General features: G+C 46.2%; 1 protein-coding gene and 1 long non-coding RNA gene across 3 annotated transcripts; both read left to right on the forward strand.

Moving 5' to 3' along the window:
* Positions 1-33701: 33701 nt before the first annotated feature.
* LIN54 (lin-54 DREAM MuvB core complex component) lies at positions 33702-109324 on the forward strand. 2 transcript variants are annotated; one of them, XM_038742503.1, is made up of 13 exons: positions 33702-33805; positions 57232-57974; positions 62498-62618; positions 68838-68980; positions 75664-75880; positions 85890-85963; positions 86127-86324; positions 87567-87658; positions 88864-88935; positions 91649-91751; positions 95522-95659; positions 104289-104491; positions 106685-109324. In XM_038742503.1, exons 2-13 carry the CDS (start codon positions 57267-57269, stop codon positions 106884-106886), a joined length of 2271 nt encoding a protein of 756 aa, XP_038598431.1. In that variant the 5' UTR covers positions 33702-33805; positions 57232-57266; the 3' UTR covers positions 106887-109324. The 2 variants fall into 2 exon arrangements, with proteins under 2 accessions (XP_038598431.1, XP_038598432.1); XM_038742504.1 differs by lacking the exon at positions 33702-33805 and adding an exon at positions 47201-47416.
* Positions 109325-112583: 3259 nt separating this feature from the next.
* LOC119922899 lies at positions 112584-119673 on the forward strand. Its single transcript, XR_005448735.1, has 4 exons — positions 112584-112792; positions 115196-115245; positions 115912-115975; positions 119383-119673. It is a non-coding gene; the product is annotated as an uncharacterized LOC119922899 (long non-coding RNA).
* Positions 119674-121896: the final 2223 nt, after the last annotated feature.

Consider the following 121896-nt stretch of genomic DNA (forward strand, 5'->3'; position numbering starts at 1 on the left):
GATTAGGGTTAGGGTTAAGCTTAAGGTTAGGGTTAGTGGTACGCTTAAGGCTGGGCCTAGGGTTAGGGTTACGGTTAGGGCAGGCCTCGGGATATGTTTAGGACACATTTTATGGACAGGGCTAGGCTGTACCCTGATCTGGGTTGGCGATTCAGGATATGGCCGGGAAGAGGAACACAAAATTCAGACCAGTCAGTTGTTTAAACAATTGCAATTTATTTTACCAACAAAAGACAGAATAAACGACACCCTCAAACAAGCATGCTAAAGCCCACTCTCCCTCTATCATAATCTATTCGCAAAACACCGTGCTCTTCAAATCACTACCCAAGTTGGAATCAACTCATATCTCCAGGATACCATAACAACCCCAGAACTGAGCTGGGACTAGCACAATGCTAGTCCCAATACTCGACCTGGTTCTGGCCCCCCGCCTTAGTCTTTTTTCCCCCAACCCCAACTAGATATGAGCCCTATGGGGGTTAAGGACTGTGTCCAAGCACGCAATAATATGACTGAATGAATGAATGAAGGTTCATGACTCATTCATTCAATCGTATTTATTGAGCACTTACTGTGTGCAGAGCACTGTACTAAGCACTTTGAAAGAACAATTCAGCAACAGATAGACAATCCCTACACAACAACGGACCCACAGTCTAGAAGGGGGAGACAGACAACAAAACAAGTAAGCAGACATCAACAGCCGATAGAAGATGAGGTTTTAGGAGGGATCTGAAGGTGGGGAGAGCAGTGGACTTTGGGATATTTATATTATTTATTATTATTTATAATAATAATAATGATTATGGTGTTTGTTAAGCACTTACCATATGCCAAGCACTGTTCCAAGAACTGGCGTAGATGCAAGATAAGCAGGTTGTCCCACATGGGGCTCACAGTCTCAGTCCCCATTTTCCAGATGAGGGAACTGAGGCCCAGAGAAGTGAAGTGGCTCGCCCAAGGTCACACAGCAGAGGAGCAGCAGATCCAGGATTAGAACCCCTGACCTTCCGACTCCCAGGCCTGGGCTTTAGCCACTAGGCCACGCCTGCCACTGGGCACGGGGGCAGGCTTAGCGGAGAGCAAGGGTTAAACGCTCCAGCTGCCCAGCCGGCTGCTTCGCGGCTCAGCTCCCTCGAGGGAGGGAATCATGACAGGAAATGAAAAGGGCTCATTAACTGGCACCCGGCCCTGATCTTGATGACAGCGTGTCCTCTGAGTTGAACTCCTGGAGTGCACTGTGTGAATAAGCTTCAGCAGGACGAGGTGGAGCTTCCAGGAAATGGGATGAAAAGCGATGATAAGCAATGTGACCTGTCTCACAGCTTCTCAATTGGTGCAGACAGAGGGGGAATCTATCCCATGTTCTGGGCAGAGGTTACACAGAACTGGCTGTGGTGTTGAGGGTGTCAATTTGGTCATCAAGGGAAGGTAGCTTGGGTTTGGAGGCTAAATGGGGCATGATGACTTGAGAAAATTGGATGGGGTTAAAATGTTGGATGTCTCTGTAGGGGTACAGGACAGATTTGTGGGGAGGAGGTGTGTGTGAGAAAAGGCAGGTGAGAAAGTTGTGGTCAAATAAAGGAATTTCAGAGTTGGTGAGGGTAGAGATTGTACAGTGACTAGAGATGATGAATACAAGTGTATGTCCAACTTTGTGAGTAGGTAAGCTGGGGTAGATCAGGAAGTCAGTGGAGTTGAGGAGTGATAGAAATCGGGCAGCGGAAGGGTCGTCAGGCACATCTATGTGGATATTGAAGTCCCCGAGGATGGAGAAAGTGAAACGGAAACTGAGAAGTGATCAAAATGGTTCAAAACTTTGGAGGAGGGACCTCGGAGGTGGGGATGGGGGAAGAGTCAGTAGATGACCATTACTAATGTCTGGCATGGGAGGTAGAGGCGGATTGGTATATGCTTCAAAGGGAGGGAAAGAGAGGGATGGGGGTGGTGGAATACTGCAAAAATGGTGTAGGGAAGCCAATTCCATCCCTTTTCCCAGTACATCTGGGGGAGTAGGTGAAGATGAGGCTCCCTCTAGAAAGAGGGAGCAGGGAAGACAGTGTCATTTGGGGAGAGCCGAATTTCAGTGATGATGAGGAGGAGCAGTGACTGTGTCAGGAACAGGTCAGTGATGATGGGACATTTTGCCATGATGAAGTGGGGGTTCCACGGGCTTAACTTGGCTGAGGCTGTGGGGTAAGGTGTGGGGGGTGGGAATGGCATGAGAGATGGGGAGGGTTTGGGTGGGAGTGAGCTGACGGGGGTAGATAATCAGGTTGGACACAGTCTTTGTCCCTCATGAGGCACCCAGTCTAAGTGGAAGAGAGAACAGGTATTGAATCCCCATTTCACAGATGAGGAAAATGAGGCACAGCGAATAATAATAATAACAATAATGATGGTATTTATTAAGTGTTTCCTATGTGTCAAGCACTGTTCTAAGCGCTGGGGTAGACACAAGGTAATCAGGTTGTCTCACGTGGGGCTCACAGTCTTAATCTTATGGGAAGCAGCGTGGCTTAGTGGAAAGAGATTGTAGAGTCAGAGGTCAAGGGTTCCAATCCCGGCTCTGCTGCTTGTCAGCTGTGTGACTTTGGGCAAGTCACTTAACTTTTCTGTGCCTCAGTTACCTCATCTGTAAAATGGGGATTAAGAATGTGAGCCCCACGTAGGACAACCTGATTACCTTATATCTACCCCAGCACTTAGAACAGTGCTTGGTACATAGTAAGTGCTTAACAAATACCATTATTATTATTATTATTATTAATCCCCATGACCTCTGATGCCCACGCCTGTGCTCTTTCCACTAAGCCACGCTGCTTCTAGAAGTTAAGTGATTTGTCAAAGCAGTCAAAACAGCAAGCAGTCCCAGCAGACAACTCGCAGAACTAGAATTAGAACCAGGTCCTCCAACTCCCAGGCCTGTGCCCCTTCTACTATGCCACACTGCTACACGTGGTTATGAGTTCGGAGAGGGGTGGTTATGAACACCTAGGTTGTGGTTGCCAAGCAATATATTAAGTGTTGGGTTAGATACAAGATTATCAGGTTAGACCTAATAATAATAATAATAGCATTATTAAGCGCTTACTATGTGCAAAGCATTGTTCTAAGCACTGGGGAGGTTACAAGGTGATCAGGTTGCCCCACGTGGGGCTCACAGTCTTCATCCCCATTTTATAGATGAGGTAACTGAGGCACAGAGAAGTTAAGTGACTTACCCAAAGTCACACAGCTGAAAAGTGGTGGAGCAGGGATTAGAACCCATGACTTCTGACGCCCAAGCCTCTTTCCACTAAGCCACGCTGCTTCTAGAAGTTAAGTGACTTGTCAAAGCAGTCAAAACAGCAAGCAGTTCCAGCAGACAACTCGCAGCACTAGAATTAGAACCAGGTCCTCCAACTCCCAGGCTTGTGCCCCTTCTACTATGCCACGCTGCTACACGTGGTTATGAGTTCGGAGAGGGGTGGTTATGAACACCTAGGTTGTGGTTGCCGAGCAGTATATTAAGTGCTGGGTTAAATACAGGATTATCACGTTAGACCTAAGAATAATAATAATAATAATAATAATAATAATAATAATGGCATTGATTAAGCACTTACTATGTGCAAAGCACTGTTCTAAGCGCTGGGGAGGTTTCAAGGTGATCAAGTTGCCCCATGTGGGGCTCACAGTCTTCATCCCCATATTACAGATGAGGAAACTGAGGCACAGAGAAGTTAAGTGACTTGCCTAAAGTCATCCAGCTAACAAGTGGCGGAGCTGGGATTTGAACCCATGACCTCTGACTCCAAAGTCCGGGCTCTTTCCACTGAGCCACGCTGCCTCTTCCCATAGCCCACATGGGATAGTCCATATCCTACATGGGACTAGCCACTTAAGCGGGAGGGAGAACAGGTATTGAATCCCCATTTTACACGAAGAAACTGAGGCATTGGGAAGTGATGCTACTTGCTGAAGGTCACACAGCTGACAAGTGGCAGTGCTGGGATTAGAACCCAGATTCTCCAACTCCCAGGCCCATGCCCTTTCTACTAGGCCATACTGCTACAGGTGGCTATGAGTGCATAGATGGGTGCTCATAAACAAATCAGTGTGTGGGCCAGAGGTGTCGGGTGGAGAGGTCTGGAGCTAGGGGTGCCGAATGGAGAGAACCAGAGCCAGGTGTGCAGGATCCAGAGGGCTGGGGGCAGTAATGCTGGGAAGAGAGGGGCAGGCCCGGCATGGGAAGGAGGTTGCTCTTGTTATTATTTTATTACTTCTATTACTACTACCACTACTACTATGGTATTTGTTAAGCGTTTACTATGTGCCGAGCACTGTTCTAAGGCCTGGGATTAAAAACAAATGAATCTGGTTGGATGCAGTTGGGCTGGGCCAAGAGGGTTGGGACCAGGCCCTCAGGTGCTGGGTGGAGAGGACTGGGTCTGGGGATGCTGGGGAAAGAGGGCCAGGGGCAGGGTGCTGTGATAAGCGGGCCAGGGTTGGGAATGCCAGAGAGAGGGCTAGAGCCAGAGATACTAGGCCAAGAGGGCCGGGGCCAGGGCCAGAGGTGCCTGGTAGAGAGGCCCGGGGCTGGGAATGTTGGGGAAGGAGGGCCAGGGTTGGGGGTGTTGGGCTGAGAGGGTTGGGGCCAGGGCCAAGGGTGCTGGGTGGAGAGGGCTGGGGCCATATTTCAGGGGTGTTGGCTGGAGAAGACATGGCCCGGGAATGCTGGGGAGAGAGGGCCAGGGCTGGGGAGGTTGGGGCTAAGACTGATGGTGCCAGGGGTAGGGGTGCAAGGAGGAGAGGGCAGGGAACAGGTATTCTGGGGAGAGATGGCCAGGGTTGGAGGTGCTTGACTGAGAGAGCTGGGACTAAGCCTGGGGCTATAAGGTGGAGAGGTCTGGGGTCAGTGATGCTGCGCAGAGAGGGCCAGGCCAGGGGGAGTTTGGGATGAGAGGGCCTGGTAGGGGGGCAGGAGTGCCAGGTGGAGGGGGCTGGGGGCTGGAATGCTGGGGAGAGAGGGCCAGGGCTGGGGGTGGCCCCAGATCTCTCCATCTGTCAACCCTGGCCCTGGTCCCGGCTTTCTCAGCCAAAGAAGCATGGGTCTAGCCCTCTCTTCCCAGCATCTCTGGCCCCAGGCCTCTGAACCAGACATCCCTGGCCCTGGCCCTGGCCCCAACCCTCTCTGCCCAGCATCCCTAGGTCTGGCCCTCTTTTCCCAACATACCAGGCCCCTGCACCCCCCTCATCCCTGGACTGAAGTGGGGAGAGACAGGTGGTTGGGTGGTCAAAAAGGAGGCTAATACAGTAATCCAGTCGGGATATGATGAGTGATTGTACTAACGTGGAGTAGTTTGGATGGAGAGGAAAGGGCGGATCTTGGTGATGTTGTGAAGGTGAGACAGGCAGATTTAGGTAATGGATTGTATATATGGGGTGAATGAGAGAGCGGAGTCAAGGATGACACCAAGGTTGAAGGCTTGTGAAGGATGGTTGTGCCGTCCACAGTGAAAGAAAAGTCAGAGAGAGGACAGGGTTTGGGAGGGAAGATAAGGAGCTCTGTCTTGGACATGTTGAGTTTTAGGTGGTGGAAGTACAACCAAGTAGGGATGTCCTGAAGCCAGGAAGAGATGCAAGTCTGGAGGGAGGGAGAGAGAACAGGGGAGGAAATATAGACTTGGTGTCATCTGCAGAGATGATGGCTAAAGCCGTGGGAGCGAATGAGTTCACCAGGGAGTGAGTGGGCATGACCCTTGCCCCAGCCCTCTCCAACTAGGACCCCTGGCCTTGGCCCCAGCCTTCTCTGCCCAACAAAGCACAGACCTGTCTCTAGCATTCCTGGCCCCTGCCTTCTCCATCCAGCACCTCTGACCATGGCCTCGGCCCTCTGGCACTGCACCCCACCCCATACCCTGGCACTCTTTCCCCAGCAGTGCCCACCCCAGCCCTCTCAGCCCAGCTCCTCCAGGTCCTGGCCACCCCCTCCCAGCACTTTCAACCCTAGTCCTCCTCACCCAGCACTCTTGGCCCTGGACTCAGTCCTGTCAACCCAGCACTCACAGGACTGTTGTTTTTTTCTCCCCAGAATTCCTGGTCTTGGGCCTCTATCCCCAGCATTACCCACCCCGGGCCTCTCCACCTGGGACAACTGACCCTGGCCCTGGCCATCTTGGTCAGCCCCTCTGAATCTGGATCTCTCCTGCGTGCTTTCCCAGCCTTGGCCTTCTCAACCCATTCTTCCCCAGTCCTGGCCCCAGCCCGCCCAGTCCAGCATCCCCAGCCCTGACCTTCTTCACCTTGCATCCCTGGCCCTGGCCCCGGCCCTCTCAGCCCAGCGCCACCAGGGCCTAGCTCACTCTTCCCACAACTTCCTGCCCTGGCCTCTCCACCCTGAAACCCCTGGCCTTGTCTCTGGCCCTCTCAACCTAGCTCCCCAAACCCTGCCTAGCCCTTCCAAGCATACCCCGCTCCGGGCCTCTCCATCTGGAACTCCTGACCTTGACCCCTGCTCTCTCAGCCCAATAACTATAGGCCTGGCCCTCTCTCCCCAGCATCCCCAGCCCCTGCCCTCTCCATCCAGCACACCTGGCCTTGGCCCTGGCCCTCTCAGCCCAGCAACCCTGATCCTGACCCTCTCTCCCCAAGATTCCCTTTCCACCCAGCAACCCTATCTGACTCTGACCCACCCAGCCCAACATCCCCAGGCCTGGCCCTCTCTTCCCAGCCCTTCTGGCCCCTGCTGTCTCCAGGAGGCACCCCTGGCCCTGGCCCCAGCTCCATCCCTCCTGGTCCAGCCAGGACCTCTCCCCAACATTCTTGGGCCTGTCCCTTTCCAGCTGGGACTCCTGACCCTGACCCTGGCTCTCTCAGCCTAACATGCACGGGCCTGGCCTTCTTTCCCCAGCATCCCTGGCCCCGGGCCTCGCCATCTGGCAGCCTCGGCCCTACTTCATTCTTCTGAGATCCCCAGATCTGGGTTTCTCAACCTGGCCCTGGCTCCAGTTCTCCCAGCCAAGCACACCAGCCTTGGCCCTCTCTCCGCAGCATTCCTGGCCCTGGGCCTTTCCACCTCAGTCTCCTGACCCTGGCTCTGGCTCTCTCATCCCAACAGTCCTGGGTCTGGCTCACTCTCTCCAACATACCCAGCCCCTATCCTCTCCACCTGGCCCCGCTCTCTTGGAGAGGTCTCATGCCTGGGCGTTGGAAGACCTGGATTCTAATCCCAGTCTGCCAGTTGTCAGCTATGTAACTTCTGGCAAGTCACTTATTTTTTTTTTGTCCTTTTATTCATCTGTAAAATGGTGATTCAATGCCTGTTCTCCTTCCCATTTAGGCAGGGAGCCCTGTGTTGGACAGGGACCATGCACAAGCTGATTATTTGGTGTCTTCCCCAGCACTTAATACAGTGTGTGGCAACCACAGAACCATGTATTCATGTCCACAGATCTGTACATAAGTAACCATCAGTAACAGCATGGTCTAGCAGAAAGGTCATGGGCCCGGGAGTTTGAGGACCTGGGTTCTATTCACAGGGTTACCATTTGCCTTCTGTGAGACCTTGGGCAAGTCACTTAACTTCTCTGTGCCTCAGTTTCCTCATCTGTAAAATTAGGGATTCAAAACCTGTTCTACCCTCCCACTTAGACTGGAAGCCCCAAGTGGGGCAGGGAAGGTGTCATTCATTCATTCAATCATATTTACTGAGCGCTTACTTTGTGCAGTGCTCTGCACTAAGCGCTTGGGAAGTACAAATTGGCAACATATAGAGATGGTCCCTACCCAACAACGGGCTCGCAGTCTAGACAAACAAAGCAAGTAGACAGGTGTCAATACTATCAGAATAAATAGAATTATAGCTATATACACATCATTAATAAAATATAGTAAATATGTACAAATAAAATAGAGTAATAAATATGTAGAAATATATACAAGTGCTGTGGGGAGGGGAAAGGGGTAGGGCAAAGGGAGGGAGGGGGGAGATGGGGAAGGGAGAAGGAGGAGGGGAGGAAAAAGGGGGGGCTCAGTCTGGGAAGGCCTCCTGGAGGAGGTGAGCTCTCAGTAGGGCTTTGAAGGGAGGAAGAAAGCTAGTTTGGCAGATGTGCGGAGGGAGGGTATTCCAGGCCAGAGGAAGGAGGTGGGCCAGGGGTCGATGGCGGGACAGGCGAGAACGAGGCACAGTGAGTGTGGAGGTTAGCGACAGAGGAGTGGAATGTGCGGGCTGGGCTGTAGAAGGAGAGAAGGGAGGTGAGGTAGGAGGGAGCGAGGTGATGGAGAGCCTTGAAGCCGGGAGTGAGGAGTTTTTGCTTGATTTGAAGGTTGACAGGCAACCACTGGAGATTTTTGAGGAGGGGAGTAACATGCCCACAGCATTTCTGTACAAAGAGAAGCACCGTGGCTCAGTGGAATGAGCATGGACTTTGGAGTCAGCAGTCATGCGTTCAAATCCCGGCTCCGCCACCTGTCAGCTGTGGGACCTTGGGCAAGCCACTTAACTTCTCTGTGCCTCAGTTACCTCATCTGTAAAATGGGAGTAAGACTGAGCCCCACATGGCACAACCCGATCACCCTGTATCCCCCCAGTGCTTAGAACAGTGCTCTGTATATAGTAAGCGCTCAACAAATACCATAATCATCAAAGATAATCTGGGCAGCAGAGTGAAGTATAGACTGAAGCGGGGAGAGACAGGACGATGGGAGATCAGAAAGGAGGCTGATGCAGTAATCTAACTGTGTCCAACCTGATTATCTCGTATCTACCCCAGCACTTGGACATTTTTTTGGCAACCACACACTCATGTGCTCATAACCAACCACCTATGCACTCAAAAGCACCTCTAGCAGCATGGCCCAGAAGAAAGGTCACAAGACTGGGAGTTGGTGGAGTTGAGAAGCAGCGTGGCTCAGTGGAAAGAGCACAGTCAGAGTTCATGGGTTCTAATCCTGACTCTGCCACTTGTCAGCTGTGTGACTTTGGGCAAGTCACTTAAGGTCTCTGTGCCTCAGTTACTTCATCTGTAACTCATCAGTTACCCCCTCCCATCCCCTTACTGAAGGGGTTCCTCATGGGTTAGGTCTTGGTCCCCTTCTGTTCTCGATCTACACTCACTCCCTTGGTGACCTCATTTGCTCCCATGGCTTCAACTATCATTTCTACGCTGATGACACTCAAATCTACATCTCTGCCCCTGCTCTCTTCCCCTCCCTCCAGGCTCGCATCTCCTCCTTCCTTCAGGACATCTCCATCTGGATGTCTGCCCGCCACCTAAAACTCAACATGTCCAAGACTGAACTCCTTGTCTTCCCTCCCAAACCCTGCCCTCTCCCTGACTTTCCCATCACTGTTGAAGGCACTACCATCCTTCCCGTCTCACAAGCCCGCAACCTTGGTGTCATCCTCGACTCCGCTCTCTCGTTCACCCCTCACATCCAATCCGTCACCAAAACCTTCCAGTCTCACCTCCGCAACATTGCCAAGGTCTGCCCTTTCCTCTCCATCCAAACCGCTACCCTGCTCGTTCAAGCTCTTATCCTATCCCGTCTGGATTACTGTATAAGCCTCCTGTCCGATCTCCCATCTTCTTGTCTCTCCCCACTTCAATCCATACTTCACGCCGCTGCCCGGATCGTCTTTGTCCAGAAACGCTCTGGGCATGTTACTCCCCTCCTCAAAAATCTCCAGTGGCTTCCAATCAACCTACACATCAGGCAAAAACTCTTCACCCTAGGCTTCAAGGCTCTCCATCACCTCGCCCCCTCCTACCTCACCTCCTTACAGCCCAGCCTGCACCCTCCACTCCTCTGCCGCTAATCTCCTCACTGTGCCTCGTTCTCGCCTGTCCTGCCGCCGAGCCCCGGCCCACGTCATCCCCCTGGCCTGGAATACCCTCCCTCCGCACATCCGCCAAGCTAGCTCTCTTCCTCCCTTCAAGGCCCTACTGAGAGCTCACCTCCTCCAAGAGGCCTTCCCAGACTGAGCCCCCTCCTTCCCCTCCCCCTCTTCCCCCTCCCCATCCCCCCAGCCTTACCTCCTTCCCCTCCCCACAGCACCCGTATATATGTATATATGTTTGTACGTATTTATTACTCTATTTATTTTATTTGTACATATTTATTCTATTTATTTTATTTTGTTAATATGTTTTGTTTTGTTCTCTGTCTCCCCCTTCTAGACTGTGAGCCCACTGTTGGGTAGGGACTGTCTCTATATGTTGCCAACTTGTACTTCCCAAGCGCTTAGTACAGTGCTGTGCACACAGTAAGCACTCAATAAATATGATTGAATGAATGAATGAATGAATGAAATGGAAATCGAGACTGTGAGACCCAAGTGGGACAACCTGATAACCTAAAATCTATCCTGGTGCTTAGAACGTAGTAAGTGCTTAACAAATACTATCCTCATCATCATCTGGGTTCTAATTCCAGTGCTGCCACGTGTGGGCTGTGTGACTTTAGGCAAATCATTTAACATCTGTTGCCTCAGTTTCCTACTCTGTATAATAGGTATTCAATACCTATTCTCCCTCCCACTTAGTCTAATCTCCCCTTGTGAGTCAGGACTGTGTCCAACCTGATTAGCTTGTAACTACCTCAGCACATAGTACAGTACAGTGATAAGCATACACTCCTGTGTTCATAACCACCCATCTATGTACTCAAAACCATCTATAACAGCATGGTCTAGCAAAAACAGTAAGGGCCTGGGCTTTGGAGGACCTGGTTTCTAATCCCAGAGCTTCCACTTGTCTACTTTTTAACCTTGGATACGCTTCTCTGTGCCTCAGTATTAAAGATACATTTTAAATATGAGGAAAATGAGGCAAAGAGAAGGACACACAGTAAACAGATGGCAGTTCCAAGACTAGAACCCAGGTCATCCGACCCCTTTTTGCTAGGCCACATTGCCAGGGGTGGTTCCGAGTGCATAGAATGAAGGTTATGAACACATGAGTGTGTGGTTGCATCAGCCTCCTCTCTGATCTCCCATTCTCCTGTATCTCACCGCTTCAGTCTATACTTCACTCTGCTGCCCGGATTATCTTTGTGCAGAAACGCTCTGGGCATGTTACTCCCCTCCTCAAAAATCTCCAGTGGCTGCCTGTCAACCTACAAATCAAGCAAAAACTCTCTCTCTCTCACTCTCAGCTTCAAGGCTGTCCATCACCTCGCCCCCTCCTACCTCACCTCCCTTCTCTCCTTGTACAGCCCAGCCCACACCCTCCGCTCCTCTGCCGCTAACCTCTTCACTGTACCTCTTCTTGCCTGTCTCGCCGTCGACCCCCGGCCCACGTCCTCCCCCTGGCCTGGAATGCCCTCCCTCCACACATCCACCAAGCTAGCTCTCTTCCTCCCTTCAAAGCCCTACTGAGAGCTCACCTCCTCCAGGAGGCCTTCCCAGACTGAGCCCCCTTTTTCCTCACCTCCTCCCCATCTCCCCGCCCTAACTCCTTCCCCTCCCCACAGCACCTGTATATATGTTTGTACAAATTTATTACTCTATTTATTTTACTTGTACATATTTACTATTCTATTTATTTTGTTAATGATGTGCATCTAGCTTTATTTCTATTTATTTTGATGACTTGACACCTGTCCACTTGTTTTGTTTTGTTGTCTGTCTCCCCCTTCTATATGTTGCCGACTTGTACTTTCCAAGTGCTTAGTACAGTGCTCTGCACATAGTTAGTGCTCAATAAATACGATTGAATTAATGAATGGTTGCCTTATACTGTACTAAGCACTACGGTAGATTCAAGATCATCAGGATGGACACAGCCTCTGTCCCACATAGGTCTCCCCGTCTAAGTGGGAGGGAGAACAGGTATTGAATCCCCATTTTACCGATGAGGAAACTGAGGCACAGAAAAGTTAAGTGACTTGCTCAAGATCACAAAGCTGACAGGTTGCAGCTTTGGAATTATAACACAGGTTCTCCAACTCCCAGGACTATGCCCTTTCTCTTAGGCCGTGCTGCTACAAGTGGTTTCGAATGCATAGATAGGTGGTTATGAAAACAAGCTTGTGTGGTTGACAAAAACCATACTATGTGCTGGGGTAGGTACCAGATTCATTCAATTGTATTTATTGAGCACTTACTGTGTACAGAGTACTGTACTTAGCGCTTGGATAATCAGATAATCAACCAGATAATCAGGTTGGACAGAGTCCCTGTCCTACAAGGGGCTACCGATCTTACGTATAGGAGAAGAGATATGGAATCCCCATTTTACAGATGGGGAAACTGAGATGCAGCGCAGTTAAAGTGACTTGCCAAGGTCACACAGCAGACAAGTGGCAGCACGGGGATTGGAACCCAGGTCCACCAATTCCCAGGTCCATGCCTTTTCTGCTAGGCCACACATAGTTCTGAGCACATAGCTGGGTGGTTTCTAACACGTGGGTGTGTAGTTGCGAAAAATGATCAGGTTGAATCGGGTTGGACTCAGTTCCTGTCCCATATTGGGGTTCCCAGCCTAAGTGGGAGGGAGAGCATGTATTTCTAGACTGTGAGCCCATTGTTGAGTAGGGACCATCTCTGTATGTTGCCGACTTGCTCTGCACACAGTAAGCGCTCAATAAATACGATTGAATGAATGACTGAATACCCATTCTTCAAAGGAGGAAATTGAGGCACAGAGAAGTGACTCACCCAAGGTCACACAGCAGGCAGTTTGCAGAGACAGGATTAGAACTCGGTCCTGTAACTACCATTCTCCTTCTGCTAGGCATGCTGCTACAGGTGGTTATGAGGGCTTAGATGTATTGTTTTGAACAAACCAGTGTGTGGTAGCCAAACACTGTACTTAGCACAGGGGTAGATTTGAGAGAATGAGATTGGACATAGTTCTTCTCCCTTGTCGGGCATCCAGTCAAAGTGGAGGTGAAAGAGATATTGATTCCCCATTTTACAGATGAAGAAATTGAAGCATAGGAAAGTTGACTCAAGTTAACTTTTTTATTTTAAAACTTTTAAACTTAACTCACTCACTCCCCTATCCCTTCGTCAATTTCATACTACTAATCTGCAGCCCTGGAACACCTCCAAAGTATGCTTCCTTCTCTTCTGTGCATGAGCCGCAGAACACTGCTGGCGGAAATCTAGATAATTGGCTGATCTCATCCACCTGAAGTTCATTCTTGTGTGCTTTAACTCTGCCCTCTCCTCTGGCCAGCAAAATTATTTTTGCATCCTTATTGACACCCATGCCTTGTCCTTGCCAGTTGTTCCAGTTGTTTAACTCCCTCCTCAAATCCCCATCCCGCTGCCTCCCCAATCTACTGCCCTTAATGACCTGGCTACCTACTCAATTGAGAAAATTAAAATTATTAGGCATGATAACTCTAAAATCTTCCCTGTTCCTCTACTGTCCCTTCCTTCTCTTGTCCTTTCTTCAGGCCTCCCACCTTTTCCAGCAGTATCTCTAGAGGATATCTCCTGCCTTCTCTCAAAATCCACCCCCTTCACCTGCACACCTGAAGCAGCGTGGCTCAGTGGAAAGAGCACGGGCTTTGGAGTCAGAGGTCATGGGTTCAAATCTCAGCTCCACCACTTGTCTGCTGTGTGACTTTGGGCAAGTCACTTAACTTCTCTGTGCCTCAGTTACCTCATCTGTAAAATGGGGATTAAGACTGTGAGCCCCACGTGGGACAATCTAATCACCTTGCATTCCCCCCCAGCTCTTAGAACAGTGCCTTGCACATAGTAAGCGCTTAGTAAATGCTATCATCATTATTATCTGACATCCCATGGCACCTTATCAAAAGAACTTGTCCCTTCCCCTCTCCCCTCCCTGACCACCATCTTCAAATGTTAACTCTCCAATGGCATCTTCTCCAGTGTTTTCAAATAGGCTCATGTCTCCCCTATACTAAAAAAGCCTTCCTTGACCCCATAGCTCCCTCCAGTTGTCTCCCCATCTCCCTCCTACCATTCCTTTCCAAACTTCTTGAGCAAGTCATTTACACCCTCAGTCTCAAGTTCCTCTCCTCCAATTCTCTTCTTGACCCCCTCCAATCTGGCTTCCATCCCCTTCACACCACAGAAACTACCCTCTCAAAGGTCACCAGTGATCTTCTTCTTGTTAAATCCAACAAACGCTATTCCATCCTAATCCTCTTTGACCCCTCAGCTGCTTTCAATACTGTTGACCACCCCCTTCTCCTCAATCAATCAATCGAATTTATGGAAAGCACCGTACTATGTGCAGAGCACCATACTAGGTGCTTGGGGGAGTACAATACAACAGAATTAGCAGTCACGTTCTCTGCCCATATTGAGTTTACAGTCTAAAGGGGCGACAACAATATCAATATATCCAACCTCGGCTGCACTGACACTCTCCTCTTCTGGTTCTCCTCCTAGCTCTCCAGCCATTCATTGTCAGTCTCTTTTATTGGCTCACTTCTCTGTCTCTCTACCCCTATCTGTGGGTTTAGTTCAGTTCTGGGTCCCCTTCTATTCTCCATCTATGCCCACTCTTTTGGAGAACTCATTGGCTCCCATGCAGATGATTGCTGAATCTACATCTCCAGCCTTGATCTCTCTCTCTCTCTCTCTCTCTCTCTCTCTCTCTCTCTCCAGTCATCCTGCATTTCCTCCTGCCCTCAAGACATCTGTACTTGGATTTCCCAAGGACATTCAACCTTTACATATGCAAAAGAGAACTCCTTATCTTCCCACTCAAACCCTGTCCTCCCCCAATTTTCCCACCATTGTAGGCAGCACCACCATCTTCCCCGTCCCACAAACCCATAACCTTGGCATTATCCTCAACTCCTCTCTCTCTTTCAACCCACATATTCAGTGTCACTAAATCCTGTCAGTTCAGCCTTCACAACATTGCTAAAATGTGCCCTTTCCTCTTTATCCAAACTGTTACAACCATTAATCCAAGCACTTATCCTGTCCCACTTGGATTACTGTATCAACCTTCTGGACTGTGAGCCCGCTGTTGGGTAGGGACTGTCTCTATATGTTGCCAACTTGTACTTCCCAAGCGCTTAGTACAGTGCTCTGAACACAGTAAGCACTCAATAAATACGATTGAATGAATGAATGAACCTTCTTGCTGATGTCCCTGCCTCCTGTCTCTCCCCACTCCAGTCCATACTTTACTCTGCTGCCTGGATCACTTTTCTACAAAAACTTTTCCCCACTCTTCAAGAACTTCCAATAGCTGCCCATCCACCTCTGCATCAAAAAGAAACTCCTCACCATTAGCTTTAAAGCATTCAATCATCTTGCCCCCTCTTAACTCACCTCACTATCTCCTACTACAACCCAGCCCAAACACTTGCTCCTCTAATGCTAACCTTCTCACGGTAATGTGATATCTAGCTGCCAACCTCTCACCCTCGTCCTGCCTTAGGCCTGGAATGCCCTGCTTCTTCATATTCAACAGACGATTACTCTACCCACTTTCAAAGCCGTATTGAAGGCACATCTCCCCCAAGAGATCTTCCCTGCCCTCATTTCCTCTTATCCCACTCCCTTCTGCATCACCCTTGCACTTGGATTTACTCACCTTATTCACTCCTCCCTCAATCCCACAGCATATCTGTAATTTATTCATTTATATTAATGTCTGTCTCCCCCTCTAGTCTGTAAACTCACTGAGGGCGGGGAATGTATCTACCAACTCTGTATCTACTGTACTCTCCCAAGCACTTAATACAGTACTCTGCACGTAATAAGTGCTCAATAAATATAATTTGTTGATTGATTGATTGATTGATTGATTAACTTGCCCAAGGTCACACAGCAGACAAGTGGCAGAGGCTGGATCCAAGGCAACACTAGCTACAGCTACAGCTACAGTGTAGTTACTGCTACAGGTGAGTATGAGTACATAGATGGGTGGTTATGATTAACTGGGTGTGTGGTTGGAGTAAGGTGCTGTGGCACGCAGAAAGAGTGGAGAAATTAACCAGGAAAGACTTTCTGGAGGGAATGTGATATAAGAAGATTTTAAAGATGGAGAGAGATGCAATCTGGCAGATATGAAGTGGCAGGAAGTTTCGGGAAGGGAAAAAGGTGTAAACAAGGGGTTGGGGTAGCAGAGATGAGAGCCAGGCACAATGAGTAGATTAGCTTGAGAGGAGCAAAGAATGCAAGCTGGTGTGGAGTGGAAGAAGAGTTGGAGAAGCAGGAAAAGTAGTAGAGAGGGAACCTTAGAGCCTTAAAGGCTTAGAGCCGATGGTCAGGACTTTTTGCTTGTTACAGAGAGGAATGGGTATAACCATTGAAGCCTTTTGAGGAGTGGGTAGATGTGTGTAGAATGACATTAGTACTGTGTTCTGCACACAGTAAGTGCTCAATAAATACAGTTGAATGAATTTGAGGAATTTGAGGAAAATAATCCAGGGGAAGACTGAAGTATGGACTGGAGAGGGAGAGACTGAAGGCTGGGAGACAAATGAGGAGGCTGAAATCATAATCAGGTAGGGGTATGCCGAGAGCCTAGACCAGCATGATGACCATTTGGATGGAGAAGCAGGAGTGGACCCTGTTAATGCTTCAGAGGGAAACCCACACTGACTCTGTGGTAGTTTATGCTTGGCAGTTCATCCCAAAGTAAGCAGGAGGTTGTATTGGAGGTACGTAGTGGTTTTTAAGAGCCATTACCCGATAAAAGTGAAACCCATGGGCAAGTCTCTTTTAAAGGCCACTAACGCAGCCTGTTTTCCCCCAAACACAAATAATAACAATAATAATAATATCTATTAAGCATTTACTATGTGCAAAGCTCTGCGAAGTACTGGGATTGATATAATATAAACAGAATGGATACAGTACAGTGGCCTACCACTGGTCTCTGTCACCTCCTGTAGTGAAGAATGACAATTTCCCAAAGGAAATATAGGCACTAGGATCACAGTTTACAACAGGTTTTCTTCTTCCCTAAGCATTCCACTGCCCCTGCTTGCCAAGGCTCACCACCACAGCACAACCCGGGAGTCAGACATTGTTTCAGCCAATTCGTTGCTTTTTTATATCCTGTAGATGAACTCTCTCTATAATTGATTCCTTCATGCAGGTCCTCACTCCATCATTTTCAACAAACCCTCATCATCTTTTGGCCAGACTCCTGGCAACGACCTCCATAATGGTCTTTTGTCTCTTCAATCAGACACAGCAGCATGCCACTCCGATCAGCATGCTCCACTCCTCCAAAATCTCCCATGGCTACTCACTCCCTCCAGCATAAAATAAAAATGTGTGTCCACTTGGAAGTTCCATGTGGGCAGGGATAGAGTCTACCAACTCTACTGTACTGTACTTCCCCAAGCACTATATAGTGCTGTGCACAGAAGGCAGGCTCCCTCTCACTGATCCACTCTCTTCTGCTCTTATACCATAGCTTGTGTTCTTCATTTTTTCTAGCAGGGGTTTTGACTTTTCATTTTTAGTGTGGGGGCAAACTTGGGAAGGAGGTAGGAGGAGGTGGAGATTTCAGGGTGGGCCCATTCCCTGGCTGGACCCAACGCCAGATGAGAGACAGACAAGCACCTCCCCCTACTCGGGAACGTAAAGAACCTGGACTGGAGTCCAGGGGTGCACAAAATGTCCCCATCTGGACATCACTGGAGGACAGAGAAGTCCCTGACCTATCTCCAGGCTCCTGTCTGGGATTTGGGACCAGGACCAGGGGAAAGGGGCCTCCAGAGCAACCCAGTAGCTTTGGTGAGCTGAGTGGAACACTCCAGCTGGCCCTGGAGCCTAGGCTTGCCAGCCCGGCCAGGCTGAGTGAAATCTGACCAGCCTCATTCCTGGGCTATCTGTCAGCTGCCAGACTGGACTTGGAGTGAGATGGAGCAAGGCTAAAGGTTACAGGAGAACAGAGAGGATGGATCAGCTGAGTCAGGACCGATGTCGCTTAGGCAGTGGCCATCAACTGAAAGCAAGTTGCTGCAAATAGACCTTTAGTGCAGGCAAGAAAGTAGAGGCCGTTTTGGAATTGAAGCTTGCTAAGGATCATGATGCACAAATGGCAAAAGCTAAAACAGTGCCAGGCACTGCTCATAACAAACATGTTAGCACAACAAGCAACAGTCTTTGTGGGTACACAGTGTGGCCAGGACTGGATCCTGCTTTGGCCTTTCCAGGTACACATTCACCCATAGATTAATTTCACCCTCAGTAGCATCATTTTCAAGCATGAAGGATAAAAATATATACAGCGAACTTATTGTTAATAATAATAATGATAGTAATAATAATAGCATTTGTTAAGCACTAAGTTAAGCTAAACGCTCAGATAAGTGTTGGGCTAGATTCGAGGTAATCAGATCAGACACAGTCCTTCTACCACATGGGGCTCACAGTCTAAAAGGAGAAAAGGTATTTAATTCCTGCTTCACAGATGAGGAACGTGAGGCACAGAGAAAGATCGCACAGCAACCAAGTTTCTGAGCCCATATTAAAATATGTGTGTGTTTGTGTGTGCATGTGCACGTGCATGCATGCATAGTTTTGTGGCTGTTTTTAGGGAAGAATGGCTGTACCAGTACTGCAAACCCAGGAGCTAAACAGTACTCTTAGCTATAGGGCCATCACCATCATCCCAGGCAAATACACTTCTGTGGTCACAATATTATGGTCATTTGGATAGAGGCAAAGGCAGAGGAAGAGTATAGAGGAAGGGGCAGGAGGATCCAGAAAATGTTGTGGAGGGAAAAGTAATGAGATGTAATAGTGACAGATGGAATGTGACAGTCAGAGATAATAATAATAATGATAATAATAATATTAGTAGCACTAATTGTGTGCCAAGCACTGTTCTAAGTACTGGGGTAGATACAAGGCTATCAGGTTGTCCCACGTGGAGCTCGCAGTCTTAATCCCCATTTCATAGGTACTACCAAGTTTGTGTGTTTCCGAGATGGGGGGGCATGGCAGTGCCATGATAGGATAGGAAAGTAAGGTGGAGGAGAGGGTTTGAGAGGGAAGATGAGTTTGTTTTCTGACATACTGATCTTAGGATAGCAGGAGAATAGCCATGTGGAGATGTCCTAGAGGCAAGAGGAAATACTAAGGTTACAAGAGGAGATGAGAGGTCAGGGTGGGTGTGATAGATTTTTGAGGTTTTCTGCAAAGGTGATAGCTGAAGCCATGAGAGCGGATGAGCACCCTAAAAGGAATGAGTGTCAAGTGAGAAAACAAAGGGATCGAGAACAGAGCTTTGAGGGACACCCAGAGTTAAGGAGGAAGAGGTAGAAGAAAACTCAACAGAAGAGATTGAAGAGATTGAAGAGTCACCAGGGAGATAAAAAAAAACTGGTAAAACTAATGTTGGGGAGCATTTCTAAGAGAAATTGCAATAGCAGCTGAGCGATCAAGGAGGCTGTCCGCATGTTTTGTTGTCTGTCTCCCCCTTCTAGACTGTGAGCCCGTTGTTGGATAGGGACCGTCTCTATATGTTGCCAACTTGTACTTCCCAAGCGCTTAGTACAGTGCTCTGCACACAGTAAGTGCTCAATAAATATGATTGAATGAATGAATGAATGATTAGGTTTGAGTAGAGTCCATTAGATTTTGCAGGAAGGAGGTCACTGGCTTTCCTGAAAAATGAGGTAGTGAAGAGGGTAGAAACCATGTTTTAGAAGGTAAAGAAGGTCAAACAGAAGAGAGGAATTGAAGGCCATGGGGGTCTATAACTTTTTTGAGGCGTTTCAACAGTAACAGAATCAAGGAGATTGGGTGATAACTATAGGATGCAGTGAGATCCAGAGAAGGCATTTTGGGACAGGGAAGAAGTGAAAGCAGAGGGGTTGGAGCCATTAGTGAGTGAATAGGTGAAGATGATGATCAGAGAGGAAAGAAGAGCAGGTACAAGTGTTTTTAAAAGGCGAAAAAAGATTTGGTCAGAAGCACAGGTAGAGGTGATAGAAACAATGCAGAAAGGAGTTCTCGAGATGGAGGATGAAAGAGTGGCTGTAGGTGAGGGAGGATGTTGGAAAGGTGAGTTGGCAATTTGGGGGAATTTATACCGATTATTTCAATTTTGTTTGGGTTTTTATGGTATTTGTTAAGCACATACTATGTACAGGGCACTGTACTAAGTGCTGGGGTAGATACAAAATAAACAGGTTGAACGTAGGATCATGTCCCATGTTGGGTCTGATTTTACAGATGCCCTTCCTCCAATTTATTCCTAAACACTCACCTCTTCAATCTCAAGGACTTGCATACAATTCAATGATTTACTTAGGAAACCACTAGATTAAGTAGCCATTGCTGTTGATAGCCTCACTTATTATCTTTAAACTTCCCTAAATTTACTATAAACCCTCAATTCCCACCCTCCAGACAGCCCATCCCTATTCCCCTTCCCAACACCCTCCATCCAACCCTTCCCCTACACCTTGCACCACCCCAACCCCTCTCCCCATCCTCATCCCTGCTATCCTCTCCCAGCACTAACCTTCACCTCCTTCTGATGCGCTGGCCTCCATCAACTCACTCCCAATCAACCCCTCATGCCAACCCCTCCCCTAGGACCTCTGTGCCAAACAGCCTCGGCCAAATGCTGCCTGTGGAAGCCCAGCTTCATCATGGGAAAGCTTCCTTTCATCCTTGACCTGTTCGTGACTCAATCACTACTCCTCCTCGCCATCACTGAAACCTGGCTCACCTCAGTGACATGATCTCCCCTGCTGCTCTCTCTAGAGGGGGCCTCATCTTCACCCACTCCCTCAGACACACTGGGAAAGGGGGAGGAGTTGGCTTCATTCATTCATTCATTCATTCAATCGTATTTATTGAGCACTTACTGTGTGCACAGCACTGTATTAAGCGCTTGGGAAGTACAAGTTGGCAGCTTCCTTTTGCTCCCCAATCAATCAATCAATCAATCAATCGTATTTATTGAGCGCTTACTGTGTGCAGAGCACTGTACTAAGCGCTTGGGAAGTACAAGTTGGCAACATATAGAGACAGTCCCTACCCAACAGTGGGCTCACAGACTAAAAGGGGGAGACAGAGAACAAAACCAAACATACTAACAAAATAAAATAAATCAGTCAATCAATCAATCGTATTTATTGAGCGCTTACTATGTGCAGAGCACTGTACTAAGCGCTTGGGAAGTACAAATTGGCATCACATAGAGACAGTCCCTACCCAACAGTGGGCTCACAGTCTAAAAGGGGGAGACAGAGAACAGAACCAAACATACCAACAAAATAAAATAAGTAGGATAGAAATGTACAAGTAAAATAAATAAATGAATAAATAGAGTAATAAATATGTACAACCATATATACATATATACAGGTGCTGTGGGGAAGGGAAGGAGGTAAGACGGGGGGATGGAGAGGGGGACGAGGGGGAGAGGAAAGAAGGGGCTCAGTCTGGGAAGGCCTCCTGGAGGAGGTGAGCTCTCAGCAGGGCCTTGAAGGGAGGAAGAGAGCTAGCTTGGCGGATGGGCATAGGGAGGGCATTCCAGGCCCAGGGGATGACGTGGGCCGGGGGTCGATGGCGGGACAGGCGAGAGCGAGGTACAGTGAGGAGATTAGTGGTGGAGGAGCGGAGGGTGCGGGCTGGGCAGTAGAAGGAGAGAAGGGAGGTGAGGTAGGAGGGGGCGAGGTGATGGAGAGCCTTGAAGCCCAGAGTGAGGAGTTTCTGCCTGATGCGCAGATTGATCGGTAGCCATTGGAGGTTTTTGAGGAGGGGAGTAATATGTCCAGAGCGTTTCTGGACAAAGATAATCCGGGCAGCAGCATGAAGTATGGATTGAAGTGGAGAGAGACACGAGGATGGGAGATCAGAGAGAAGGCTAGTGCAGTAGTCCAGACAGGATAGGATGAGAGCTTGAATTAGCAGGGTAGCGGTTTGGATGGAGAGGAAAGGGCGGATCTTGGCAATGTTGCGGAGCTGAGACCGGCAGGTTTTGGTGACGGCTTGGATGTGAGGGGTGAATGAGAGAGCGGAGTCGAGGATGACACCAAGGTTGCGGGCTTGTGAGACGGGAAGGATGGTAGTGCCGTCAACAGAGATGGGAAAGTCAAGGAGAGGACAAGGTTTGGGAGGGAAGACAAGGAGCTCAGTCTTCGACATGTTGAGCTTTAGGTGGCGGGCAGAAATCCAGATGGAGATGTCCTGAAGGCAGGAGGAGATGCGAGCCTGGAGGGAGGGGGAGAGAGCAGGGGCAGAGATGTAGATCTGGGTATCATCAGCGTAGAGATGATAGTTGAAGCCGTGGGAGCGAATGAGGTCACCAAGGGAGTGAGTGTATATTGAGAACAGAAGGGGACCAAGCACTGAACCTTGGGGAACCCCCACAGTAAGAGGATGGGAGGGGGAGGAGGAGCCTGCAAAAGAGACTGAGAAAGAACGACCGGAGAGATAAGAGGAGAACCAGGAGAGGACGGAGTCCGTGAAGCCAAGGTCAGATAACGTGTTGAGGAGAAGGGGGTGGTCCACAGTGTCAAAGGCAGCTGAGAGGTCGAGGAGGATAAGGACAGAGTATGAGCCGTTGGATTTGGCAAGCAGGAGGTCATTGGTGACCTTTGAGAGCGCAGTTTCCGTGGAATGAAGGGGACGGAAGCCAGACTGGAGGGGGTCGAGGAGTGAGTTGTTGTTGAGGAATTCTAGGCAGCGCGTGTAGACAACTCGTTCAAGGAGTTTGGAAAGGAATGGTAGGAGGGATATGGGACGATAACTAGAAGGTGAGGTGGGGTCAAGAGAGGGTTTTTTTTAGGATGGGAGAGACATGGGCATGTTTGAAGGCAGAGGGGAAGGAACCAGTGGAGAGTGAGCGGTTGAAGATGGAAGTTAAGGAGGGGAGAAGGGATGGAGCGAGAGATTTCATAAGATGCGAGGGAATGGGGTCAGAAGCACAGGTGGCCGGAGTAGCACTTGAGAGGAGGGAGGAGAGTTCCTCTGAGGATACCGCTGGGAAGGATGGGAGAGTAGCAGAGAGTGTTGAGAGCCGGGGGGTTGGAGAAAGGGGGGAAGAGACTTTGGGGAGGTCGGACCTGATGGATTTAATTTTGTTAATGAAGTAGGAGACCAGATCGTTGGGGGTGAGGGAAGGAGGAGGGGGAGGAACCGGGGGCCTGAGAAGGGAGTTGAATGTACGGAAGAGCTGGCGGGGGTGATGGGCATGGGTGTCAATAAGGGAGGAGAAATAGGAGAAATAGAAATAAATAGAATAGATATGTACAAGTAAAATAAATAAATAAATAAATAGAGTAATAAATATGTACAAACATATATACATATATACAGGTGCTGTGGGGAAGGGAAGGAGGTAAGATGGGGGGAATGGAGAGGGGGATGAGGGGGAGAGGAAGGAAGGGGCTCAGTCTGGGAAGGGCTCCTGGAGGAGGTGAGCTCTCAGTAGGGCCTTGAAGGGAGGAAGAGAGCTAGCTTGGCGGATGGGCAGAGGGAGGGCATTCCAGGCCCGGGGGATGACGTGGGCCGGGAGTCGATGGCAGGACAGGCGAGAATGAGGTACGGTGAGGAGATTAGCGGCAGAGGAGCGGAGGGTGTGGGGTGGGCTGTAGAAGGAGAGAAGGGAGGTGAAGTAGGAGGGGGCGAGGTGATGGAGAGCCTTGAAGCCCAGGGTGAGGAGTTTCTGCCTGATGCGCAGATTGATTGGTAGCCACTGGAGATTTTTGAGGAGGGGAGTAACATGCCCAGAGCATTTCTGGACAAAGACAATCTGGGCAGCAGCATGAAGTATGATTGAAGTGGGGAGAAACACGAGGATGGGAGATCAGAGAGAAGGCTGATGCAGTAGTCCAGACGGGATAGGATGAGAGCTTGAATGAGCAGGGTAGCGGTATGGATGGAGAGGAAAGGGCGGATCTTGGCAATGTTGCGGAGCTGAGACCGGCAGGTTTTGGTGACGGCTTGGATGTGAGGGGTGAATGAGAGAGCGGAGTCGAGGATGACACCAAGGTTGCGGGCTTGTGAGACGGGAAGGATGGTAGTGCTGTCAACAGAGATGGGAAAGTCAGGGAGAGGGCAGGGTTTGGGAGGGAAGACAAGGAGTTCAGTCTTGGACATGTTGAGTTTTAGGTAGCGGGCAGATATCCAGATGGAGATGTCCTGAAGGCAGGAGGAGATGCGAGCCTGGAGGGAGGGGGAGAGAGCAGGGGCAGAGATGTAGATCTGGGTGTCATCAGCATAGAGATGATAGTTGAAGCCGTGGGAATGAATGAGGTCACCAAGGGAGTGCGTGTAGATCGAGAACAGAAGGGGACCAAGCACTGAACCTTGGGGAACCCCCACAGTAAGGGGATGGGAGGGGGAGGAGGAGCCTGCAAAAGAGACTGAGAAAGAATGAACGGAGAGATAAGAAGAGAACCAGGAGAGGATGGAGTCTGAAGCCAAGGTCAGATAGCGTGTTGAGGAGAAGGGGGTGGTCCACAGTGTCGAAGGCAGCTGAGAGGTCGAGGAGGATTAGGACAGAGTATGAACCGTTGGATTTGGCAAGCAGGAGGTCATTGGTGACCTTTGAGAGGGCAGTTTCCGTGGAATGTAGGGGACGGAAGCCAGACTGGAGGGGGTCGAGGAGAGAGTTGTTGTTGAGGAATTCTAGGCAGCGCGTGTAGACAACTCGTTCAAGGAGTTTGGAAAGGAATGGTAGGAGGGATATGGGGCGATAACTAGAAGGTGAGGTGGGGTCGAGAGAGGGTTTTTTTAGGATGGGAGAGACATGGGCATGTTTGAAGGCAGAGGGGAAGGAACCGGTGGAGAGTGAGCGGTTGAAGATGGAAGTTAAGGAGGGGAGAAGGGATGGAGCGAGAGATTTCATGAGATGAGAGGGAATGGGGTCAGAAGCACAGGTGGCCGGAGTAGCACTTGAGAGGAGGGAGGAGAGCTCCTCTGAGGATACTGCTGGGAAGGATGGGAGAATAGCAGAGAGTGTTGAGAGCCGGGCCATTCCTCCTCCCCCATCCCCCTTTTTCCCATCCTTCAAAGCTCATATCATCCACCTCTACCACCCAATCCAGATTCTAGTCACAGGTATCTATCAGCCCTCCCCCAGCACCCACTTCCAACTTTTTGAGCCATTTTAATCCCTTTTTCACATTCCTTCTCTCTTTTTCCATCCCTACATTGATCCTTGGGGAATTCAATATCCACATAGATGTGCCTGATGACCCTTCTGTTGTCTGCTTTCCATCATCCCTCAACTCCACTGTCATCCTGTTCCACCCCACCTCACCCACTCACCAACTTGGACAGACACTTCATCTCACTGTCTCTAGTCACTGTACAATCTCTACCCTCACCAACTCTGAAATCCCTCTCTCTGACCACAACCTCCTCCCGACTTCTCTGCCACACCTCCTCCCCGAAAATCTGTTCTTTTCCCCCACAGAGACCTCTGATCTTTTGACATCCAATTTTCTCATGTCATCATGCCCAATTTATTCTCCATACCTAAACTACCTTCCCTTATGGCCGTCACCACCACCCTCTCTATTGAACTTAATTCTCTCTGTCTCCTAACCCTTCAGTAATCTTGTACCACTAACCCACAGCCCTTGATCACCTCCGCAGTATGCTTCCTTCAGTCCTGTGCATGAACCGCAGAGCGTTATTGGAGGAAATCTAGATAGCTGGCCAACCTCATCCACCTCAAGATCATCCTTGCATGCATTAACTCTGTCCTCTTCTCTGCTTGGCAAAATTATTTCTGGAGAAGCAGCGTGGCTCAGGGGAAAGAGTCCGGGTTTGGGAGTCAAAGGTCATGGGTTCTAATCCTGGCTCAGCCACTTGTCAGCTGTGTGACTTTGGGCAAGTCACTTAACTTCTCTGTGCCTCTCAATTCCCTCATTTGGAAAATGGGGATTAAGACTGTGAGCCCCACGTGGGACAACCTGTTACCTTGTATCCCCCCAGTGCTTAGAACAGTGCTTGGCACATAGTAAATGCTTAACAGATGCCATTATTATTATTATTTCTCCATTCTCATTGATACCCCTGCCTGTTGCCCTCACCAGGCGTTCTAGAAGCTCAAATCCCTCCTCAAACCCCCTGTCTCCCCTCCTTTCCTATCTCTTGCCCTTAATGACATGGCTACCTACTTTATTCAGAAAATTGAAACACTCAGGCATCTCTCTAAAATCTCCCCTGCTCCTCTCCAGTCCCTCCCTCCTCCTGCCCCTTCTTCAACTCTCTCATCTTTCCCAGCAGTATCTCGAGATCTCCTGCCTTCTCTCAAAATCTACCCCCTCCGTCTGTGCATCTGACTCCATCTTCTTCCACCTTAACAAAGAACTTGCCCCTTCCCTTCTTCCCCCCCTGACTGCCATCTTCAAATGTTTGCTCTCCAATGGCTTCTTCCCCACTGCTTTCAAACATGTTCATGTCTCCCCTAATCCTAAAAATACCCTCCCTTGATCCCACAGCTCCCTCCAGTTATTGCCCCATCTCCTTCCTGCCATTCCTCTCCAAAATCCTTAAGTGAGTTGTTCAAGCTGTTTCAAGTTCCTCTCCAATTCTCTTCTTGAACCCCTCCAATTGGGCTTCTGTTCACTTTACTATACAGACACTGTCCTCTCAAAAGTCACTGATGATCTTCTTCTTGTCAAACACAACAGCCACTAGTCCATCCTAATCCTCGTTGACCTTTCACTGTCGACCGCCCCCTTGTCCTTGAAACACTATTCAACCTTGGCTTCACTGACACTATCCTGTCCTGGTTTCTTTCACCTCCTAGCTCCCTAGCCACTCATTCTCGGTCTCTTTCACGGGCTCCTCCTTTGCCTCCCACCCCCCAACTGTGGGTGCCCTTCAAGGTTCAGTTTGGGGTCGCCTTCTATTTTCCATCTATACCCACTCCCTTGGAGAACTCATTCACTCCCACGGCTTCGACCACCACCATCTATGCGGATGATACCCAAATCTACATCTCCAGCCCTGATCACTCTTCCTCTCTACAGTCTCACATTTTCTCCTGCCTTCAAGACATCTCTACTTAGATGTTCTGCCATCACTTCAAACTTAACACGCTGCTTAGAGAAGCAGCGTGGCCTAGTGGATAGAGCCCAGGCTTAGGACTCAGAGGTCATGGGTTCTCATCCCGCCTCCGCCACTTGCCAGCTGTGTGACAAGTCACTTAACTTCTCTGGGCCTCAGTTCCCTCATCTGTCAAATGGGGATGAAGACTGTGAGCCCCATGTGGGACAACCTGATTACCTTGTATCTACCCTAGTGCTTAGAACAGTGCTTGGCACATAGTAAGCGCTTAACAAAAAACATTATTAACATGTCCGAAACAGAACTCTTTTGCCTCCCACCCAAACCCTATCCTCCCCCGATTTTCTCATCCCTGTAGACAGCACCACCATCCTTCTTGCCTCACAAGCTCACAATCTTGGCATTATCCTTGACTCCCCTCTCTCTCATTCAACCCACTTATTCAAACCATTACTAAATCCTGTAGGTTCCACAACATCGCTAAGTGCCACCCTTTCCTCTCCATCCAAACTGCTACCAAATTAGTCCAATCACTTGTCCTATCTCCCCGAATTAGTGCATCAGCCTCCTTCCTGACCTCCCAGCCTCCTGCCTCTCCCCACTCCAGTCCATACTTCACTCTGCTGTCCAGATCATTTTTCCATGAAAATGTTCAGTCCACGCTTCCCCACTCTTCAAGAACCTCCAATGGTTGCACAGCCACCTCCGCACCAAATGGAAACTCCTTACCAGCAGCTTTAAAGCACTCAATCACCTGCCTTCTCCTGTCTCACCTCGCTGGTCTCCTATTACAACCCAGCTAGAACACTTCACTCCTGTAATGCCCACCTTTCGCTGTACCTCGCTCTCACCTACCTTGCTGCTGACCTCTCTCCCGTCCTGCTCCGACCTGGAGCGCCCTCCCTCCTCTTATCAGACAGACATTTACTCTCCCTACCTTCAAAGACTTATTGAAAGCCCATCCCCTCCCAGAGGGCTTTCCCGATGAAGCCTGACTTCCCTGGAGAAGCAGCATGGCTCAGTGGAAAGAGCACGGGCTTGGGAGTCAGAAGTCATGGGTTCTAATGCCGGCTCTGCCACTTCTCAGTTGTGTGACTTTGGGCAAGTCACTTAACTTACCTGTGCCTCAGCTACCTCATCTGGAAAACGGGGATTAAGACTGTGAGCCCCCTGTGGGACAACCTGATTACTTTGTGTCTCCCCCAGCGCTTAGAACAGTGCATGGCACGTAGTGTTTAACAAATACCAAAATTATTATTATTTAAGCCCTCATTTCCTTTTACCCCTCTCCCTTCTGTGTTGCCCTGATTTGATTCCTTTATTCACCACCCTCTCAGCCCCACAGCACTTAGAGACCTATCTGTTAATTTATTTATTTACTTTAATGTCTATCCCCCCCTTCTAGACTGTAAACCCACTGGGAGCAGGAAATGGGGCTGTTATATTGTACTTGCCAATCATATTTACTGAGCACTTACTGGGTGTTTAGTACAGTGCTCTGCACGCAGTAAGTGCTCAAAAAGTATGCTTGATTGATTGATGAGGTAACTGAGGCACAGATAAGTTAAGTGATAGTCCCCGGGTCATACAGTAGGGTAGTGGCGGAGCTGGGATTAGAACCCAGTTCCTTCTGATTCCCAGGGTTGTGCTCTATCCAACTAGGCCACTTTCACTCAATTCAGTCGTATTTATGAGCGCTTACTTTGTGCAAAGCATTTCATTAGGCCAGGCTCTCAGTGAGTGTAAGCTCGCTGTGGGCAGGGAATGTGTTTGTTAATTGTTGTATTATACTCTCCCAAGCGTTTAATACAGTGCTTTGCACACAGTAAGTGCTCAGTATATACGATTGAATTGAATTGATCTGAAAGAAGTTGGAAGGTCATTAGGGACATATATGAGGATGGTTCAATAAATACGATTGATTGATTGATTGATTGATAGAACTGTGAGCCCACTGTTGGGTAGGGACCGTCTCTATATGTTGCCAACTTGTACTTCCCAAGCGCTTAGTACAGTGTTCTGCACACAGTAAGCGCTCAATAAATACAATTGAATGAATGAATGAATGAATGAATGCCATTTTTTAAAAGTACCCCACTTTTTCAAAATCCTAGAGTGTTTCTCCAGGGGAACCTCTGAACCACCTACTTGATCCTGAGCCATTGTGTTTCTATACTGTAGCCTGCTCTGCGGAACGTGTCAGCAGGAGCCATGGTGGTGGGAGGCTGGACATTTTAAATTTTAAAAAGGGACAGACTAGCAGAACATGAAACTATCTGCTCTAAGACCATCAAGGTGGCCACTTTAGCCAGTCAGTTGTATTGCGATGAAGAAAAGAACAGCTCTTTGGGGCGTACACTTTGTAAGGATTTTGCCGCAAGGAGAGAAAAATGAAAACGTGGCCGGGTGGGGCAGACCATCAGAGAAGCTTTATGCATTAAATGTTGCATTGGCCCGTTCAGCCAAACACACCTCCTACTCCCTCTCCCCCTGCCCCACCATGGGGGGATTTCATCCTTAGTGATAGATTCTTCAAGAGAAGCAACATGGCTCAGTGGAAAGAGCATGGGCTTGGGAGTCAGAGGTCATGGGTTCTAATCCCGGCTCCGCTGTTTGTCAGCTGTGTGACTTTGGTCAAGTCACTTCACTTCTCCGTGCTTCAGTGACCCCATCTGTAAAATGGGGATGAAGACTGTGAGCCCCACGTGGGACAACCTGATCACCTTGTACAGTGCTTCGCACATAGTAAGCGCTTAACAAATGCCATCATTATTCTTCAAGCATTAAGCACGGATACCCAGCCCCACTTGCATATGCATGCTGAGTGTAATCTTCCACTTTGTGGGTCATGTTTTCCCCTGAGTCTCTTCAGGATCGTGTGATTGTTTAGCAGTTTATTAACTTTGCCGCCTTCACCCTCCTACTCTCTTAACTCCAGAACCGTATCTCTCTGTTGGACTTGGCGCTCCTGGCCCCGTCAGCGATGCCTCTCCTTTTTCTACAAAAATGTTCAGGATGTGTTTCCCCTCTCCTCAGGAAACTCCCGTGGTTGTCCATGCACCTCCGCATCGAGCAAAAAAGCTCTTCACCATTGCCTGAAAAGCACTCAATCACCTTACCCCCTTCTACCTCACCTCGCTACTCTTCTACTGCAATCCAGCTCATATACTTGGCTCCTCTAAAGCAAACTGTATCTCTATCTCATCTATCTCCACCCTGACCCATCACCCCCGTCCTGGCTCTGGCCTGCAACGTCCTTCCTCTTCATATAGAGAAGCAGCGTGGCTCAGTGGAAAGAGCACAGACTTTAGAGTCAGAGGTCATGGGTTCAAATCCTCGCTCTGCCAATTGTCAGCTGTGTGACTTTGGGCAAGTCGCTTCACTTCTCTGGGCCTCAGTGACCTCATCTGTAAAAATGGGGATTAAGATGGCGAACCCCCTGTGGGACAACCTGATCACCTTGTAACCTCCCCAGTGCTGAGAACAGTGCTTTGCACATAGTAAGTGCTTAATAAGTGCCATCATTATTATCTGACAAGCAATTACTTTCCCCCTCCCCTTTCAAAACCTTATTGAAGGCTCCTCCAAAAGGCCTTCCCTGACTGAGTCCCCCTTTCCTCTTCTCCACCTCCTCTCTGATTCGCCCTGACTCGCTCCCTTTACCCATCCCCCTTTCAGCCCCACAGCACTTTATGCGCCGATCCCACGTGGGACTGACCATGTTCAACCCGATTGGCTTGTACCCACCTTGGAGCTTAGTACAGTGCCTGGCACATTCATTCAGTCGTATGTATTGAGCGCTTGCTGTGTGCAGAGCACTGGACTAAGCGCTTGGGAAATACAAATCAGCAACAAAGGTGGTCCCGACCCAAAGATGGGCTCACAGTTCAGAAGCGCATTGATACGAACACCCACTTCCCTCTCTAGACTGGAAACTCATCATGGGTGGCGGGGGGAATGTTAGAGAGGCAGCGTGGCTCAGTGGAAAGAGCCCGGGCTTTGGAGTCAGTGGTCAGAGGTTCAGATCCCGACTCTGCCACTTGTCAGCTGGGTGACTTTGGGCAAGTCACTTCACTTCTCTGTGCCTCAGTGACCTCATCTGTAAATTGATTAATTGGTTAAAACCTGAGAAAATGGTGAGATGTGGGAGTCCCGAGGTGGAGCTCATCACTTATAGCCCTGATTAATTCATGTGAAGAGTCTACGCGTCATCACCCGGTAGCCTGTCCTGTGAACCTGATGCCGACGGGGTTTTCCTGATGGTCAGGACTTGTTCTCTGCAGATTCGGGGCTGGTATGGCTTTAGAAGTCTGAAGTGTCCTCACCCCTGCCATCAGCAGGAGCACCCGAAGCAGCAGAATGGAATTACCCAGTGATCTGCTAAGTGCAGTTCAGTGAGAAGTTAGCTGGCATAATTCATCTTCTAGACTGTGAGCCTGCTGTTGGGTAGGGACCGCCTCTATATGTTGCCAACTTGTACTTCCCAAGCGTTTAGTACAGTGCTGTGCACACAGTAAGTGCTCAATAAATATGATTGAATGAATGAATAAAAAGGGGATTGACTGTAAGCCCCCTTGTGGGACAACCTGATCACCTTGTAACCTCCCCAGCACTGAGAACAGTGTTTTGCACATAGTAAGCACTTAATAAATGCCATCATTACTATTAATTGACTTAATTGGGGATGAAGACTTTGAGCCCCATGTGGGACAACCTGATCAATCAATCAATCAATCGTATTTATTGAGCGCTTACTGTGTGCACTGTACTAAGTGCTTGGGAATTACAAGGTGGCAACGTATAGAGACGGTCCCTACCCAACAGTGCGTTCACAGTCTAGAAGGGGGAGACAGAGAACAAAACAAAACATATTAACAAAATAAAATAAATAGAATAGATATGTACAAGTTAAATAAATAAATAGAGTAATAAATACGTACAAACATATATACATATATACAGGTGCTGTGGGGTAGGGAAGGAGGTAAGGCAGGGGGGATGGAGAGGGGGAGGAGGGGGAAAGGAAGGAGAGGGCTCAGTCTGGGAAGGCCTCCTGGAGGAGTTGAGCTCTCAGTAGGGCCTTGAAGGAAGGAAGAGAGCTAGTTTGGCGGATGTGGAGAGGGAGGGCATTCCAGACCCTGGGGATGACGATGGCCGGGGGTCCACGGCAGGACAGGTGAGAACGAGTCAAGGTGAGGAGATTAGCAGCAGAGGAGCGGAGGGTGTGGGCTGGGCTGTAGAACGAGAGAAGGGAGGTGAGGTAGGAGGGGGCGAGGTGATGGAGAGCCTTGAAGTCGAGGGTCAGGAGTTTCTGCCTGATGCGTAGGTTGATTGGTAGCCACTGGAGATTTTTGAGGAGGGGAGTAACATGCCCAGAGCGTTTCTGGACAAAGACAATCCGGGCAGCAGCATGAAGTATGGATTGAAATAGGGAGAGACAAGAGGATGGGAGATCGGAGAGGAGGCTGATACAGTGATGACCTTGTATCCCCCCTAGTGCTTAGAACGGTGCCTGGGGCATAGTAAGTGCTTAACAAAAGCCATCATGATTATTATTACTATTCATTCATTCATTCGAATTTATTGAGTGCTTACTGTGTGCAGAGCAGTGTACTAAACGCTTGGGAAGTACAAGTTGGCAACATATAGAGACGGTCCCTACCCAACAATGGGCTCACAGTCTAGAAGGGGGAGACAGACAACAAAACAAAACATGTGGACAGGTGTCAAATTGTCAGAATAAATAGAAGTAAAGCTAGATCAATCAATCATATTTATTGAGCGCTTACTGTGTGCAGAGCACTGTACTAAGAGCGATCAATCAATCAATCGTATTTATCGAGCGCTTACTGTGTGCAGAGCACTGTACTAAGCACTTGGGAAGTACAAGTTGGCAACATATAGAGACGTTCCCTACCCAACAGTGGGCTCACAATCATTAACAAAATAAATAGAATAGTAACTATGTAAAAGTAAAAGAGTTAATAAATCTGTACAAACATATATCCAGGCGCTGTGGGGAGGGGTGTTCCTCCCGTGTAATATTAATATTAATATTGCTAATTGATTACATTCCTCCCGAAAGGGAAGTTCAATCCATTGCGCCTAAACCATTACATAAATTCAATTCGCCTCGCGGAATAAATTTTATATCAACTCAGGCTTCCCGTCCCCGGCCTCTCTCTCGCCTCGCCGATCACTGAACTTCCCAAGCGCTTAGTCCAGTGCTCTGCACATAGTAAGCGCTCAATAAATACGATTGGTGATGATGATGAACGAACCCGTCCCCGGACGACGGGTGACACCACCTTACCTCCTTCCCTTCCCCACAGCACCTGTCTATATGTCTATATATCTGTACATATCTATTACTCTATTTATTTTACTGGTACATATCTATTTTATTTTGTTAACATGTTTGGTTTTGTTCTCTGTCTCCCCCTTCTGGACTGTGAGCCCCCTGGTGGGTAGGGACCGTCTCTAGATGTTGCCAACTTGGGCTTCCCGAGCGCTTAGTACAGTGCCCCGCACCCGGCAGGCGCTCAATAAAGTCGACTGACTGACTGACAGGGCGCCCGTCGCCACCACTCGACGGATTGGTGGGGCGCATGCTCGGAGGTCACGTGGGCGGCGCGCGCCCCCGCGCCGGGGGGAGGGAGCCGGGGGCGCGCGCTGTGACGCAATCGCCGGTTGCCAGGGCAGTGGAGCCGGCGGCGGCGGCGGCGGCGGCGGGGGGGTATTATGGGATGCGGCGGGGAAATGGCGCGGGGCGCGTGATTTTGAACGCGCCCGGTCTGGCTCTCGGAGGCGCCGCCGCCGCCGGAGACGGAGCCCGAGCCGACGACGAGGAGGAGGAAGCGGCGGCGGCGGGTGAGTGTCAGCCCCGGCGGGAGGAGAGCGGGGCCGGAGCCACACCGGCCAAGAAGGACACAAAGGGCCGGGCCCCGGACCCGGCTTCCCGCCAAAGCCCAGGGCAGTGCCGTGCACCTAGTAAGCGCTTAGCAACCGCCGTCATCCTTACCGGAGGACCGACCGACCGACCGACCGCCGGCGCGTCCCCGGCAGCCCCTGGATCCTGCCACCTAGGCCGGACCCCCGGGGCGCAGCGCTCGGCCGTTCTAGGCGGAACCCGGGGCCTTTCCCACGGATGTTGTTGCCAACTTGGACTAGTACAGAGCTCGATAAAAACGATCGATTGATCCCTTCGCCGGAGGCACGGGCTCACCTCCTCCAGGAGGCCTTCCCAGACTGAGCCCCCTTTTCCCTCTCCTCCTCCCTGCCTCCTCCCCCTCCCCACACCTCTTGTATATATTTGTGCAGATTTATTACTGTATTTTGGACGTTTACTATTCCATTTATTTTGTTAATCAATCAATCGTATTTATTGAGCGCTTACTGTGTGCAGAGCACTGGACTAAGCGCTTGGGAAGTACAAGTTGGCAACATATCAATCGTATTGAGCGCTTACTGTGTGCAGAGCACTGTACTAAGCGCTTGGGAAGTACAAGTTGGCAACATATCATCATCAATCGTATCTATTGAGCACTTACTATGTGCAGAGCACTGTACTAAGCGCTTGGGAAGTACAAGTTGGCAACATCATCATCATCATCATCAATCGTATTTATTGAGCGATTACTGTGTGCAGAGCACTGTACTAAGCGCTTGGGAAGTACAAGTTGGCAACATATCATCATCATCAATCGTATTTATTGAGCGCTTACCGTGTGCAGAGCACTGTACTAAGCGCTTGGGAAGTACAAATTGGCAACATATGGAGACAGTCCCTACCCAACAGTGGGCTCACAGTCGAGACGGTCCCTAATAATAACTGCATTTATTGAGCGCTTACTGTGTGCAAAGCACTGTTCTAAGCGCTGGGGAGGTTACAAGGAGATCAGGTTGTCCCACGGGGGGCTCACAGTCTTCATCCCCATTTTACAGATGAGGTAACTGAGGCCCAGAGAATAATAATAATAATGGCATTCATTAAGCGCTTACTGTGTGCAAAACACTGTTCTAACCGCAGGGGAGGTTACAAGGAGATCAGGTTGTCCTACGGGGGGCTCACAGTCTTCATCCCCATTTTACAGATGAGGTAATAGGCCCAGAGAAGTTAAGTGACTAGCCCAAAGTCACACAGCTGACAAGTGGCAGAGCCGGGATTTGAACCCATGACCCCTGACTCCAAGGCCCGGGCTCTTTCCGCCGAGACACGCTGGTTCCCCGACAGTGAGCTCACGGTCACAGTGAACGAAACCTTAGTTCTATTTGTTCTGACGATTTTGACCCCTGTCTGCGTGTTTCGTTTCCTTGTCTGTCTCCCCCCTCTAGACTGGGAGCCTGTTGGTGGGTAGGGACCGCCTCTGTAGCCGACTTGTACTTCCCAAGCGCTTAGTACAGTGCTCTGCACACAGGAAGCGCTCAGTAAATACGATTGAATGAATGAAGGGGGAGGGCCGGTGCAATGCCAGCCTGCTCACGGCTTCCCGGGCGGCGCGGGCTTTTCCCCTGGAAAAATCCCCGTTCCCCGTCCTCGTTTCGCGGGCTTCTTGCAGGAGGGGAGTGCGGTGAGCTCGATCCGGGGTCGGACATTCATTCAGTCGTACTGTGTGCAGAGCACTGGACTAAGCGCTTGGGAAGGACAGATCGGCAACAGATACCCCTAACGACGGGCCCACAGTCTAGACAGCCCCCAGTCGGACCCAGTTTATTCCCTTTTGATGAGCCGTCTCTCCAGAAATTTACATTTTCGGGGTCCTCCCGCAGAGCCACTTAGGGAAGCAGCTATACCGTGCCGGTGGTGGCACTTTCCTTGCCACCAGCCGGTGTATATTTGCCATTTTCCCTCTAATCCTCATCCTGAGACGGGTCCCGTTGAAGTCGCTGCAGTCAGGAGAAGGGCCCTCTGCTATAATTTTGCAAAACGATCGTTTCCCTTCTGGCAGATTCACCACTTGGACCGAAACAAGTTCCGAATCTACCGTTAATGTAGTTGACATTTAGGAAGTCTTACACGTATAATTACCCCGGTGCCGATACCGTACAGGAAATCCCTCGACTTGCCAAGTCTGCGATTGTGCTTCTAAATGTATTCCCCATTTCAGCTTTTACAGCACACTGATTTCGCCTTTGCAGCACTAGCCTCCTTTATGGTACGAGTTTCTGGGCCCCGGAGGGTGGACCTGGGATCAGGGGGAAAGGATTTTAAAAGCTGCAGTCTGGAAAGAAGAGGGGGGGAAAAACTAGGTGGGCACTGAGCAGGAGAAGGCACGGGTCCGTTGATTGCCAGGCCAGGGAGCGTAAGCGTGTCCATTTTACTTAGAATTGAAATAGAAGTGGGTTATCTGATCAGTGAGTCAGTAGCGTTTGAACGCTTCAAAAGACTGGTCTGTGACGCAGTGTACATATGTTGCTCTAACTCTATTACTCATTTACAATCGAGTACCTGATTCTGGCTAATTTTAGTAAAAATGGGGGTCAGGCTTCGTTCAGGAACCAGTCCCTCATTCATAAAGTTGTTCCGGTTTTCATTTCGATTTGATGCATCTGGGGGGAGCCGGATGTCTTAAATTTAAAGATTTGCTCTCCTGTGAGTGCTTAATATATTTTTTTAGCCACGAGCGTGGCTCAGTGGAAAGAGCCCGGGCTTTGGAGTCAGAGGTCATGGTTCAAATCCCGGCTCTGCCGCTTGTCAGCTGTGTGACTTTGGGCAAGTCACTTAATTTCTCTGGGCCTCAGTTACTTCGTCTGTAAAATGGGGATTAAGACTGTGAGCCCCCCGCTGACAACCTGATCCCCTTGTAACCTCCCCAGTGCTTAGAACAGTGCTTGGCACATAGTAAGTGCTTAATAAATGCCATTATTATTATATGAAATAGAGACCGGGAATGCATTTTAGTGTTTTTCTGTGCGTGGATTTAATCCACATTTTTTTTTTAATGCTGTTTGTTAAGCACTTACTCTGATCCAGGTACTATATGAAGCGTCGGGATCGACACGAGTTCAGACGTCGTCCCTCGTGGGGTTAACGATCTTAATCCCCATTTTGCAGATGAGGTAACTGAGGCACAGAGAAGATTAGGGGCTCGTCCAAGATCACACGGCCAACAAGTGGTGGAGGCAGAATTAGAACCCGGGTCCTTCTGACTCCCAGGGCCACGCTACGTCCACTAGGCCACGCTGCAACTTGAACATCCTTTTTTAATTTTTTGAAGGCCGAAACTCCTTTTCAGAATAGCTCAAGATACTAAATTCAGCAGTGCTCCTATAATTACAAGGTGGGAGATGCTTATGAGCTTAATCATTGTCCCCAAATATTTTACAACCAGACATTAAAATAGATTAATATAAATCATTTGAGAATGTTCTACTGTATGAAAATAAATGCTCCTCTCAGAGTCCAGAATTTGGTTGGGGATTCAGAGTGCTGTTCCATTTTACAAGTCCACCTTGATCTTCCACCTTGATCTCTCCAAGAATGTCCGTAAATTCTAATCGAATTTTGATTATCCAAAATTAGTCGCAGCTTGGTTTGTATAGAAACCCCAAATCCCCGTCCCCATCGAACAGGTTGGGCAGATGGGGGATCAGCCGTTGCGATAGCCTATCGCCTGAACTTTTCAAACCTTCGATAAGTGGTATTTATTTAACACTTGCTGTGTGCCGAGCACTGCCCTAAGTGCTCGGGAGAGCACAGTTAAAAAAGTTGGCCGAGACGATCCTTGCCCACGATGAGCTTGCAGTTGATCAGGGCTTTCAAAATGCAACTCCCCCAGCCCCTTCCATACCTGCAGTGCTAGTGGCTTCCATCACATCTCAGCTTCCAACCCTCATGGCTGGACCAGTGGAGCCAGCCAGGCTTTGGCAGACTGGATGCGATCCTTGAGAGTCCCCTGAGCCCCCCCTGCCAAACTGGGCCTCTGGCCGGGAGCCCTCCCGGTCACACTGGGCCTCTTCAGAGGCCCAAACAGCTGGAGCCACTGGCCAGTATCTTGAATACTTTTTGTGAGTTAAAAAAGGAGTGTCCTGACTAGAGTGAGAGACCAAATCGGTCAATCATTGGTATTTATCGAGTCCTTACTGTGTGCAGAGCGCCGTACTGAGTGCCTGGGAGACTACAGTATAATCGAGTTGGTAGACATGTTCCCTGCCAACAAGGAGCTTCCACTCTAGAGGGGCTGAAATCACTAATCATCCTGAGAAGTAAAAAGGACTTTTAGCTGCTGTGGCCACCACTCTGAATTGCAGACAAGGCCTAGAAGGACCACAAGACCGCTTTTGGTCTTGAGATATTGGGCCCTAGCTTCAGTTAGGGGTTTGGATCATGTTAAGCACTAGTCCCTGGGGATTTGGGGTACCATGTGTTCCCTGCTAGAGGCAGAAGCACAGACATTCAGGTTCACTGTAGGGCTTTAAAAATTCTTATTGTGCTATCTGGAGGTTTTGGACTTCGGTGATTTTGCATGCCTATTGATTACTTTGTAAGAAATGTTGGCAATGGGGGTGTGTTTTAAAGGAATTATTTTTCAACAAAACTGTTCAGTCCATGTTTCCCCACTACTCAAGAAACTCCGGTGGTTGCCAACCCGCCACTGCATCAAACAGAAACTCCTTACCATGGGCTTTAAAGCACTCATTCATTCATTCATTGTTGTATTTATTGAGCGCTTACTGTGTGCAGAGCACTGTACTAAGTCTTGGAAAATACAATTCAGCAACAGAGACAATCCCTACCTAACAATGGGCTCACAGTCTAGAAGGGGAGACAGACAAGAAAGCAAAGCAAAACAAGTAGACAGGCATCGATAGCATCCATATAAATAAATAGAATTATAGATATATATACATCATTAATAAAATAAATAGAATAATAAGTATGTACTTGTGCACACAAGTGCTGTGGGGCAGGGATGGGGGTAGAGCAGAGGAAAGGGGGGGGCTCAGTCTGGGAAGGCTTCCTGGAGGAGGTGAGCTTTCAGGAGGGCTTTGAAGGGGGGAAGTATGCTGGTTTGGCAGATGTGAGGAGGGAGGGCATTCCAGGCAAAAGGTCTTCAGTGGGACAGATGTTAACAAGGCATGGTGAGGAGGTTAGCAGCAGACAAATGGGGTGTTTGGGCTGGACTGTAGAAGGAGAGAAAGGAGGTGAAGCAGGACGGGGCAAGTTGATGGACAGCTGTGAAGCCAACAGTGGGGAGTTTTTGCTTGATACAAAGGTTGACGGACAGCCACTGAAGAGTTTTGAGGATCTCAGTCACCTTGCCCCTCCTACCTTACCTTGTTGCTCTGCTTCTATAACCTAGCCCGTACACTTCAGTCCCCTGTCAACCCACTCACTGTAACTCAATCTCATCTTTCTCACCACCGACCCCTCGCCCATGTGGTGCTTCTGTCTCTCTTCGTATCTGGCAGACAATCACTCTCCCCACCTTCAAAGCCTTATTGAATGAGTCGTCTGCATGCGCTGCCTCGAATTCCTCAACACCAACTCTCTCCTCGACCCCCTCCAGTCTGGCTTCCATCCCCTACATTCCACGGAAACTGCCCTCTCAAAGGTCACCAATGACCTCCTGCTTGCCAAATCCAATGGCTCATACTCTGTCCTAGTCCACCTTGACCTCTCAGCTGCTTTCGACACTGTGGACCACCCCCTTCTCCTCAACACGCTATCCAACCATGGCTTCACAGACTCCATCCTCTCCTGGTTCTCCTCTTATCTATCTGGTCTTTCTTTCTCAGTCTCTTTTGTAGGCTCCTCCTCCCCCTCCCATCCCCTTACTGTGGGGGTTCCTCAGGGTTCAGTTCTTGGTCCCCTTCAGTTCTCAATCTACACTCACTCCCTTGGTGACCTCATTTGCTCCCACTTCTTCAGCTATCATCTCTACGCTGATGACACCCAAATCTACATCTCTGCCCCTGCTCTCTCCCCCTCCCTCCAGGCTCGCATCTCCTCCTGCCTTCGGGACACCTCCATCTGGATGTCTGCCCGCCACCTAAAACGCAACATGTCCAAGACTGAACTCCTTGTCTTCCCTCCCAAACCCTGCCCTCTCCCTGACTTTCCCATCACTGTGGATGGCACTACCATCCTTCCCGTCTTACAAGCCCGCAATCTTGGTGTCATCCTCGACTCCACTCTGTCGTTCACCCTCACATCCAAGCCGTCACCAAAACCTGCCGGTCTCAGCTCCGCAACATTGCCAAGATCCGCCCTTTCCTCTCCATCCAAACCGCTACCCTGTTCGTTCAAGCTCTCATCCTATCCCGTCTGGACTACTGTATCAGCCTCCTCTCCGATCTCCCATCCTCCAGTCTCTCCCCACTTCAATCCATACTTCACGCCGCTGCCCGGATTGTCTCTGTCCAGAAACGCTCTGGGTATGTTGCTCCCCTCCTCAAAAATCTCCATTGGCTACCAATCAACCTACGCATCAGGCAGAAACTCCTCCCCCTCAGCTTCCAAGGCTCTCCATCACCTTGCCCCCTCCTACCTCACCTCCCTTCTGTCCTTCTCCAGCCCAGCCCGCACCCTCCGCTCCTCTGCCGCTAATCTCCTCACCGTGCCTCGTTCTCGCCTGTCCCGCCATCGACCCCCGGCCCACGTCATCCCCCTGGCCTGGAATGCCCTCCCTCCGCACATCCGCCAAGCTAGCTCTCTTCCTCCCTTCAAGGCCCTACTGAGAGCTCACTTCCTCCAGGGGGCCTTCCCAGACTGAGCCCCCTCCTTCCTCTCCCCCTCCTCCCCCTCTCCATCCCCCGTGCCTTACTTCCTTCCCTTCCCCACAGCACCTGTATATATGTATCTTTGTTTGTATATATTTGTTACTCTATTTATCTTGTACATATCTATTCTATTTATTTTATTTTGTTAATATGTTTGGATTTGTTCTCTGTCTCCCCTTTCTAGACTTTGAGCCCACTATTGGGTAGGGACCGTCTCTATATGTTGCCAACTTGTACTTCCCAAGCACTTAGTACAGTGCTGTGCACACAGTAAGCGCTCAATAAATACGATTGATTGATTGATTGCAGTGGATCATCTTGAGTGCAACATGATTGTGTTTAGTGCTGTGGAACTTTTCACTGGGTTTTGAGTTCTATACAATGTACTTCAGGTGCTCTGGAGTGGATGTTGGACTGTCATGGAGTTGGAAGGGACTTCAGGATCAGCTGGGTTCTGAAGCCAGGGAGACCTGCTGGTTGTAGCCTCTTCACTCTTCCCACGGACTAATAATAATAATAATAATGGCATTTATTAAGTGCATACTATGTGCAAAGCACTGTTCTAAGCGCTGGGGAGGTTACAAGGTGATCAGGTTGTCCCACGGGGGGCTCACAATCTTAATCCCCATTTTACAGATGAGGTAACTGAGGCACAGAGAAGTTAAGTGACTTGCCCAAAGTCACACAGCTGACAATTGGCGGAGCCAGGATTTGAACCCATGACATCTGACTCCAAAGCCCCTGGTCTTTCCACTGAACCATGCTGCTTCTCAACATAATAATAATGATGATATTTGTTAAGTGCTTACTATGGTTCAAGCACTGTGCTAAGTGCTGGGATAGATACAAGGTAATCAGGTTGTCCAACATGGGGCTCACAGTCTTACTTTCCATTTTACAGATGAGGGAACTGAGGCACAGAGAAGTGAAGTGGTTGGTCCAAAGTCCCACAGCAGACAAGTGGTGGAGTCGGGATTAGAAGCCAACGACCTCTGACTCCCAAGCCCGGGTTCTTGCCACCGAGCCACACTGCTTCTCTACTATTGTGGGATCTGAAGTTCTGCTCTGCTCAGTTGTGGGTAGAAGCTGAGGACCATCTGGGCTGTTGGCCTGATCCTTTCCTACTGCTGATCCTCCTCAAGAGAGAAAGCTCTGGCTCTGTAGATTCTTTGTTTGGTTTGGAGCTGTCCCTGCCGACGGGGAGACCGCATCCACGGGTGTGATTGTCTTTGAGAGAGCCTCTGTTGCACACTCTGTTCAGGAAGGTAGTCTGGTGAGTGTGTCTCACCTAGCGATGGTTAGGAAGGAGAGCTGATGGCTGTGGCCTCCTGCCAGTGGAACGTCCAGGTGATTTGCTTTTTCAGTGAGACTTGCCCCGAGCCACCCGCACTCAATCGTGTTGTCTCCCTGTGCTCAGCAGTTTGTATTGCGAGATGGCCGGTAGCGAGAGCAGGTACCCTCTGTGTTGACCGTTGATGGCATCTCAACAACAGCAGACGTCCGTTGGCAAGTGGTCATTGTTTGACCCTTAGACAGTTGCTTGTACTTCCGAGCTGATTAGAAGGGCCCAATCCCAGCAGTTGCCTGACTGCAAAACCACCTGCCCATCAGTTACCCCTCAGATCCATCAATCAATTCATTCAATCATATTTATTAAGCTCTTACTGCGTGCAGAGCACTGTACTCATCAATGATACATATTACTTATTTCTTATGGTATTTAAGTGCTTACTAGGTGTCAAAGCATTGTCATAAGTTGTTGGGGGTAGATACAAGTTTATCCCACATGGGGTTCACAGTCTTAAGTTGGAGAGAGTAGGATTTAATCCCCATTTTACAGATGAGGGAACTGAGGCATGGAAAAGTTAAATGCAACATGACCAAGGTCACGTAGCAAGCAGTTGGCAGAGCCGGGATTAGAATACAGGTCCTTTGGCTCCCAGCCCCAAGTTCTTTCCAGTAGGCCATGCTGCCGCTTATTGAACTCGTTGTGGGCTGGAATTGTCTCTCTGTTGCTGAATTATACTTTCCCAAGTGCTTAGTACAGTATTCTGCACACAGTAAGTGCTCAATAAATACGACTAAATGAATGAATGTGTACAGAGCATTTTGATGAGCACAGTACAGCAGAGTTGGTAGATATGATTCCTGACCCCATGGAGCTTACAGCCTGCAGTCTTCTAATGGGGAAAGACCTCTCGAAAATATGGTGAATCCAGATCCCATCTTCATGAACCATCCTTCTCGGGCCATCTAGCCTCACCCAGTATGGATGGTATTGATGCCACACCTGGCCAATCCCTTGTTGGTGGTGTTAATGTTATTATTATTATTATCATGGTATTTGTTAAGCTCTAACTATGTGTCAAGCACTGTTGTAAGCACTGGGGAAAAGACACGTTAATTAGGTCAGACCTAGTCCCCGTCCCACTCAGGGCTCACAGTCTAAATAAGAGGGAGACCAGATATTGAATCCCTTTTTCACAAGTGAGGTAACTGAGACACAGAAAAGTTAAGTGAATTGCCCAAGTTCACAAAGCAGGTACAGAGACAAGTAGCAGTCTAGGATTAGAACCCCAGGCCTGTGCTCTTTCCACTAGGCCACACTGACAAGGACCACCTAAGGAGTGAGAACCTACCATAGGCAGTTTTATCATCATCATCATCAATCGTATTTACTGAGCGCTTACAGTGTGCAGAGCACTGTACTAAATGCTTGGGAAGTACAAGTTGGCAACATATAGAGACGGTCCCTACCCAACAGCGGGCTCACAGTCTAGAAGGGGGAGACAGAGAACAAAACCAAACATACTAACAAAATAAAATAAATAGAATAGATATGTACAAGTAAAATAAATAAATAAATAGAGTAATAAATATGTACAAGCATATATACATATATACAGGTGCTGTGGGGAAGGGAAGGAGGTAAGATGGGGGGATGGAGAGGGGACGAGGGGGAGAGGAAGGAAGGGGCTCAGTCTGGGAAGGCCTCCTGGAGGAGGTGAGCTCTCAGTAGGGCCTTGAAGGGAGGAAGAGAGCTAGCTTGGCGGATGGGCAGAGGGAGGGCATTCCAGGCCCGGGGGATGACGTGGGCCGGGAGTCGATGGCGGGACAGGTGAGAACGAGGTACGGTGAGGAGATTAGCAGCAGAGGAGTGGAGGGTGCGGGGTGTAATAATGGCATTTATTAAGCGCTTACTATGTGCAAAGCACTGTTCTAAGCGCTGGAGAAATTACAAGGTGATCAGGTTGTCCCACGGGGGGCTCACAATCTTAATCCCCATTTTACAGATGAGGTAACTGAGGCCCAGAGAAGTGAAGTGACTTGCTCAAAGTCACACAGCTGACAATTGGCGGAGCCGGGATTTGAACCTATGACCTCTGACTCCAAAGCCCGGGCTCTTTCCACTGAGCCACGCTGCTTCTCTAAATAATAATAATGGCACTTATTAAGTGCTTACTATGTGCAAAGCACTGTTCAAAGTGCTGGGGAGGTTACAAGGTGATCAGGTTGTCCCACGGGGGGGGCTCACAGTCTTCATCCCCATTTTACAGATGAAGTAACTGAGGCTCACAGAAGTGAAATGACTTGCCCAAAGTCACACAGCTGACAAGTGGCGGAGCCAGGATTTGAACCCGTGACCTCTGATTCCAAAGCCCGGGCTCTTTCCACTGAGCCACGCTGCTGTAGAAGCTGGGTGTGCTGGGTGTGCTGTAGAAGGAGAGAAGGCAGGTGAGGTAGGAGGGGGCAAGGTGATGGAGAGCCTTGAAGCCCAGGGTGAGGAGTTTCTGCCTGATGCGCAGATTGATTGGTAGCCATTGGAGATTTTTGAGGAGGGTAGTAATATGCCCAGAGCGTTTCTGGACAAAGATAATCCGGGCAGCAGCATGAAGTATGGATTGAAATGGGGAGAGACACGAGGATGGGAGATCAGAGAGAAGGCTGATGCAGTAGTCCAGACGGGATAGGATGAGAGCTTGAACGAGCATGGTAGCGGTATGGATGGAGAGGAAAGGGCGGATCTTGGCAATGTTGCGGAGCTGAAACCAGCAGGTTTTGGTTACGGCTTGGATGTGAGGGGTGAATGAGAGAGCGGAGTCGAGGATGACACCAAGGTTGCGGGCTTGTGAGACGGGAAGGATGGTAGTGCCGTCAACAGTGATGGGAAAGTCAGGGAGAGGGCAAGGTTTGGGAGGGAAGACAAGGAGTTCAGTCTTGGACATGTTGAGTTTTAGGTGGCGGGCAGACATCCAGATGGAAATGTCCTGAAGGCAGGAGGAGATGCAAGCCTGGAGAAAGGGGGAGAGAGCAGGGGCAGAGATGTAGATCTGGGTGTCATCAGCGTAGAGATGATAGTTGAAGCCGTGGGAGCGAATGAGGTCACCAAGGGAGTGCGTGTAGATCGAGAACAGAAGGGGACCAAGCACTGAACCTTGGGGAACCCCCACAGTAAGAGGATGGGAGGGGGACGAGGAGCCTGCAAAAGAGACTGAGAATGAACCACCGGAGAGATAAGAGGAGAACCAGGAGAGGACGGAGTCTGTGAAGCCAAGGTCAGATAGCGTGTTGAGGAGAAGGGGGTGATCCACAGTGTTGAAGGCAGCTGAGAGGTCGAGGAGGATTAGGACAGAGTGTGAGCCGTTGGATTTGGCAACATATAGACACGGTCCCTACCCAACAGTGGGCTCACCGTCTAGAAGGGGGAGACAGAGAACAAAACCAAACATACTAACAAAAGAAAATAAATAGATATGTACAAGTAAAATAGATAAATAAATAGAGTAATAAATATGTACAAGCATAATGGTTATGCCCTCAGAGTGACACAAACATATAAAAATTCAACATTTTAAATTTAAAAGCGAATTGTCAATATAAAGCAAGAATCATCATCATTTATTAAGTGCTTACTGTGTGCAGAGCACTGTACTGTAGAATAAGAAATGAATGCTGTAGAATAAGAAATGAAGTGAGTCAGATAGTGTGGCCTAGTAGAAAAGAGCATGGGATTGGGAATCAGCAGATGCAGATTCTAGGCCTAGCTCCACCATTTGCTTGTTGAGTGTGACCATGAGTGACAAGATGGGCCCACGGCTAGGAGAAATGCCCAAGAAACAAAAGATGGATGTTTGGATTTAAAGCAGGTACGTTGAACTCAATCCTGTGTGGGAGTAGCATATGCCTTTATCGATTTGAACATGTACAAATTACAAAGACATTTTAAAAATACACTAGCCACAAAGCTTGATTGAACAGGCCGTACTGCCTCACCCTGAAACGCTAACTAACTCCATGTTTCCTGAGCAGTGAATTCTCATTGGTATGCTGTGCCTCGGACCAAATCCTGAGGTCCAGCTCCACTTAAGGCCTGGAAGGGTGGTTTCTTTTGTTATCTGGAGCCCTGTTGTATGTAGCTCCACCCAACAGTGAGCTCTGTTGGGCCTCACGGGGAAAAACACCGGTGTGTGACACTGTCGCACCTGAGCGTTGGCAGCTTCACTGGCTGGGCAGCATCTGTTTTTGCTGGCAACTGCTGTGTTTCTCTTTCCACTTATGGTTCAGTATAGACTTGAAATAGGGATGGCTATCACCCACATACTCAATTTTAATCAATCGTATTTATTAAGAAGCAGCATGGCCTAGAGGATAGAGCACAAGCCTGAGAGTCAGAAGGACCTGGTTCTAATCCTGGCTCTGCCGCTTGTCTGCTGCGTGACCTTGGGCAAGTCACTTAACTTCCCCATGTGGAGCAGGGATGATGTCCAACCTGATTCTCGAGTATTTACCCCAGTGCTTAGTACAGTGCCGACTTGTACTTCCCAAGCGCTTAGTACAGTGCTTTGCACACAGTAAGCGCTCAATAAATACGATTGAATGAATACAGTGCCTGGCATATAGTAAGCGCTTAACAAACACCATTAAAAAAAAGTGGGGAAGCGGTCCCTCCGATATGAAGGGGGAGGGGGTTCCAGGCCAAAGACAGGATATGGATGAGGGGTCCGCGGCAAGATAGATGAGATTGAGGTACATATTCGTCCCACAGCACTTATGTAGTTAGAGAAAGAGTACGGCCTAGAGGGTAGAGCACAGGCCTGGGTGGGCAGAAGGACCTGCGTTGTAAGCCCAGCTCCATCACGTCTGCTGTGTGACCTTGGGCAAGTCACTTCACTTCTCTGTGCCTGTTACCTCTTCTGTAAAATGGGATTAAAACGAGGGACATGGACTGTGTCCAATCTGATTAGCTAAGAGATTGTTCATCTGTAGCCTATGTTTCTTTATCTCTTAGCTAGTATTTTTTGTTGTTGTACCCTTATTAAAAAATGTATTGTTTTTCACTGTAATTACCCTACTTTTTCCCTTCATGTTTTGTTACATTAAAGCATGAGTGAGGTAATTATATGATCATATAAGAATGAAGTCTGGCGACAAGGAGAGGAGAAAAGGAGGGAAGTTAGTTGAAGAGGAAGGGACTTGAGAATGTATGAAGATATCTTCTGTTTTGTTCTCCTAGGTGCTGCACAATGAATTAACTTGTCTTCTCTGGGTTCACGCTATCTCTCAGCACCCATCTCAGTGAACAAATTCCCCCTCCCTGCTGCGCTGTAGCCTCCTCCTCATCCTCCTCCTTCAGGCCCTAAACAATCTCAGGGAAAGAACTTTCCTTCATCGTTGCCCTATCACAATTCAGTTCATCCTCAACAGGCAATAAGGACAAGACATCTGGAGCCTTTGCACCCTATTCCTGCTGCTTCAATGGTATTTATTGAGTGCTTACTCTGGGTAGAGCACTATACTAAGCCACCTGGGAAAATACAATACAGCAGAGATGGCAGACCTTCTGCCCATAGGAGTTTATGTTCTAGAGGGGTAGACAGACATAAAACTAATAGATATGCTCATACGTGCTGAAGGTGGGGTGAATATCAAATGCATAGGCAATGCAGAAGAGGGAGTAGGGGAAATGAGGGCTTAAGGAAGGCCTCTTGGAGGAGATATGATTTTAATAAGGCTTTGAATAATAATGATGGCATTTATTAAGCACTTACTATGCTGTTTGAAAGTGGGGAGAATGGTGTTTTGTTCTCTGTGAAGGGAGAGGGAGTTCCAGGAAGAGGGAAGACGTAGGCAAGGGGTTGGTAGCGACATAGATGAGATTGAGTTACACTGAGTAGGTTTGGCCTTATAGGCAGTGAAGGGTGCAGGTTGGGTTGTAATCGGAGGTCAGCAAGGTAAAATAGGAAGGGGAGAGATGATTGAGTTCCTTAAAACCAGTGGAAAGGAGTTTCTGTTTCATGCGCAAAGTGATGGACAAACCACTGAAGATTCTTTAGTAGTGGGGAGATGTGGACTGAATTGTGTGTGTGTGTTGTTTTTTTTTTTTTAAAAGGAAAAGTGACCCAGGCAACAGGGTGAAGTAGGGACTGGAGTGGGGAAGACAGGAGGCTGGGAGATTAATAAGGAGGTTGACTCAGTAGTCCAGGTGGGATGGTATAAGTGTCTGGATCAGCGTGATTGCAGTTTAGATGGAGAAGAAAGGGCAGACTTTAGCAGGGTTGTGAAGGTGGAACCAACAGGATTTGGGGACAGATTGAGTATGTGGTTGAGTGAGAGGGATGAGTCAAGGATGATGCCAAGGTAATGCGCTTGTGAGACAGGGAGAATACTGTGGGGGAAAGATGGAGAGGACAAGGTTTGAGTGGGAAGGTGAGTTCTGTTTTGGATACGCTAAATTTGAGGCGTCGGCAGAGCATCCAAGTAGAGATGTCCTGAAAGCAGGAGGAAATGCAAGTCTGCAGATCAGACACTGAACTAAGCACTTGGGAGAGTACAGTATAATAGAGTTGGTAGACTTGTTCTCTATCTGCAAGGAGCTCACAGTCTAGAGGGGGTGGCAGGCATTAAAATAAATCAGATATATAAGTAAGTGCTGTAGGGAGGAGGGTGGGATGACTATCAAGTGCAAATATCAGTTCCAAGTGCAGAGATGACACAGAAGGGAGTAGGAGAAATAAGAGCTTAGTCAGGGCAGGCCTGTTGGAGGAGATATGATTTTAATAAAGCTTTGAAGGTGAGGAGAGTGGTGGCTTGTTGTGTATGAAGGGTTAGGGAGTTCCAGACCAGAAGGAGGATGTGGGCAAGTGGTTTGCGGAGAGAACTCCGCTTCGCTCTCATCCTATCCCGTCTGGACTACTGTATCAGCCTCTTCTCCGATCTCCCATCCTCTTGTCTCCCCCACTTCAATCCATACTTCATGCCGCTGCCCGGATTGTCTTTGTCCAGAAACGCTCTGGGCATGTTACTCCCCTCCTCAAAAATCTCCAGTGGCTACCAATCAACCTACGCATCAGGCAGAAACACCTCACCCTGGGCTTCAAGGCTCTCCATCACCTCACCCCGTCCTACCTCACCTCCCTTCTGTCCTTCTCCAGCCCAGCCCGCACCCTCCGCTCCTCTGCCGCTAATCTCCTCACCGTGCCTCGTTCTCACCTGTCCTGCTGTCAGCCCCCAGCCCACGTCATCCCCCGGCCTGGAATGCCCTCCCTCTGCCCATCCGCCAAGCTAGCTCTCTTCCTCCCTTCAAGGCCCTACTGAGAGCTCACCTCCTCCAGGAGGCCTTCCCAGACGGAGCCCCCTCCTTTCTCTCCCCCTCCTCCCCCCCCCGCCTTACCTCCTTCCCTTTCCCACAGCACCTGTATATATGTATATATGTTTGTTCGTATTTATTACTCTATTTATTCTACTTGTACATATCTATTCTATTGATTTTATTTTGTTAATATGTTTTGTTTTGTTCTCTGTCTCCCCCTTCTAGACTGTGAGACCACTGTTGGGTAGGGACCATCTCTATATGTTGCCAACTTGTACTTCCCAAGCACTTAATACAGTGCTCTGCACACAGTAAGCGTTCAATAAATACGATTGATTGATTGATAGATGAGATCGAAGTACAGCGAGTAAGTTAACATTAGAGGAACAAAGTATGCCGATTGGGTTGTAGTAGGAAATCAGTGAGGTAAGGTTTGGGGACAGTGAGCTGATCAAATGCTTTGAAGTAGGTGGTTAGGAGTTGCTGCAGAGGAGAGACATCAAGTTTGGAGAGGTAGGTTGGGTAATCATCCACGTAAGAGATGATAGTTGAGGTTGAATGAGCTTTCCAAGGGAATGGGTGTAGATGGAAAATAGAAGGGGTTCCAGAAATATCCTTTTGGGACTCCCACTGTTAAGAGGATGGGGAACAGGAGGACCCTGTAAAAGAGGCTAAGAAGGAGAGGACCGAGAGATAGAAGAACCAGGAGAAGACAGTGTAATTGAAGCCAGGATTAGTAGTGTTTCAAGAAGAAGGGGGTGGTCCATATTGTTGAAGGAGCTGGGAGATCGAGGAGGATTAGGGTGGAGTAAAGGCTGCAGGATTTGGCATGAAGGAGGTCATTAGTGACCTTAAAGTTTCCATGGAGTGGAGGGGGTGGAATCTAAATTGGAGGAAATGTAGACAACTCTCCTGGGGAGTTTGCACAGGGGAATGGTTGAAAGGAGAGATGGGACCATGAGAGGTTTTTATTTTTAAGGATAGGGGATACGTGAATACGTTTGAAAGCCAAGGGGAAGAAACCATTGTAAAGTGAGTGGTTGAAGATGGTGGTCAGGGAGGGAGGGAGGGGACAAGTGTTTGATAAGATGCAGTGGGACGGGGTTGGAGAAACAGGAGAGGGGAGTATATTTGGAAAAGACAGGAAATCTCCTCTTAAGATAATTTGGGCAAGTAAATTCAGTGCTTTTAAGCGCTTAACAAATACCATCATTATTATTATTATTATCATTTGAGTGCTTACTGTATACAGAGCACCATAAAAAGCACTTGGGAGAGTACAGTACAATAGTTAGGAGCTTAGGGTCCAACTACGGTATCTTATGAAATTACAAAATTTGCAAAACTATAGCAGTCACAATAAAAACCACTAGATTAGGTACTGTTAGAGGCAGTTCTGTGGTTGAAAAAAATCATATTTACTGAGTGCTCACTGTGTGCAGGACACCATACTAGTCATTTGGGCAAATTCAGTACAGCAGAGTTGGTAGACACATTCCCTGAGATGTTTTGGGTGGTTTTTTTCTTTGTCTTTGTCTTTTTTATGGTATTTAAGTACTTACTATGTGCCAGGCCCTGTACTAAACGCTGGAGTAGATGCAAGCTGAACAGGTTGGACACAGTCCAGGTCCTTCATGGGGCTCAGTCTTAATCCCCATTTTACAAATGAGGTAACTGAGGCCCAGAGAAATCAAGGGACTTGCCCAAAGTCATACAGCAGACAAGTGGCAGAGTCAGGATTAGAACCCAGGTCCTTCTGACTCCCAGGCCTGGGACTCTTTTCACTAGGCCAGGCTATATTGTTAGAAGAATCGCTTATGCATCCATCAAGGAGTGTTGGTCAAGGTATTCTGGTGTAACACACATTTTCCTTAATGTAGGGCTTGTTGGGAATGTAACCCTCACTTTTATAGGAGAGCTGTATTGAATTCACATGTGGTGTAGAGCAAAAATTTGAGAGGAATCTCCATTGTACTTGATTTTCAGTTTTCATTTGTGTTTAAGGATGCCAAATGGTTTCCTAACAATTTTTGAGATTGTGAAAGCTGAGGTTTGGGTTTAGAATGCTGGGTTATTTGCTGAAAATTATTGGGGAAATCAAAAATCGGCTTCTCTATCAGTACATTTTCCAAAGAAGATAGCTTTGTGCACAAGTTACAGTGATGATGATGATGATGATGATGGTATTAAGTGCTTACTATGTGTCAAGCACTGTTCTAAGCACTGGGGAGGATACGAGGTAATGAGGTTATCCCATGTGGGGCTTACAGTCTTTAATCCGCAACATTGCCAAGATCTGCCCTTTCCTCTCCATCCATACCGCTACCCTGCATGTTCAAGCTCTCATCATATCCCGTCTGGACTACTGCATCAGCCTTCTCTCTGATCTCCCATCCTCGTGTCTCTCCCGACTTCAATCCATACTTCATGCTGCTGTCCGGATTGTCTTTGTCCAGAAACGCTCTGGGCATGTTACTCCCCTCCTCAAAAATCTCCAGTGGCTACCAATCAATCTGCGCATCAGGCAGAAACTCCTCACCCTGGGCTTCAAGGCTCTCCATCACCTCGCCCCCTCCTACCTCACCTCCCTTCTCTCCTTCTACAGCCCACCCCGTACCCTCCGCTCCTCTGCCGCTAATCTCCTCACCGTACCTCGTTCTCGCCTGTCCCGCCATCGACCCCCTGCCCACATCATCCCCCCGGGCCTGGAATGCCCTCCCTCTGCCCATCCACCAAGCTAGCTCTCTTCCTCCCTTCAAGGCCCTACTGAGAGCTCACCTCCTCCAGGAGGCCTTCCCAGACTGAGCCCCTTCCTTCCTCTCCCCCTTGTCCCCCTCTTCATCCCCATCATCTTACCTCCTTCCCGTCCCCACAGCACCTGTATATATGTATATATGTTTGTACATATTTATTACTCTATTTATTTATTTATTTATTTTACTGGTACATATCTATTCTGTTTATTTTATTTTGTTAGTATGTTTGGTTTTGTTCCCCGTCTGCCCCTTTTAGACTGTGAGCCCACTGTTGGGTAGGGACTGTCCCTATATGTTGCCAACTTGTGCTTCCCAAGCGCTTAGTACAGTGCTCTGCACACAGTAAGTGCTCAATAAATACAATTGATTGATTTAATCCCCATTTTACAGATGAGGTAACTGAGTCATAGAGAAGTTAAGTGACTTGCCCAAAGTCACCCAGCTGACAAGTGGCGGAGCCGGGATTAGAACCCACTACCCCTGACTCCCAAGCCCGTGCTCTTTCCACTAAGCCATGCTGCTTGCTCAGTGCAGAGAAGCACTGCCTGGGTGGCCTGGGTGTCAGAAGGACCTGGATTTTAATCCCAGCTTCACCACTTGTCTGCTCTGTGACCTTGGGCAAGTGTTACCTCCCAGTAGAGTCAGGGACAGGGTCGGGGGCGGCTCATGACTCAGCTGTACAAACGGAATAAACCATGATATTCAATCAATCAATCAATCAATCGTATTTATTGAGCGCTTACTATGTGCAGAGCACTTAGCATTCAGTATCACAGTAAGGAAACATTTATTAAAGAAAACATTTATGAAGAAAACATTAATAGTAAAGGATCCTGCTTCTGTTAAGCCTCCAACTCAGGGGCGATGAGATTTCTGACACTATTTAAGCCCTCAACCCGGGGGCTAGAGTCTTCTACCGCTGGATGATCGGTACCATCCGGTGTTCAGGTCTGTAATGGGCTGGTGAGGCCCGGGTGTCCCCTGGCCAAGAGGCCCCTCTAGCCTAGACTGTCCCTGACTTCCCTTTGGAGGAGAGTAAACCGCCAAGTTCAGCTCGGGCAGTTCCGTAGGAAGGTCCACTCTGCTCCTGGCTGTCCCAGTTGTCCTTTTGGAGGCCCTACTGAGAGCTCACCTCCTCCAGGAGGCCTTCCCAGACTGAGCCCCCTCCTTCCTCTCCTCCCCATCCCCCCGCCTTACCTCCTTCCCCTCCCCACAGCAGCTGTATATATGTTTGTACATAGTTATTACTCTATTTTACTTGTACATATTTACTATTCTATTTATTTTATTTTGTTAATATGTTTTGTTTTGTTGTCTGTCTCCCCCTTCTAGATTGTGAGCCCGCTGTTGGGTAGGGACAGTCTCTATATGTTGCCAGCTTGTACTTCCCAAGCGCTTAGTACAGTGCTCCGCACGCAGTAAGCCCTCAATAAATACGATTGAATGAATGAATGAATGAATGAATGAATTTCCCCCTAACCTTTATATTGACTGTTAAGTTGACTAGTGGCCCTAGTCTACCAATTACAGTTCCATTGCATTCTGCTCTTAGAAGACATCTCCCCTGGACCCCTGCAGGTGTGTCAACATTTAGCTCTTCCCTCAGAGCCAGTCCGTCTGGTTCACCAACCATCACAGGAAGCCATATGCGAAGGGCATTAAATTTAACACTGTGTTTACGAGAAGTGCAAACTGCGTGGTTAGGCAAGTCACAACCTTTCTGTGCCTCAGTTACCTCATCTGTAAAATGGGGATTAAGACTGTGAGCCCTACGTGGGACATGAACAGTGCCCAACCTGATTAGCTTGTATCTATCTCTGTGCTTAGAACAGTGCCTGGCACATAGTAAGCTAATAAAAAATTCCGTAAAAGGAGTTGTGGACTCCAAAAATTCTGTCTAAGACGGACATGATTGAATTAGCAGTGATGCTCTCGTGGGTGGCGTGGGATTGGCAAAGGCCTATTCTTGTTATGAATGTACCAAATACCATCCCTTGAATATAAACATCATCTTCAGCCTGTCAAACAAAGGAAATAATAATAATTGTAATATGTTTAGTGCTTACAATGAGCCAAGTAGTATACTGGAGTAGATACAGATAATCACATCGGACATAATCCCTGTCACACTCAGGGTTCATAGTCTAAATAGGTGGGAGAACAGGTTTTGTTCTCTACAGGTGAGAAAACTGAGGCATAGAGATGTTAAGTGACTTGCCCAAGGTCTCACAGGAGGCAAAGGGCAGCTCTGGGACCAGAACCCAGGTCGTCTGATTCCCAGGCCCATGCTCTTTCCAGTAGACCCTGCTGCTTTTCTGTTCATCCATGAACTAAAGTCACATTTTATTGACTACATAGTAATATAGCAGAGAGACTTCAAAGATCTGGTAATCAGTTTCAAGAATGGAGGTGATGTCCTAGCCTGCATCCAGGGAAGTCATGTGTGCAACCAAAAACATATATGTGCAACATAAGTTCTGTCACAAGATTCTTGTACTTAGGCAGCCCTCTGGCCAATGATATGATGATAGGCAAGAACATAGAAAACACAGTCAAGAAGGCTTTTGGAACCAACCAGTCATATTTATTGAGTGCTTCCCAGGTGCAGAGCACTGTAAGAACGTGCGAGAGTCCATTGGAACAGAGTTGGTAGACACATTCTCTGCTCCGCTGTGAGGCACTTACAGTCTGTCTGGGGAGACTTTGGAAGGCTGTCAGAGGGAAGTGGCTGTGTGGTATCAGACTCCAGACCAAATGGCAGGAGGATACCCAAACCGCAGCTCTAGGGTGAGCTGAAATTGTGAAACTGAAGGCAAGAAGAAAAAAGGAAAGGTTTTAGGGATGTAGAAAACACAACCTCAGGCAGTGTTTTAGGCCAGGATGAAGATCAAGGAGTGGCTGTCTGAACAGAAGCTTCACCAGGAATGAGAGACAAGGAGGCAAAAGTGGAAGCATGAAAAAGGACAGACTTTTTAGGTGCACATGGTCCCTTCTAGTACAAAGGACAAGTGTATACGTATAAATACACTCAAATCTCATGAATATAGTAGTGCTGGTTTTTATTAAGCATTCACTGTGTGCCAAGAGCACTGTACTAAGTTCTGGAAGAGAAATACACATGGTCTCTATTCCTTTTGGGGCTCACAGTCTAAAAGCTACTTAGGTTAGAGGGATTTCCTGTTCTAGCACTCAGCACTTTTGCAATGGTGTTCTTCTGTTGTAAGGCCAGTGTTTCTTACAACTCTCTCACTGCCCCGGGCCATACTGCTGCGGCTTCGATCCCTGGTATACTTAGTTGGAGCAGTCGACAACTGTGATTTCCGACTTTGTGAGGTAGGCAGTCAGGAGGTAAACGGGATGAGAAGCTCTGGGTTGGAAAGCCACAGTCAAGAAGAACTGAGCTACAATCCCCTGAGGAGCCCAACCGGGTTCGTGGCAAACTTGTCAGTAGTTGGTTCTGTGCGGGATGAAAGAGAGCTCTGTCTGTATGGGGGAAAAGCGCATTCATGTAGTACTCTTTGGCTTTTCTGGCGTTCTATTTTTATGGAATCAGTTAGTAGGTACTAGCTGGGGAACTTCCCTTAATATGCTTTGGGTAGAGTACTCTCTGTTACATTCATACTCTTTTTTGTCAACAGCATTGTGTTTGAACCAAAGGACACTTTGCCAAGTGCCGTGATAGTAGTTATGGTATTTGCTAAGCGCTTACTATGTGGCAGGCACTGTACTAAGCGCTGGGGTGGATACATGCCACCCCTTGTAGAAGCAGCATGGCTCAGCGGAAAGAGCACGGGCTTTGGCATCAGAGGTCATGGGTTCAAATCCCGGCTCCGCCAATTGTCGGCTGTGTGACTTTGGGCTAGTCACTTAACTTCTCTGTGCTTCAGTTACCTCATTTGTAAAAATGGGGATTGACTGTGAGCCCCCCGTGGGACGACCTGATCACCTTGTAACCTCCCCAGTGCTTAGAACAGTGCTTTGCACATAGTAAGTGCTTAATAAATGCCATTATTATTATGCCAATCGGGATGGACACAGTCCCTGTCCCACATGGGGCTCACAGTCTCAATCCCCATTTTACAGATGAGGTAACTGGAGCATAGATAAGTGAGTTGCGCCCAAGGTCACAGAACAGACAAGTGATGGAGTCAGGATTAGAACCCATGACCTTCTGACTCCCAGGGTTGTGCTCTATCCACTCTACCATGCTGCTTGTGATGAATATGAGGCATTGGATAAGACACTTTTAAATGTTAGTGTTAGCCCTCATCCCCCACGATGACCAGCCAGTCACCCAGTCAATTGTAATTTATTGAACGTTTACTGTGTGCGGGCCCTGTACTAACCACTTGGGAGAGTACAACAGGCACATTCCCTGCCCACAATGAGCTTACAGTCTAGAGTTAACTTCTGGTGTTATGAAGTGTTGATGATTGTGGCTCCCCTGAAGGGTAAAGTACCAAAGGATAGTCACATTCTGTTAGCTACAATCTCTGCCCTGGGAAAATGGAGGAAGGGTTTGGGGTTTTGGGGGGTTTTTTGTTTGGTTTGGTTTTTTTATAGCATTTATTAAGTGCTTACTATATGCAAAGCACTGTTCTAAGTGCTGAGGAGGCTACAAGGTGATCAGGTTGTCCCACAGAGGGCTCACGGTCTTAATCCCCATTTTACAGATTGAGGTAACAGGAACAGAGAAGTTAAGTGACTTGCCCAAAGTCACACAGCTAACAATTGGCGGAGCCGGGATTTGAACCCATGACCTCTGACACCAAAGCCCATGCTCTTTCTACTGAGCCATGCTGAAGGGTGGGTGTGAATTGGTAATGCTTTTGAGGTAGTAACGTGCCACTTATAGATTTGTTCTAATTCATCGAAGAACAAGACTACTTTACAGGTCAGATTGTTACTATTGTGGATAAGATTAAATCCAGAATCATTCATTCATTCAATCATATTTATTGAGCGCTTGCTGTGTGCAGAGCACTGTACTAAGCACTGGGGAAATACAAGTTGGCAACATTTAGAGACGGTCCCTACCCAACAACGGGCTCACAGTCTGGAAGGGGGAGACAGACAACAAAACAAAACATGTAGACGGGTGTCAAAATCGTCAGAACAAATAGAATTAAAGCTGGTTTTCCACGGTAATTTTGTGCTGGGCAAATGTGAGTTTTTTGTTGAGAAACATCCCCTCTTAATTGATTCCTTTTTTTCAATTTTCTTTGCAGTTCCTGATACTCAACTTCTAATCGGTAACTATATCATGGAGGTGGTATCAGCTGAGGTGAACAGCTTACTTCCAGAGGAGATCATGGACACTGGTATCGCTCTAGTGGAAGATGATAGTATTGAGGCTGTCATTGTTTCATCCCCTATGGGAGAGTCAATTCCCATGGAAACCGAACTGGAAGAAATTGTCAACATAAGCACCACCAGTTTCTCCACAACTACAGTTGTTATACCCAGTGCTGCGGAACCTGTCACAGTGTCCAGCAACCATACTAGCCAACTTCCAGTGAACACCACAGTTTCTAAAACTGATGCTAACACCGCAGTGATATCTGCTTTTCCAGGTGGCCTTCCAAAACTCGGTTCTCAGACTCCCGTGACTGTGTCAGCCAATCAGATTATTCTAAACAAAGTGTCACAGACAACTGATCTTAAATTCGGCAATCCAGCTATTAAGCAAGATGGACAAAAATTAATTGTAACAACAACTTTGGGCAAGTCTGGCCAGCCAATTGTTTTAGCACTGCCCCATAACCAACTACCCCAGACTCCGAAAACCACGTCTCAGACTCCATTAGGAGACTCTAAATTGCCATCACAGCAAATCAAAGTAGTTACCATTGGAGGGAGGCCTGAGGTGAAACCTGTCATTGGTGTCTCAGCTTTGACCCCAGGAAATCAGCTGATTAATACTTCATCACAGTCTTCTGTATTACAGACCCCGCAATTAAAAACAGTGCAGGTAAAAGGGTCATGAATTGAGGGTGGCTTTTGATGCATACTTTAATAAGAGTGAGTGTATACCTGACATATGGTTGCTTTTGATGTGTGCATTCCTTTTTTAACTGCCCGTTATCACTATTGCTTATTTTAACATTTGAGAGCCATCTGGATTCTTTGTCATGAAGAGGGGTTTTTTTTTATTTTTAAGAACATCTTGGGATGTTGCTTGATAGTGGTCATTTTATTTATTTTTTTATGGTTGTTAAGCACTTCCTATGTGTCAGATGCTGTACTAAGTGCTGGGGTGAATACAAGCTTATCAGGTTTTGGAACTTCTTATGTCACAAAATTGTCTAACTAACCCTCCCTTTCTTACTTGTATCCCTGTTTCTCTATTCCGTTTTTCACTCTTCAGTTCACTGGCAAGATCCCGCCAGTAAGGGAAAGAGGTAGATTGAAACAGTTTTGTTTTCTCCACATGGGCACTGATATCCATCCATCCCATCCATTTTTATCCAGACCTCACACACACACTTGAAGATCAGAGCAAGTAAAAATTGCAGCAAGGCACTAATCATAGTACTTCTGCCCCTGGCAGCAGCTTTAGGCTGCTTCACCCAATTTCACCAATTTTGTGTCTGCGTGAAGCTAACCTGAATTTGTAATACAGAGCAGAAGTGGGTTAGAGATTCTGAGTGTCACCTGAAGAGCACAGAAATTGTTGGTCAAGAATGTGAGTCCAAAGAACAGTGCTTCCTCTTGGAGCACCTTTCCTTCATCCTCTGGGTATTCTCTAATCAGGTCCCAGGAGGGAAAGGTGAAAAGTGCCTAAAAATTTAATGTGAGATAGGGGACTTGGCTTAGTTGCTTTAGTTGCTGGAGTGGGACTTGTCTTAGTTGCTGGAATTTGCCCAGGCTGTAAGAATAGTTGTTTCTGGATGTACTATCCCATATACTGTTTGACGAAGGTTGGGTACCTGAGTTCTAACCTGAACACTTGAGGAGAAAGACTCTGAATTGGCATCTGATGTAAGAAGTACCATGAGCATTTTAGGATTATAATAGGAATAGAGCTCTCTCTGGTATTAGCAGAAGAGGGTAAAATATTCAGTACCAACAAAGGCACTGTGCAGTTCAGCATTTGGATATTAGTTAACCAAGCATAGGCAGCGTGACCAAGTATGATACTATAATTATAAATATTTTCTTTTTAACCTCAGGCAGTTTGATCGGTCAGTGTTTCAGAGCATTACAGTCCCAGCCCAGGAGTGTTGTTGTAAGCATTGGTAAGACAGTGCCTTCTTAGTTTGAGTAGACTGAATGAGAATAGTTACTTCCATAATGTACTCCAAGCTGAACCTTCTGTAGCCCCAAGACGTATATCCAAGTAAGGGAATGGATAACTTGGTCTTTGAAAACATAGTAAGGGCAAGAAAGGCACCATCACTGGGGCAGTCAGGTATTTTGGGGGGATTTGGGGGTCCGTTTCAGGTCCTACTAGGGGGCACCCTCGATCTCATTATTTCCCTGTAGAAGCCTAAGCATTTTGAAATATGTCTGGCATTGAGGTTTCCTCATGAGATTGTAAGAGCTTAGTACAGTTTTCTGCACACAGTAGGCTCTCAATAAATTCCATTGATTGTCATCTCCTTGCTTGGGTGGAAGGGAAGCTTAATTCCTGCCCCAGAGGGTCCTGTTCAGCTGTGGCACTAGTGGTTCCATTAGCTGCTGATTTTCCCTTCCATTTGTCCAGTCCTATTTCCTGTTCCTCCTGTCAGTATCAGCTGTGGCACTAGTGGTTCCATTAGCTGCTGATTTTCCCTTCCATTTGTCCAGTTCTATTTCCTGTTCCTCCTGTCAGTAGAACGAACTCTAATTCAGAAGATAGGGATCCATTTACTGTCCTTGGAAACCAAAAGTACTGTATTAAAGCACTGGGATTTTACTTGAGGCTCACTGTGAAATTTTGAATTAAGCGGGGCCTCAGTTGCTGAGTTGAAATTTCAGAAAGAATGCTGCCTACAGCAGTTGTCAATGAAGACTAGCTATGTCCGAGGAAATCTTATTCAATTTTTACATGGTAGGATTGGGACGTGAATGCCCATTAAAAGGCATTTTAGTTTCCACGTTGGCCAAGAGGTTTATTATTGTACATCACCCTCTAGCATTTGAGGTGGTCTGTAGCTCTGTGGCTTTTTTAATAGTGCTAGGCATAGTGGTGGGTGCAACATATTTTTGGTCTGACAGGCTGCCAGGTCTGACAGGTTTGCATGTTTTCTGACTGACAATTTTTGGAGCCAGCTCTCTTATTAAAAGTTAAGCAACTTCCTCTTAGTGCTCACATGACAGATTTCCAAGGAAACAAATGATTTTCCTTTTGGCTGGGGGGAAAGCTGGAAGCCTTTTGAATCTTGCCTTCAGTCGAGAGCTTTGTAAATGTTCATACAATTCAAAGATTGAATGATGTGCAGGAGGATAATGGTGGTGATGTTTAAATTTATACTGCATTAGGAAGCGTAGATTTATACTTATAAAAATGTAAATGAGAATTACTGAAATTATCACAAAGACGAGAACTGATGTTTTTTTTAGGTGAGAGATTAGTTGCACGTAACTGCTGTCCAAAGATAGTAGTCTTCATAGATGTGAGAACACTTCCTGCCATTTAGAGGTCATTGATTCTCAAACAGGAGGAACTCCTGTTTGTTTGAAGTTCTGTTCCTGTAATGATAGGTGACCATGCTGTGGAGCACCGAGTGACATTAACTTTGGGGTCATAAGTACAAATTTGCTGGATGTGTCGTACATAGTTCTTTATTTGGCCCTCACCATTCTTGAGGACTTGGTAATGCTTAAGTGGCAAGATCGAATAGATTAAAGTCCATGAGAAATGCCAGGGAGGTAGTTTCCCACATTGATAAGAGGTCAACCAATAATATGGTATGAAAGTTGGGCAGATCCAAAATGCTAATTTGGACTACTGTGATAGGGAAATTTTGAGCAGCATTTCTGTGCCTGGAATGCTATGATAGCAGGGAGGTAAGTATATTCGTGGTCTGGAGCCATAACGAAAGGCAGCCTGTGCAAGAAACTTATGAAAAATGAGTCTGTAGGGAAAAATATTGAGGGATTATGCTATGAATAATAACTTTGACACTTCAAAGGAAAAACCCAAGTATGTGCTGAGTAGATATTTTATGAACTAGAATATGAGAACAGTGCCTCAAAATATCTTTGATAGCAAACAAAATCACATTCATTTTGAGTTCCTTGTCAGGAGATAAAAGGTGTGTGATTCAATTTAAAATCTGAATCTAATGTGTTTTCTCATATTGTGTTTTTTTGGATGGCAACAAAGCCGTTTGATATTTAGTGAGGAACACTGCCAATGTTTCCCAAAATTAAGCATTTAGGGATTGAAAGGGGGCATTTTCAATTCCTTTTTGTTTTGATCGCATTATATGAGTTTATTGCTTCTAAGAGGACTTAATGCGAAAGTCATTCAGCTAGCCAGCTATATAGGTCTCTTCCACGGGTAAGTCTACACACTACTTTTTAAAATTATGAATTCAAGGGTGTCTCCCATCATAAACGGCAGACGAGCTTCAGTCCAGTCAGACGTTGGGATCCCATACCTGTGTGAAGGATTTAATTAGAATGTTAGTGGTTTTCACTGCACGACTCACTATCTCATCCCTCCCAGCCATTATTGATTCATACAGTCTAAATGTAATGCATGTTTAAATCACGTGTCCTTGAGATTTTGGTAGGGAGCGGGTGTATGTTAAATAAGACTACAATATTGTATTTGTCTAGGAAGAATTACAATTAATCAGTGGCATTGATTAGAAGTATCCTTATTTTTTTGTAGTTATGGCCCTGATTCTAAGGAGCCACAAAAATCACAGACAGCAGAAAAGATTAAATGCTGTCAGTTTCCCTTTCCATTTAGCTCTTTACTTTCAATGGAATGTGCACTCTTAGAGCACTGCATTAAGTGCTTGGGAGAGTACAGTTATGCCAGTGGTCTTCAAATTTTGATGTAATATCTAATCATTCTGTACCTTCTTTTCCTTTAACGCCCCACTTTTCATTCATTTAATCATGTGCTATTTAGTACTGTCTGTTAATCCTTTGAAAGTTGTTCACGAGGTATCCCAGAAATATGAAAAATTAATGAGATTAGTTCATATGTGTACCCATGCACATACCCGCACATTTTTTTATAACACTTGATTCCTTTCGGGAGGGCTGAAAGTTCTAGAGGTGTTATTTTGCGGGGCTTTTAAATTGGGATATTTTCAACGGAGGCACATTCAGACTTCTCAAATTCATGACTAACCTTTCTCCTTTAACATGCCATCAATATTCCCTGCTGCTCAGCAATTAGCACTGTGGTCATGACTGGATTTTCTCTAGTTGGTACACCATTTCTTGTGTTAAAATCAGTTGTTTGATGTAGGCAAGAATATTTTGCATATGGAGTTGTGTTATAATTTTTTTTATTTTGAGGTTTATCTCAATTTTTTATGCATATTTCAGATTGCTAAGAAGACTCGAACACCAACCTCTGGTCCAGTAATCACCAAGCTCATCTTTGCCAAGCCAATTAATAGTAAAGCAGTTACTGGACAGACAACTCAAGTATCACCTGTCATTGCAGGTTGTATTTCTTGATGATTATTTCAAGTGTTGTGTTCTCATTTTATGAGGATTTAGAATGGACTGAACTGCCACAGTAAAATGTTGCTATTGGGAATAGATGGAGTATCCTATATAATAGAAGTATCCTCATTATTTTGTAGTTATGGCCCTGATTCTAAGGAGCCACAAAAATCACAGACGACAGAAAAGATTAAATGCTGTCTATTTCCCTTCCCATTTAGTTCTTTACTTTCAGTGGAATATGCACTCTTAGAAACTGAGCCTGGGTTTAGCTTTAGCCGCAATTGTCCATTGGCTTTCTGTTTTTCTCTGCTTCTGTCTGTCTTACTGACCTGCTAGTTGCTCTGGCTTTGAAAGCTCTGACTCCTCTTTGGAGTGAAACTCCAAAGGAGAAATCCTAATCTCCCAAGATACATATCCTTGTTCCCTTCCAATACCATTTCCACAGCAGCAAGCCAAAGGGGTACTGCGATATTATTGCACCTTGAGTATCTCTTGGGAAACATCCAGCCACCTATTCAGCTGGACAGGGTAGCCCCTGGGAATTCAGAGGAATCCAAGGAAAGGAAGTTCTAAATTACTGCTGTGGAGAATCTGCCCCTCCATGGGGATTCCTTATCTTTGCAACATGTCTTTGTGCCTTCACAAGACAAGCAGAGAAGCAGCATGGCTCAGCAGAAAAGAGCCCGGGCTTGGGAGTCAGAGGTCATGGGTTCTAATCCCGGCTCTGCTTCTGGTCAGCTGTGTGACTTTGGGCGTCACTTAACTTCTCTGTGCCTGTTACCTCATCTGCAAAATGGGGATTAAGACTGAGCCCCATATGGGACAATCTGATCACCTTGTATCCCCCCAGCGCTTAGAACAGTGCTTTAAGTGCTTAACAAATACCATTATTATCATTATTATTATTATTATTCACCCACTCTGTGACTGTCCCCTCAGTTTGTTCAGGAAGGGGGTTCCCCGTTTGGCTGAGGGCTGCAGCTTGGGGTCCTTCATCTCATTGGACTAGCAATTCCTCTCCCTCTGTGGGGTGACCGTAATCTCCAAAGTAACCTAGTGTAATCCAGCAGGGAACCTCCTTTAAACTGGGCAAATCATGGATTTTATCTTCAGTGTCTTCCACCAGTCTTCCTTCACCAGGGATTTTCTGACTGCCCATTTGTAAACACCGTACTGACGTGAATCCTTATCCTCCTTTAGGCATGTATATTAGGTCCCCATGCAGTCAGCTCATTTAAATTCCTTTTTCCTCACCTTCTTTTCCAAGTCAGTCGCAGGAAGGTCAGTTACTTGAAGATTCTGGAAGTTTGAATAAGTTTGATTTAAACTCTTAGGGCAAGTGGGGCCCAGGTCGGATATGCCTAGAGTATGCCTGTCTTTATATCAACTCTGGGTCTGTGCAGTTTTGGATGTGTATTTATTAAGGGATCCCTAAATGGGCAATATGGGTGCTTGTGGTCCCATTTGTGCCCTCCAGCAGTTACTCTTCCAAGATATAGAAGCTAGATAATGTAAAGATTGTGAGCCCCATGTGGGGCAGGGATTGTAGCTCTACCTCAGCACTTAGCACAGTGCTAAAGAAAAAACACAGATAGCTAAAAAAGATCCCAGGCGAGGTCATTTTTTTTGAGAGAGAGTTGGGTGGCAGGGGTTCTATGCCTTTAGACCAGATTTTTATTCGAATAATCTGCAATACAACTTGTAGGGCAAAAACATTAGTTCATTATTTAGTTTATGGGTTCTTTTATCAATAATTTATCAGCCAAATCTAGAATATGAAGGTGCCTACCAAAATCTGGGTAAAGATTGACCATTTTGATCATAGTCTGCACACAAAACATTGTGTGTCAAAAATTAAAGGCTGGGAATTCATGTTTGTTCCACCTCCCCCCCTGAATTCCCTGTCCAGATATTCAAATTATTTACCTTTAGGTTTTCTTTGCTTGCAGCCATTGGAGTCGGGATTCTGGACTGAATGATTATCCTTTTGACCCAGAAATGACTTTGTCTCTGTTAATACCGTAAATCTTAAGCAGTTTGAGGTGTGCTTTTTTCTGCAGTGAAAACCAGTCAGTCTAGAAAATCACTTTATTTGGCACCACTGCCTAATTCATATATATCCATGTCCCTGTTTTAGCAGTTGTCAAAAAAAGGGCTGTCACTGTTTGCCATTGACAAGCTGCCATCAAATGTATGTTTTTGAGATGATAGTGGATGTAACTTATTTATTCTGTTACCTTAGCCACAGTTAAAGAACCAGACTGCCTTTGTATCTAAAATGCACATTAAATAGCCATGGAATTCAGTAAAAGACCTGAAAGAAATTAAACTGAACCTAAGAGAAATCAGGCTGAGGTATGTAAGAATTCTATATTAAGAATTAAACCTTCACCCCCACCCTCACCCCTCCAACCTAGTTCTATACTTTTGGAAACTATTGCTTGGTTTAACCTGTTAATCAGTCATTGGTATTTACTGAGCGCTTACTATTTGCAGAACACTGTACTAGGCGCTTGGGAAAAAACAGTACAACAGGATAAGTGGACGTGTTCCCTGCCTGTAATGAGCTTACAGTCTAGAGGGGGAGATGCACATTAATATAAATAAATAATTTATAATATATAATTTGAAGATAAGTATATAGGTGTTGTGAGGTTGGGGGGTGGGGTGAATATCAAATGTCCGAAGATAACAGATCCAAAGGCTGTTGAAAGTGTAGGCTTTTATAGGCTATGTTGAAAACATCCATCATCAAGACTTTAATGCAAGTATATAAAAGACTGAATAAAATGCCCTATCGTGCTAGGGTAGACAGATGAGACAACTCAACTACCATTTTTCTTTTTGTCAGTTCATTCCACATGCAGATCGGGTTTCTTTGTTTAAGCTGTTAATCATTTTATGTTAAGACTTCTAGATTTGGGAAGTATCTGGGTGTTTCTGCCATAAAGACTCATAAACAATTAGTAGGTTATTGATCATCTTTACAGTAGGTTCCTTGTTAGAAATTCTGAAAATAAAATGTCAAAATGGAAAAAATGAATTGGACAAAGATTGAAGGAGACTCAAAAGTATAATCTGAAATATCTATTTAACTGTAACCTAGACAGAAAGTATGTGTAGTTGCTTTTATTGATTCATAGTAACTTAGAGAAAGCTAAATTGAAGAATAGGAACAATTCAGTAAAACTACATTTTAATCTCTGAATTTTAAACATATTATGTACTTAAAAAACCATCCCAATTTGTATATTGAAGAAAAAATAATGAATACTGTCCAGTTTGGTATAAAACATTCAAATTGTGATCCATAAAGGTTGAGTGGACCTTTAGCAATCACTATCTCCATGCCTCTAGATGAAAGCTTTGTCATTCAACATAGTTGATGCCTTTTTTCTTTGTTTGTTTTAAGCTCCACAGAGATGGAATTGAACCAAAAGAGCACAACCAATATTTAACTCTGCTTTAAACTGAAACCATTTTCTCTCGTTCAGATGTCAGTGGTCAGCAGTTTCCCTATAAAATCCTTCAATCTTGAAAGGAGTCTTTCTAATCAGATTAACAATCCCAGAAAACCTCATTTCATTGTGGACCCAGTATGCTAAAGATCTGTACAACTCAGATGATTGCAATACTTTGTGACTTTCAAGAAAATGACTCTGCATTGCTGACTAATAATTGTGGTCAACTTTCCTCTTCTCCCCCACAGTTCTCCCTCGCAGGTCTTTTTGTGCTGTGCTCTGCCAGGCTTTCCCCTTCTTGTATTTGTGACAGTTGTTTTTCATGGCTAAATGTACTCCTTTGAACTTTATCTTAGTCCTGTTTTTGTGGGATCATTTTTCTAATTTGTTTACTTCAGGTTTTGTTTTTTGAGAGGCTGCTAACTCCACCTAATTTATTATATTATTTAAAACTAATACACATCTCCAACCTAAAGTTCAATAAAAACATTGAAAAGAACTGGGCCTAGGACCTATCTCTGCATCAAGAAGGCCTATTCTTAGGTGATTCCCGATCCATTGATAATTAGCCCTTAATTGCAGTCCTTAAAACAAAAATACTATTTTCTCCCTTCCCTCACCCACCCTGAGTAGTAGAATTAGGGGTACTCACCAACCTCCACTCATGTCTTCAGGGTGCTTTGGAACAGATAATAGTAGGGAAACATTGTTCCTGGTTGTACTTTCCCTAATCACTGAAGAAGTGTCTTGTAGAACATAATCTGAAGGCTTAGTAAAGTCTAGATAAAGGGACAATCCTCGGAGACGAAGAAGAATGTAATCAGAGAAGAAATCAGATTGGTATGACACATTTTGATTTTCACTAAGTCATAGTTTTCTTGGTGGCTCTGAATCTTCCTTCTTCCCTCAATCCCCTCAAGACTTTGTGTGCCCCTCCTCAGTTCCTTGGCTCAGTCCATTATGACCTGGGCTTTGGTTTGAACACAGGTCTGCTTAAATTTCTTCCTTTGCCACTTGTTTGAGGAGAAGCAACAGAGCCTAGTTGCCAGAGCATGGATCTGGGAGATATGGGATCTGGGTTCTGTCCCCAGCCCCATCACTTACCTCCTGTGTGACCTTCGGCAAGTCACTTAATTTCTTTGAACCTCCATTTTTGCATCTGTAAAATAGTGATCAAATACCTATTTTCGCTCCCCCTTAGACTGTGAGCTCCATGTATGACAGCAACTGGGTCTGACCTGATCTTGTACTTGCCCCAGTGCTTAGTGTAGTGCTTGGCACATAGTGAGCACGTAAATATTATTATTATTATTATTAAAAGGGTGTTTCCATCTACTGTAGAACTGGTTTTAAACATTTATGTAACAAAATATTCACTTCTATGGGTGTGACTTCAGATGGGTGTGACAAGCTGAGAAATGAAAATGGGATCCTTAATTTTGCTGTTTGAAGGTTCACTAAAATTAGCCATAGATGATTCAGAAGATCTGGTAGAGCCCAGCCAAATCCATGGCATTTCTTGGTTAATCAGTTGTATTTATTGAACCTTTACTGTGTGCAGAACAGTGTACTAAGTGCTTAGGAGAGTACAATATAACAGACACATGCCCTGCCCACAATGAGTTTGTAGTCTTGAGGGGGAAACAAATATTGATATAAGTTACGGATATGTACATAAGTACTGTGGGGCTGAGGGAGGGGTGAATAAAGGAGCAAACCCAATGCAAGGGTGATGTAGAATGGAGTAGGAGAAGAAGAAATGAGGGCTTAGTCTGGGAAGGCCTTGTGGAGAAGCTGTGCCTTGAATAAGGCTTTGAAGGTGGGGAGAGTAGTTGTTAGATATTCAGAGGGAGGGCATTCTGGGCCAGAATCAGGACATGGGTGAGAGGTCAACAACAAGATAGGATCAAGGTACAGTGAATAGATTGGCATTTGAGGGAGAAAGTGTGTGGGCTGGATTATAGTAGGGTAGTGAGTTGAGGTAGGAGGGGGCAAGGTGATTGAGTGCTTCAAAGCTGATAGTAAGGATTTTCTGTTTGGTGTGGATGGGGAGTGGGGAGACATGGACTGAATGTTGTGGTTGAAAAATGATCCAGGCAGCAGAGTGAAGTATGGACAGGAGCCGGGAGAAACAAGAGGCAGGAAGGTCAGCAAGGAGTCTAATTCCTTCCTCTCCCCCTCGTCCCCCTCTCCATCCCCCCATCTTACCTCTTTCCCTTCCCCACAGCACCTGTATATATGTATATATGCTTGTACATATTTATTACTCTATTTATATATTTATTTATTTTACTTGTACATATCTATTCTATTTATTTTATTTTGTTAGTATGTTTGGTTTTGTTCTCTGTCTCCCCCTTTTAGACTGTGAGCCCACTGTTGGGTAGGGACTGTCTCTATATGTTGCCAACCTGTACTTCCCAAGCGCTTAGTACAGTGCCCTGCACACAGTAAGCGCTCAGTAAATACGATTGATGATGATGATGATGATAATTCAGTAGTCAAGGAGGGATAGGATAACTGCTTAAAGTGGTAACAGTTTATATGGAGAGGAAAGGGCAGGTTTTAGTGATGTTGTGAAGGTTAAGCCGACTTGGTAACAGAGTGAATATGTGAGTTGAATGAGAGAGATGTCGAGGATAAATAGTTAATGATATGAAATGAAAATATAGATAGTGTTAATGTATTTTGTAATTTTTCGGTACACTATTTACAAACTGAAAGTAAAATTGACAATTGTATCTCATTTGCAGGCAGGGTTCTCTCACAATCTACTCCAGGGACTCCACCGAAAACAATAACAATCTCTGAAAGTGGTGTTATTGGATCCACTTTGAGTTCTACCACACAGACCCCAAATAAAATAGCCATCTCACCTTTGAAGTCTCCAAATAAGGTAAAAAATATTGTTTAGGCAATTAATGCATACTGGGCATTGTAATGGGTACTTTCAATATTGGTGAAAATGTAAAAATAAAACTAGTCCCAGAATGGCATTTCTCTCAGCCAAGCTTTCCCAATGCTCCTTAACTCTTGGGCTGTCAACATTCACTGTTCTTCTTAACTTTCTTCTGCCTCACTTCCCTTTAATACCCCCTACTGCTATGACTGCCTTTCTCATCTTAGGTGCTTGAAGCAGCCTCAAAACAACTGCGTTTTAAAGAAACTGCTGTTTTAAAGAAATTGGATAGTTTGCTTTACAGCTGGTAGCTGTGGACATTTGGCCCCCGGCCAAAAAGCAAATTATCTTAAAAGTAAGTGAATGAGGCATTAGGAGTATTGGCAGATTGGAGGCACCAGGGTCATTTATACAAAGCTTTATTATGCATATGACCTTATCCTAACCATTTCTATGTGAGGTTAACATTTTAATTATATAGATTTGAAGAAAAATTCAGTAATTATTTTCATTACCATGGTAACTAATGTGCAGGTAAGACTTTCTTGGGGAAACATTTGTTGCATCAGCAGCATTTTTATTGTGGTCCTGTGCCTCTGAGAAGGGTGGTTGGGTGTATCCTATATCTTAAATTCATGGCAGAAGTTCCATCATGGCCACATCTACTCTACCCTAGATCTGAGATCAGTCAATCGGTGGTACTTCTCGATCGCTTACGGTATGCAAGGCAGTGTACAAAGTGCTTGGGAGAGAGGTAGATGTGTTCCCAGCCCAAAGGGAGCAAAATCCTAAACACGCTATGGAAGTATGCTTTTCTGTTTCCCAGAGAGAAACCTCAAGCAGTGGTACAAAGCAGAGACAGAAATTGGTTGAATAATCAGAATGGTCTGGTGTTCCTCCCTCTGGCGCATGTGACAATATTGTATTTGTGCATAGATTAAACCCCAGTGACTATAGTGTAGCCAATCACTTCTGGTACCCTTAGGACTTACTGCTTGCAGAATGTTCTTCTACTTCTGTAGATAAGAGTTTATGCTTATATACTTTGTGCTGTCTTTTTTTTTCCTTTGAATATTTCTTTCATCCCCCGGGCCTGGAATGCCCTCCCTCTGCCCATCCGCCAAGCTAGCTCTCTTCCTCCCTTCAAGGCCCTGCTGAGAGCTCACCTCCTCCAGGAGGCCTTCCCAGACTGAGCCCCTTCCTTCCTCTCCCCCTGGTCCCCCTCTCCATCCCCCCCATCTTACCTCCTTCCCTTCCCCACAGCACCTGTATATATGTATATATGTTTGTACATATTTATTATTCTATTTATTTGTTTATTTTACTTGTACATATCTATTCTATTTATTTTATTTTGTTAGTATGTTTGGTTTTGTTCTCTGTCTCCCCCTTTTAGACTGTGAGCCCACTGTTGGGTAGGGACTGTCTCTATATGTTGCCAATTTGTACTTCCCAGGCGCTTAGTACAGTGCTCTGCACATAGTAAGCGCTCAATAAATACGATTGATGATGATGATGATGATAAACCCTAGTACATAGACTTATTTCCCAAAATAGGTTGTCAGCTTCTTGAAAGGCATGAACCATATTTTATTCTTCTTGGACTTTGTCCAACCTGATGAGCTAGTATGTACTCCCGAGTTTAGAACAGTGCTTGACACATAGCGCTTAACAAATACCATTCTTTACATCACCCCCCTATCCCTGATTAGTCTCATACATGTTTATGAAACCAATTAAGTGAAACAGTGCTAAATGAAGGATCGTTTCTCATGGTAATCAAGAGTTCATTACTGCTTTCCCAAGACCCCCAAAATTGACCAAAGTAATATATTTACAAACAGGGATAAAAATGCTACAGATTAGATCTCTGATCAAAACGTAGTTTAAGTATATACCAATAATACAATATTTTGAATTAGGTTTTTATGTGTAGTTATGTAAATGCTTGTTAAAGTTTTTTCTTTCTGTTTTATTCAACCAAAGGCACCCTGTAGTAGTAATAGTATTAAGCACTTACTGTGTGCGGAGTGCTGAACTAAGTGCTGGGAGAAAATACACAAGTGGGAATTAGACATGGTCACTATCCCTTGGGGCTCACAACCTATGGGTTAAATGGGGGAAAAGGGATTGGAGACAGGCATATCTGAAGTGATGAATTATTGAAGTACAACACAAGTGCGCAGAACAGACTCAGTGTATAGGTGGGGTTGGACCAGGCCCGGAGCAGGAACCCTTGGGGGCGGGCGGGCAGTTGGCATTACTATGATACTTTTCTTGGCAGCAGCGGAGGAGTCTGAGAGAGCAAATGGGAGCAGCTTTTTTACGGGAGTTCATGAAGCATACCAGAAGTGAGAACCCTCGGTGGCAGGAGGGAACGTGGCAGTTACCATGGTGCTTTTCTCCGTTGTGACAGAGGGTTCAAGGATCAGCGCAGGAAGAGGGAGAGACTGGGGTCAAAAAGGCTGAGCCATGCAAAATTTATTCTACATGGCGAATTGAACCTCTTTCGGGAAGAGTACACTTAGGCGTTGCTCGCACATAGTGAAGTGCCCTAGCTTCCAGCCCCACGAGCGTTCAGCGGGACACTCGCCTGTCCCCCGCCTGTCACCTGGAGCATCCCATGCTCTGGGCAGAGGTGTCATGCAGCCAGCTTCTGCAAGTCTCTGTCTGCTGCCCAGAACGTCGGAGGTGGTAGGTATTTGTCACCTGCCCTTCCAGGCCATTGGGGCTTCCAGTTTCGCCTTGTCCAGTCACCTTCCCCATCCTCATTCTCCCCCACCACCACTACCACCATACCTTATTTGGGTGGTACAGGATTGAGGGACATCTTGTATTTCTGGCCTGGGATGTCTGTCTGGCTGTTTCAGTTGCAGGAGCAATGTCTCGCCCATTCTTTCGAGTTCCACTTTGCTGGCTCAGGCAGTCACAAGATAGTGTTTGACCTTGAGATAGTGGGGGCCCCAGTTCACTTTGGGACCGGGTCCAAGAGGGCACAGGAACTGTTTTTATCCCCAACCCAGCACACATGGAACTTGCTTGGAGTAGGGACTCCCAGTGGTGAACGAGGAGGTGGCTTGTTCTGTCCCTTGTGTTAACGAACTAGGGATCTATTATTAGCTATGAGAACTGGGAATTAGAAAGACCTGAATTCCAACCCTGGCTATGCCAGTTGCCTATGGGTGACCTTGGGCAATTCATTTCACTTCTTGGTGTGTAGGTTACTGCATCTGTAAAATGGGGATTAAGGCTGTGAACCCTATGAGGGATGTGGACTGTGTGTGTCCAACCTGATTAGCTTGCATCTACACCAGAGCAGTGCTTGGCACAGAGTAGGCGCTTAACAAATGCCACCCAAAAAAGCTTTGCTAAAAAGGCATGCCATTAGCTGGATCTAATTGTTCCATTCAAGTTAGTCAAAATACTTCAGAGGTTGAGAAGAGAGAAAGTGAGATGTTTAAGCAAGAGTAAACTTTGTAGCATTCTCTCAGAATGAGAGAGTAGCCTTCAGAAAAGCCTGCACTGAGACAGGAGGATTGGTGGCTATTACTATTACTACTACTACTACTACTGATGGTGTTTAGTGGTGTTTACTATGGGCCAAACACTGAGGTAAGTGCTAAGGCAAAATAAATGATGATCAAATTGGGCATAGGCCCTATCCCATATGAGACTCACAGTTTAAGATGGTGGTTGAACAGCTGTTTCATCCCCACTGTACAGATGAGGAGACTGAGGCACAGAGAAGCTAAATGACTTGCCCCAGGTCAAACAGCAGGTAAGTGGCAGAGCTGGGACTAGCAGTGGGTCTTGTGACTTCCAGTCCTGTGCGCTTTCCACTGAGCCACATTTGCTCCCCTAGTAAGCAATAAGTGTAATAGTATTGAGTGGGAAAGAAAATAAATTCAAATGAATGTAAATTAATCAATCAAATATTATTGAGTATTTACTGTGTTCAGAGCACTTGGGAGAGTAAAGTACAACATATTAATAACAACAGGCAGATAAATGCGTAAAGAGTGCTGAGGTAACCCGGATTGGCATGTTTTGGAAAGTGGGGGACTAATCAGAGAATGTCCCCTGAAGGAGATAGGAGCGAAGGGCTGTGGTTTGTTAAAAGGTGATGGGTGATCTGGATCTAGATCTGGGGAAATGTGAGAGCACTGGGTCAGAGACCAGAGGGAGGTGAGTGAAGGATAGTTAGGTCCTTGGGAGGAGTGAAGAGCCTGTACTGGGTTGTAATAGGAGAAGAGAGCAAATAGGTGTAAGGGAGATCTGATGGAGTGCTTAGTACAGTGCTCTGCATACAGTAAGCGCTCAGTAAATATGATTGAATGAATGAATGAGTGCCTAGAAATTGGTCAGGAGTTTATTGCCCTATCCTCCTCCTTGCATTCCTGTCCAAACTCAAACAAATTGTATTCACTTGCTGCCTCCATTGCTTCCTCTAACTCTCCTCCTTAACCCTCTGCAATCTGGCTTTTGTCCTCTTTACTTTTTTATGGTATTTAAGTGCTTACTATGTGTATTAAGTGCTGGGGTAGATACAAGCTAGTCAGGTTGGAAAGTCCCAGTATCACATAGTGCTCACAGTCTTAATTCCCATTTTACGGATGAAGTAACTGAGTCCCAGAGAAATGATTTGCCCAAGGTCACAGTAGACAAGTGGTGGAGCTGGGATTAAAATCCAGGTCCTTATTAATAATAATAACAATAATAATAATAGAGTTTGCTAAATTTGTGCTGTATGTCAAGCACTGTTCTAAGCGCTGGGGCAGATAAAAGATAATCAGGTTGGACATTGTCTCTGTCCCATGTGAGGCTCAGAGAAGTTAAGCTGCTTTCTTAAGGTCGCACAGCAGGCAAGTGGCAGAGGTGGGATTAGAACCCAGGTCCTCTGATTCCCAGGCCTGTGCTCTTTCTACTAGGCCATGCTGCTTGTCCTAGACCCATGCTGTATTCATTAGAGCAAGCTGCTTCACTTCCCTGAGACCACTCTCTCCAAAGTCACCAGTGACATCCAAGCAAAATCATCCCTGACCTCTCAGTTGCCTTTGGTACTGTGGACAACCCTTCTCCTAGAAACACTATCAAACCTTGGTTTCACTGACTGTCCTCTCCTGGTTCTCCTACCTCTCTGGCCTCTCCTTTACGGTCTCTCTTGCTGTCTCTTCTTCTGCCTCCCACTCCCTGACTTTGCGGGTCCTTCAAAACTCAGTTCTGAGTCCCCGTCTGTTTTCCGTCTACACCCATTCCCTTGGGGAGTTAATCCACTCCCATGACTTCAACTACCATATCTATTCTAATGACTCCTAAATCTTATCTCCCTAACCTTGAGCCCACTTTTCTCTAATTCATTCATTCATTCATTTAGTCGTATTTATTGAGCGCTTACTGTGTGCAGAGCCTAGAATCTGCTGACTCCCAATCCCGTGCTCTTCTACTAGGCCATGCTTCCTGACCTCTAGTGGTTTTCATTTCTTGTTCTTGCTTCATGTTGACAATTCACTTTTAAATTTAAAGTGTTGAATTTGTATATGTTTGTGTCATTCTCTGAGGGCATAACCATTGTTTTTTGTATTCCCAAATGATGAGTAGAAATTGCCCATGGTAGCTTCTCCCTCCTTAAGTGGTCCTTGTCAGTGTGGCCTAGTGGAAAGAGCCCAGACCCGGGAGCCAGGACATGAATTTTAATCCTGACTCTGCTACATGTCTCTGTACCTCCTGTGTAACCTTGGGCAAGTCACTTAGTTTCTCTTTGACTCAGCTACCTCATCTGTAAAATGGGAATTCACTACCTAGTTTCCCTCCTACTTGATAATAATAATGGCATTTATAAAGCACTTACTATGTGCAAAGCACTGTTCTAAATGCTGGGGAGGTTACAAGGTGATCAGGTTGTCCCACGGTGGGCTCACAGTCTTAATCCCCATTTTACAGATGAGGTAACTGAGGCCCAGAGAAGTTAAGTGACTTGCCCAAAGTCACACAGCTGACAATTGGCGGAGCCGGGATTTGAACCCTAGACCTCTGACTCCAGAGCCTGGGCTCTTTCCACTGAGCCATGCTTGTAAACCCTTTGTAGGACAGAGACAGTATCTGATCTGACCTGATTATTTTGTATTTTACCCAGCACTTAGAATGGTGCTTGACACATAGTAAGTGCTTAAGAAATACAACAATAACAATAATAATAATAAAAATAATGGCATTTATTAAGCACTTACTATGTGCAAAACACTGTTCTAAGCACTGGGGAGGTTACAAGGTGATCAGGTTGTCCCACGGTGGGCTCACAGTCTTAATCCCCATTTTATAGATGAGGTAACTGAGGCACAGAGAAGTTAAGTGACTTGCCCAAAGTCACACAGCTGACAATTGGCGGAGCTGGGATTTGAACCCATGACTTCTGGCTCCAGAACCCATGCTTTTTTCCACTGAGCCACACTGCTTCTCTCAATAATGTTCTTGTTCTCCCCAGGTCAGAATAGCAGCTTTGCTAGACTGTGTCCTTATCTTAGTATTCATTTCCTTTCTTTGCCATGTACTTTGCCATGCCATTTAAACTGCTTTAAGTAGTAGAGGAAAATTGATTAGACAATGGTACAAATAAACTCAAGTCAAAGTAAAGATAAGTACCTTCTGCTTTAATTGATAAACACGTTCTGGTGTTCCAATAGGCAGGGAAATCAGCGGTACCGACCATTGCTGTTGGAGGAGTGACTGCCCCGCAGTTTAAGACGATCATTCCACTGGCAACTGCTCCAAATGTCCAGCAGATTCAAGTGCCGGGAAGCAAATTTCATTATGTCCGACTTGTTACTGCTACAACAGCCAACACCTCGAGCCAGCCAGCCACCCAGAACCCAACTACGAACACACAGCCTCTTCAGCCAGGTTTGTGACAGCTTTGCTTATGGGGATCTAGGTCCCTGTCTTACTAAAGTTTTTTGGCCAGGCAAAATAGAGGATGATCAGTAGCTGCGAACATACTCGTTTTATTTTTAAAAAGCCAAGTGGAATAAGCATATTGAAGGAGTAACTATGGAAACAAGAACCAATGAGGCACAGTTTTCATTGTCATTATATTCCCCCCGCTCTTGCTTTGACAAAATTTTTCGTCGGGTTTGTGATGTTTTTTATCATGAGGTTGGTTAAGAAAAGCCAATTTAAATAAATTGCTTTCAGTCTCATCGGAGCAGTGTTGATGGCCTTCACTGTTTTGGCCTGTCCAGAAAGAGCAACATCAAGTATTTGGAAATATTTTGTTAGTGACTTTAAAGTAGGTTAATTAAGTATCTAGACTGTAAGCTTTCTCAGCTGTAAGCTCATTGTGGGCAGGGAGTGTGTCTTCCAAATCTGTTGTCTTGTACTCTCCCAAGCACTCAGTACAGTGCTCTGTGCACAGTAAGCTTTCATTAACTACCACTGATTATCAGTCTTCATTCCAGCCTTCATTTAGTTGGGCCTAGAAAGCCTGGACTCAAGTTCAGAGGTGGCACAGTAGGGGGGAATTACAGGGGAGATGAGTAATAATAATTGTATTTTTTACAAATTTTTTACAATTTTTACATTAGAGCCACTCACTGGAGCGGATGCAAAATAATCAGGTTGGACACAGTCCCTGTCCCACTTGGGGCTAAAGTAAGTAAGTTAATAATGAGTGAGACTAGGAGGAGGCACAGTGAGTAGGTTGGTATTAGAGGAGCAAAGTGTGCAGAATGGGTTGTAGTGTGAGAAGAGCAAGGGTACATAGTGAGGAGAGAGAGCTGATTAAATCCAATGTTAGGGGTTTTTGCTTGATGAAAGGGATGGGCAACCATTGGAGGTTTTTTAGGAGTGGGAATTGGGCATTAAGAGGGGAAAGGCTTCCTGGAAGAGATGTGATTTCAGAATGGCTTTGAAAGCAAGTTGAAACCTTGTGAGAGAGCTGGGAAGGATCAGTAAGTAGGTGAAAACTTTCAGTAGCTTGCCTATTCTTTCCCACCCCAGGAAGAAACTCCTTGACCACTAGCTTCAAGGCTTGAAGAACTAGTGTGTTAGAAAAATAAAGGAAAGGGAGATCTAGGCAGGAAGAAGGGTGTGAGCAAAGGGTCAGAGGTGGCTTGAGGAAGATGTGAGGCACAGTGTGTAGGTTAGTATGAGGGGAACAAAGAGGTGAGCTAGGGTGTAGTGGGAGAAGAGTGGATAAGTAGATCTGGTGGAGTGCCGTAAAGGAAGTGAAGCCGAAACATTGAAGGCCATTGGAGGTCAGGAGTTTCTTTCTCGGGTGGGAAAGAATAGGCAGCTAATGAAAATTTTCACGTACTTTCTGATCCTTCCCAACTCTCTCACAAAGTTTCAACTTGTTTTCAGAATCTACCACTGCTATCTGTGCCCAGGCCCCAATCCCTTCAAACCTTCCAGAAACATTTGTTACCACTTCCCTAATCCCTAACTATTCATTCAGTCGTATTTATTGGGTGCTTACTATTTGCAGGGCACTGTACTAAGCGCTTGGGAAGTACAAATCGGCAACATATAGAGATGGTCCCTGCCCAACAACAGGCTCACATACTAGAAGGGGGAAAGGCAATAGAAGATGGCAGTTAGGGTGGGAAGAAGGGAAAGGGGCAAACATTATGATAAGGTGAGAAGGAATGGGGTAGGATGCACAGGTGGAGGGGATGGATTTTGAGAGGGGACAGGAGATCTCATCTAGAGATCCTGCTGGGAAAGATGGGAGCATTAAAGAAGGGACAGAAGCAGAGAGGGACTGGGGAGGGACAGAGGAGCTTTTAGGGAGATCATGCCTGATAGTGTCAACTATCTCAAAAAAAAATAGGTGGCCAGGTCGTTAGGAGACAAGGGATGGGGGAGGCGGGAGCACAGAGGGTTTGAAGAGGGAGTTAAACATCTGGAACAACTGGCAAGGGCGATAGGCATGGGTGTCAGTAAGGATGGAGAAATGATTTCACCAGGCAGAGGAGAGGGCAGAGCGAAAGCATGAGAGGGTAAACTTGAAGTGGACAAAGTCATACTGATAGCTGGATTTCCACCAGCAACGCTCTGTGTTTCCTGCACAGGAGCGAAGGAGGCAGACTGTGGAGGTGATCTAGGGCTGTCGGTTAGGAGTACGAGAATGACGAAGGGATAGGGGAGTGAGTGAGTTCAGTTCAGTAGAGAGGGTGGAGTTGAGAGTGTCAACTTAACCTCTTTTTTTTCCAGTGGCTCCTCTCCCACTCTGGCCTGACTCACAACTTAGGGACTTCTCAAGCCAGCCTACCCTCTCTGCCTTGTTTTTGTCTCTTTTTCCATGTCCTTTTCCTCATTCTTCCCTTACATGTCCCATCTTTAGGCCCTTTAGGCCCATTTTTAGGCCTTTTAATCTTCTTTCCATATTAGCAGTAGTAATAGTATTTATTAAACACTTACTTTGTGTGGAGCACTGTCCGAAATGCTGGGAAAGAGTCTACAAGTGGGAATTAGACATGGCCCCTTTTCCCTCAAGGGGCTCACAAACTATGACTATAAGTGTGGTGGAGGAGGAGACAAACACATTGGGAGCAATGAATCACTGGAACATTAATACAGCATAAAGGACAAGGACAAATACATAGTACCCAAAATCAAAACATTAGTCATCAGGCAACTGTGACTAGAAGAGCAGAATTTCTCCTTGTGATTCAGAGTCTACAGCAATGGCTGCTGCAGGGTGGTGGAAAGCAGGATGAGATGGGGGGGGGAATTGGCATAGTGGATAGAGCACAGGCCCGGGAGTCGGAAGGTTTTGGGTTCTAATCCTGGCTCTGCCACTTGTCTGCTGGGTGACCTTGGGGACGTCACTTCACTTCTCTGTGCCTTAGTTACCTCATCTGGGAAAAAAAATGGGGATAAAGATTGTGAGCCCTGTGTGAGACAGGGACTGTGTCCAACTGGATTTGTGCATATCCAACCCAGTGCTTAGTGCAGTGCCGGGCACACGGTAAGTGCTTAACAAATACCACAATTATTATTATGGGGTCTTCTCGCTGGAGCTGGTTCTGGGTGGCGAGCATCTATACCCCACCTTCCCTCACTTCAGCACTCCTGGATCTCTTAAACCCTTGGATATACACACAGCCCTGTGTACCTGTCTTTATAGTTTATTGCTTCCTTCTGTTACTTTTTGCGCAGGGGCGGGTGTGAGGATTGATGTGGCGATAGTGAGAGACCAGAGTCAGGCTGAGCCATGCAAAATTTATCCTCCCTGGTGAACTGAACTTCTCTCTCAGGAGGAATACACTTATGTGTTACCCGCACATGGTGAAGCACCTAGCTCTCACCCATGAATGCTTCCCTCTTGGGAGGAATTCACTTAGTAATAATAATAATGAGTAACGATGGTGTTTGACTGCCTACTATGTGCCAGATACTGTACTAAGCACTGGGGTGGTTACAAGCAAGTCAATCAATCAATCAATTAATCGTATTTATTGAGCGCTTACTATGTGCAGAGCACTGTACTAAGCGCTTGGGAAGTACAAATTGGCAACACATAGAGACAGTCCCTACCCAACAGTGGGCTCACAGTCTAAAAGGGGGAGACAGAGAACAGAACCAAACATACCAACAAAATAAAATAAATAAGATAGAAATGTACAAGTAAAATAAATAAATAAATAAGTAAATAGAGTAATAAATATGTACAACCATATATACATATATACAGGTGCTGTGGGGAAGGGAAGGAGGTAAGACGGGGGGATGGAGAGGGGGACGAGGGGGAGAGGAAGGAAGGGGCTCAGTCTGGGAAGGCCTCCTGGAGGAGGTGAGCTCTCAGCAGGGCCTTGAAGGGAGGAAGAGAGCTAGCTTGGCGGAGGGGCAGAGGGAGGGCATTCCAGGCCCGGGGGATGACGTGGGCCGGGGGTCGACGGCGGGACAGGCAAGAACGAGGTACAGTGAGGAGATTAGCGGTGGAGGAGCGGAGGGTGCGGGCTGGGCAGTAGAAGGAGAGAAGGGAGGTGAGGTAGGAGGGGGCGAGGTGATGGAGAGCCTTGAAGCCCAGGGTGAGGAGTTTCTGCCTGATGCGCAGATTGATTGGTAGCCATTGGAGGTTTTTGAGGAGGGGAGTAATATGTCCAGAGCGTTTCTGGACAAAGATAATCTGGGCAGCAGCATGAAGTATGGATTGAAGTGGAGAGAGACACGAGGATGGGAGATCAGAGGGAAGGCTGGTGCAGTAGTCCAGACGGGATAGGATGAGAGCTTGAATGAGCAGGGTAGCGGTTTGGATGGAGAGGAAAGGGCGGATCTTGGCAATGTTGCGGAGCTGAGACCGGCAGGTTTTGGTGACGGCTTGGATGTGAGGGGTGAATGAGAGAGCGGAGTCGAGGATGACACCAAGGTTGCGGGCTTGTGAGACGGGAAGGATGGTAGTGCCGTCAACAGAGATGGGAAAGTCAAGTTGGGCACAGTCCCTGTCTCATGTGGGGCTCAAAAGCTCAATCTCCATTTTACAGATGAGGTAACTGAGGCACAGAGAAGTGAAGTGACTTGCTCAGGGTCACACAGCAGACAAATGGCAGAGCAGGATTAGAATCCATGACCTCCTCACTCCCGGGACCATGCTCATTCCACTACACCATGCTGATTCTGTTGTCTGTCTCCCCGCTTCTAGACTGTGAGCCCGTTTTTGGGTAGGGACTGTCTCTAAATGTTGATGATTTGTACTTCCCAAGCGCTTAGTACAGTGCTCTGCACACAGTAAGCACTCAATGTATTGAATGAATGAATGAATGAATAATACATTACTTAATGCATTACATACACGTGGCGAAGAACCTAGCTTCCAGCCCCATGAGCGCTTGGCAGGATATTCACCTGTCCCATTGCTTCTTACTTGATACAGACAAAGTGGGCATCCCATGCTCTGGGCAGAGGTGACACGCAGCCGGCTGCTGCACAGAACATCAGAGGTGGCGGGTATTTACTACCTGTCCTTCTGGGCCATTCGGACTTCCTGTTTCTGCTTGTCCAATCTCAATCTTCTCCCTTACCCCTTCTTCCTCTCTCCTCCCCAGCAGTTCCTCCTTACCTTATTTGGTTGGTGCAGGGGTGGGGACACAACTTCCACTTTGCTGGCTGCGGGGTTGTCTAGCGGTTTCACTTGTGGGGCGGTGCCAAGGGGATGTCAGGCGGTGTCGGTTTTGGCACCCCACCCGCGCTTCTGAGTTCCACCTTGCTGGCTCAAGAAGCTACAGAAAGCGTTTTGACCTTAAGATGGAGGGTGCCCTGGTTTACCTCGGCATGCCCCCTCCCTATAATTCATTGTAACGTCTGTCTTCTCTGCTAGATTGTAAACTCCCCGATGGCAGGGGTCCTGTCTACTAACGTTAGTAATAACTGTATTTGTTAAACACTGTTTGTCAAGCCTTGGGCTAAGTGCTGGGGGAGATGCAGTCAGATCAGTACAATCAGGTCAAACACAGTCCCTGTCCCACATGGAGCTCATGGTTTAAAGGGGAGGGAAAACAAGTACTTAATCCCCCTTTTACAGAAGTTGTGACATTCTCAAGTACACTCAGCAGACAAGTTGTGGAGCTGGAATTAGAATGCAGGTCTCTTGACTCCCAGTTCTGGGTTCTTTCCATTAGGCCACACTGCTTCTCTAGTGGTCCTGTCCAGTAGCTTGGCATAGTGCTCTGCGCAGGTCTCAGTGATTGTGAGCCCGTTGTTGGCTAGGGACCGTCTCTATATGTTGCCAATTTGTACTTCCCAAGCGCTTAGTACAGTGCTCTGCACACAGTAAGTGCTCAATAAATGCCATTGAATGAATAAGTAGTCAATAAATGCTATTGATATAGATAAAAATTATTTAACAAAGGTAAGCCAAGAATGACTAAATTGGAATAGATACACATATGAGTTCTCAGTGGCAGGGAAACAGTATACTGAGTTTTCGTCTCTAATATTTGGTTTTCTTCCGTCCAGAGATGGTTAGATGTTCCTAAATATCATTGAACTTGGGGTTTTCTTTTCATTAGTTCAACTTTAACCTAACCATATTGCTCAGCAAACAAGTTGGTCAAGAGTTTAAGATGTCTCCCTGAGTCCTGCCCACCAAATTTGGTCCCAGGGTTGAAAAATAATTTAACAAGTGGGAATATTCATTCCTGTTCCCCGAGTCTTAAATACATGGGAGTTGCCCCTGCCATGCTAGCCCCATGCCTCCTATAGGATATGCAGCACTCTCTTATCAGGTTGGTGTCAGCCTAAAATCAACCTCACCGAGACTGCAATTCCCAGTTCTGGTTCTGCGCCTCATCCAGTCCCGTGTGCTTGTTTGACAGCAACTTGTGGGTTGTGGAGACTTGATTGCTCTGCCCGCAGCCTGTGGCAAATTGGCAGTGCCCAGGCCCCCTCACCAACCGTAAACAGCCTAAGCAGAGGACTGGTGGGTTGCCAGCAGAATATCCAAAGATTCATTCATTCAGTCATATCTATTGGGCGCTTACTGTCTGCAGAGCACTGTACTAAACGCTTGGAAAGTACAATTTGGAAACAGATGGAGACAATCCCTACCCAACAACGGGCTCACAGTCTAGAAGGTTTGATTTTGCCATGAGCTGATCCACACCTATCGATATAGCCTCTATCTGAAACAGGGCATGATAGATCCCTCAGTTCAGGAGTCCAGGCACTGCTGTTTCTGACCCTGAAGGCGGATTGTGAAGTTCAGGAGGAGCCTTAGAACCCTTGATTGGTGGGGATTTATGAGCCATGGGGATTCATTCCTATTTTTCCTTTTTTTAAGTGCTTTTAGCGGTTGCCCATCTACCTCTGCATAATAGAAGCTCCTTAAGGCACTTAGTTCAGCTCTCCCCCTCCAAATACCTCACTTATCTCCTACTACAACCCAGCCCACACACTTTGCTTCTCTAATGCCAACATGCTCTCTACCTCGATCTCGTCCATCCTGCCTGTGTCTTTCTTCTGGCTTGGAACTCCTGCCCCTTTCATATTCATTCAGTCATTCGATCATATTTATTAAACGCTTACTGTGTGCTGAGCACTGTACTAAGCTCTTGGGAAAGTACAGCAATAAACAGAGACATTCCCTGCCCACGAGTTCACAGTCTAGAATGGAAGAGACAGACATCAGTACAAATAATTAAAATTACAGAAACATTCATACGTGCCGTGGGGCTGGGGATTGGGGGAGCAAAGGGAGCGAGTCAGGGCGATGCAAAAGGAAGTGGGAGATGAGGAAAAGTGGGACTTAATCTGAAAAGGCCTCTTGGAGGAGATATGCTGTCAATAAGGCTTTGAAGGGAGGAGGGTAAGTGTCTGTCGGATTTGAGGAGGGAGAGCGTTCCAGGCCAGAGGCAGGATGTGGGCCAGGGGTTGGCAGCAAGATAGGCGAGGTCAAGGCACAATGAGAAGCTTAGCACTAGAGGAGCAAAGTATGTGGGCTGGATTCTAGAAGGAGAGAAGTGAGGTAGGAGGGGGCAAGTTAATGGAGTGCTTCATGTCTGACAATTCACCGCTCTCCCCATCTTTAAAATCTCCTCAAATCTTATCTCCTCCAAGGGGCCTTCCCTGACTAAGCCTTCATTTCCACCACCCACCTTCCCTTCTGCATTACCTATGTATTTAGCTGTGTACTCCATTAAGATCTTTGCTCACCCCAGCCCCACAGCACTTATGTGAATAATCTTGTACTCTATGTTCCTTGTCTGTAATTTATTTTAACATCTGTCCTCCCTTGTAAACTGTAAGTTCCTTATGGGGAGGGATTATATCTACCAAGTCTAGTGTACTGTACTTTCCCAAGCATTCACCTTCTAGTTATCGCCCCATATCCCTCCTACCATTCCTTTCCAAACTCCTTGAACGAGTTGTCTACATGCGCTGCCTAGAATTCCTCAACAACAACTCTCTCCTCGACCCCCTCCAGTCTGGCTTCTGTCCCCTACATTCCACGGAAACTGCCCTCTCAAAGGTCACCAATGACCTCCTGCTTGCCAAATCCAACGGCTCATACTCTGTCCTAACCCTCCTCCACCTCTCAGCTGCCTTCGACACTGTGGATCACCCCCTTCTCCTCAACACGCTATCTGACCTTGGCTTCACAGACTCCGTCCTCTCCTGGTTCTCCTCTTACCTCTCAGGTCGTTCATTTTCAGTCTCTTTTGCAGGCTCCTCCTCCCCCTTCCATCCTCTTACTGCGGGGGTTCCCCAAGGTTCAGTGCTTGGTCCCCTTCTGTTCTCGATCTACACGCACTCCCTTGGTGACCTCATTCGCTCCCACGGCTTCAACTATCATCTCTACGCTGATGGCAGCCAGATCTACATCTCTGCCCCTGCTCTCTCCCCCTCTCCAGGCTCACATCTCCTCCTGCCTTCAGGACATCTCCATCTGGGTGTCTGCCCACCACCTAAAACTCAACATGTCCAACACTGAACTCCTTGTCTTTCCTCCCAAACCTTGCCCTCTCCCTGACTTTCCCATCTCTGTTGACGGCACTACCATCCTTCCCATCTCACAAGCCCGAAACCTTGGTGTCATCCTCGACTTTGCTCTCTCATTCACCCCTCACATCCAAGCCGTCACCAAAACCTGCCGGTTTCAGTTCCGCAACATTGCCAAGATCCGCCCTTTCCTCTCCATCCATACTGCTACCCTGCTCATTCAAGCTCTCATCCTATCCCGTCTGGACTACTGCATCAGCCTTCTCTCTGATCTCCCATCCTCGTGTCTGTCTCCACTTCAATCCATACTTCATGCTGCTGCCCGGATTATCTTTGTCCAGAAACGCTCTGGGCATATTACTCCCCTCCTCAAAAATCTCCAGTGGCTACCAGTCAATCTGCACATCAGGCAGAAACTCCTCACTTCAAGGCTCTCCATCACCTCGCCCCCTCCTACCTCACCTCCCTTCTCTCCTTCTACTGCCCAGCCCGCACCCTCCGCTCCTCTGCCGCTAATCTCCTCACCGTACCTCGTTCTCGCCTGTCCCGCCATCGACCCCCGGCCCACGTCATCCCCCGGGCCTGGAATGCCCTCCCTCTGCCCATCCGCCAAGCTAGCTCTCTTCCTCCCTTCAAGGCCCTACTGAGAGCTCACCTCCTCCAGGAGGCCTTCCCAGACTGAGCCCCTTCCTTCCTCTCCCCCTCGTCCCCCTCTCCATCCCCCCATCTTACCTCCTTCCCTTCTCCACAGCACCTGTGTATATGTATATATGTTTGTACATATTTATTACTCTATTTATTTATTTATTTATTTATTTATTTTACTTGTACATATCTATTCTGTTTATTTTATTTTGTTAGTATGTTTGGTTTTGTTCTCTGTCTCCCCCTTTTAGACTGTGAGCCCACTGTTGGGTAGGGACTGTCTCTATATGTTGCCAATTTGTACTTCCCAAGCACTTAGTACAGTGCTCTGCACACAGTAAGCGCTCAATAAATACGATTGATGATTGACTTAGGACAGTGCTGTAAGCACAGTAAGCACTCAAATATTATTGATTTTTAAAAATAAATGGGATTTTGGGAGTATTGCAGTATGCATTTGTAAAAAGTCACCTTAACAAATGAGGGCAGAAGGTACCCGGTTTTCTAAAATGAATATTGGGTTGGTTATGTTTTAGTAAGTGGGTAAACAAAATCACAAGTCATTGAGTGAAGAATTATTCTTATAATCTTGTAAATTTGGTAAGAACATTCCTGTAAATGTGTGTTGCCTTTTGTGGGTTTGTTTTTTTTTTTTTAATAAAAGCATCACTTTCTCTTCTCGTGCCTAGTAATTTAGATGTCTTGGCTGTAATGAAAGGTGTTTTTTGTGACAGCCCTGGGTATTCATAGATGTTCAGCCCAGCAGCATTTTATAGAGGAATAAGTGGGGTTATCTCACCTTTGTGGATTTTTTTTTCTTTCTATTCAGCAAAGCCGATGGTGGTCAATGCTACCCCAGTGCGAATGTCTGTTCCGATCGTTGCAGCGCAGGCTGTCAAGCAGGTTAGTGTTCTGATTTTTTTCTTTTCCTTCCTTCTTTACCTGGATTTGGGAGAAAAAGAGTGATAATAGTCAAAGCAAGCTCAGTCTGATTCCTCTGAAATAGTTTGAATTTAATGTCTTTTAAAATTGACTTTTGTAACTGATGCACTATCTTCCATTGTAGGTGGTTCCCAAACCTATCAACTCAGCCTCCCAAATAGTGACCACCAGCCAGCCACAACAACGGCTTATTATGCCAGCCACGCCCCTACCCCAGATTCAGCCAAACCTCACTAATCTTCCACCAGGCACTGTCCTGGCCCCAGCACCTGGAACAGGGAATGTGGGATATGCAGTACTTCCAGCTCAGTATGTCACTCAGGTATGTGAAAAGGGTTTTATTGTGGATTGGATTGAGAAGACATTCTACTAGTTGTGAAGAAGAGCAGTCCATTTCCATGCTCAGTTCCTTAGCTCCTGTTCCTTTCCCTTATTTGGAAGGCTTAAACTCAGAGGTTGTTGGCTCACCCTTTGAACAGTTTGTGTAAACGTTTGGTTCTCTTGTGTCTGCCTGAGCTGGATAGATAAGTTAATGGGATAAATACCTGTTATTAGGTATTATAGCCTAGTTAGAAGCCAAGAGCAGTGGCAAAAAATGTAGCAAAGAAAATAATTAGAAGCAAGCAGTCAAGGATTAAATTAAGATTTCATTAAAGGGATTTTATTTGTATTTTGAGAACTGTTTGAGGACAGTTTTTTTATGGTAAAATATGAAATTTCATTCATTCAGTCGTATTTATTGATCGCTGACTGTGTGCAGAGCACTGTACTAAGCTCTTGGGAAGTACAAGTCAGCAACATATAGAGATGGTCCCTACTCAATAACGGGCTCACGGTCTAGAAGGGGGAGACAGACAAACAGACAGATTAAATGCCAAATAAGATGTAATAGACACTTGATTTTTTGATAATTTGTAATTTGATTTTTTTTGTAATTCAGGCAGACACATTTCCCTTTTATATGCCACTGTTAGTTTCTCTTCCCTTCCCCCTCCCTCTAGAATACTTTCTCAGGCAGGGGCCTTCTCATTCATTCATTCAGTTGTATGTGTGCAACTGTGTGCTGTTGCACACAGTGCTGTGTACTGTGTGCAGAGCACTGTTCCAAGTGCTTGGGAGAGTACACTGCAACAATAAACAGATACATTCCCTGCCCACAATGCGCTTACAGTCTAGAGGGGGAGACAGACATTCTCTTCTCCGTCTGGCTACTGCTTTTGGTTTCCCCTCTCCCCCTCATTCATCTCTTGTTATGTGCTCTACCCCGAGAAATCCATATCCATTAAAGCCCAGATGGTTGGAACCTGGATTAATGTGGAATTTGCTGTGCTGTATTGGCTCCTGCACCAGTTTCAAATTGTGAGTCCCATCAGCCTGGAAGTATGTCCTGAGGTGACTGGAGGCAGTCTCTCTCGTTATGATCAGGCATGGTTGCTTCGACATTTTTTTCCTTTGAATGATTTCGTTTTCCAGGGTTTAGCCAGTTTGTTAGAGAACAGGTGTCTTGGCACTGAAACCAATTTTTGAAAATTCAGTAAAAAATAAAATTCTCTTGCTTTGATAGCTACAGCAGTCTTCATATGTGTCTCTTGCAAGCAACACTGGTTTTTCTGGAACATCAAGTATCCAGACCCAAGCAAGGCTTCCATTTAATGGGTGAGTGTTTTGAAAATGCTTTTAGAGTAATGAGGTTGTCATTTGTGTCTGTTAGAATCTAGTCCTGCATGTTGGTTTAGGGGAGAGAGGCCAGTTCTGCAGTCAGGAACCTGAGTTCTGATCTTAGCTCTGTAAGGTGAATGCCTACCTGTGCTATGCCAACAGAGTTAGATTCAAAGTGCAGTTTGTTTTAGTGCTTCAAAATGCAATTTTTATTCAATATTTGAAGTATCATTAGAGTTGGTCCCTATTGTAAAATTGCTTCTGTTATTCTTGGGACATCCCAGCTAAGGGAATAAAGTTTCTTGTGATAGTTCTGTTTCTATCAGCTGGCAATCATTTTTAAATGGTTCTTTCTAGCCCTATCCCTCTACCTAAAATAGCTTTCAAATATGAGAAACAACATGATTTAGGGGAAAGAGCACAGGCCTGCGAGTCAGAGGATCTGGGTTCTAATTCCAGCTCTACCAATTGCTTGCTTCGTGACCATGGGCAAGACAATCAACTTTTGTGCCTCAGTTTTCTCAACTATAAAATGGAGATTCAATCCCTGTGTTCCCTCCTACTTGGAATGGGAGCCCCAATCAGAAGGGGTGCGAAAGGAAGTGGTACTTGTAGTCCCTGAAGAAATGGGGTAAAAAAAGTTCAAAACACTGAAACAGGATAAAAGTCCACACTTTGTACCATGCCAGTCAGGAATCCAGGACAAGGGGAGCCAGCTTCCCCAAATTCCCCCTATTTTTGACCAGGCTGGTCAGGTAACCTCCCACTGGGTCACTATAAACATCATGGACTCCTGAGGGAGCTCTGATTCTTCTTCCTGGTCCATTGCTGGAAGCACTCTTCTGCCCCTGGAAATCGTCAAGTGAGGGGAAAGTGCCAAAGAAGGGCATCTAGGCTTTGGAAGCCTAAGGCCCTATTTGTAGGTTACTTTCATGGTGGCCCCTTGTACCCCAGAGCTCTGGCACCTTACCCCCAAGTCCTCCTTCCTCCCCTGCCACCACCTCTCCAGCTCCAGAGGACAGATGCAGTTGAGCTCTTTTCCTGAAAAGTGACACTGCTCCCCAAACTGCACTTAGAAGCTTGTGAAACACTGGGACGGGGCTATGGAAGGAGGGTGATTTTGATGAGGGAGGCTTTTTCTTCTAGATAAACCATAACTTGATGTGAACGGTGATGTAAAGTAGAAAACATCTCTCTTCCAGGATAATCCCAACAGAGTCTGCAAATCGTCCCAGAAAGCCATGCAACTGTACAAAATCACTGTGCTTGAAATTGTAAGTATGTTTTTTTGCCCAAGGGCTTTTTCATTAAAAGCAACAAACATTTTCTGATGATAAAATGGAATATCTTAAAAATATTGCAGTATTTTATAGTTGTCAGTAACTTGAGCTGTGGCACCGAAGCCCAATTCACTGTATTCAAAATATTTATTTATTTATGATGGCATTTGTTAAGTGCTTACTCTGTGTGATGCTAATTTTATGGATGTGAGTCTCAGGAAGGGTGGTAAAGTTGTCTGTGGAGATGGAGAGAGTTTGGGAGGAAGGAATTGTTGGTTTCGAGGTACCAGCGGGCCATTCATATGAAGATGTCCTGGAGGGAAGAGGTGATCAGGACTGGATAGTGGGGAGAGGTCAAGTCATGAGAGGTAGATTAATGAGGCATCTGCTTAGAGATTGGCTAAGCCATTAAATCAATCAATCAGTGAAATTAATTGAGCAATTGCTGAGCACATCTGAGAAGCAGGATGGCCTAGTGGAAAAAGCATTGACTTTGGAGTCAGAGGGCCTGGGTTCTAATCCCAACTCCTTGCTTGCGTGCTGTGTGAACTTGGGTAAGTCACTTAACTTTCTGTGCCTCAATTTCCTTATCTCTAAAATGGAGATTTCTTATCTGTTCTTGCTCCTACTTAGACTGTGAGCCCTACCTAATTATCTTGGAGAAGCAGCGTGGCTCAGTGGAAAGAGCACGGGCTTTGGAGTCAGAGATCACGGGTTCAAATCCCGGCTCTGCCAACTGTCAGCTGTGTGACTTTGGGCAAATCACTTAACTTCTCTGTGCCTCAGTTATCTGTAAAATGGGATTAAGACTGTGAGCCCCCCGTGGGACAACTTGATCACCTTGTAACCTCCCCAGTGCTTAGAATAGTGCTTTGCACATAGTAAGCGCTTAATGTGCCATCATTGTTATTATTATTATTTTGTATTTACTCCAGGGCATAGGACAGTGTTTGGAACATTGTAAGAGCTTAACAAATATCAAAATAATTATTATTGTTATTGCTGTTACTTTTTAATGGTGTTTGTTAAGTGCTTACTATGTTAAGCGCGGTTCTGAGCACTGGGGTAGATTCAAGTTACTCAAGTCAGACACAGGCCCTGTCCCTCATGGGAATCACAGTCTAAGTATTGAATCTCCATTTTACAGTTGAGGAAACAGAGCTACCGAGAAGTTAAGTGACTCGCCCCAAGTCACACAGCAGGCAAATGGCAGAGCTGGAATAGGAACCCAAGTCTTTGTCTGACTCCTATGCCAATGCTTTTTCCACGTGGCTCTCCTGCTACATTCAGTAAAGTTGGTAGGCACTATCGGTGCCCTTAAGGAGCTTACAGTCTAGTGGTGGAGACAGACAATAAACTAAATTACAGATAGAGGAAGTAGCAGAATATAAGGATTTGTGCATAAGTGCAGTGGGAGTGAGATCCTCAAGTGGCACAAAGCAATGCAGATGAGAGGGCAAGCAGGGTGGGAAATAGGAGATTAGTCAGGGAAGGCTTTTTGGAGGAGATATGATTTTAATAGGGCTTTGGCAGGGAGGTCAGCAAGGGTGTTGATGCAGTAGTTTGACAAGTTGGCAGCTTTGACAAGTGCTTGGATCAGCTGTTAGCAATTTGGATGAAAAGGAAGGGGTAATTTCTGGAAATGCTTTGAAGGTAGAATCAACAGGATTAGGCGACAGTTTGAATATGTGGACTGAGATGAGTTGAGAATAGTGCCAAGGTTTTGGGCTTGGGGGACAGGGAGGGTGGTGGCGATGGAAAAGTCAGTGGGGAGGACAGATTTGGTTGGGAAAATGAGAAGTTGCATTTTGAAGAAGTTAAGTTTGAGGGGTCAGTGGGACACCCAACTAGAGATGTCCTGAAGGCAGAAGGAAATGAGATTGCAGAGGAGGAGAGAGGTTGAGGTTGGAGAGGTAGATTTAGGAGTCATCTCCAAAGAGCTGGTAGCTGAACTTCTAGATTTGCCAAAAGTGATAGACTCTCCAGTTGGTGTTTCACAAGGTCACCTCTGGAACCTTCTACCATCCTCCTTACTTCAGTTAAGGCCAAATGAAAAGAATCTTTGAGCATCTCATTTTTCCTTTTCATCCTTGAATACACCTTCCTAGCTGCCTAGTAAAGTGATCTTGCTCTCCAGTAAGTGATAACCGAAAGGGGTAGAAAATATGTTTCAGGATGAGCAAATGTGCTAGATGGCTTGTGACAGTGGAACTGAGGAACACTAGTCCCTGCTTTCCAGAATGTGGGCAGTTCCAGAGTTGTACATTAACTGTGACACTCAGGAGGAAACTAGGCTGAATGGCCTACCTCGAGAGGGCCTACACAGAGTGTTAGTCTCAGGTCCCTGTAAGTTAAAAGGAGGGAACCACAGTGCATCCTTGAGGTCCATGTGTTATATTGTTGTATTGTACTGTCCCAATGTTTAGTACAGTGCTCTGCACACAGTGAGTGCTAATAAATACAATCGATTGATAGGCACATGGGTCCTATTTAGGTATGCTGCAAAGGACAATTGCTTGTCTCTGCATAAGTCTGACTTGAGATACTGTTCTTAGATTGACTTCAGGTGTATGTGTGCGATTTTTCAAAGTAATCTGTTCATTTAAGAATGAAGTTGTGTCTAGTGAATATTTAGCAACAGATGCTCATTGTAGTCAAATTAATTTTATGGTGACAACTCTGGACAGTTCTTCCTCTTTCATTTCAGGTACTGTGATTGCTTTGCGAATGGTGAATTCTGCAACAACTGCAATTGTACAAATTGTTACAACAACTTAGAGCATGAAAATGAAAGACAAAAAGCAATAAAGGTGATTATTTTTCCATTCAAAACTATCCCTATGTTATAATACATTATCTATTCTTCTCTTCATTTTGTGGTCTCCTCTTCATCCTATGGGCAACGTATAACTTTATGATATTGTGTGTATAAGGATTTACGTATAAACCCAGTTTAAATGCTTCAGGCCGCCTGCATTCCTGTCCCCATTTTCAGTATGTTTACACTTAGGTTTTTTGCTTGAACAGAGAAGGGATGGGTTTCCTAGTGGCAGCTGCTTTGAGGTGGTGAGGCTGAAGGAGGAGGGAAGGTAGCAGTTGGATTGGGACCCCTGCGAGAGGAATGATCTTGGGGATTTCCAGGCAGCCAAAAAGCCAGAAGTTATAATAGGAAACAAGCTACAGAGGGGAGGAGCATAGAGCAGCTTTAATAGGAGAAAAAGAAAAAGAATGGAAGGCCGAGAGGATGAGGAAAAAAGAATTACAGCAGAGCCACACCAACAGTTCATTGGAGTGGTGGCAGACAGCGTTCCTTGAGGGTAGCCTGTCTGCCACATCAACCAAAGCTGGGTGCAGCAGCCAAAGACAAGCCAAGCAGGGAAGAAGACAGAAGTCTAGCTTTCTTCTTCCCTCCTTTTTTCCCTCAGTGCTGGTTCTACTACTGGTAAAAACCTGTAACTCTCCCTGAGGGGCCATTTAATTCAGGTTGAGATGACAAAAATGGAAAGGAAAAAGGTCATGTAAACTGCTCAGTTTCCTGTTGACCACCTCCCTTCAGGTAGGGCCTTGGCTCTCAGGGACTGATGGTGTGCTTGGTAGAAAACAGTTTGATTTGCTTTCTCTCTTACCTCCTTCTCCCTTTTCCCATTTCACCTTGCAGTCTCAGACCATTTATCTACCTGCTTACCTCTCTTCCTACTCCCCAGTGTTGGGAGAAAGTGGGGGAGCTAATTTTAAATTTTTGGATCTCTTGCCCCACCACACTGGCTGCTCTTATTTCATGCAGCCCATCAACCCCTGCAGGAGTTGGGGGCTAAAAGCCATTACTGGAGCCCTTAGTACAGATCTCTGCCCACAGTGAGTGCTCAATAAATACCACTGATTGATTGGTCAGAAGCCAGCCCTACAGACAAAAGCACAAAGTACTAGAGGCAATGGATGGAAATGAGATCCATTCTGACTACAGCATGCAATGGGAGCTTCCCAGCGAAGCACAATATACAGATATGCACCAGAGTCGGAAAAACGCAGACCTGTTCCTAGGAAGGGAAGAGATGCAGCATTAGGAATTAAGATCCAGGGCAGAAGAAATTGGAGGAAATTTGGGAAAGGAAATTCAAAAGAGGTCAAAAGTGAGAGGCAGAGTTGTCACCGTAAAATTAAGTTGACTACATTGAACACCCTTTGCTAAATATTCACTAGAAAGAACTTCATTCTTAAATGAACAGATTACTTTGAAAAATCACACAAACACGTAGGCCAAAATCATTCTAATTTTGGCCTAGCACCTGAATATAGTATCTCGAGCCAGACTTATGCAGAGACAAGAAGTCAGGAAATGATATTTTCTGAGGGTATGAGCTGTGCCATGGGCCCAGAAATTTAAATTTTGTAACGAGCGAAATCACATAAACATGATTGGCTGGCCTCAGTGATTTTTTTTTTCCTCCTTGTTCATGAACCTGGGTGTTTTCGAGACTCAAATATCCAAGTTTTGAGAGATCTAGTACATTGATTTAGTGAACCATTTTCTCTGCAAGCCCGAGTGAGAGGAACTGGTTAATTTTAACCTAGTTTCTGCTCAGACTGGGTCAGCAGGGGACAGAGGTGTTTACGGGGCCCGTTTCTGACACTGGACGTACATCCAGAGGCATCTTCTAAACCCCAACACCTTCAACACACTTATCGAGTTCCTAACCGTGCCCAGAGCACTTGAAAGGGCTTTGGACAAAAAGATGCGTGGCTGTTATAATGGAAGACACAAATTACCAGGTATCCATTAGGTAAGAAGATGCACACAGATCTGAATAACACAAGAAAGCAATGACCAAATAGAAAGATATGTACATGATAAACACATAATCCCTGAGTCAAATGTTTTTCCCTCTCCAGAAAGGGAAAGACAGAGGAATATCAAGTTCAGGACAAAGAAGACAATGAGGATGGTCTGGGAATGTGCCTGCCTAATTCTGTTGTGTTGTACAGTGCTCTGCACATAGTAAGCGTTCAGTAAATACCATTGATTGATTGAGGAGAGGGACAAATAAGTGGGTAGGAATCCACATACTGAGAATAGAAGAAACCACAGTCTTGTGTCGGGGGGAGGTGACGGCAGCTCTGGAGTGGCTCTGAAAAGCAGAGGTAGGTGATAACCTAATGTATGGAAAGGTTGGGGCAGGATGGGGAGGTCTGGCATTTTGCCTAAAGTCCTGTTGCTTGATACTTCAGTGGATTTAGAGTGACTAACAGATTCAAGGCCAGACTGGCTCTTGAACAGCTTACAGAAATGGTTGGTGAAGGTTGGGAATGAAAGGTGAGGAGCCTGCTAATTGCTCACCTTTCCAAGGAGACTCTGGAGCCTAAAAGGGAGTTGAAAGTGGCTGGGGGCCAGTCTGGGCAGGGCAGAAAGTAGCCTGGGCAAATTGTTCCCTGCTGTGCCATCCAAAATACAACTGCCTCTCCAAGCCCAGCCATGAGCAAGTTGTTGAAGCACAACAACTGTTGGCCATTTTTTTTATGGCATTTAAATGCTTACTATGTGCTAGGCACTGTACTGTTTAGGAGAGTACAGCAGAGTTGGTAGACACATTTCCTGCCCATAAAGAGCTTACAGTCTAGAGGAGGAGCTTGCAGTCTGGATATATGAATATATGGATATTTATCTGTACACACAGGCACACTCACGCTTGTGAATGTGTATGAAACCTTCTAGACTGTAAATTTATTGTGCGCAAAAGCAGCGTGGCCTAGTGGATAGAGCATTGGCCTGAGAGTCAGTAGGACCTGAGTTCTAATCCTCTCTCTGCCACTTGTCTGCTGTATGACATCGAGTAAGGCAGTTCATTCATTCATTCATTTAATCGTATTGAGCGCTTACTGTGTGCAGAGCACTGTACCAAGTGTTTGGAAAGTACAGTTCGGCAACAGATAGAGACAATCCTTACCCAACAATGGGCTCACAATCTAGAAGGGGGAGACAGACAACAGAACAAAGCAAGTAGACAGATGTCAATAGCATCAAAATATATAAATAGAATAATAATAATAATAATAATAATAAAATAAATAGAATAATATGAACAAATATGCACAAGTGCTGTGGAGTGGGGAAGAGGGTAGAGCAGAGGGAGGGAGTCGGGGCGATGGGGAGGGGAGGAGGAACAGAGGAAAAGCGGGGCTCAGTCAGGCAATTGACAGTTCCCTTATCTCTGAAATGGGGATGAAGACTGTGTGCCTCACGTGGAACATGGACTGTGTCCAAACTGATTTGCTTGTATATACCCCAGCCCTTAGTATAGAGTCTGGGACATAGTAAGCACTTGACAAATAACCATTACCATTATTACTATTATTATTACTCTTGTAAACGCTTGGTACAGTGCTCAGCACAAAGTAAATGCAGAAACATGAGGGTGGGGGTTTGTGTGTGTGTGTGTGTGTGTGTGTGTGTGTGTGCATGCACGCGCGTGCGCCTTAACTGTATATGGCAAGAAAAAAGTTACACCTTCCTCCTTGGAGTCTTTGAAGCTATTACACTATTCTTTTCCAAATAATAATTTGCATTTCTGTTCTCTGTTGGTAGGCATGCCTTGACAGAAATCCAGAGGCCTTTAAACCAAAGATAGGGAAAGGCAAGGAGGGGGAGTCCGATCGACGGCACAGCAAAGGCTGCAACTGTAAACGGTCAGGGTGTCTTAAGAACTATTGTGAATGCTATGAGGTAAGAGATTACAAGGAAGAAATGAAATGATCATTCATTTCTTTTGGATTCTAGAGAACAAAATGTTTCTATCTGGCTTTTTAACGTGTTGGAATGACTGAAAGTTTGTTGTCTTATCTCGTGAACGTTGCACTATGTTTCCTCTCTGTATTTGTAAGAATGTCTGGGCATACCGAGAAACCTTGGAAAACTTAATCTCACAGGTCTGAAGCCTGCCCAGTAATCGTATCCCACTTCCTCCTGACCTAGAGCTTCAATCTGGAAAACCACGAGGATTTTGTTGTTTCCATCCCACACTTTTCCTGTTGCCATAAAATAGGAATACACACTTGCTTTGCCCTGCTCTTGTCCTTTCTCAACTCCCCACCACCGAGGTTGCTTGCTAACCAGATCATGTTCCTAGCACCTATGCCCTCACACTGCTCTCCTTGGATCTAATTTGAGCCTAGAACAGCAATCCATTGTTTCTCCTTGAAACATCCATGTTGGTTTCAGTGACATTATCCTCTCCTGGTTCTCGTCATAGCTCTCTGGCCACTTCTCAGTCTCGTACCAGTTCCTCTTCCACCTCCCACTTCTAACAGAGGGAGTTCCTCAAAGCACAGTTCTGAGTTCCCTTCTATTCTCTATCCACACCCACTCCCTTGGAGAATGAGTTCTCTGCCATGGCTTCAGCTACTGTCTTCATGTGGCTGATTCCCAAACTGACCTCTCCAGCCCTGACCTCTGTACTTTTCTAGAGTCTTGCATTTCCTCCTGCCTTCAGGACATCTTTTCTAGGATGTTCTGTACATCCTGTACAGTACAGTTTGAACTAAACATGTCCAAAACAAAACTCCTTATCTTGCCACCTAAACTCTATCCTCCCCATATATTTCCCATCACTATAGACAACAACACTGTCTCCCTCTTTCACAAGCTGTTAACTTTGGCATTATCCCAGACTCCCTTCTCTCTCATTCAACTCAGATATTCAGTCTGTCACCAAATCTTGTCTATTCTATCTTCACACCATCGCTAAAATCTGCCCTTTCCTCTCCATCTACTAAACTACTCCATTCTGAACCAAGTGCTCATACCTGTCTTTGACTCCTGCATCACCATCTCACTGACCTCCCTGCCTCCTGTCTTTCCTCACTCCAGTCTGTTCTTCACTCTGCTGCCTGATTATCTTTCCAAAAAAAACTTCAATCCACTCCTTCCCACTCTTCAGTCCTTCCACATCAAACAGAAACTCCTTATCATCAGCCTTAAAGCACTCAACCCTTCTATCCCCTTCTAACTTATCTCGCCAGTTACCCACAACCCCAGTCCTTTCAGTCTTCTAATGTCATTACTCACTGTACCTCGATCTCGCCTACTCTGCCGCCAGCTCTTCACTCACGGCTTCCTTTGTCCTGGAACTCCCTCCCTGTCCTATACGGCAAGCCACCACTCTCTCCCCACCTTCAAAGCCTTATTAAAATTACATCTTCTCCAAGAGACCATCCCTGATTAAACCCTCTTTTTCTCATACTCCCCCTCCCTTCTGCATTGCCTATGCATTTGGGTCTTTACTCTTTCAGCCCTTGATATTCACCCCACCCTCAGCCCCACGGCACTTCCGTACATATCCGTGATTTACTCATTTGTGTTAAGGTCTATTTCTGCCTCTAGACTGTAAGCTTCTTGTGGGCAGGGAATGTATATACTAACTCTGTTGTATTAAGCCCTTGGGAGAGTACAATACAATGCTCTGCACATAGTAAGCACTCAATCAGTGCCACTGATTGAGAGTACAGTACAAAAGAATACATATAGATGATCCCTGCCTATAAGGAACTTTCAGACTAGAGCACGAGACAGACATTAAAATAAATTACAGAAGAATATGTACATAAGCCCTATGGAGTTGGGAGGGGTGAATATCAAAGTGCTTAAGGGGAACAGACACAGGTACACAGGTGACACATTCATTCAGTTTTATTTATTGGGTGCTTACTTTGTGTAAAGCACTATACTAAGTGCTTAAGAAAGGATGCAGAAGAGAAGGCTTATATAGGGAAGTGAGGGCTTTGTTGCCAAAGGCCTCTTCGAAGAGATGTGATTTTACTAAAGTTTTGAAGGTGGGAAGAGAGGTGGTCTGTCAGATATGAAATAAGAGGGAGTTCCATGCCAGTGGGAGGATCTGGGCAAGGGTGGGCAGCGAGATAGATGAGATCAAGATACAGTGAGAAGGTTGGTGTTTGAGGAGTGAAGTGTGTGGGTTGGGTAGTAGGTGATCAGGGGAATGTGGGGGTGTGTGTATGCACGTACGTATATATACACACACCTTTGCCAGGAACCATTGGTCCGAGGAGAAGTACTGAGATAAATCAGATAGAGGAGTCCTGATCCAGGAAGTGAAGGTTAACTCTTGAGGTCCAAAGGAGAGTGATGATGTGTTTCCAGAAGCCTGAGAAGTAAAATCCCAGAAGGGCTAAGGAAGGACAAATTCCTTACGAAGTAGTGTTCATTAAGCACCTGCTGAGCACTGGGAGAATACAGTTGAAAGGTCACCTTGTCACTCAGGGTTATGGATGGTTTCTCGGAGCCTAAAATAAAATCTAGGGGGCGCAGATGTGAAAAAATAATTGGGATATTCGTGGGTTGAGATTTTGGGGATGACTTGTTTTGTTGTAGGCAACAATATGCTATCACCAAAACCTGCCGGTCTCACCTCCACAACATCGCCAAGATCCTCCTTTTCCTCTCCATCCAAACCGCTACCTTGCTGGTTCAATCTCTCATCCTATCCTGACTGGATTACTGCAGCAGCCTCCTCTCTGATCTCCCATCCTCCTGTCTCTCCCCGCTTCAGTCTATACTTCACTACTGCTGCCCAGATTATCTTTGTGCAGAAACGCTCTGGGCATGTTACTCCCCTCCTCAAAAATCTCCAGTGGCTGCCTGTTAACCTACGAATCAAGCAAAAACTCCTCACTCTCTGCTTCAAGGCTTTCCATCACCTCGCCCCCTCCTACCTCACCTCCCTTCTCTCCTTCTACAGGCCAGCCCGAACCCTCCGCTCCTCTGCCTCTCACCTCCTCACTGTGCCTTGTTCTCACCTGTCCCGCCGTCGACCCCCGGCCCACGTCATCCCCCTGGCCCGGAATGCCCTCACTCCACACATCAGCCAAGCTAGCTCTCTTCCTCCCTTCAAAGCCCTACTGAGAGCTCACCTTCTCCAGCAGGCCTTCCCAGACTGAGCCCCCTTTTTCCTCTCCTCCTCCCCAACTCCCCCACCCTACCTCCTTCCCCTCCCCACAGCACTTGTATATATTTGTACAGATTTATCACTCTATTAATTTTACTTGTGCATATTTACTATCCTATTTATTTTGTTAATGATGTGCATAGAGCTTTAATTCTATTTGTTCTAACGATTTTGACCCCAGTCTACATGTCTTGTTTTGTTGTCTGTCTTCCCCCTTCTAGACTGTGAGCCCGTTGTTGGGTAGGGACCGTCTCTAAGTGTTGCCGACTTGTACTTCCCAAGCGCTTAGTACAGTGCTCTGCACACCCTAAGCGCTCAATAAATGCAATTGAATGAATGAGTATGCATATATCATTTGTTTTTCTTCTCTGTATTAATCACCGTGATTTATTAACACTGTAGGTCCCTCTCTATTCTTTCCTGGACTCTGGGGCTAGAGTAGACACCTCTTACCCTCAGCCTTGAATTCCTGTACGGATGAGTTGTTCTGTTCGCCTGTGTCTTCTGTGACCAGCTCAAACAACCTGGAAGATCCTTCAGGAATGAAGTGGAGTTTGGGGCTTGAGACTTGCTGGCAGTGTCTGTGTAGACTGGGGTTGCCGGGAGAGGTGGGAGGGAGACAGGCCATGTACCACTTCTGACCCAATTCCTCTGGCCACTGCCACTATCATTAATCACGTGGCAGAGGCTCAGAGGCTGGCCCCAGAGAGGTCTTGTTAATATAATAATAATGGTATTTGTTAAGCACTTACTATGAGTCAAGCACTGTTCTAAGCTCTGGGGTAGATACAAGCTAATCAGGTTGGACACAGTCCCTGTCCTACGTGAGGCTCACAGCATTAATCCCCATTTTACAGATGAGGTAACCGAGGCACAGAGAAGTTAAATGACTTGCCCAAGGTCACACAACAGACCCTTCTGATGCCCAGGATCTATCTAGTAGGTCATGCTGCTTCTGAGCCGGGGCAGCGGCTGGTGTTTCTTGGCCAGCAAGCCTTGTGACTGGGCATCCCCTAGAGTTCAAACAGTTGTCCCAGCAGTTGCGAAGTCTTTACTTGTCCCTGGAGGGTGACCCGGCTGTTTGTGTGGATTAGTGGCAAGGCGGGGTGCGGGACAAAGGGTGGCACAGTCTCATGGAGTCCAAGGCTGGACACCTGAGTCTGCGAGCCCAGTCAGGGTGAGAGAAACACCTCTGGTGGAAGAGAGGAGGAGATGAGGCAGCAGGAATAGTAAGTTCATTCGTTCAGTCAGTCATTCGAGAACCATATTGAGCACGTACTGTATGCAGAGCACTGTACCAGCTGTTTGGGAGAGTACAGTTAAAGTATCCTTATACTCACCTTCCCACCACACTCTTTTCCTTTCCTCTTCGCCCTCTGTCTCCTCATTCCCCCTGTCCAAGTCCTCTTTCCCCTTTCTCTCAACCTCTTCACCCAAGCCCTCAACACTCTGCCCTAATAATCAATCTGTTATTTAAGTGCTTACTAAGTCCCAAGTAAGTCGTGGGGTAGTTAAAAGATAAGTCATATCAACCACAATCCCTATGCAATGTGGGGGCTCAAGGTCTAAGCGGGGAGAAAGAACAGAGATTTACTCCCCATTTTACAGATGAGAAAACCAAGGTACAGAGAAGTTAAATGTCTTGCCTCCAAGTCAGTCAATCAATAGTCTTTTTAACAACAATAATAATTATCATCATCATGGTATTTAAGTGCCTACTATGTGCCAGACACTGAAGTGCTGGGATAGATTAATTCATTCATTCAGTTGTATTTATTAACTAATGTGTTCAGAACACTATACTAAGCACTTGGAAAGAACACTACAACAATAAACAGTGGCAATCCCTGCCTTGCAATGAACTCACAGTCTAGGTGGCGGGAGACAAACATCAATACAAATAAATAAAATGACGGATATATGCATAAGTGCTGCGGGGCTAGGGGGAAGAGCAAAGGGAGCAAGTTAGGGCGACGTAGAAGGGAGTAGGAGATGAGGAAAAGTGGGGCTTAGTATGGGAAGGCCTCTTGGAGGAGATGTGCCTTCAATAAGGCATTGAAGTAGGGGAGAGTAAGATACAAGATAATCACATTGGACACAATCCCTGTAATGATGGTGATGATGATGATGGCATTTATTAAGCGCTTACTATGTGCAAACACTGTTCTAAGTGCGGGGGGGGGGGGATACAAGATGATCGGGGGGCTCACAGTCTTAATCCCCATTTTACAGATGAGGTAACTGAGGCACAGAGAAGTTAAGTGACTTGCCCAAAGTCACACAGAAGACAAGTGGCAGAGCTGGGATTAGAACCCATTGAGTGTTTACTGTGTGCAGAGCACGTGGGAGAGTACAGTATAACAGAGTTTGGGGACATGTTCTGTGCCCACAATGAGCTTACAGTTAGAGGGGGAGACAGGCATTAATATAAATAAACTACGGATATAATAATAATGATGACATGTATTAAAGCGCTTACTATGTGCCAAGCACCGTTCTAAGCGCTGGGGAGATTACAAGGTGATCAGGTTGTCCCACGGGGGCTCACATTAATCCCCATTTTACAGATGAGGGAACTGAGGCCCAGAGAAGTTGTCACTTTCCCAAAGTCACACAGCTGACAATTGGCAGAGCCGGGATTTGAACCCATGACCTCTGACTCCAAAGTCCGTGCTCTTTCCACTGAGGCACGCTGCTTCTCAATGTACATACATGGTGTGGGATTAAGGGAGGGGTAAATAAAGCGTGCAAATCCAAGTGCAAGGGTGATGAAGAAGAGAGTGAGAGAAGAGGAAATGAAGGCCTAATCGGAGAAGCCTTCTTGATGTGCCTTCAAAAAGGCTTTGAAGGTGGGGAGAGTGATTGTCAGATGGGAAGTGGGAGGGCTTTCTAGGCCAGAGGCAGGAAGCAGGCAAGAGGTCGGTGGTGAGATAGACAAACTCTAGGTACATTGAGTAAGTTGGCAAAGTGTACGGGCTGGGTTGTAGTAGGAGAATAGCGAGGTGAGGTGGTGGGGCATGGTGCAGAGGTGGATGGGCCAACCACCACAACATGGGGAAACATGGACTGAACATTTTTGTAGAAAAATGATCCAGACAGCAGAGTGCTGTGTGGACTGGAGCGGGAAGAGACAGGAGGCAGGGAGGTCAGAAAGGCGGCTGATACAGTAGTCAAGGCGGAGTAGGATAAATGCTTGGATTAATGGAGTAGCAGTTTGGAGAGAAAAGGGCAGATTTTAGCAATGTTGTGAAGGTTGAATCAACAGGGTTTAGTGAAAGATTGAAATGTGGGTTGAATGAGAGAGATGATTTGAGGATAATGCCAAGGTTACAGGCTTGTAGGCCAGGGAGGATGGTAGTACCGTCTACGGTAATGGGAAAGTCAGGGGAAGGGCAGGGCTTGGGTGGGAAGGTAAGAAGTTCTGTTTTGGACATGTTAAGTTTGAGGTGTTCCAATGCTTAGTATTCATTCATTCATTCAATCAAATTTATTGAGTGCTTACTGTGTGCAGAGCACTGTACTTAGCGCTTGGAAAGTAAAATTCCACAAAAAATAGAGACAATCTGTACCCAACAATGGGCCCAATTGAGTCTAGAAGGAGGGCGACAGAAAACAAAACAAAACGAGTAGACAGGCATCAATAGCATCAATATAAATGAATAGAATTATACACATCATTAAAATAGAATAATAAATATGTACATATATACCCAAGTGCTTTGGGGTGCGGAGCGGGGGTAGAGCAGAGGGAGAGAGTTGGGGCGATGGGGAGGGGAGGAGGAGCAGAGGAAAAGGGGGGCTCAGTCTGGGAAGGCTTCCTGGAGGAGGTGAGCTTTAAGTAGGGCTTTGAAGAGGGGAAGTGTGCTAGTTTGGAGGGCATTCTGGATTAGCGGTAGGATGTGGGCCAGGGGTCTATAGTTCAGTGCCTTGCACATAGTAAGTGCTGAACAAATACAAAAAAAAAAAAAAAAGGTATCGGCGGGACATCCAAGCAAGATTGTCCTGGAGGCGGGCAGAAATGTGAGACTGTAGAGAAGGAGACAGATCAGGTGTGGAGAGGTCTATTTGGGAATCATCAGAGCGGAGATGGTAGTTGAAGCTGTGGAACGAGTGAGTTATCCAAGGGAATGGGTATAAATGGAGAACAGAAGGGGGCTGTCACCTGGCACCTAGGGGACGGGTTCATTTCAGAATTGGTGCGGCGAGAGAGACCAGAGCAGAAAGGCTTAGTTTTGTACAAAATGTATTCTGTGAGTTGAATTGAGCTTCCCTTTTGCAAAGGATATAATCATATATTTATTTTGTATGGGGCGAATTGAACTTCTCTTTCGGGAGCCCCCTTATGGAAGGAATATGATTATTTAATGATCTAGAAGCTTTCCTATTAGGAGGAATATACTCATGTGTTACTTGGGTGTGGCCAAACACCTGGGTCTCGCCCACAAATGCTTCCCACCCGGGAAGAATTCGCTTATGCCTTGTTCGCATGTGACAAGGCAGCTAGTTACCACCCACAAATGCTTCCCACCGGGGAGGAATCCATTTATGCGTTGCAGGCCCATGGAGAAGCACCCTAGCTTCCAGCCCCAAGATCTTTCAGTGGGACACTCACCCATCCCACGGCTCCTCCCACGGTACAGTCACAGCGGGCATCCCGACCCTCTGGGCAGAGGTCACTTGCAGCTAGCTCCTGTGCTTCTAGGCTATTCCGGCTTCCAGCCTCAGTTTATCCAGACTCCGCCCTCCTCCGTACCTGACTTGATTGGCTCGTGGGCGAGGGACTCCTTTTGTACTTCTGGCTTGGGCCATCAACCTAGCGGTTTTGGTTGCGGGGGCGGTATCCCGACCACACTTCCGAGTTCCACCTTGCTGGCTTGGGCAGTCACGAGATAGCATTTGACCCTCAGATGGTGGATACTGTGGTTCACCTTGGGACAGGGGCCCAGAACTGAACCTTGAGGAACTTCCACTGTTAGTGGGTGGGAGGCAGGGGAAGGGCCTGCGAAAGGTCCCACAGAACTGGGGTTAAAGTCCAGATGAGTCTTTCCACTGGGCCATGGAACTTCTCATCAACTTCACCATGCCCACCCCTCCCCTTACCCCATCTCCACCAGTACTCCAAACAAGAAGTTGGCTTTTATCCTCAACTGATCATCTTGCCTCTCCCATTGCTGCATCTCCTCTTTCACCTTTTCTGCCTCTCCCTCCTCCGTGCCAGCTCTGTCCCCTGGCATTGAGGAAACCATAGATTTGATTCTTGGGTGGTGTTTGTTTAAACTCTCCATAAACCATAGATTTGCCACTCCAAATATTAAATATTGCCTGAGTTTTGTATTGTGTCTCAGCTGTTGAGTTGATCAAAGTTTCATTCTTCTTTGTTGGATTTTTTTAAAGGCAAAAATAATGTGTTCCTCCATCTGTAAATGTATTGGATGCAAAAACTTTGAAGAAAGTCCAGAGCGAAAAACATTGATGCACTTGGCAGATGCTGCAGAAGTAAGGGTGCAACAGCAGACAGCAGCAAAAACAAAGTTATCCTCGCAAATTTCAGACCTGCTTACCAGACCAACCCCAACATCGACAAGTGGCGGGGGAAAGTGAGTAAATGGCGGGACCGTTAATTTCCCTGTAGCTGTTTCCTTCTCTCCTCCCCAGCCCTGATGTTGGCCCAGTGGAAGGAACACCACTTTGGGAATCGGGAGACCCGGGTTCTGGTCTTTGTTCTCTGCCTCTAGCAGGCTAATGTGGACGAAGACTGCCAAAGTACTCCCTGTGTACTATATCCCTGCTTGCCTCTTTACTCACTGCACCTCGGGCCCTAGTGGGAACGTGACTGGCAGGGATGAGAGCCTTCACACCGTGACCAATTCCTTTCTGCAAGTTTCTTGGTCCTGAAATCTCAGGCCTGAAGACACAACTGTCAGTTTAGTTGGGAGACTCCACACCCATCACTTGATGATCCAGGATGTTGTGGATGTGGCTGCTCGAAACAGAAAGGGGACAGCAAATACTAAGTTAGTTACTCTCCAGGATGCTGGAAGAGTCCATATGTTTGCTGTGTGGGCCCACATATATCTGGATCGGTACTCATATTTGCTATCTGTTGGTAGCTATGCTTCCAAGGTTTAGTACCTGCACAGAAAAACTTGTCGAGTCCTCTGAGTGCCATTAACTCACCCCCTTGAATAATCTAATTGAGACATTAGTCAATATATATTTATGATGCAGGACATGCAGACTTCAAAAGTGAACAACAAAATGCACAAATTACTTATTGAGTGTAACCATAATAATGGTATTTGTTAAGCGCTTAGTATGTGTCAGGCACTGTTCTAAGCACTGGGGTAGATACAAGATAATTAGGTCGGACACAGTTCCTGTCCCACATAACACTCAAAGTCTTAATCCCCATTTTACAGATGAGAAAACTAAGGCACAGAGAAGTAAAGGGACTTGCCCAGGGTCACACAGCGGGCAAGTGGTGGAGCTGGGATTAGAACCCATGACCTTCTGACTCCCCAAAGTGGCATGATATATTGAATAGAGAACGGGCCTGGGAGAAGGTCACGGGTTCTAATCCTGTCTCTGCCGCTTGTCTGTTGGGTGACCTCAGGCAAGTCATTTCAGTTCCTAGGGCATCAATTCCTTCATTTGTGAAACGATGTTCGAGACTGTGAGCCCCATGTGGGACAGGGACTGTCAATCAATCAATCAATCGTATTTATTGAGCGCTTACTGTGTGCAGAGCACTGTCCTAAGCGCTTGGGAAGTACAAGTTGGCAACATATAGAGACGGTCCCTACCCAACAGTGGGCTCACAGTCTAAAAGGGGGAGACAGAGAACAAAACCAAACATACTAACAAAATAAAATAAGTAGAATAGATATGTACAAGTAAAATAAATAAATAGAGTAATAAATATGTACAAACATATATACATATGAGTCCTGAAGCATGTTAGAAAATAGTGCAGGATGAATTATTGGGATGGCTGTAACCTGGAATACTTCTGTAATATATTTCTCTCAAATATGGCTACATTGTGAACACTCAACCAGTAGTGTTTAGTAGTAGTGTGTGTAGTAGTGTTTGGGCAGAGCACCATACTAAGAGCTTGGAAGAGTATGGTTGAGTTGGTAGACACAATCCCTGACCTTGAGAAATTTGCAGTTCAGTGGGGTACTGCTTCCCGTGTTAGGTTTTTGTTCCAGAACCAACTCCCAACACTTACCTCTGCTTAAATCATCCTCCCCCTGCTCAAATCATCTTTCTAAACTATGTTCTGCACACATTTCTCTATTCTTCCAAAGCCGTAGTGGAGAAATGTGTGCAGAACATAGTTTTAGATTGATTACCCATTCATCTCTGCATCATAAACTTCTGATCATCAGTTAAGGCACTCATTCATTCATTTAAAACATATTTACTAAGCACTGTGTGCAGAGCACTGTACTAAGCGCTTGGGTGAATACAATACAAAAATAGACACATTCCCTGCCCACAACAAGCTTACAGAGATGGTTCCTACCCAACAGTGGGCTCACAGTCTAGAAGGGGAGGGACCATCTTTATATGTTGCCAACTTGTACTTCCCAAGCGCTTAGTCCAGTGCTGTGCACACAGTAAGCACTCAATAAATACGATTGGATGAATGAATACAGGGCCTCACACTCAGTAGCTACCATGGCTAGTCTAATTGGGTGTTCTAAAAGTTTAAGCCAAGTCCAGCATTGCAAGTATGGTTTTTTTTTCTTCTTTTCACAAACACTGAAGCTGCTTTTCTTTTTCAGATTACCATTTACATTCGTAACCAAGGAAGTGGCCGAAGCAACATGCAGCTGCCTCCTTGCCCAAGCTGAGCAGGCAGAGAAGAAAGGAAAGTCCAAGGCAGCGGCAGAACGGATGGTACTAGAGGAGTTTGGACGCTGTTTGATGAGAATCATTCACTCAGCAGGAAAGGCCAAAAGTGATCCTTGTACCATGAATTGTTAATTCCTTCACAGAGACGGTATAAAAATGTCAAGGCACAGGGACACCTAGTTTTCTAGGAGAGTGTGATACAATAATGCTTCTTTGTTAGTCCAGTGCTTATTCGAAAACTATTTAGAATGCATAATATTGAAAGAAGACATTTTAAAGTCACGTTAAAAGAAGGGGTTGTTTTAAGTATTAAATCTTATTAGGGTAAAATTTTCTTTGTGTTTGTACAGCTTTTAACTTGCTTGGGTTCTGTTGTTCAGAATGACTGAAGAGCATTTGTAAATTATTGTCTTATCTTATTTTCAGCGGATAGCATTGCATCAATTTGTTCAAAATGGAAGAAAGGAAAACTGCCATTGCTTAGGAGCAGATGTCCGAACAGGCACGAAAAGTGAAAATAAAAAAAATGTTGAGATAATATTCCCTATTAGATCAAATTTTAAGCACTGTACTTTTCACACTGGCTTGGTAGGGTGGACTTGCGAGAGACTGAGTCATAAGGTTAATATCTAGAAGGGCGACATTTAAAGTGGAAAGTGTTAATATTTTTAAAATATTTTAAAAGCAAAAGTGTAAGAAGTTTCAGAGGACGGACAGCAAGTGCATCTCCACCATAAGGAGTGCTATAAGATTTCTCCATTTCCCATGACAGAGTGTTGGTTGGGTGGTATCCTCATTTATCTTAACTTCTTACTTGACATTGAAGAGACATTTATTTGTGTGAGTTAAATACCTTGCTTTAACAGAAAAAAAAAATCAAAGTCCTCTGTATTGATCGTAGGAGTTTTCTCTGGGATTTAGGCAGAACTTGATTACATGATGGTGAAGCAGTTGAATATGAGGAGGGCTGAGCTAGGCTGGATTAGGTTAGCATGGAACCAGTCCCAAGTGGGGCAGAAACGAGCTCGGAGAGCTGTATCACCAGGGAGGGAGCTGGAGGAAGGAAGATTTCATCATATCATGTTTCTTCTTTCTCCCCCGACCCCGTCACTCCCAGGCTTTGGTTTTGTCACGGGAAATGAGGTCAGAGTTTAAAAGAAACTACTTATACCTGATATGACCAACTGCCACTGGCAGTTCTTTTCCAGGGTGGGGCCCAGGCCACATTGACTTTGCCTGAGCAGTAGGGGCTGCATTAAAAAGTAAGAAAAGGTTCCTGTCAGGCTCAAGCCAAGGAGGACTCAGGCTAATAGGGTCGAGCTCTTAAAACCGGCCCCCTAAAGCGCTCTCGCTTGGGTGGGTTTTCTTTTTCTTATCGAAACAATGAGGTTTTTTGATAATCATATTAGTCGCCCTGATCAAAGTCTGTCCAAATGAATCAAAGAATCTGATTTGCAGTATGACTCCTGATGGATCTTTCACAGTCTAACCTTTTTTTAAAGGGCAATTTAATCTAGCTTTATTTTAGCTCATGGTCTTCGAATGCATTATATGGTTATCAGGACTCTCCAAATCAACTCTGTAAATGAGAGGGGGCTGTAAGGAATCTTGGCAGTCTGAGATTTTTCAGATAGTAGCTCTAAGGACCTAGGTAATTTTTAACTCAGAACTTATCAGAGAACCTGTTGTCCCAGGACTTGAGATCTTCTGAAACAAAATAATCATGTTGGAATCTGATATTTGGTTAAAATATCTCTTCTTGAAAATTACAAGATTAAAAGTTCTTTAAAATACCTATAGTTTTTAAGTTAGAAGGGCTACAGTTTGCACTTGTATGAGCAGCAATGTGTAGAATGTATCCATTTAAACCACCCTAAGAAGGAATCCATATTTAGTAAAGGATATCTTATTTTGGGGCGGGGGTGGCGGGGTTGACTTACAAATTACCGTGCAGTAACTTTAAATGTAGATAATGCAGATATTATTAATGATTCAGCCTAGTATGTCCAGCTAAGGTTTGTATAAATGTAAATTAGTGTAAGTGGATAAAGTAATTCCCTAATCAAGCTATTTTTGAAAAGGTTGCAATACTTTTGGGGGGCTCCAACTAAGCCCTCTGTGTGTCTTATATTCTGTGTTTTATTCTCATTGCACCTTTGTGATGTGTATTTATAAACGGTATGCAGAAAATGTTTGTGAAATTTGGATTACAGTTGTAGATTATGTATAGTATGTTTTTGATGTTTTTGTTGTAAAGACATGAAGGTGCAGTTCAGTGCCCTTTGGTCTAAAAGTTTTCAACAGGCTATTGGAATATTAAGCATTTCCCTCTGATTAGTGTTGACTAAACTCTTTCTTTTTGTACCTAGCCATTGGTATCAAATTGCTGAACACGACAGATATTGGGGGTGGGCAGAGGGTATCATTTTCTAGTTCAGTTTACATCTAAAGGTAGAAAAATAAAATTTATATTTACTAGACCTGTTCAATAAATACAGTTTTCTATATTATAAAGACAAAGTAAGATAAATCACAAAGGAATAAACATTTATACTGTTCTTTAAAAATGATCTCTTCTGTGTGTGTCTAGTTGGCTAAACTCCTGAGTTTACCTCACCTCGTATTTATAGTTGCCCTTCATATTGGAAGACAACGATGCTGTTGGTGGGATTTCATCAGTGTGAGCTACTGAGGATTGTCTTTCATACTGATTCCATAAAAATAGACTGGGATAAGGGACAAAGGAGATTGCCGTATGGTACTTCAGCCAGAGTACCAACTTTATACAGACGTTAGCTGGTTTAGGAGGAAGCAGCAGGGTATTCTCGCCACGGGAGCACATGCTTGCTTTTTTTCTGGAGTGGATGGTTGGTTACACTGAGTCATCCCCAGAGATCCAGGCCCCAAAGTAGCCAACAGCATACATTGTGAGTTAGCTGCAGGGAAAGTGGGTGCAGTCTACAGGTGCAGGATGTGTACTCCTTGGAGAAGGCACAAGGGACTGTGTCCAATCTGATTAACTTGTATCTACCCCAGCTCTTAGAACACTGGTTGGCACCTAGTAAGTGCTTAGCAAATACTCTTTTTTAAGTATTTGAGGCCAGGAGGAGGAATGGTTTAGTGGAAAGAGCACATCACTGGGAGTCAGGAGACCCGAGACCCAGATTCTGGTCCCGATTCTGCTACTTGCCAGCTGAGTGACCTTGAGTTAAGTCATTTAACTTTTATTTTTTAATGGTATTTGTTAAGTGCTTCTACACTGTAAGCTCGTTGTGGGCAGGGGTTGTGTGTGTTTATTGTTGTACTCTCCCAAGCGCTTAGTACAGTGCTCTGCACACATTAAGCACTCAATAAATACCATTGAATAAGTGAATGTACCAGGTGCTGTACTAAGTGCTAGGGTAGATGTAAGCTAATCAGGTTTCTGTGTCTCAGTTTAGACATGTAATGCCCACCGTGGGGATTAGGGCCTATGACCAATCTGATTTTTATGTAACTAGCCCAGGGCTTAGGAAGAAAACTTTTAAAATGTTGCTATTGGGGTTTTTATTATTATCATTATTACTCCTCAGCCACCATTGAGTGGAATTCACATTGGCTGCATTAGGGTTGGGAGCCGCCTTGCCAAAAACAGTGAAATTTAGCTATTGACAGAAAACCGAAAGCTCTTACCAGGGGTCTTATTGGCTTGGGAAAATACAACAGAAGCAGAATGTTACCTGCCCACAAAGACAAGTGACATGACCAGGAGTAACTTTTTAGGGGACTTTCAAGGAGGGGAAGGGTTGTGATTTTAACCAAAGGGAGGGAGGAGAGGTCTGCAAGCACAGGCAAAGGGCCAGTCTATCCTTCTGGGCAAATGCATGCTCAAGTGGGAAGCGGAGGGCCTAGTGGATAAAGCACGGGCTTGGGAATCAGAAGGACCTGGGTTTCTAATCCAGACTCTGCCACTTAGCTGTGTGACCTTGGGCAAGTCACTTAACTTCTCTGTGCCTCAGTGACCTCATCTGTAAAATGGGGATTAAGTTTGTGAGCCCCACGTTGGGCAACCTGATTACCTTGTATCTTTCCCCAGCACTTAGAACAGTGTTCGACACATAGTAAGGGCTTAACAAATACAGTCATTATTAGTATTATTGTGACCTCCACTGCTTGCCTGCTCTGCGACCTTGGCCAAGTCAGTCAACTTCCAGGCTTCAGTGACCTAATCTGTAAAATGAGGATTCACACTGTGAGCCCCAAGGGGGACAGGGACTGTGTCCCACCTGATTAGCATCTATCCACCCCAGTGCTTAGAACAGTGCTTAACATATACTATTATTTAAGCACTTACTATGCGTAGAATACTGTTCTAAGCACTGGGGGTGGGGCGGGGGGGATACAAGGTAATCAGGTTGTCACACGTGGGGCTCGCAGCCTTAATCCCCATTTTACAGATGAGGTGACTGAGGCACCAAGAATAATAATGGTATTTAAGTGCTTACTATGTGCCAAGCACTGTTCTAAGCACTTGGTTGGGGGGAGGGGAGATACAAGGTAATCAGGTTACCTCAGGTGGGTCTCGCAGCCTTGATCCCCATTTTACAGATGAGGTGACTAAGGCCCAGAGAAGGAAGGCAGAATAATAATGATGGTATTTGTTGAGAAGTAGCGTGGCTCAGTGGAAAGAGCACGGGCTTTGGAGTCAGTGGTCATGGGTTCAAATTCCGACTCCAGCACTTGTCAGCTGTGTGGCTTTGGGCAAGTCACTTCACTTCTCTGTAAGTCAGTTGCCTCATCTGTAAAATGGGGATTGACTGTGAACCCCTGGGGGCCAACCTGATCACCTTGTAGCCTCCCCAGTGCTTAGAACAGTGCTTTGCATCCCCTCTCTCCATTCCCCTCTCCATCCCCACCATCATACCTCCTTCCCTTCCCCACAGCACCTGTATATATGTTTGTGCATATTTATTACTCTATTTATTTTACTTGTACATATCTATTCTATTTTGTTAATATGTTTGGTTTTGTTCTCTGTCTCCCCCTTCTAGACTGTGAGCCCACTGTTGGGTAGGGACTGTCTCTATATGTTGCCAACTTGTACATCCCAAGCGCTTAGTCCAGTGCTCTGCACACAGTAAGCGCTCAATAAATACGATTGATTTGCACACAGTAAGTGCATAATAAATTCCATTATTATTATTATGCGCTTACTAAAGACTGTGAGCCCGTTTTTGGGATAGGGACTTTATACGTTGCCAACTTGTACTTCCCAAGCGCTCACTACAGTGCTCTGCACACAGTAAGCGCTCAATAAAGCGCTCGAGAAGCAGCGTGGCTCAGTGGAAAGAGCCCGGGCTTTGGAGTCTGAGGCCATGGGTTCAAATCCCGGCTCCGCACTTGTCAGCTGTGTGACTTTGGGCAAGTCATTTCACTTCTCTGGGCCCCAGTTACCTCATCTGGAAAATGGGGGGTAAGACTGTGAGCCCCCCGTGGGACAACCTGATCACCTTGTAACTTCCCCAGCGCTTAGAACAGTGCTTTGCACATAGTAAGCGCTTAATAAATGCCATTATTATTATTAATAAATACGACTGAATGAACGAAAGCACTGCTCTAACCGCTGGAGTCTGAGAAATAGGGCCTAGTTCTGTCAGGCGGGCCTTGAGCCTACCAAGGCCAGAGGGCCCGCTCGAACCGTCACCCCTGATTGGCCGCCTCGGAGACCCTAGAGTAGCCAATCGGCGGCGGCGCCGTCGCCCTGTTAGCCAATAGGAGAGGGTGTTATTGGGCTCCGCTGAGCGCGCGCGCTCCCTCTCGTCAGCCTCGCGGCGGTTTCCAGAGCAACGCCCGGGTGGGCCTGCGGCCTGCAGCGCCATGGCGGGAGCAACCGCCGCTCAATCGGCCTCCATCCGGCACCGGATCGAAACGGAGCCCCCCAGGATGAGGAGGGGGAAGTACGGCCGCCCTTCGCCGACGATGTCCGCGGACTATCCGTTCCCCTCTCGGCTCGGGCTGGCCTGAATTGGGGAAAACTTAAGATGGGGCCGGTGGAAACGGTCAGTATCCAGGCACGCGGGCATGGAGAGCGAGACGGGAGTGATGAGGAAAAAAAAAAACTGGGTCTCTAGCCTAAGCAGGGATTCATCGAGATCTGGTTAGCAATTACGGCTTTTGTTCGGCGTCAGCTCATTCATCCAGTCGTATTTATTGAGCGCTTACTGTGTGCAGAGCACTGGACTAAGCGCTTTTACTCATTCAGTCTTATTTATTGAGCGCTTACTGTGGCCAGAGCACTGGACTAAGTGCTTTTATTCATTCAACCGTATTGAGGGTTTACTGTGTGCAGAGCACTGGGCTAAGCGCTTTTATTCATTCATTCCGTTGTATTTATTGAGCGCTTACTGTGGGCATAGTACTGGACTAAGTGCTTTTCCTCATTCAGCCGTATTGAGGGTTTACTGTGTGCAGAGCACTGGACTAAGCGCTTTTATTCATTCATTCCGTCGTATTTATTGAGCGCTTATTGTGGGCATAGTACTGGACTAAGTGCTTTTCCTCATTCAGCCGTATTGAGGGTTTACTGTGTGCAGAGCACTGGACTAAGCGCTTTTATTCATTCATTCCGTCGTATTTATTGAGCGCTTACTGTGGGCATAGTACTGGACTAAGTGCTTTCCCTCATTCAGCCGTATTGAGGGTTTACTGTGTGCAGAGCACTGGGCTAAGCGCTTTTATTCATTCATTCCGTCGTATTTATTGAGCGCTTACTGTGGGCAGAGCACTGGACTAAGCGCTTTTACTCATTCATTCAATCGTATTGAGCGCTTACTGTGCAGAGCACTGGACTAATTGCTTTTATTTATTCCGTCGTATTTATTGAGCGCTTATTGTGTGCAGAGCACTGGCCTAAGCGCTTTTATTCATTCATTCAGTCATATTGAGCGCTTACTGTATGCAGAGCACTGGACTAATCGCTTTTACTCATTCATTCAATCGTATTGAGCGCTTACTGTGTGCAGAACACTGGACTAAGCGCTTTTACTCATTCATTCAATCGTATTGAGCTTTTACTGTTTGCGGAGCACTGGACTAAGCGCTTTTATTCCGTCGTATTTATTGAGCGCTTACTGTGTGCAGAGCACTGGACTAAACGCTTTTATTCATTCAGTCATAATGAGCGCTTACTGGGTGCAGAGCACTGGGCTAAGCGCTTTTACTCATTCATTCAACCGTATAGAGGGTTTACCGTGTGCAGAGCACTGGACTAAGCACTTTTATTCATTCAGTCGCATTGAGCGTTTACTGTGTGCAGAGCACTGGACTAAGCGCTTATACTCATTCATTCAATCGTATTGAGCGTTTACTGTGTGCAGAGCACTGGACTAAGCGCTTTTATTCAGTCAATCGTATTGAGCGCTTACTGTGTGCAGAGCACTGTGCTAAGCGCTTGGGAAGTACAAGTCGGCAACATAGAGACGGTTCCTACCCAACAACGGGCTTATTATTATTACAAGCAAGATGATCCGTTTTAATGTCCACATTGGGTTCGCCTGTTTGAAATCATTGTAGCTGTAATAGCTTTCTTGCCGGTATTTGGGGCGGTAATTATACAGACTGAGGAGGAAGTTTCATAAATCGATTATTTGAATCCGGGGCCGCGGTGTGCAACGGTGACCGCCGCCCCGGGTCCGTTTAAATTGTTATTATAGATTTCACTGTGCCTCATTTGAACTTGCCTTCGTCGTGTTCACGTGTGATTTTGGTTCCCCAGTTAAAATTTTTTTGCATTTACCCCAGCAGTTTGACCTACGTGTTTTTCTTGGTGGTAAACGTTACTAACAGTGGAAGTGAGGAGCCAGACAAAGGGGACCAGGAGATAATTAAGAATGGTATTTGCTAAGCGCTGGGGTGGATATAAGCAAATCGGGTTGGATACAGTCCCTGTCCCACGTGGGGCCCACGGCCTCCATCGCCATTTTATGAAGCCCAGAGAACCGAAGTGACTTGACCAAGGTCACACAGCAGGCATGTGGCCGGAGTCGGGATTAGACCCCAGGAGCTTCTGAATCCCAGGCCCGTGCCCCATCCACCTGGCCGGGATTCTCGAAACAAAGAGGAAAGCCGAAAATCCCCATTCGGGGTCACGGGCCAGAATAAAGGCCTGGTGGGAATTGTGATATAAACCGCTGCCCCCTGAATCAGGTCATAAACCGACGATCAACAAACGGAAGGTAGTGTGTTTGGGTTTAGATGGACCGTAGTCGATTATTTTATTTTGTGAAGTTTCGTTCATATCCGGTGATTAAACCTTCTTTACTGCTGTTCACATTATGAGCAACTGATTATTTTATGTCTGAATGAGGATATGTAACCCTGATTTAATGATAATCCGATCGCTTCAGTTTTTTTCAAGAATGCTGTGGTGTGGCAAACTTAATTTTTTCCAATTGTCTTTGCAGAAATTAGCAGAAAGAAGATGCACTTTGGAGGTGCCTCCTTAAATGTGCAGGTGGGTGGCATAGAGAAGCATGTTGTAAAATATCTTAAAAAGATACGGTGGATTAAATTTTGGAGAGGGGGAAATGGGAAATTAATCAACTGGCTTTTATAATCTGTAAATTGGGCTTCTGATTTATATGATACGAGAATGTTATGTAACTTTACGTAATTGTAATGAAAGAAGCAGCGTGGCCTAATAGAAAGAGCAGGGGCCTGGGACTCAGCTCTGCCACGAGTCTGCTCTGTGGCCTTGGGCAAGTCACTCAACCTCATCTGTAAAATGGCTCCCACATGGGTCATGGACTGTGACCAACTTGATTATCTTGAAGCTGCCCCAGCACTTAGTACTGTGCCTGCCACACAGTGACCACTTAACATATACCATAAAAAGAGAGAATGTTGTTGGTGTTTTACCCACGTTTATTTACCCTATGTCTTTTAGAACATTGATTTTTAAATGAAAGTTTTTCGATATGTCCGATGATTAAAATATTTTCACTGCTGTTCACATCATGACTTGCTGTGATTATTATATATGGATGAGGACATGGTCTTTCAAAAGTGGTTTTTGAATTTTAGACAAAATTACTAGCACTTCTCCTTCTAGGACTATCATCTGAGAGAGTAAGAACTTTTTAAACTCTAAAAATGAAAATTTTTATTTTTGTTTGTAAAGGTCAGTACTGAACACCTGCAAGTGTACCCAAGCGAAAAATAAAGACAGCTGCTATTATTTCATCGTAAGTAATTTGGGATTGGACTGATCATATGTCATTTACATTCACTTCAATATCTGATTTTATTGTTTTCATTATTAAGGATTAACTTTCTGAAAACAATAGAACTTGCAGTGTGTTGACTTAGTTTTTGATGCCATGTATATTCTGCAGAAGTAGAAATGCGCTGGCAGTGTGACCTTGTGGTAGACAGGAGTGTTGGGTTATAATGTGGCATTTTTTATGCACTATATGACACACTGGGGAAGATACAAGATAATCAGGTCAGAGTCAGTCCCTGTCTCACACGGGGCTCACAGTTTTTAAGTAGGGGGGAGAATGGGTATTTAATTCCCAGATTGCAGATGAGGAAACTGAGGCACAAAGAAGTTATCCAAAGTCACCCAGCAGGCAAATGGCTGGGATTAGATTGGTCAGGTCCCCTGGTTCCCACGCTCATGCTCTTTCTGCTGAGCTACAGTGCTTATCTTGTGCCTACCCCACTTTTTAGCACGGTGTTTAATAAATTCCATCACGTATTGTTCACTTGGGGTGATTTAGACAAGCATTCTAATGCCCACGTGTTCACTGTAAACTGGTCTCATCTACCTCTTCACTACATCCTGCCTTTGGTTTGAAACGCCCTTTCTCATATCCAACAGATGATCATTGTCCCCTGTTTCAAAACCTTATTAAAAACACATGATGTTGGTGATGGCATTTAAGCACTTACTATGTGCAAAGCACTGTTCTAAGCACGAGGAGATACAAGGTGATCAGGTTGTCCCACGTGGGGCTCACAGTCTTAATCCCCATTTTACAGGTGAGGTAACTGAGGCTCAGAGAAGTGAAATGACTTGCCCAAGATCACACAGCAGACGTGGCGGAGCTGGGATTTGAACCCCTGATCTGACTCCCAAGCCCGGGCTCTTTCCACTGAGCCATGCTGCTTCTCTTCAAGAGGTCTTCAAGAGACCTTCCCTGACTAAGCCTTCATTCATTTCCTCTTCTCCCACTCCCTTTGTCACCATTGCACTTGGATTTGCACCCTTTATTCACCCCACACTCAGCCCCACACTTGTGTGCATATCTATAATTTATTTACATTAATGTCTGTATCCTTCTCTGTAGACATCTCTGTTAATGTTGTACTCCCCCAAACATCTAGTGAATATTCTGCACACAGTAAGAGCTCAGTATATACGTGATTGCATACCTCTCATTCCATTTCTTTTCTGGATTTTTTTCACTGGTGCTTTATCATTCTCTGGTCTTACATTCAAATGTGATGTTTGAGTGCCTGCTCTGTGTATATATGCAAGGTACAGGCCAGGCACGGTCCCTGTCCCAGAAGGAGCTCACCATCTAAATATGCACACAGTAAGCGCTCAATAAATACGATTGAATGAATGAGGGAGAGCAGGTATTATCCATTTTACGGGTGAGGAAACAGACACAGAGAAGTGAAGTGACTTGTCCAAGGTCGCACAGCAGTCAAATGGCATGGTGGGATTAGAACCCTTGTCCTCGGGCTCCCACTGCCTGCACTCATGATTTCAGACGTTTAACTCCCTCCTCAAATACCCTGTCTCCTCCGCACCCCCCCCCCCCCATATCTCTTGCTCCTAATAACCTGGCCATGTACGCCATTGAAAAAATTGAAATCATCGGGCATGATCTCCCTAAAATCTCCCCTGCTCATCTCAAGTCCCTCCTTCTGCCCCTTCTACTTTACCATCTTTCAAGAGGAAATCTGCCTTCTCTTAAAATCAGTCCCTTCTACCTGCACCTCCGGTCCCATCCCTTAGCTCCGTATCAAAGTGCTAGGGCCCTCCTTCCTCCCCTCCCTGACAGCTACCTCATCTGTGAAATGGGGAATAAGACTTTGAGCCCCAGGTGGGACAACCTGATCACCGTGTATCCACCCCAGCACTTAGAACAATGCTGCACACATAGTAAGCGCATAACAAATGCCATCATTGTTATTATTATCTTCAACTTTACACTTCCAGTGACATTTTTTCACTGCTTTCAGACATGCCCATGTCTCTATCCAAAATAGAGACTTGACGGCTCCCTCCAGTTATTGCACCATCTCACTCCTAGCATTCCTCATTCATTCATTCAATAATATTTATTGAGCGCTTACTGTGTGCAGAGCACTGTACTAAGCGCTTGGGAAGTACAAGTTGGCAACATATAGAGACAGTCCCTACCCAACAGCAGGCTCACAGTCTAGAAGGGGGAGGCAACAAAGCATTAACAAAATAAAATAAATAGAATAGTAAATATGTACAAGTAAAATAAATCAATAGAGTAATAAATATGTACAAACATATACAGGTGCTGTGGGGAGGGGAAGGAGGTAGGGTGGGGGGGAGGGGGAGAGGAATGGGGGGGCTCAGTCTGGGAAGGCCTCCTGGAGGAGGGGAGCCCTCAGTAGGATTTCGAAGGGAGGAAGAGAGCTAGCTTGGCAGATGTGCAGAGGAAGGGCATTCCGGGCCAGGGGGAGGACGTGGGCTGGGGGTAGATGGCGGGACAGGCGAGAATGAGGAACAGTGAGGAGGTTAGTGGCAGAGGAGTGGAGGGTGCGGGCTGGGCTGGAGAAGGAAAGAAGGGAGGTGAGGTAGGTGGGGGCGAGGTGATGGAGAGCCTTAAAGCCAAGAGTGAGGAGTTTTTGCCTGACGGGTAGGTTGATTATTAGCCACTGGAGATTTTTGAGGAGGGAAGTAACATGCCCAGAGCATTTCTGCACAAAGATGATCTGGGCAGCAGCGTGAAGTATAGTCTCCAAACTCCTTGAGTGAGTTGTCTGCCCTTGTTGTCTCCACTTCCTCTCCTCCAAATCTCTTTTTGATCCCCACTCCTTACTTCACTCTGCCTGGCTCAGAAACTTCTTATCACTGTCTTTAAATCATTGTTAGCTCACCCCTTCCTACCTTTACCTCACTGATTTCCTGCTACAAGCCAGCCTGCACACATGCCTCTTAACCCCAAACTACCCAGTGTACCTTGATCTTGTCTATCTCAGCACCAATCCCTTGCCCACATCCTCTCTCTGCCCTGAAACTCTGTCCCCCGTCATGTACTACAGACAACTATCCTCCCCACCTTTACAGCCTTACTATAATCTGACCTCCAAGAGGCCTTCCTTGACTAAGTCCTCATTCCCTCTACTCCCTTTCTCTTCTTCATTTGCCTAGGCTCTTGGATCCATACCTTTAAACACTTAATACTCAGCCCATTCTCAGCCCTATAGCACTTGCCTACACATCTGTAATTTTACTGTCACCCTTCTAGACTGTAAGCTCCTTATAGCCAGGGATCGTATCTGCCTACTCATTGTAAGTGCTCTTTATTGATTAATGGCTACTTTTAAATAGATTAAAGGTTGATTTTTGTTCCAGACTAACAAGCATTTCTCTTTTTAGGTCCTTAAAGTAAGTTTTGAAGTCTGGAACGGGGACAAAAACGTCCTACTCTAAGGTCACCAGTCCGATGACCTTGTCAAATACGGTGGCCTCTACTCCTATTCTTCAGCCTTTCAGCTGCCTTCAACACTGGACCACACCCTTCTGGAAACATCTAACCTTGGCTTCACAAGAGAGAACAAGAGGGCTAAATCCAGTTGCTGCTAAGAAGTGTCTAACCAGTTATTCAACCTGCTTAGTAATATTTGAATAGCTTTTCTTTACTATTTTGGCAATAAACCATCAAAATTATCAGGTGGTCTTAAATGCCGTAGATTTAAAGAGCAGGTATAATCTCAAAATTCAGAATTTGGTTCTGTTGTTGAACATGTTGGTAGTTAAATCCTGGAACAAGCAGCTAACCATGCATTCTATGTTAAAAGTGAAAGATTGGGAAATCACACCTTCTCTTTCCTGCTAAACTAAAAAGTCCTAAACAACAAACTGAAAATGCTCCAGCCAAGATTTGAGAACACATTGCAACTAGGAGCAGCAACAGTCTCGCTTTAGTGTGTGATCTTCCCCTTCTAGGTCGTATGCCCTTTGTGGACAGGAAATGTGTCTTCCAATTCTGTTAAATTGTAGTCCCTCAAAAATGCAATTGGATTGATTGATCTGCCGGGTATGGCTGCAGTGGAGGTTGGTGGGTAAAAAAAACTATAGAGAGGGGTTGGGCAAACAGTGTGAAAGCTGAAACGGATTGGTGACAGGGACTCCCATCCATCTGCATTCCTTCACCCACCCTCCAACCCATAATCAGGATTTGCTTGGGGTGAGAAGTGGGACATGCCACTCCCAGGAGTAAGATGACAGCGCCTACATGAACCTACACATTTGTACCAGAGGAGTAAGTTAGGCTGTCTAAAGTGCCTACTTGGATAAGGAGTACTGGACCTAAACTTAGTGCACAACTTGAAATAATTTGTGTGCAATATGGGATACTTGGCTTCCATGCCTTTATAATATAGTTTGATTTGTAATTTATTGATGCAAATACCATGGACTGTCCAAAAAAACAAACAAATGGATATTAGAGCAAGTTAATCCCATGTGGTCTTCGGAAGGCCAAATGACTAGACTATTTGGCCTTCCAAATGTGTGATTAGCACATTCTGGACACATAATCAGGAGGACTAATTCTCTGGAGAAGACACTAATGCTAAGAGTCCAGGGGAAGTGTGGTGGAAGAGGCAGACCAGCAGCTAGATGGATAGAGACCATAACAATAACTGAAGAACCATTAGGTTATGGATTATGGCAGAAGACAGCATTCTTGAGAAAATATATCCATAGAGTCGTGATGAAGCAGAAATGATGGTACTTAAATAATTTAATATGTGCGTACATGGTGTGGGGTGACTCGATTGCTCAAAGTGTTGAAGATGAATTGAGTGCTTGCTGTGCAGAGCATTACTAAGCATTTGAGAAAGTAAAATACAGTGACAAAGACATTCCCTGCCCACAATGAGCTCACAGTCTGGCGGTTGGGGGCAGGGTAGATAGACATCAATATAAAGAAATTAGGACATTCCAAATAGGGATGTCCTAAGTGCACAAGGGAATACAAGAGCTATGACCTTAATAGGGCTCTGAAAGTAGGGAGAGTGGTAGTCTGGCCTATATGGAGAGGGAGGATGAGAAAGGGGTCAGCATAGAGCTAGATGAGATAGGGGCACAGTTCTTAATGACTCAAATATGTCCATGTTTCCCGTTTTCTTTAAAAACGACCTCACTGACCAATTTAGCTATCCCTCCATTTCTCTCTCCTATTCAAACATCTTCAACCTGCTGCTTCCAACAGACTCTACTCTGTCCTAATTTCCCATCACCTAGTGGAAAGCACAGGCTTGGGAGTCAAAGGGCCTGGGTTCTAATCCCAACTTGGCCACTTGTCTGCTGTGTGACCTTGGGCAAGTCACTGGAGAAGCAGTGTGGCTTAATGGTTAGAGCATGGGGCTGGGAGTCAGACCTGGGTTCTCATCCTGGCTCCACATGTCTGCTGCCTGGCCTTGGCCAAGTCATTTCACTTCTTTGTGCCTCAGTTACCTGTGAAAGGGGGATTAAGACTGTGAGCCCCATGTGGGCCAGGGACTATCTCCAACCTGATTAACTTGTATCTACCCTAGCATTTAAAACTGCTTGGCACGTAGTAAGTGCTTAACAAGTACCATTATTATTATTACTTTCTCTGCCTCAGTTACCTCATCTGTAAAATGGGGATTAAGACTGAGGCCCATGTGAGATGGACTGTGCCCAACCCTATTTTGTACCTACTTCAGTGCTTAGGCCCTAATTGATTTCTGAGCTACCCATCTTATATCCCCAAAATTTCAGCACCTTCTCAACACAGAATGCACACTCATAGCACTTAGGTGCCTATCTATATTCTAGTACTTCCTCCTATAATTAATTTTAGTGAATCTACTAGGTTTGAAGGTAAAGATGTCTACTGATTCTATTGTACTCTCCCAAGTG

The sequence above is a fragment of the Tachyglossus aculeatus genome, unplaced genomic scaffold (genome assembly GCF_015852505.1).
Source record: "Tachyglossus aculeatus isolate mTacAcu1 unplaced genomic scaffold, mTacAcu1.pri scaffold_12_arrow_ctg1, whole genome shotgun sequence".
In the NCBI taxonomy this organism is placed as follows: domain Eukaryota; kingdom Metazoa; phylum Chordata; class Mammalia; order Monotremata; family Tachyglossidae; genus Tachyglossus; species Tachyglossus aculeatus.

Coding starts and splice junctions, on each gene's coding strand:
- LIN54 (XM_038742503.1), top strand. CDS start 57,267: ATGGAGGTGGTATCAGCTGAGGTGAACAGCTTACTTCCAGAGGAGATC. Junction 57,975..62,497: donor CGCAATTAAAAACAGTGCAG/GTAAAAGGGTCA, acceptor TGCATATTTCAG/ATTGCTAAGAAGACTCGAAC. Junction 104,492..106,684: donor TCGACAAGTGGCGGGGGAAA/GTGAGTAAATGG, acceptor TTTCTTTTTCAG/ATTACCATTTACATTCGTAA.